The 109376-nt window shown below is 45.3% G+C and overlaps 3 protein-coding genes across 7 annotated transcripts; 2 read left to right on the forward strand and 1 right to left on the reverse strand.

Annotated features, from left to right (window-relative positions):
• Window positions 1-9041: 9041 nt before the first annotated feature.
• Window positions 9042-20423, reverse strand: LOC122944475 (dynactin subunit 5). The gene is made up of 6 exons (XM_044302786.1): window positions 20336-20423; window positions 18311-18379; window positions 14543-14661; window positions 11291-11402; window positions 10461-10563; window positions 9042-9429 (listed from the first exon to the last, which is right to left on the reverse strand). Exons 1-6 carry the CDS (start codon window positions 20381-20383, stop codon window positions 9332-9334), a joined length of 549 nt encoding a protein of 182 aa, XP_044158721.1. The 5' UTR covers window positions 20384-20423; the 3' UTR covers window positions 9042-9331.
• A 25-nt stretch (window positions 20424-20448) lies between these two features.
• Window positions 20449-73054, forward strand: LOC122944477 (partner and localizer of BRCA2-like). 5 transcript variants are annotated; one of them, XM_044302792.1, is made up of 18 exons: window positions 20509-20527; window positions 34171-34207; window positions 34445-34498; window positions 35774-35833; window positions 35986-36097; window positions 47166-48662; window positions 51266-52191; window positions 52304-52378; window positions 53773-53937; window positions 54026-54111; window positions 54710-54871; window positions 55188-55304; window positions 55821-55908; window positions 57232-57380; window positions 57763-58694; window positions 60680-60947; window positions 71967-72072; window positions 72475-73054. In XM_044302792.1, exons 3-15 carry the CDS (start codon window positions 34451-34453, stop codon window positions 57980-57982), a joined length of 3705 nt encoding a protein of 1234 aa, XP_044158727.1. In that variant the 5' UTR covers window positions 20509-20527; window positions 34171-34207; window positions 34445-34450; the 3' UTR covers window positions 57983-58694; window positions 60680-60947; window positions 71967-72072; window positions 72475-73054. The 5 variants fall into 5 exon arrangements, with proteins under 5 accessions (XP_044158722.1, XP_044158724.1, XP_044158723.1 ...); XM_044302787.1 differs by lacking the exon at window positions 34171-34207 and having other exon boundaries at window positions 20449-20510; XM_044302790.1 differs by lacking the exon at window positions 34171-34207 and having other exon boundaries at window positions 20476-20510; window positions 34448-34498.
• Window positions 73055-87995: 14941 nt separating this feature from the next.
• On the forward strand, window positions 87996-98580 carry LOC122944860 (acyl carrier protein, mitochondrial-like). The gene is made up of 5 exons (XM_044303548.1): window positions 87996-88199; window positions 91019-91141; window positions 92892-92979; window positions 97102-97226; window positions 98426-98580. Exons 1-4 carry the CDS (start codon window positions 88053-88055, stop codon window positions 97191-97193), a joined length of 450 nt encoding a protein of 149 aa, XP_044159483.1. The 5' UTR covers window positions 87996-88052; the 3' UTR covers window positions 97194-97226; window positions 98426-98580.
• Window positions 98581-109376: the final 10796 nt, after the last annotated feature.

The following is a 109376-nucleotide window of genomic DNA, read 5'->3' on the forward strand; positions in this document are numbered from 1 at the left end:
CCTGAGATGAGTCCTGTCTCGGACTCATCTCAGGTTAATTTGCATATATATCAACTCGGTTTTTTTAACACAATAAAAGCACACAGAGCTATGGGGACTGGATATTGCAGATGTGCTAGTGGCTATCTAGCAACCCATGTCCTCAGCTCTATACCCAAAATCCCGGTGACAGGTTCCCTTTAAAGGTGTGTTCCGTTTGTTTGAAGTTATCCCCTATCCACAGGGGTTCCAGCGGTAGCCCAATACCTCCTGCAGCCCCCCTGAAAAGAACGGCGTGGCCACTCCATTAATTTATTTGGAAATTCCGGAGATAGCTGACGCCACCCCTCCATTCACCCCTATGGGGCTTCCGAAAATATCCAAGCCCAAGAGCGGTGAATAGAGGGTAGCCACGCATGCGCGGCTTGCTTTTTGTTCACATCAGGATCCCCAGGGTGGGACCCGCACCTATCTGACATTTATGGCATATACTAGCAACATACTATCAATGTCACTGATGGGAATACCCCTTTAAAGAGGTCGTGCCATAAAAAATATTTTACCGTTTTCAAACCAGCACCTGGCTCTGAATACTTTTGTAATTGCATGTAATTAAAAATGTAGTATGGCCACTGAGTTATTCAATAAACTGTATCTGTATAGCGCCACCTGCTGGTTGTTCTTTAGCTTGTTTCTCGTCCACCTCACTGAGGTGGTCGCACACGCTCAGTTAAATAAATCTTCAACTGTCACCAGCCATATCTTCTGTTAGAAGCTGTGACAGTTAGGGCTCATGCACGACCGTGTGTATTTTTCGGTCCGCCAAAGAAAAAAAATTGATGACAACCATGTTACATCAGTATTTTTTGCAGATTCATTGTAACGATGCCTGTCCTTGTCCACAAAATGGATAAGAATATGACATGTTCTATTTTGTTTGCGGAACGGACTTGCGAACATAAGGATACGGAGTGCACGCTGAGTCATTTCCGTTTTTTGTGGCCCCATTGAAATGACTGGTTCCGCATAAAGGCCGCACAAATAGCAGAACGGACAAAAATATGTTCGTGTGCATGAGCCCTTACTGGGAGAGAGCTACAGCAGAAAGGACACGCTCTTTAAGAAAGAAAATGCAACCCCAAGCTGTGATAGGCTTGAAAGCTACAGCAGAACCCCCCCTCCCTCCCCCTGAACTGCCAGGCTGAAATACATCTAGCAGGAACAACTGGAGCAATGAATGGAGACCTCTGGATCCATGTGAGGTACAGGGCTGGTTCTAGCTTAGAAAGAGATTCTCATGTGCTTTAAAGGCCCAAACTAGGCTAGTCACTAAGGGGTTAAAGGGTTGTTCCCATCTTGACATTGCAGCATGTCCATATTTTTGGCACATCCGATAGGTGTTGGTCCTATGTCGGGGATCCCCACCTATTTTGAGAACAGCTCCCATCTCACAGCCACAATGAATGGAGGGGTGGTGGCGCCTGCGCAGCTCTCTCCGCTCACTTCTAAGGGAGTTCTCATAGAAGTGAACGGAGAGAGAGACATAAATGTCCAGGTGAGAATAACCCTTTAAAAAATTGCTCTGCCCACTTTTTTGTCATCACGTTACTAAAAGTTGTCTGTAATGTTAAAGGGTTTGTACACTTTGATAGAAAAGTCCACTGCGATGAGCTGATCACAGGCTCCTGCTGCTGGAAACCCCAGAAAACCGCAGGGGGAAGAATCTAGCACCAAGCAGTCAACTTCGCAGCAGCGCCACCACAGGAGAAATGAAACATTGCACAGATTCCATCGATATCAGTGGGATGTCGGGTCCTCCGGGGGGGGTGGACGCACCTTGAAGCTGCTCTCCACTATGGCTCATATAATAGATAAGGATCCTGAATGTCGGTCCCTCCTCTAGTAACTCAGAATTCACGAATACGGCATTTGAAAGTAGGATTTCTTAATCAACCCCTTTAAGGCCTGATACCTTAGGAGTCCTAACCTGTTTGACAAGCAGGACCTATTTACTAATCATAGAACAATACACCAAAAGGAATATAATGTTCTCAGTGAAAATCCTGGCCAAGACATGAAAGTACAGGGAACAAACAGCCTATAAATCCTTGTCACATCACGAGAACTCTGCATGTTCCTTACCTGATGGCAGAACCTCTGAAATCTCAGACTCCTCTAGTGAACTCGGCAGGTCTGCAGCCTGATGGTATGCTGGGACCTGTGGTTCAACAGCCAGCGAGCCACAGGTTACAACTCACTGCATCAGAAAATGTATTAGCTGTTCTCCAGCTGCTGATAAACTACGACTCCCAGCTTCAGGTTACCTGGTCATGCTGAGAGTTGTGGTTTACTACAGATGGGAAGCCCAGGTTGGACACCACTCCTTAAAGGAAAACTCTGACCGGAAGACAAAATGCTTCTTGCCAGGTTCCACTTCAAAACCAATCTTAGAATCTGATATCTATGATGGGTCCCTGCTCCCTTGCTCTCCCGCCTCGCTCAGTTTCCCTGCAGTCAATATATGCTTTGATGCTGCTGCAGCCAATGACTGGTTGCAGTGGTGAGCTGCCCCTCTGATGTCACGTCAATTGGTCGTGTGACGCAAGGCAGGTCACCGCTGCGGTGGCTTCAGAGTGGATGTTGGCAGCGGTGGACCTGAGGGAGGCAGCAGGGGAGCAAAGGAGCGGGTACCCAGCGCAAGAGCAAGTAAGCATGGTTGCCTTTGCAGTTCTAGCCAGGAAGGTAAACAGTCCCTTTAAATGCATTGTCTGGAAATTACATATTGATGACCTATCCTCCAGTCATCAATATATGATTGGTGGGGGTTCGACTCCTGGCAACCCCTCTGATCAGCTCTATGAAAGGGCTACAGTGCTCCGACCAGCGCTGCGGCCTCCACGGTTTACTACTGTACAATGTATAGTAGCCGTGCTTGGTATTGCAGCCCAGGCCCATTCACTTGAATGGGACTGATCTGCACAAGGGACATGTGACTGATGGACGTGAAGTCAGAGGCCAAGGTGCTCACCTGAGCGCTGCGGCTTCTGCAAACTCTGATCGTTGTGGGTGCCGGGAATCACCTCCCCCATTGATCAGACCTATCCAGAGGCATCAATATTTAAATCCCCCCCAAAAAAACTTTAACCCAAAAAGCTATTATTTTGAAGGTAAAGGAACAGCCAATGCCATCGTACGATGCGAAGACCACATCATGGCTTCCTAGACCCCTGCAAGTACGAAACGACAACAGAAGGGGAATTATACAGTTAGCTGCAGTCATACCTGATTTTTTTTACCTGGACATCTCTCGTATCTCCAGCATGGTAAATGGGAAAACATAAGCAGATTCTTATCCCTTCACCTCTACCCTTTCAGGGCTTGTGCGGGTATCACGTGTGATTCGGATTATGCACAAAAATAAGGTTGTATAATATAAACCCTGTCCGGAAAAGCAACACATAAGCTGACATTTACAATAAAATGAAAGGAACATTGTGTCATCATGAAGTCGAAATCCACCCACACAGGGAAGTCATTACTCGGAAGCCATAAATTATCACTTGCCACTAATCACTTGTTATTTGTACACCGAGGCCGGGTGCTGCTGTATATACAGACACCTTCAGCTGTGTGCTACCATGCTCCTCTGGCTGGTATAGTCCCACAAAACAACACTTATGTAAGAACGGGCAACGTCTGCCATGTTGACAGTTTATATAAGTGGTCACGGATGTCTGATCACCTACCTACAAAAACATGCACCTTCAGAGATGCTAAACGTGGGGTCTGATGGTGGAATATGACAACCTGACCACGAATGGCTGAAGAGTGTCGGGAGCTATAACCGCAGCATCCAGCTGACTGCATGTAGAAAGGGTTGACTATATCCTTCTCCGTGTCCCCACTGCTAATCTGTGCTATGCTGGGTGGGCACATGATCCATTTCATGGCTGCTTTCCTGCTTACAACTCACAAAACCCTGCACATGTACTCTGTATGTCTTTCAACCCCCCCCCCCCCCGTTCCCCTCCCCAAAATTACCACTAGTCAGTCTCCTTCCCACTCTAGCAGCTGTAAATATAATCCTGATTAAGTTCCCCAGTCAGTCACCTTTCACTTCTGGTGGCAACATATATATTCCACATTAAGTTCCCAAGTCTGTCACCTTCCCCTCAGGCAGCTGTAAATATATTCCCTAGTCAAGTCTCATTCCCCCTCTGTCACTTTAATGCCAGTTAAAGAGGACCTGACACCGCTCCTGACATGCCTGTTTTAATAGCTTCATGCATTCCCCATATAATAACAATTCTGGAGCCTCTATTCTTATGGCTCTATGTTGTGCCATTCCTATAGTATTCCTACTAGAAGTTATAAATGAATTGCTAGCAGTCTGCAGTAAGGGTACAGAGGGGCGGTAACCAGTTAGAGGTGTGTACCTGCACAGAGTCACTCTATCCAATCAGTGCTGCCAGACTAAGCAGGCACACCCCCCCCCAACTTGTTACCACCCCTCTGTACCCTTACTGCAGACTGCTAGCAATTCATTCATAACTTCTAGTAGGAATACTATAGGAATGGCACAACATGGAGCCATAAGAATAGATGGTCCAGAACTTTTATAACATGGGGAATGCATGAAGCTATTAAAACAGACATGTGAGGAGTGGTGACAGGTCCTCTTTAAGCTCTCCAGTCAGTCACTTCCCTTCCCCTATGGCAGCTGTAAATATAATCCTGATTAAGATCCCCAGGCAGTTGCCTTTCCCTTCTGGTAGACATAAATATATTCCACTTTAAATTCCCAAATCTGTCACATTGGCAGCTATAAATATAGTCCCAGCAAGTTTCCTAGTGAAGTATCCTTCCCCCTCTGCCACTTGTAAATATAATCCCGATTTAACCTTCTCAGTCAGTCACCTTCCCCCTCTGGCAGCTGTAAATATAATCCAATTAAGTTCCCAATCAGTCACCTTTTCCCTCTGAAAGTCAAAAATAAATAGTTCCCAGGGAACCTGTCACTGGGATTTTGGGTATAGAGCTGAGGACATGGGTTGCTAGATGGCCGCTAGCACATCTGCAATATCCAGTCCCCATAGCTCTGTGTGCTTTTATTGTGTAAATTTTTTTTTTTATACATATGCAAATTAACCTGAGATGAGTCCTGTACATGAGATGAGTCAGGGACAAGACTCATTTCAGGTTAATTTGCATATGTATCAAATCATTTTTTTTTTTTTTTTTTTTACACAATAAAAGCACACAGAGCTATGGGGACTGGGTATTGCGGATGTGCTAGCGGCCATCTAGCAACCCATGTCCTCAGCTCTAGGCACAAAATCCCGGTGACAGGTTCCCTTTAACCCCTTAAGGACTTAGGACGTATCGGTACGGCATGGTTCCCGAGTCCTTAAGGACCCATGACGTACCGGTACGGCATGAGTTTAAAATAAGATTGCGGCCGCCCCGGGGGTTAATCCGAACGGGATTTCGGCTGAAATCATTCAGCCGCCATCCTGTCACAACGCCGAGGGGGGTCATGTGACCCCCCCCGTATCGGCGATCGCAGCAAACCGCAGGTCAATTCAGACCTGCGGTTTGCTGCGCTTTTAGCCGATTCTGATCCCCGCGGTCTCTGACCGCGGGGATCAAACGTTAAAATGCCAGAAATTAAGTTTTATTAACCCCCCCCCTGCACCCCTGAATGATATTATGTGGGCGGGTGGTGCAGGGGGGGTGTCGCAGGCGGTGCGGGAGGCGGGCGGTGCGGGAGGCGGGATCACGATCCCCCGCCCGCCTCCCCTTGAATAATCGTTGGCTTCTAGTGGGTATACCAGGGTGCCAGCACATTGCTGGCACCCTGGTATAAACGGCTGACATCGGTGATGCGATGTCAGCCGTTTAACCCTTTCCATACAGCGGTCCGTACGGACCGCTGTATGGAAAAGGTTAACAGCTCAGGGAGCTCCCTCCCTCTCCCATCGGGGGGCTGCTGTGCCTTTGCAGCCCCCCGATGGGAGAGAGCTCCCAGGCAGCCCCCCAAGCCCCGTCCTTACCCTTCCCCGTCTGTGAAGTTCTGAACACTACTGAGCAGACGGGGAAGGTTCCCATGGCAACAGGACGCCTCTCAGGCGTCCTGCTGTCCATGGTGCTGAACAGATCTGTGCTGAAGGCAGAGATCTGTTCAGACAAAGTGGTAAGTAAAATACAGTGCAGTACAATATATATTGTACAGTACTGTATTATACAGACATCAGACCCACTGGATCTTCAAGAACCAAGTGGGTCTGGGTCAAAAAAAATGTAAAAAAAAAGTGAAAAAAGTTAAGATAAAAAAAAAAACACATTTATCACTGAATAAAAATAAAAATAAAAAAATATACTACACATATTAGGTATCGCCGCGTCCATAACGACCTGATCTATAAAACGGTCATTTTACTTTCCCCGCACGGTGAACGCCATAAAAAAATAAAAATAAAAACTATGAGAAAATTGAAATTTTGCCCACCTTACTTCCCAAAAAAGGTAATAAAAGTGATCCAAAAAGTCGCATGTACGCCAAAATAGTACCAATCAAACCGTCATCTCATCCCGCAAAAATCATACCCTACCCAAGATAATCGCCCAAAAACTGAAAAAACTATGGCTCTTAGACTATGGAAACACTAAAACATGATTTTTTTTGTTTCAAAAATGAAATCATTGTGTAAAACTTAAATAAATAAAAAAAGTATACATATTAGGTATCGCCGCGTCCGTATCGACCAGCTCTATAAAAATATCACATGACCTAACCCCTCAGATGACCACCGTAAAAAAAAAAAAAAAAAACGTGTAAAAAAAGCAATTTTTTGCCATCTTACATCACAAAAAGTGTAATAGCAAGCGATCAAAAAGTCATATGCACCCCAAAATAGTGCCAATCAAACCGTCATCTCATCCCGCAAAAAATGAGACCCTACTTAAGATAATTGCCCAAAAACTAAAAAAACTATGGCTCTTAGACTATGGAGACACTAAAACATTTTTTTTGTTTTAAAAATGAAATCATTGTGTAAAACTTACATAAATAAAAAAAATTGTATACATATTAGGTATCGCCACGTCCGTGACAACCTGCTCTATAAAATTACCACATGATCTAACCTGTCAGATGAATTTTGTAAATAACAAAAAATAAAAACGTGCCAAAAAATCTATTTCTTGTTACCTTGCCGCACAAAAAAGTGTAATATAGAGCAACCAAAAATCATATGTACCCTAAACTAGTACCAACAAAACTGCCACCCTATCCCGTAGTTTCTAAAATGGGGTCACTTTTATGGAGTTTCTACTCTAGGGGTGCATCAGGGGGGCTTCAAATGGGACATGGTGTCAAAAAACCAGTCCAGCAAAATCTGCCTTCCAAAAACCGTATGGCATTCCTTTCCTTCTGCGCCCTGCCGTGTGCCCGTACAGCGGTTTACGACCACATATGGGGTGTTTCTGTAAACTACAGAATCAGGGCCATAAATAATGAGTTTTTTTGGCTGTTAACCCTTGCTTTGTAACTGGAAAAAAATATTAAAATGGAAGATCTGCCAAAAAAGTGAAATTTTGAAATTGTATCTCTATTTTCCATTAAATCTTGTGCAACACCTAAAGGGTTAACAAAGTTTGTAAAATCAGTTTTGAATACCTTGAGGGGTGTAGTTTCTTAGATGGGGTCACTTTTATGGAGTTTCTACTCTAGGGGTGCATCAGGGGGGCTTCAAATGGGACATGGTGTCAAAAAACCAGTCCAGCAAAATCTGGCTTCCAAAAACCATACGGCGCACCTTTCACTCTACGCCCCGCTGTGTGGCCGTACAGTAGTTTACGGCCACATTTGGGGTGTTTCTGTAAACGGCAGAGTCAGGGCAATAAAGATACAGTCTTGTTTGGCTGTTAACCCTTGCTTTGTTAGTAGAAAAAAAGGGTTAAAATGGAAAATTAGGCAAAAAAATGAAATTCTCAAATTTCATCCCCATTTGCCAATAACTCTTGTGCAACACCTAAAGGGTTAACGAAGTTTGTAAAATTAGTTTTGAATACCTTGAGGGGTGTAGTTTATAGAATGGGGTCATTTTTGGGCAGTTTCTATTATGTAAGCCTCGCAAAGTGACTTCAGACCTGTAGTGGTCCCTAAAAATTGGGTTTTTGTAAATTTCTGAAAAATTTCAAGATTTGCTTCTAAACTTGTAAGCCTTGTAACATCCCCAAAAAATAAAATATCATTCCCAAAATGCTGCAAACATGAAGTAGACATATGGGGAATGTAAAGTCATCAACATTTTTGGGGGTATTGCTATGTATTACAGAAGTAGAGAAACTGAAACTTTGAAATTTGCAAATTTTTCAAAATTTTTGGTAAATATGGTATTTTTTCATCCAAAAAAATTAACTTTTTTGACCCAATTTTTGCAGTGTCATGAAGTACAAGATGTGACGAAAAAACTATCTCAGAACGGCCTGGATAAGTCAAAGCGTTTTAAAGTTATCAGCACTTAAAGTGACACTGGTCAGATTTGCAAAAAATGGCCAAGTCCTTAAGGTGAAATAGGGCTGAGTCCTTAAGGGGTTAAGTTTCCCTGCATATAGATAATACATGTACCATGGAGTCTGGAGCACTAAAATTCAGTCCAGAAGCAGTCTTCTCAGCTGTGCTGTATACTGCCATGTTTCTGCACAGGCGCTTCCATCTTCCCTGTCAAGCAGCATACAAGCAATTTTTATAAGCTGCTGTTCAGTGAACAGAGGCTCACTATGCCGAGAACAGGAATGATTATCCGGCAGTGGGGAAAGTGACTAAGCATGGCCACCAGCATTCAGCTCAGGACCGGATGTGCACATTGCTATATAGTTTGAACACCAGGTGGCGCCATATTATGTAAGTAAATGTCATGATTCTTCACTGGATCAGTGTTTTTAATGCATGTAAATTGAAAACACTGCTATTTTTTCATGATCTATACAATAAATAAAATTCACTGGCAGAATAACTTCTGTAAGTGCCAAGAACATGAAAAAATATGTAAGCAATACAGAGGGCGAGTATTTATTGCAACGGAAGGTCAGTGTCGTACTACAGACCAGTGGCTTCTAGACCTTACTTTGTCAGAAAGGGAGTAGCAATGTTTGCGATTGGATCCCAGGATAATCCGTGCCGAGCGGGACTGCTGCCAGATAGTGAAGAGGGTAAAGAAGGGGCCTTAATAAATACATAGTGTTAAAGGGGAACTCTTGGCCGGTGGAATGCAGGATATGTTAATATATACATGTACAAAATAATAGAAAATAAATGAAACCAGCTCCGAGGGACAGACACTCCTGTCTAAATCTGCGTCAGAGGAAGGAACTTTTGGTAGTAACTCTTGGTGACGTCAATCATGAGTTCCTGCGTGCATTCTGGGAGCTCTCCTGAGAACAGTCCTAAAGGGGTAAAAAGACAAAAGGAGCAGAAATCAGACAAAATAAAAGTCCAGAATAAGTTTTTTATATATATATATATATATATATATAATTTATAGTTAATAATAAAGATCCACTAATAAGAGATTTACACATTAGACGTATATTGGCCGCACCAGCCGATTTCAGCAGGGCTGGCTGATTTTTAAAGGTGTACGGGGGTCTCCCAGTGGCAGATGTTGAGGGAGGTATGGATTGGTGTTTTGGACATGCTCCTTACAACATAATTCTGTTGTTTGACCAGAGGAGTCTGGCAGATGCTATATCCCCTTTTCCACTCAGAACACATGTATATTTGGCCGAGCATGGTGTGCACGTGTACGCGTGGGTCGAGCGAGAGAGCAATCCGTTCAACAGCTATCTTATGTGTATGGCCAGCCTAGGAAACAGGGGTTATCCAATGTTCTCCACCTGAAGGTAAAGGCCAGAGTCAAGACAGTTAAAGGGGTTGTTCAATGTTAACTCGTTCTTTTCTAAATTACACCCCCCACCCCGCCAGATCCGTGAAGGAAATATACTTCCTGCTCCCCGCAGCTGGTTCAGTGGCTCCCTGACTGTCATTGCATGTATACTTCCTGCATGGGCAGGGTCATGTATGCCACTGCAGCCAATGACTGGCCTCTGTGGTGACGTGTCTCCAAGCGGTACTACTTAGATACTTGTCATGCATGCAGGAAGTTTACATGCAGGGGACCAAAAGTTTGGTGAAAACAGTCTGGAAGACACAGAACCATCACTGAGTGGCGGGTAAGTATACTTCCCTTCACAGGTCTGGGACGTGGAATTTAAAATACCAAGTCAACAATGGACAACTCCTTTAAATCTCTTGACCATGGCCTTTATCTTCATGTGGGAGAGGAACCCCCCTCACTGCAGTTCTTGGTTGTTGAGTGGTCTCAGTCACTGGCTGCTTTACCTCAACCTTTGAAGTCACCGTGGAACCATAGCCTAAATCTCAACCACCACTACTTTCCCCAACAATCTGGACTCACCGGGGCAGCCAGAAAACACGGTAAATGGGGGGACCACCGTCTCAGGGGGCAAAACCGTATTGTCCAATATTTTACAGCAATCCTTCAAGACGCATCTCCGGCCCTGTACGCAATACAAGAATTGATGAGATTGAACCTCAAATTTTGAAACACAGTGTTGAAAGCATTATTTCAAGTGATGTAAAAAATCAAGGGGCCACAAGACTTTAGGACCCCTATCAGGAGGGCTGCTCTCCAGCTGTCAAAACATACTAGGAGTTGTAGCTTTGAAACAGGGGTTGTGCACCCCTGCTTTTAAGGGGTTGAACAGTGTCTAGATATTGAAGACCTATCCTCAGAACAGGCCATCAATATCACATGGGTGGGTGTCCCACACCCTGCACCTCCACCAAACAGATGTGAAGGGTCGCCATTCATGTGATTGAGAGCTGAACTGCATACACAGTACATGGAGCCTTCTGCTTCTGGCTCCATCCACTGTGGTGCCGTCCGAAAACAGTTGATCTGTGGGGGCGCCGGACCGCCACCAATTTGTATCCTGATGATAGCTCATTAATATCTAGACCAGGGGTAGGCAACCTCCGGCACTCCAGCTGTAGTGAAACTACAAATCCCAGCATGCATACTTACTCTGTTCTTCTCCGAACGCCCATAGAAATGAATGGAGCATGCTGGGAATTGTAGTTTCACAGCAGCGGGAGTGCCGAAAGCTGGTGACCCCTGATCTAGACACTTGAAAACCAAGCAATCAAACTGAGAATTGCAGCCTTTTTACAATGAGTGAGGAGATGCCGCCATGGACCAGATCCCTTTAAATTCTTGATACTTACGATGACACAGTTCTTCCCTATGTGTACATAGGAGCCTATCTGTGCCGCATTCACCACGCAGTCTTCTTCTATAAAGACATGGTCTCCGATGTGTAGAGGGAAAAAAGCCACCCTGTAGGAGCAAGAGATATTAGGTGTTTACCCCGCCATCTTGCCGAATCACATGTTCCATAATGCATCGCATGGTCCTAGAGCTACAGCGTTTTATGTGTCGCCCTGTGACCACAGAGTCACGAGCTGCTATCATAGCTGGGGGCAGGTATACACCGCTGACCCTCGGTCCAATTATGTGGCACAGTTTTTCCTCCACATAAAGGATCTTTCATTTTGACCCATTTTTCTTCATATGTGAATATAATTGGCATTTAGCGAGGCGGTGGGCTTTTTTACTGGCAAGGAACGGAACAAACTGAAAAGACAGAAGCTCTATTGGCAATTAAAGGGAATTAGAGAACTAAGAATAACACTGTGTAATGGAAGCACAGGGACAGGACACTTAATGGGCAGCAATGGACTATTAATTGGTGGTGTCTCATATATGGGCGCAGGAGTCACGAGAATACACAAACACTTCTACGGGCCAGATCCTGCATCTGCTCATACTTTTGTACATAGGAAGAAGTATTGTAATAATTAGTGCTGGCCGACTCCAGATAGTAAAACTGGCCATGCACTTTAAATTCGGCCAAACTTGACGATTCCAGCCGACCATCTAATGTGTACGGGAACCTATCGACTGTCCGTGGAGAGAAGGATCAAGCTTGTTGGACTTCAATATACTTGATCCTTTTGTTCTTTAGAGAGATAAGCAGCTGCCAGAGCAAACACATACCCAGTTGGCTTTTATATATTGTATTTTTCGCTTTATAAGACGCACTTTTTGTCCTCCAAAAGTGGTGGAAATATGACGCGTCTTATAAAGCAAATATTAACGGGCAGTATCATTAGTATGCAGGGGGTGTGGAGAGTTTAGCGCTGATGCTGGCTTTACTCATCCGTCCCTGGTCTTCTGGCACTATGACCTGGCGCTGTGCAATATCAGGTCACAGTGCAGCGCCGGCAGAAAAACAGGGAGCGGCGAGTGCAGGAAGAGTGCGCTAGATCTGCAGAGTGGCAGCACCATCTGGAGCAGGAGAGGTTAATTTATATTTTTTATGTCTGATCTGAGGAAGTTTGAGGTCTGATTGGGGGGGGGGGGGGGGGGGGGGCGATCTGACGTCTGATAAAGATTGGGGAGTCTGACCTGAAGTCTGATAAAGATTTGGTGGGGTCTAATCTGAGGCTTGATAAAGATTGAGGAGTGTAATCTGAGGATCTGAGGCTTGATAAAGATTGAGGAGTGTAATCTGAGGATCTGAGGTCTGAAAGATTGAGGAGTCTAATCTGAGGTCTGATACAGATTGAGGAGTCTAATCTGAGGTCTGATACAGATTGAGGAGTCTAATCTGAGGTCTGATACAGATTGAGGAGTCTAATCTGAGGTCTGATACAGATTGAGGAGTCTAATCTGAGGTCTGATACAGATTGAGGAGTCTAATCTGAAGTCTGATAAAGATTTGGTGGGGTCTAATCTGAGGCTTGATAAAGATTGAGGAGTGTAATCTGAGGATCTGAGGTCTGATACAGATTGAGGAGTCTAATCTGAGGTCTGATACAGATTGAGGAGTCTAATCTGAGGTCTGATAAAGATTGAGGAGTCTAATCTGAGGTCTGATAAAAGATTGAGGAGTCTAATCTGAGGTCTGATACAGATTGAGGAGTCTAATCTGAGGTCTGATACAGATTGAGGAGTCTAATCTGAGGTCTGATACAGATTGAGGAGTCTAATCTGAGGTCTGATACAGATTGAGGAGTCTAATCTGAGGTCTGATAAAGATTAAGGAGTCTAATCTGAGGTCTGATAAAGATTAAGGAGTCTAATCTGAGGTCTGATAAAAGATTAAGGAGTCTAATCTGAGGTCTGATAAAAGATTGAGGAGTCTAATCTGAGGTCTGATAAAGGCCTCATGCACACGACCGTTGTGTGCATCCGCGGCCGTTGTTCCGTTTTTTTCCGCTGACCCATTGACTTTCAATGGGTCCGTGGAAAAATCTGAAAATGCACCGTTAGGCATCCGCGGCCGTGATCCGTGTTTCCAGTCCGTGAAAAAAATAGGACCTGTCCTATTTTTTTCACGGACAATGGTTCACTGACCCATTCAAGTCAATAGGTCCGTGAAAAATTACGGATGCACACAAGATTGTCATCCGCGTCCGTGTCCGTTTTTTCCTATCATTTCAAAGGCAAACTTGATTTAGATTTTTTTTTCATTTTTCATGTCAGTGGATCCTCCAAAAATCAAGGAAGACCTACGGAAGAAAAAACGGACACGGATCACGGAACCCATTTTTGCGGACCACAAAAAAAAACGTCTGTGTGCATGAGGCCAAAGATTGAGCAGTCTAATCTGAGGTCTGATAACGATTGAGGAGTCTAATCTGAGGTCTGATAACGATTGAGGAGTCTAATCTGAGGTCTGATAACGATTGAGGAGTCTAATCTGAGGTCTGATAACGATTGAGGAGTCTAATCTGAGGTCTGATAACGATTGAGGAGTCTAATCTGAGGTCTGATAACGATTGAGGAGTCTAATCTGAGGTCTGAAAGATTGAGGAGTCTAATCTGAGGTCTGATAACGATTGAGGAGTCTAATCTGAGGTCTGATAAAGATTGAGGAGTCTAATCTGAGGTCTGATAAAGATTGAGGAGTCTAATCTGAGGTCTGATAAAGATTGAGGAGTCTAATCTGAGGTCTGATAAAGATTGAGGAGTCTAATCTGAGGTCTGATAAAGATTGAGGAGTCTAATCTGAGGTCTGATAAAGATTGAGGAGTCTAATCTGAGGTCTGATAAAGATTGAGGAGTCTAATCTGAGGTCTGATAAAGATTGAGGAGTCTAATCTGAGGTTTGATAAAGATTGAGGAGTCTAATCTGAGGTTTGATAAAGATTGAGGAGTCTAATCTGAGGTTTGATAAAGATTGAGGAGTCTAATCTGAGGTCTGATAAAGATTGAGGAGTCTAATCTGAGGTTTGATAAAGATTGAGGAGTCTTATCTGAGGTTTGATAAAGATTGGGGGGTCTGATGAAAAATATTTTGTTTTCCTATTTTTCCTCTAAAACCTAGAAGCGTTTTATAAAGCGAAAAATACGGTTTGTGTTTCGTGCCTGTATACAAGCAGAAATAGCACTAGGTTATGTCCGTGCCTCACCCTTTGCTGAACTTCTTGAATGGTGGTCGGATCACGCTTCGACTTTTGATGACGCAGTGTCGTCCCACTCGAACATTCGCCAGGTCTCCTCTTATAATACAGTCGTTCATGACTATCGTCTGCAAAGAGGAAAGAAAGAAGGGCAAGTGAGGACAGTTATTTCAGTCTAAACATCGTACTCCAATGTTATTTATTTGATCCTAAGTCTGCAGGCTTCAGAGCTGAAATCTCCCAGCATCCTTTGGAGGCTACCTGTCTGCACAGACCTTGCACTTGTGATTTTGAATCTAAATTTTGCACCAATAGAATAATCTCATGTAAATAAAATTATAGGGGGTCATCCTTCGTGCCCACCCCCCTTCAAACAGCTTATTGGTGGAGGCACCAGGAGCTGGGCCCCCACCAATTTGATAATGACGGACTATCCTAAGGATGAAGGGGATTAAAGGGATTGTCCAAGGACATTTCAACTTGGGGCACGCCCGCTGATCACCTGTTCAAGTGAATGTGGCTGAGCTGCAATACCAAGCACAGCCACTATGCAATGGACGGCGCTGGGCTTGGTAAGCCGAGTGGATGCTGTGGTGCTCACTACATTGCCACATCTTCCTCAAACAGCTGACTAGTGGTGGTGCCCGGTGTTGGACCCCCACCGATCTGATATTGGTGACCTATCCAGAGGAGCGGTCATTAATATTAAACACAGAGAAGACTCCTTTAATGAATTTACAAAATGACTTTTTATACAGATTATGGGGGCAATTTACTGTGCTGAAATATTCCTAAATTTCAGGCGCAGATAGCGGCACAGCGGTTAGCTGCGCTGCTCGCTCCGCTCATGCCAGCTCTAAAATTGTGGGCATGGGTCGGCCTGTTTCATTCACCATTTTCTACACCATTGGAAGATGTCTTATATTTAGAACTGGCACTGGATGCGCCAAAGTTATGGAGAGGCCGGCGCCTCTTCGTAACTTCGGCCGATCCACCGCCAGTTTAAGGCTTTAATAAGACCGGCATCTAAAATGCCGGTCTTAATAAATGTGCCCCTATATCTTTATACAAGCTCTAAAATAGGGATCAAAGGCGGACTAAGGCTGGCCATACACATTAGATAGCATTCAGCCAAGCATGCATGTGCCTTGGACAGTAAGGGGGATGAAAGAGACCTCTGCAAGTGGCTTGTCTACCCAGGGACAAAAGGACTGGACATGCTGAAATCCAACTGCCTGATCCTTCTCTTTCCCGACATTTGCCGTCAGGCCAGTTGGGAGGCCCCCATATACATTAGATGGTTGGCCAGTCCTGCTGATACCAGCAAGTTCGGCCGCATGCACCTAATGTGTACGGCCACCTTTATGTATGCACAGTATTTTCAGAAGCCACTTTTATTTATCTGGTGCAGAGTGATAATTGCTAGGTGCAGAGAGCGCTCCCTGGTGAGTCGCGTCTAATTCACTGGATGATCGTGTAAACCTGATAAATGAGGATAAAAGTCTCTGCTGAAAGCTGAAGGGAGCCGCTAATCTCACACTGATTTTCTGCTTTCCATATAATCTGTCAAACTCCTTCCGTAAAGACTACCACAATGAGGCCTGATCACAAGCATGGAGAACCTGCGTGCCCTCGCTCCTGGCCTAGCGTGATCTAAAGCTGGACACAGAAGGGAAACGTGTTGTGCTTTTTTTTATAATTTATGAAATAGTTAAGTTTTTTTCTTTGGGGTAAAATGACATTTTCTCCACTAAAATATATATTTTTTCTTTTTTTTTCCAGTACGGGCCACCAGGGGGTGCTAACACAAAAAAAGTGGCCGCGTCCTGCTAGCCATAGACATAGGTCGAGCCTGCCGATCAGCTAATATGTTTGCAGCCTCCTGACGGTCACCCAACTGCAAGGGGGGATAAGGATGGGATTTCATGTCTAAGAATGGCTTATTCCCCTACTTGACTGAGCAAGCACGTGTGTGGGGGTGCAGAGGACAGCAGCACAGGCTGTCGGCCGGCAGGAAACAGCTGTGACCTCCCTGTCCTATTATCTGACTATATTGCTGTGAGTTTTGGCTCAGAACCCTCGTCTATTACCCATACCGGCTTATACACGGACGGCTGGATACTTCAGAGCAGAGGCCGCACTACATTTTTTCCGGAAGAGTAAAAATACTCCTCTTACCATTTTTAGCTGAGGAGGAGTATGAAATTGAGTATACATTACTCGCTGCGCTGTCACCTTGTACTGCAGGTTCATCTTGAGGTCCGGACTGTAGTTTTCCACCACTGAGGAGTCGTCTTAAGCTCCCCTGCCGCCATGTTAGCCGGGGCCCTCGGACACAGCGTACCGCTCCCCGTACTACTCTCGTCAATCAGCCCCTCCTCCTTACAGATCCCGGTCCAACCAATAACAAAGCTCCTTGCTGTACGGAGCATTGGTTATTACGGGTACGGGCAGCATTGCTCACTGCACCGATGAATGGCAGGGAAAAGTCTAAGGCACTCGTACAGGCGTTATTGCGACCTCTGCGAATTGCTCTGTGTTACCCCATTTCCACCTTGGCTAACGGAAGGTTGTGGGGTGCTCTTTGATGCCCATATGCCTGTTAAGGAGTTACCTTAAGGACACAATCTCTCCAAGCTGATATTTGCATTTTTAATACAATACTAAGTTGTGTTCTTCGACCATTGACCCCTGCTGCATGAAGAGAGGGGGGCAGGCAAGGACTAGGAACAAGTCATTGGGAAGTCTCTTCACCTGTAAGTATAAAAAGCCACAAGAACCTAAACCTGACAAGTTTAATTCCTCCCTAACGTCAACTATTGCAGCTTCTGAATTACAGTCTATAGGTAAAGCAACAGCGCCCCCAGATAAACAGGTCATAAAAGGAACTGCATGGGAAAATGTTTCCCAAAATTACATTTAAAAGGGTTTTCCAACCCCCTCTGGATAGGTCATCAGTATCTGATCGGTGGGGGTCGAACACCCGGGAACCGGGCTTATCTTGTACTTTAAAGCATCCATATCATAAAAATAGAATACAAATTATATAAATGATGCCATAAAAAAATCATCTTGACAAACAAAAAATGAAGACTTCTCAGTTCTCACATTAGTTTTAACCAAAAAAAGCTCTCAGAATGGGCTGGATAGGTCATCAGTATCCAACACCCAGGACCCTCGCCGATCAGCTATTTGAGAAGGTACGAGATGCTCTGGAAAGGAATTTTCACGTAAGCAGTGTATGTGAAATTTAGATGACACACAGGGGGCCAAAAACGGAAAAACACGGATGAACCTCTGACCATTTTGTCCCAATTGCCATCATGGACACGGACGTGTGAAAGAGGCCTAAGGCTACTTTCACATACCCGCATTGGTTTCCAGCGGAGGATCCCAAAACCGGACCAAAATGGTTCCATTTGATTTAACACATCAGGATGCATCAGTTCCGTTAGGATGCGGTTGTGTTAAATCAAAAGGGAACAAAGCGTCACTAAATACGCTGAAAGTCAATGGGGGACTTTATCCCACAGATCATTCCGTGATACCAAATTTATACAGTATTTTTAATGACTTTTGATCACTTTTATTATTTCTTCCAAGGGGGAAGTCATTCTTGTAAAACATTTATTTATTTTCTCTCCAGCCACTAGGGGGCGTGAACATCCAATCTGCTGATCCCTTCACTTCTATACTGTGATACAATATGCCTGTCAGTGTAAAACTGACAGGTAGCCTGTTACTGTATGTGCAGTAAGTAGTACGTATATCACCCACCTTGCCATTGAGGACGATGTTCTGGCTTCCGCATAATACAGACTGACGACTGACTTTATTTCCGGAGGCCTGAGGACAGAACACACAAGAAGGTTACAGAGTTTTCTTTTATGGCACGCGGTCGTAAGTCAGCTTAAACCACGGGTATCCTCAAGGGAGTATCCAGTATGGACGTAACGTATCTAAAACAGGAGGGAATCGAACTGCAGGCAGTTTCCATCTGGTGTGATGGGAGTTCTGGTATCTCAAAACTTGGGAGGGACAGAAGTTGGAGACCACTGCCATACACTGTCTACAATGCTAGGGAATTGTACTGTAAGCAGTTCTCCAATGCACTGTTGTGTTGAAGGGGTTGTCTCACTTCAGCAAACGTAATTTATTATGTAGACACAGGTACTACAAAGCACTTACTAATGTATTGTGATTGTCCATATTGCTGGCTGGATTCATATTTTCCATTACATTATACACTGCTTGTATCCATGGTTATGACCACCCTGCAATCCAGCAGCGGTGGTCGTGCTTGCACACTATAGGAAAAGCCACCCGCCTATGTGCACTTCCCACGGGTCTGGACACCAGAGAGGCCCTGTCTCTGTACAATCTTGAGATTCTCTACCAGCAGGCTCTGTATTTTTAATCTGTTCCATCAGGCAGCTCAACTGATGGCTCCTTATCACTGACCTTATAAACACTCATCATAGGGCTGAAACGATTCATCGATTTAATCGACGTAATCGAGTAAAAAAAAAAAATACTGCATCGAGGATTCGTTTAGATAACATGACCACGGAGCGCGAGTGAAATGAAGCTTCTCACTCACTGCTCCGCGGCCTCCCGACTGCACCGCGCTGCAGGACCTTGCGTTCACGCATCGTCAGCGCGCTGGCTGACGCTGTGTGTGACATCAGGTCCCCAGTGCATGCTGGGATGAAGACCATCTCCTGCGGACTCCATGTGTCGGCGCGCTCTGCACTGAACGGTAAGTATAAAGTTAGCAGAGGCAGCAGCGGCGGGGCGGGAAATGGTGGCACCTGTGAATTGGCATGGGCTGGGGGAAATGGGGGCACCTGTGATTTGGCATGGGGAAATGGGGGCACTTGTGATTTGGCATGTATAACGTTATTGGCGGAAGGAGGGGCACTTGTGATTTGGCATGGGGAAATGGGGGCACCTGTGATTTGGCATGTATAAAGTTATTGGTGGGGGAGAGGGGTTAATGGGGGCACCTGTGATTTGGCACATGGAGGGGCTGATCTGGGGGACATGGTGGATGGCATAAAAGGCACTGGGACATCATGGCTATCTGGATGGAAGGGCTGATGGCAGTGCCATCATGGGGGCACTGGGGGTCATGGCATGGAAGGGCTGATCTGATGGCACAGGAGGCACTAGGAAAGGGTGACATTTTTATAAAGCAATACGTTATTTTTTTTAAACTGTAGATTTTTATTAGCACATTACGTGTTAATTCAATAATACATAAATAAAGAAAAACAAAGTGATACAGCACAGCTGGTACAGAGCCCACAGTGGACCATTGAGATGTAAAAAGGGCACAGAGACAGCGCATACAGCCGTACAAATACCATGACTGTCTAATAACGTATCACAAAAAAACTCAGGACACGGGATAAGACAACTGACAGAACACAAAGGGGAAGGGACGGATGATGGAGAATGGGGGCCGAGCTCACAGGCTGATCAGGGGGGCTCCCAATGTCAGACCTCCACCTAATACACACTGAGGATAGGCCGGGGAATACATACAAATCATGGGACAACCCCACCCAAAGCCTTTGCAGTATGTAAGCATGGACTACACACATATGTACCAGTATGAGGCATAATTCAGACACCACGGGCCTCCATACATCCCACATACATGACAGTCAGAGGATGATGCAGGCGTGGTCATGGAGGGCGCACAGAACATACATGTACACGGCCGGTGGGGGAGGGGGGACGCACCCCCAGGCCGCCATGTCTGCCCACGCAGGGCTATGTCCCCTCCACGACACTCACAGTCTCTATGTACTCCGACTTGTTATACAGCAGCTCGCTCAGCTCCATGGCTCGGCCGGCGTGACGTCACTTCCGCTCCTGGCGCGCCGGGGTTGGTCACGTGACGCGGTCATGTGACCCCCCGCCTTGCGGGCTGAGGAGAACGGAGGAGGTGACAGCAGCGGCCGCCGCGTGTGTACGTCCAGGGAGACGGTATATGGGGGCGCCATAGGGTGATTCTGGAGGGGCTCCTGTGTCCTAGTCAGTCAAAAAAAAAAAAAAAAAGGGGAAAAAAAAACTTTTAAGGAGTTTTCTGGGAAAATTGAGAAATTATTTTTGTCCCCTTAATGCGTAGACGTCCAGCTTTAATAATTATAAATGTATCCCTCGCCGCCATGTCTGCAGGTGAGGCCTTAGCCAATGGGACGTCAGGTGACCTAGGTTTGCACGTGCAATCGGCGCTAGATTGATTGGGCGAAGCGGTCATGTGACGCCAAGTAAGACAACAGACGCTTTGTGTGCTTGCCGCCATGGCCGCCAAGGGAGACGTTTTTTAATCGGCGCCAGCAGAGTTTTTAATATGACTGTTACAAATAGTTGTCGAATCCTTATTAATCCCCTTTAAGTCCATGAAATGCAACCTGTTATCACCGACTGGGTAAGGCTGGGTCCGCGTCACGTTTTATGCCTCCGTTTGACGTATATGTTAAAAAAACAAACAAAACCGCAGCACACCATGGTCTTGTTTTTCACTGAAGCTCCATTCACTTCTATGGGGCCGGGGCTGCGTGAAAAACACAGAATATAGAACATGGTGCGTTTTTCACGCAACGCAGAACTGATGCGTGAGAAAAAAACGCTCATGTACACAGACCCATTACAATGAATGGGTCAGGATTCAGTGCGGGTGCTATGCGTTCACGTCGCGCGTGGAAAACTCTCTCGTGTGAAAGGGGCCTTACAATGGAACTCTATGGTGAACGGATGACACTGTATTGCATCATTTTGAGGCATCCGTTTAACGTATACGTTATAAGGATGGGAAAAACGTGATGTGAACCCAGCGTAAGTGACGCCTCCTTCACTAATCGGTGATGACACAGTCAGTGATTTATCCGTGAAGGATCCGTATTTGGTCCGCGTGTTCATTTTATGCTCTCTATGCGTCATCCGTATTCCATGAACGCTGCTCTTTCCAGGGCATATCCTTGCAATGATCCCTGAAAACCACGGACTGTAAGGCCTTATTTACATTTCCGTTCTCCACTTTTTCCACGGAGGAGAAGACGTACCTGTTGATTCTAAAGTATTTGTTCACACGTCAGTGATGCGGACCAAACACGACCATTGAAGCCTATAGGTGACACAATATCACGGATGCCATCCGTGTTCTGTCAGTGATTCTTCACGGACCATTGATAGGAGAGGCTGTGGAAATAAATTTTCAGCCTAGCAGTGTCCGTGGAATACGGATGACACATGGAGAGCAAAAAAACGGACACGGGGACCAAACACGGACTCTTGACGGATATCTTTAGGAATGAGACACGGACAGATTTTCCACAGATATCAAGGGGACATTTTACTACTGCCACCAATGAGGAGAGAGGGGCGGGCGCACTGCGCCACCAATGATAGCAGGACTTTAAATGGGTCCGGACTTTGTTAAGTTACCAGGCTACATAGTGCGGCGCCCAGGGATCTCCCTGCACTTACTATTATTCCTGGGCGCCTCTCCGTTCGCCCGCTGTGCCCCCATTTCAGTCTCCTGCTCCGTATGTTCCTTCTCCCTGGCTGTGACGTTCTGCTCTGTGATTGGACAGCGCTACAGCAGGGAGAAGGAACGCCCAGGAATAAACGTAAGTGCAGGGACATCCCTGGGCGCCGCTCTATGTAGCCTGCTCATGAAAGGTCGCCTTTAACTTTTAATACAGGAGGGGTTAACTGCCGCTGATCTGCTGCCAGTACCCGCCTTCTGTATTAAGGGTTAACTATCATTGGTGGCGCAGTGCGCCCGCCCCCCTCAACCCCCCCAGTATTAAAATCATTGGTGGCCACAGGGTCCCCTCCCCTCCCCCTCATTGGTGGCAGTGGCAGCTTCTGATCGGAGCCCCAGCAGTGTAATCGCGGGGCTCCGATCTTTTACCATGGCAGCCAGGATGCTACTGAAGCCCTGGCTGCCATAGTCGGCTCCCTGCTGCTGTGTGCACAGGGCGACAGGGACAGTGTGAGATCCTATTCAGCCTGATAGAGCTCTATTAGTGTGAATAGGACAAGGGATCAAAAGATCCCAGGTTCTAGCCCCTAAGGGGGAAATAGTTAGTAAATAAACTGTAAAAAAAACAAATATAAATCACCCCCTTTCCCAATTTCACATATAAAATATATAAACAGTAAATAAATAAACATATCGCCACGTCTGAAAAGTCCAAACTATTAAAATATAAAAAAAAATCTATGCGGTGAACACCGTAACAGAAAAAATCAAAACAGCGCAATTTTATTTTTATTTTTTTGCGTAGTATCGAGTATCGCAATACTTTTTTATGTTATTGAAATCGAATCAAAAATTTGGTATCTCAACAACTATACATCCAGGATAATATCCTCTGACCTCACTAGCAGTTTTACTATAAGAGAAAATGCATTGTGTCTCTCAGAACTCTGGAATCAGCCTCACTTATTACATACCGGCTACTGTCCTGATATAACAATGGGGCCGCCAAAAAAAAGCAAAGTGGCGCTGAAAAATTACGAGAATTCGCTAGACAACCAGAGGAAGGTACGCAGTCACCCCTGTTTCCGTGTCCGTTCTGGGTTTTTTTGCAGATAGGATGCAGACCCACTTATTTCAATGGGTCTGCAAAAAACGCGGACAGCACACCGTGTGCTGTCCGCATCAGTATGTTTGTTCCGTTGCCCCGCAAAAAATAATAGTGCATGTCCTATTTTTTTCTAGTTTGCGGACAAGGATAGGCATTATTACAATGGGTCCGCAAAAAAAACGGATGCCATACGGAACGTCATCCGTTTTGTTTTGCGGACCTCAAAATACATACGGTCGTGTGCATGTAGCCTTCAAAAGTATCAGCCCAAGTCCTGGAAGTTATTACTGCATGCAAGACATCTCTCACAGGAAAACTGGATGAAGTCAAGATTGATCTGGGACTACTGCGTCAAGACCTACATAACCTGCGAGAAAGAGTTCAACACACTGAAGAGCGTAGATCACGCATAGAAGATACCACCGCCACTGTTCCTAGATCCATATCTGATCTTAATGCCAAAGCAGAGCTCTGGAAGCAGAAAGCAGATGACCTAGAAAATAGGCTCCGCAGAAACAACATCAGAATCATCTGCTTACCTGAAAGAGCAGAGGGCCGCACACCGGATGAATTTATAGAAAAATGGATAAAATAACTTTTCCCGGCATATGCGGTAGAAAGGGCTCACAGAGTTCCACCAAACCCCACTGGGGGCCCCATGTTGGCAAGAAAGACGGCAAGAAATTTAATATGACAATGCCAGGGTCTCCATTTTTCCGGATTTCTCCATGGAATTGCAGAAACAACGTGCCACTTTTATGGATGTCAAGAGACGCCTGAGAGAAGCCAACATCCCTTAGGCTGGGTTCACACGGGCGTGTCCGGATTAGGTCCGGATGCGTCCCGGTGTATTGCGGCAAACCCGCGCGATTAGGTACGCAATTGCAGTCAGTTTTGACTGCGATTGCGTTCCGATGTTCAGTTTTTATCACGCGGGTGCAATGTGTTTTGCACTCGCGTGATAAAAAACCGACTGTGGTACCCAGACCCGAACTTCTTCACAGAAGTTCAGGTTTGGGTTAGTTGTAGTGTAGATTGTATTATTTTCCCTTATAACATGGTTATAAGGGAAAATAATAGCATTCTGAATACAGAATGCTTAGTACAAGGTCAATTGAGGGTTAAAAAAAATAAAAGAAATTAACTCACCTTGTCCTCTTCATTGCGCAGTTCCCGGTCTCTTCTGATGAGCTGTCGGCTAAAGGACCTTTGGTGACGTCAGATCACATGCTCCAATCACATGGTACATCACCACAGTGATGTACCATGTGATTGGAGCATGTGATCTGACGTCACCAAAGGTCCTTTAGCCGACAGCTCATCAGAAGAGACCGGGAACTGCGCGATGAAGAGGACAAGGTGAGTTAATTTCTTTTATTTTTCTTAACCCTCAATTGACCTTGTACTAAGCATTCTGTATTCAGAATGCTATTATTTTCCCTTATAACCATGTTATAAGGGAAAATAATACAGTGAATAGACTGTCACCTAGCAACCATGAGTGAAAATCGCACCGCATCCGCACTTGCTTGCGGATGCTTGCGATTTTCACTCAGCCCCATTCATTTCTATGGGGCCTGTCCTGCGTTACAAACGCAGAATATAGAGCATGCTGCGATTTTAAAGCATTGCAGAAGTGATGCGTGAAAAAAATCGCTCATGTGCACAGCCCCATAGAAATGAATGGTGCCGGATTCAGTGCGGGTGCAATACGTTCACCTACCGCATTGCACCCGCGCGGAAATCTCGCCCGTGTGAACTCAGCCTTACTCCATGGGCTACCCTGCAAATCTCAGAGTGGTGGACGGCGACAGAGCGGTCTTCTTTACCTCGCCTGGAGAAGTCTCTGAATGGCTGGCCTTACGAAGAAGATCTCCAAGACGCTGAGGCTGTCGACCTTTTCTAGGGATTGGGCGCCGTTATCAGGCTGGTTTGGCTTAATCGATAAGTGTTAGATACATCTAACTGCAGCTTCTTGATAATTCCTAACTACTGATATAGGGCCCCAATACTTGCGTTTAAATGGTTATACTATTACTGTAGCCGCAGCCTGCATGCTTCTGCCAATTATCGCCGTAGGCAGAGGCATCCTGGTTTCACTGGCTTTAGTCTGGTTTGAGACACTATTCCAGACTTAACTTTACATTTGCCGAAGCATAACGTTAGTGTCACGCCCTGCCCTGTGAGTGATCTGAGAAGATCTGTCAGACTTGCTGCACGTGAATCAATCTGAGAGATTGCTTTGTTGTGGCTTTGGGCAGAATCCCACCCCCTCACAGTTTCTGCTCATTAGTTAGTGATGCTATTTATACCTGCCTCTCACTATAGCCCTTGCGGTTTATAGTTTCTCCGGGAGATCTCTGCTGGTGTTTGGTGGATCGCCTGCTCCCAGTTCGTCTTCAGTTAAGTCCTCCTTCTGTTGTTTCTACTGGCTAGGCCTTAGGTAGACACTGGTTCCTTCATCTTATGCAAGAAACCGGTTGTCTTTTCGCCTGCTCCCTAGCTGAGGGTTTGTGTCAGTTGCAGCAGGGCTAGGTTCGAGTGCATGAACACTTCTACCATCGAGATTTGTTCATGTTGGTCGCAGTCAGAGAAAGGCTCAGGGATTGTTAGGAGGTGACCTTTCCCTTTTCCCTAGCTGTGGGGCCTTGCCCGCTGTTTTGTTTAATTTTGTTGTGTTTGATTTGATTCCCTTCCCTCACCTTCCGTGACATTATAAACCGCCCATACCGTCATTTTTTTTCCCCTTGCTCTGTGCAAAATGGAAGCTGTTGATACTCTGGTTGATCGCATGCAGGAATTATCTTGGGAGGTAGCAGACCTCCGTAATTTAGTTGCACTGTGTCAGAGATGTCTGGTGCCGCTGGTGGGAACCAGTTCAGCCTTGAACCAAAGGTCGCTCTCCCGGATAGGTTTTTCTGGGGGAAGTGATAACTTTGTTCGGTTCAGGGAGTCTTGTAAATTATATTTACTTCTGCATCTGATTTCATCTGGTGACGAAAAAGAGTGTGGATTATAATTTCTCTGCTAGAAGGTGATGCTCAGTCCTGGGCATTTTCTCTGCCGATCGGTTTGTAGTCCCTCCGATCGGTGGACAAAGTTTTAAGAGCCCTGGGCCTGATTTATGATGACCCAAACCGGGTCTCTCTCCGTAGTCAGTTCTGTCAGGGGCTGTCTGAGAAACTAAAAGACGCCCCTTGCGTTTCATGAAAATCACGATTCTTTGGAGGCGGCCATGGTTCTAGCCGTAAGGATTCATTGACTTTTGGGGGACACCTTGAAGGCTTTTCTTTCTGGGTCCCTACATTCCAGCATTTCCTATATCATAAAATAAACGCTCGGAGCTGGAATCACAGTGTACCACCCTGGAGCTGCAATATATACGTCATCCGACTGATGCCAGCAGGACTGTTTGGCTCCAGACGGGCAGACAATACGTAGCAATTGTCAAGGACAAAGCAGATAGGAAACTGACAGTGTTAGAGCAATCAGTCAGCTAAACTACTAGCTCAGCTAATTTGACACGACTCGCCCTCTTCAGCAATATTAGCATTCAGGAACGCCGCAGGACAAGAACTCTGCACACGGAAAGCAATTATTCGTACTCTCACACATTTTTACCAAGACCTATATAGATCCAGTATAACGGCATCTGAAACAGAGACAGCAACATATTTTGAAAGTATATCCCTCCCTAAACTTACTATATCACAAAGTACCCAATTGGACCAACCAATTTCCCTGGAGGAAATAATACAGGCCATTTCAGATCTTAATAATGGGAAATCTCCTGGCCCAGACGGGTTCCCCAAAGAAGTAGTATATGCCAAGTATGCAGAGGTGTTAGCCCCTCAATTGTTATCCACCTTCCACTCGGCCCTGGAGACGGGGCGCCTGCCCGACTGTTTTATGGAGGCCACTATGATACTTTTACTTAAACCTGATAAAGAACCCCTAGAATGTAGTTCATATAGACCCATAGCACTGCTAAATGTGGATTACAAAATTCGAACCAGAATCTTGGCCACTCGCCTTAATCGGGTAATTCTGTCACTGGTTCACCAAGACCAGATGGGATTTATGCCAGGGAAGTCCACGACTGAGAATATCAGACGGGTTCAGGTGGGTACACCAGTGGGTTATTCCCTGAATGCGGATTTGGCCCTGGCCTCATTAGACGCCGCCAAAGCATTTGACTCCATAGAATGGGCTTATCTAATTGGTTGTCTGCGGGGTTTTGGATCTGGTCCACAGTTCCTCAGATGGATCACTATCCTGTATAGCAGACTACTGATAAATGGGGAATTATCAGAAAGTTTCCCCCTACATAGAGGAACGAGGCAGGGCTGCCCCTTGTCGCCGCTCCTGTTTGCCTTGGCGTTTGAGACACTGGCAATTAGGGTGAGGAGTGGTGACAACATAAATGGAGTGACCATAGGAGAAAGAGAGCTTCGTACAGGACTATATGCGGATGATATGATCCTATATTTGTACTCACCTGATACATCCCTTCACAATGCAGTGGCTTGATAAATAAATTTGAGGAGTTCTCGAGCCTCAGAATCAACTGGGAAAAATCAGTCTACATGCCTTAGGGTAGGGCAGAACGGACAGGACCTTGCCATATTGAGCGGCTAAAGATGGTAGACCCTTTCCAGGATCTGGGAGTGACTATCACTAAAAGACATTCTCGGGCCCTGTCGCTTAACATTCTCCCCTTAACTAACCACATACGGAGTAAGTTTCAAAGTTCGAAGACACTGCCTATTTCGGTGGCAGGATGCATTACCCTAATTAAAATCATTATATTCCCCAAGGTCTTTTATACGCTTCAGCACGCAGAGGTACATGTACTCAAATCGGTGTTTAAAGAAATAGATTGTATCACTGAGGGCAAGGACCTAAAACGTAACTTTTATTTATAATCACAATAAAAAAAAATGACAACTTTGATAAAGTATCTTGGTATGTATGATCCCACTTAGTATCTAATGGAAACAACACAGGACGCAGTGGTGCAGGTAATATCAGCCCATGCATTGTGTCACCGTATGACTGTCAAGCAACTGTGATCATGGTCTCATTGATCGGTTTGCTTATAACCCCTCTGTTTCAAACTCAGCATTTCATGAATATATGGTGCATATAATATCAGTTATTGCACTGTTGCATAGTATGAATGCTAAGGGACTGTGACTTATGTTGTATCTATCTGCTGGTTACAACTCTGCCGAATTGTTTTGCCATAAACTCTGTATCTTAGGAGTACATGTGTGTATCACTGGTTCCATTTTTGTGCGCTTTGCCCCTATATAAATGCGCTGATAGTCCATTAAGAGGCCACACACTCTTTCTGTATTGACCAATTTAAGTATTGTCCCCTGATGAACCCTCTGTTGCATTAGGAGGAGGAAACGCGTTGGGACCTGTGAAATTGGGATGCATCTTGTAATAGGGTCTTTTTAAGTCCAGTTCAGTCCTAGGTCCGCGGACAGAGTACACCTACCATCAAGGTGTATCTCTGGGCTGAGCAGCTGTGGAGGGAAAGTTTAGGGATAGTTATTCCCTGTATCCCAGTTTCTCAGCCTTTTACCGCCCTTCGTTTACCGTTGATAGCTTTCTACGCACCAATTAGGATGCTTTATCCAAGTTGTAATTTTATTTTATTGTGATTATAAATAAAAGTTAAGTTTTAGTTCCTTGCCCTCAGTGATGCATTATATACATTAGCAAGGATCAATTGCCAATATACCTTCAGTGATTACTTTAAAGAAATAGATTCCCTGACCAGAGCCTTTATTTGGGGCAGATCCCGAGCTAAACTTAGCTTAGATACGCTAAACGTCCTAAGACAGAGGGAGGTATGGCGCTACCGGAATATTATATTTATTACCTAGCGGGCCAGCTGCGACTCGTTAATGCCTGTACAGGGCTCCAGATGGCGACCAAAATGGTCGCCAATGCGACTAAGAATTTACAAATGGCGACAAGACTTTTTAGTCTTGTCGCCATTTGCGACTAGACCCTCCGCGGCAGCTCTGCAGCTGAACAGCGGCGGGCACAGGAGCTGATAGTTCTCTGCCGCCGCCGATGTTCTCCTCAGTCTCAGTCAGCTCGGTCACAGCACACAGAGACGCTGGCAGCAGGGAGGGGAGGGACTCGGGAGCAGTGTAATCTGATCCTAGAGTGGAAGCTGCTTCTGCCAGCCCCTCCCATCCCCGCCCACCAACCAATCAGAGCTGAGGCAAGGCAAGGCGAGCACTAGCAGCTCTGAGTCACTGACAAGTACAGGGAGAAAGAATCGAATGAGTCACAGGTGAAAAGAACTAAAGATCCGACTTAGTGACTCATTCGATTCTTTCTTAGACTCCCTGTACAGTGTGCACCCCCCCCCCCCCAACACCCCAGTATAAGAAACATTGGTGGCATAGTGTGCCCCCCCAACACCGCAGTATAAGAAACATTGGTGGCACAGTGTGCCCCCCCAACACCCCAGTATAAGAAACATTGGTGGCACAGTGTGCCCCCCCAACACCCCAGTATAAGAAACATTGGTGGAACAGTGTGCCCCCCCAACACCCCAGTATAAGAAACATTGGTGGCAGTGTGCCCCCCCAACACCCCAGTATAAGAAACATTGGTGGCACAGTGTGCCCCCCAACACCCCAGTATAAGAAACATTGGTGGCAGTGTGCCCCCTCCCAACACCCCAGTATAAGAAACATTGGTGGCAGTGTGCCCCCTCCCAACACCCCAGTATAAGAAACATTGGTGGCACAGTGTGCCCCCCCCCAACACCCCAGTATAAGAAACATTGGTGGCACAGTGTGCCCCCCCCCCCCAACACCCCAGTATAAGAAACATTGGTGGCTCAGTGGGAAGTGCCAATGAGGGTTAAAAAATTACTTTAAAAAAATTAACTCACCTCCTCCAGTTGATCGCGTAGCTGTCGGTCTCCTGTTCTGTCTTCAGGACCTGTGGTGATGTCACTGAGCTCATCACATGGTCCATTACCATGGTGATGAATCATGTGATGTATCATGTGATGAGCACAGTGATGTCACCACAGGTCCTTTGACAGGTCCTGAAGAAAGAATAGGAGATGATCAATTGGAGGAGGTGAGTTAATTTTTTTTTTTTAACCCTCATTGGCACTCCCCACTGCGCCACCAATGTTCATTATATTGAGGGGGGGGGGAGGGCACACTGCGCCACCAATGTTTATTATATTGAGGGGGGGCACACTGCGCCCCCCAATGTTTATTATACTGGGGTGTTGGGGGGGTAATGTTTATTATATTGAGGGGGGCACACTGCGCCACCAATGTCTACTATACTAGGGTGTTGGGGGGGGTGCGCACTGCGCCACCAATGTTTATTATATTGAGGGGGGCACACTGCGCCACCAATGTTTACTATACTAGGGTGTTGGGGGGGTGCGCACTGCGCCACCAATGTTTATTATAGGGGTGCACCGAAATGAAAATTCTGGTCCGAAACCGAAACCGAAAATTCAGGATACCCCTTGACCGAAACCGAAACCGAAAATGGCTTTTTGCCCAAATACTTTTAAAAGACCCCCCACCCCATAACAGTGCCATCCACAGACCCCCCTACCTCATAACAGTGCCATCCACAGACCCCCACCCACCCCATAACAGTGCCATCCACAGACCCCCCCACCTCATAACAGTGCCATCCACAGACCCCCCCCCCCCACCTCATAACAGTGCCATCCACAGACCCCCCCCCCACCTCATAACAGTGCCATCCACAGACCCCCCCCCCCACCTCATAACAGTGCCATCCACAGACCCCCCCCCCACCTCATAACAGTGCCATCCACAGACCCCCACCCACCCCATAACAGTGCCATCCACAGACCCCCACCCACCCCATAACAGTGCCATCCACAGACCCCCACCCCATAACAGTGCCATCCACAGCCCCCATTGTACAATTAATAGATTAATTGAAAATATTTCAAAATAGCGGGGAGGGACTGGGAGGAGGAGCTGGGGGCCGGTGCGTTCACTGTGCTCCGGCCCCCAGCTCCAGTAGTTATAAAATGTTGTACAATTAATAAGCATTCTATTCATGAGGCCCCCTCTGCAGTATTACATTCAATACAGCCACATCATACTCACAGGGCTGTCATCTTAATGCTGGCCGGCCGGGCAGAGGAGCTGCAGCGTCACAACTGACGTCATGTGCCCGGCCTACTTTCTGAATGAAGGAGGCGGCGCAGGCATGTGACGTCAGTCGTGACGCTACCGCTCGTCTGCCCGGCCGGCCAGCACAGCCCTGTGAGTAGGATGTGGCTGTATTGAATGTAATACTGCAGAGGGGGGCCAAATGAATAGAATGCTTATTAAAGGGTTTCTACCACTTAGGCGTCACATATTTGGCTGTCAGACACTAGCGATCCGCTAGTGTCTGCTCTGGCCAACCATTCTAATACAATTGCTTTTGGGGCGGTGGTTTGGCTAAAAAAACTACTTTTATTAATATGCTAATGAGCCTCTAGGTGCTATGGGGGCGTCATTAGCACCTAGAGGCTCCGTCTACCTTTAGAAACTGCCGCCCCCAGCGCGTCCCTCCAGCCCGCCCATCTCCTCCTGAATGCGATCCTCGTATGTATTCTGCGCATGCGCAGTAAATGTCTGACAGCTTCCCTGCTCAGACATCTCCACTGCGCCTGTCCTCGGAGCACTATGGCGTCATCGCGCAGGCGCAGTGGAGATGTCTGAGCAAGGAAGCGATCAGACATTCACTGCGCATGCGCAGAATACATACGAGGATCGCATTCAGGAGGAGATGGGCGGGCTGGAGGGACGCGCTCGGCGGCGGCCGTTTCTGAAGGTAGACGGAGCCTCTAGGTGCTAATGACGCCCCCATAGCACCTAGAGGCTCATTAGCATATTAATAAAAGTAGTTTTTTTAGCCAAACCACCGCCCCAAAAGCAATTATATTAGGATGGTTGGCCAGAGCAGACACTAGCGGATCGCTAGTGTCTGACAGCCAAATATGTGACACCTAAGTGGTAGAAACCCTTTAATTGTACAACATTTTATAACTACTGGAGCTGGGGGCCGGAGCACAGTGAACGCACCGGCCCCCAGCTCCTCCCCGCTATTTCCGGCCGATATGTAAAAATATCGGCAGAAACAGATTAGGTGCATTCTCGGCCGATACTTTCGGCCGCCGAAATTTCGGTGCACCCCTAGTTTATTATATTGAGGGGGGCACACTGCGCCACCAATGTTTATTATATTAGGAAGGCACACTGCGCCACCAATGTTTATTATATTAGGAAGGCACACTGCGCCACCAATGTTTATCATACTGGGGTGTTGGGGGGCGCACTGCGCCACCAATGTTTATTATATTGACCTTCTACTATGCATTCTGTATTAAAGAATGCTATTATTTTCCCTTATAACCATGTTATAAGGAAAAATAATACAGTGAATAGACTTTCATCCTAGCAACCATGAGTGAAAATCGCACTGCATCCGCACTAGCCCAATTCACTTCTATGGGGCCTGCGTTGCGTGAAAAACGCATAACATAGAGCATGCTGCGATTTTCACGCAACGCACAAGTGATGTGTGAAAATCACCCCTCATGTGCACAGCCCCATAGAAGTGAATGGGTCCGGATTTAGTGCGGGTGCATTCCGGTATTTTGAATGCCAGATCCGGCACTAATACATTCCTATGGGAAAAAATGCTGGATCCGGCATTCAGGCAAATCTTCAGTTTTTTTCGTCTGAGATAAAACCGTAGCATGCTGCGGTTTTATCTTTTGCCTGATCAGTCAAAATGACTGAACTGAAGACGTCCTGATGCATCCTGAACGGATTACTCTCTATTCAGAATGCATGGGGATATGCCTGAACAGTTCTTTTCCGATATTGAGCCCCTGTGACAGAACTCTATGCCGGAAAAGAAAAACACTAGTGTGAAAGTGCCCTAAAATATTAAGTTTAAATCCCCCCTTTCCCAATTTTACATGAAAAATATATAAACAATAAATAAATAAACATATTACATAGCGCTGTCCAAACTATTAAATTATAAAAAAATGTCTCCTATGCGGTGAGCATTCACCATTTTTTAGTAACCTTGTCACCCCAAAAAATAGGATAGGACTGTTCTATTATGGGCCGAATGTTTCATAAAATGCGAAATGCACGCGGCTTTTTTTGGTGTTTTTTTTTTTTTTTTTTGCGCGGTATTGAGTATCGCAATACTTTTTTATGGTGACGAAAGAGAATCAAAATTTTAGTATCAAAACAACCCTATGCCGATCTGATCGGCGTAGCGTTGTCACGATACCAAAATTTTGATTCTGTTTCGATTTGGCGACTAAAAATTTGATTTGGCTCCTAAATTTTTCAGTTCAGGAGCCAATGGCTACTAGGTATTTTTTTTAGTCTGGAGCACTGCTGTATACATCTGAGGATCTGCCCACCTCGGAGTACTTTTTAAAACATTACCTAAACTGCCATACTCTATGGTCAGTCTTGGAGATTCCCCCCAAATTCCAGAAATTACTATTGCCTTTGCACTATTGCCTTTGCACAAATTCTCTGGAAGGAGAATAAGTCGCTGTCCCAATTTACGGAGGGGGTTTCTGACATACCTCTGTGGGTTAACCACTCGCCACCGCAGATGCGAGTGGTTATGGGAGCGGACATATGGCAACTGGCAAGGGTCAGAACCCACTTCTTCTCTTACTTACAACTTAGATCTGCTATACGGAGTACATTTCAGAACACTAGCTCCACGATTTCTAAATACCCACTCATAGGAGTGGTCAAAACCCAGGGTCCCAGAGGACTAGTATCGGTAATCTACTCACACTGAGTAAGGGCTAGGATTTTATTGTGCCTGAAACATGTAGACCTGCATTCCTGTACCTGGATTTTACTGAATATTGAATAAAGCTTTGGATTACCACGAATACAAGCTGGACCAACCAATTCTTTTTTCTTCATATCTATATTTCTCCTATTTCGGGTGAAGGAGCCGGTCCGCGCTATATCAGTGGAATCCTTGGCAGGTGAGAGCTGCTCAAACCCCTGATTTTCACATCTACTCACACTTAGTACAAGCGAAGGCCAGTGCCAACCCCCTCACCGTATTAGATAAATGGAAAAGATTGATACCCACAGTCATAACGGCTTTATTAGAATCACGTGGGACCAGGATGCTCTGTGGTTAGCTGTGTGTCCATACTAACATCTACCCCATTTTATATATGTCAGGTTTCTGATCTCCTCTTGTTCTGTTCTTCCAGCAGGACATGGAGAACGCGCCAGAGAAACCTCTCACTTTAGAAGAAAAGACAAAGGTACGCACCTTGTGTGATGTCTGCATTAAAGGGAAACGAAACCAGAGGACACGGGATCTGCCTGCAATAAAGAACTGACCATTACTTCCCTGGCAGATCCTGCATCGCTCGTTCTCCCGGTTAGGCTGTGTTTAACCAGCTGTCACATCGAAAATGTGTGACCACTGCAGCCAATCGCTGGGCTCTTCTCTAGCTAGTAATTGGCTGCAGTGGTCACATGATGTCACCGCTGCAGCCAGGTAACATAGAGTCCGGGTAAGAGAACCAGAGCTGCGATGCAGGATCTGCCAGGGAAGTAATCATCCAATTTTTATTGCAAGCAGATCCCAAGTGTTGTCTGGTTTCAGGAGGAACCCATTTAATTTCTCGGTGAGGGTCCGGGTACTGAGACGCCCACCAATAACTAAAACAAGGAAGCAGAAGCACCCGGCTGAGGTCTGTCTTTCCTCGCCGGCTGAAGACAGGCTCATAGACTTTCTGTTGTGGTCTTGAGTGCTTCTGCCTGCTCATTTCAGCCATCAGTGTAGGTCTTAGAATCTGAACCCAGAAAGGTCCAAACTTTTACATGTCACTCTGGCGTGTCAGAAGTTTTTATTTTTTTCCAAAATGACAGCTACTCTTTAAAGATCATCTGCAGCATGCACGTGGATTCTGCAAGCCTCATTCAGATGAAGGGGTAGTCAACGCGTGTGATTATATGCCCTTAAAGGGATCTGTCCCGTCTGTAATTGACAGGTCAGAAAATAAAAAAGGGTGCAGAATTTTCACGGAATTTGACCTTTTGCAGTGCATTTAACGCATGCAGATTTCTTGACCATGGAAGATTGTGGATGCATCTCCTCCCATTAAAGGAATATTCCAGACATTTCTGATAGTGAATAGAATGCAGAGTACATACCCCACCATCCATCCATTTAAGCTACCCCAAAAGTCCGGCATTTAACGCCTATATAGCGGCAAGATAATGCATACTTGTGGCAGGAAGGGGGGGAGTTCATGTGACCGCTCCCTTCAGCCTCGACATAGAGGGCATGTAATCTTGCTGCAGAATCGGGGAAGTTACGTGGGTGCACATGCATGCACTGTTATTCATTTAGACTCCATAGTAATTATTTGGCCCAAGCATTTGCTAAGCCGCTGCACCGGTATGTTCCAGGCGATGCGTGGAAGTGCCGGCTGCACACCCGCATGCATACAACTACACACCGTCAATGTCTTCCCTACTTAGCTGTATTTGTACTATTAGTATTGGTATCGCTTTATCTTCTTTTACAGCTGAAGGAAAGGCTCGCCTTACTGAAGAAAGAATACAAGAAGACCGTCCACCGCTTACAGGTAAGCAGCTAAAAGGCGGGTGACAGTGATGAGATGTTTCCGCTCCTTCCCTTTTTCTGGACAACCATAAGGACATAAGCTCTCTTGATGCAGCAAACACTGACCTTCAGTATATGGGATTGAGGTATATATTTTTTTGTCTTCCTGTATAGAGATCCCAGAGAGCCCAGAGGGTGAAAACACACGTCAAGAAAACCATAGAAGAGCAGAACCGGTTATTAAGCCAGGAACTGTCCATACAAGACAGCGTCTTCATATTAGCAGGTTAGTGGTCATAAAAGTACCAGCAGCACTAAGGCTACTTTCACACTTGCGTTGTTAATTCCGGTATTAAGATCTGGCAGAGATTTTGCACATCAGGATGCATCCGTTCAGTTAGGATGCGGTTGTGTGAAATCAAAACGGATGGGTTCCTAAAAAACGGACCAGTCATCATTGACTTACATTGTTTTCCAGGACGTCCCCCATGACAGCACATGTGAGGTTGTCCTTATAGGTCTCTGTATGGACAGGAAGCAAGAGAGCTTAAAAGGTCCCTTTCCACCCCCCTCTCCAGTGTTCTTCCTGTCCCTACAGGGAGTTGGCAAGAGAGACCCTCTTTAGGGTTGAAGAAAGGAAAAGGATTGGAAGTAGCCACATGGTTACTAGGGCTGGAGCTGGTTCGGGTGGTGTCCGGCCATTCCTCCCAGTTACTCAAGGCCCCGCTAGTACCTCTATGCGAGGTTCCCTAGCATTGCCCAGTATACCTTTTTCCTACATGGCTGCGGTATCTGGGGGCCGATGCCGCTTTCCCTCCGGGGGCTCTGGGCTCGGCAGCGCACACTCCTCCTCGGCATCGCGGGCAGGAGTGGTGACGTCACTTCCGGGGGCAGCTCCATGTACAGGAAATGATGTTGTGTTGCCAGGATCCAAGATGTCGGCTCCCAGCGTTTCCATGCTGGAGGCCTGGTGTTGGGCCTCGAATGGGGGTTGACTCTCCCATAGGGGATTGAGTCCCCCTGAGAAAGGAGGAGTGCAGCGGCAGCAGGAGGGCAGGACCCTTAAGGTAAGACCTATATAAAGGAACCAGCAAGCAGTAAAGCTTGTCTGCTGTTCCAGATGGAGGTCCAAATATCTACCAAGCCTGAGGTGGCTGGCGATCCCCCTGCTCAGGGTTATGTAAGTTAATTACCCATACCCTGGTCTGTTTGGTTTACTTGTGTGCCTAGTACTAAGGGAGAGTTCCCTCTTGTCTGCTCCTAGGGAGAAAAGGATCTGGGACATAGATACCAGACGGAACTGTACTAAAATCTACAGGAATCATACAAAAATCAATTATTCCCTGATTGTATTGCCAAATTTCTGAAGGAGGAACAGCCGTCCTTCCTCTCTGATCCGAGGTCTATGAGAAGAGAAGAAGTTCATTCTTCAGTCTCAAGTTTGATTCCTCCTCCACCTGTTATACTGCCAGTATAAAAAAACTAGAATTCAGCTGGAATCTGATTCAGATGAACAAGGCGGGAATACTTACTATTCTGATGGGGAATTAGAAGAGGAAGAGTTAGTCATTCCTTCAGTTTCTTCTGAAGACCAGAAATTTTTTTATTTTTCTTTGGAAGATTTAGACTGTCTACAATTGGCGGCGGTAAGGGAAACCATTGACGTGGAGGAGGTTCAGCAACCTAAAACAACTCGGGACGAGATGTTTGGCGGATTAAAGGCAAAGTAAAAAAAAAGCTGTTTCCGGTTGATTCCAATTTGAGCGAGATGATACTAGAGGAATGGGAAGATGCATAAAAGAAACTTTCTATTCCTCGGGAATTCAGAAGTCGTCTCTTCTTTAATCCTGATGACACTAAATTATGGGAAGAGGTTCCAAAAATAGATGTCCAGGTAGCTAAAGTTGCAAAAAAGACGACCATCCCATTTGAAGACTTGTCCCAATTAAAAGATCCCATGGATCGAAAATCTGATGGGCTCCTAAAAAGAGTCTGGGAATCTTCATCAGCAACAATTAATACTAATATTGCCACCATGTCTGTAGCCAGAGCAATGGAATTATGGCTTAATCAATTGGAGAACCATTTAAAGCCCAAAACATCAAGAGAAGAAATTCTAGAATCTCTACCTCTGCTAAAAATGGCTACAGCTTTCATGGCGGACGCCTCTGTTTTGCAGCGAGAAGTGGAACACTAACAAATACTGCTAGAAGGGCCTTATGGCTGAAGACCTGGACGGGCGACATAGCTTCTAAGAACAAGTTATGTGCAATACCATTCTCCGGTTCCTATGTATTTGGACCAGTACTGGACACCATTTTGGAAAGAGCTGCTCACAAGAAAAAGGGATTTCCGCAAGAGAAGCCCAAGAAAAGTCAGCCCTTTCGGAAGACTAACAGACAATCCCAATACTTGACGAGTAGAGGGAAGGGAAAATCTGGTAGATACTCAAAAGGGGGCAGAGGAAGAGGGTTCCTTCTCAACCCCAATAACACAAATAATCCCGGTAAACAATGACGCCATCCCTGTGGGGGGAAGACTTCGTTTTTTCCGTTAAAAAATTTAAAAGATAATCCTGCAGGTGCTAACAAAATTGGGGTGGATTATCAACTATGACAAATCAGATCCACGGTTCGAAACCAGGAAAATATTCTTGGGTATCCTTCTAGATTCAGTAGAAGAAATGTCCTTTCTCGTACATTCCATTGGGGGACACAGACCATGGGGTATAGCTTAGAGGTATTACTAGGAGGGACACTATGCAAAAACGAAGCTCCTCCTCTTCGGGCTATACCCCCAGACACCTCCAGGAGGACTTCAGTCTTTGCTTAGTGTCTGTCCAAGGAGGTGACTCTTACTCTTCTCCTGTTTATTTTTTTCTGTTTTCAGATGGGGACGCAGGTCAGCATTGCGCTTTCCTGGCCCCCGTGGAGTGTCTGCCACCGTCTTTCGACGTGTCCTGGCTACCTCCCATCCCCCCACAGAAGAAAAGTGGATCCAGGCTCAACATGTCAGCTCTGGCATCCCACCAGCTGCTGGGACGCCTGCTGCCTACCCTCCTCCAGAGCACTGTTCTCCTGGATTGGAGTCAGAAGTCTGAAGAGGCGCATCCCTGCTGGTCTGGACATCGAGGGAGCATGCTGAGCAGATAAGTATTGCCCAGTCCCTCCCCCTCCCTCTGTGTCTGTTTTGTCTGTGGCTACCTGGGTGAGCTTGAAGAAGGATCCTGATGGGGGCACTTTCTTCATTTTGGCACTGGAGTACTGGCATCTCTTCCCCCTTAAACTGTGGGCTTCAGCGCTTCTCTCGTCGAGCCTTGGCTGCTGCGCTCTCACAGCGCCCGCCGGCAGGCCGCTCCTCCATGGCCTCGTTAACCCCTGCTGCACCACGCTTATTTTCGCACATATTTTCGCGCACGCGCTCATTTTCGCACATATTTTCGCGCGCGCGCTTATTTTCGCGCGTGATTGTTTCGCACGCTTTTTTCGCGCCATAATGACGCGTTCGGGGGGGGCGGAGCCTCGGCATGCCGCTCTGACTCTCCTTACACCGGAGACTCTGTTTGCTCACGGCCGTGCAGCTCCTCATCTCTCTACACCGGAGACTTCTGCTAGCGTTGCCTGGGTGGTAGGAGAACAGCTTGCTCTGCTCCTGATCTTTGCAGCAACTGGTAGGAGATCTTTTACTGTGGGGTTCCATCATGCCAAAGCCTGGGACACTTAAATCTGCCAAGGCCTCCTCTCAGGCTCTTTTGGGGTCATGCAAGGTGTGCCTTCTGCCTTTTTCTGCCTCTGGCACCTGTGACTCGTGCCCTGCTCCTGGACAGGATCAGCCTCCTTCTCTTGCTCAGCCCAGTCCTCCCTCTGCCCCTGCGGAATCCGGCGGTACCCGCCTGGGCTTCCGCCATGTCTAGTGCGGCAGCGGATCTGGCCCTAGTTGCCAAGGCAGCCATGTCCTTCATGGAGCGTATGGCAGCTACTACTCCAGTGGCGTCCACCGCTCCATCTCCTCTCAGTGATTCTCACAGGGGGCGTCTGACGTCTAAGAGGCAGCGTGAGCGGCAGCATTCCTCATCGGATGACTCCGCTTCTCCCCCACGCCTTGAGGCATGCCCGGTTGACTCTCCCTCTCGTGGGGAGCGCAAATCCGAAGGGGAATTGTCCGGATCGGACGAGGCCACGGAGCGGGAACCCCTGCCTAAGCTTTCCACCATGGTATCCGAATTGGTGGAGGCTGTCCGTGACACTTTTAATATCCACGGAGATTCCACTCCCTCCACTAGTCGGGAGTTCTCCCTCTTTCCGCCCAAAAGGCCCGAATCCGCGGTGTTCCCCGTTCATGAGGAATTCACAGCGGTCATATCAAAGGCTTGGGACCGACCCAATCAGAAATTTTCGGCCACCAAGCGCATGGATACGCTTTACCCTTTCCCCTCTGACTCGGTGGAAAAGTGGACTTCTTCCCCTAAGGTAGATCCTCCGGTGGCCAGGTTGGCCAAGAACACGGCCCTTCCTGTCCTAGACGGTTCCTCCCTGCAGGATGCGGTGGACAGACGCCTGGATTCACTTTCCAAGTCCATCTTCTCTCTGGCGGGCGCTTCCCTGCGACCGGCTTTTGCGTCGGCTTGGGTTGCCAGAGCCCTTACGGCGTGGTTGCGGCGCCACCACCAGGATCTGACGGAACAGGGCGCCCCTGCAGACACTTTGGAATTTATTCTCCAAATGTCTCAGGCTTCTAAATATCTCTGTGAGGCTTCAATGGATATCGGTTCCCTATTTGCCCGTATTTCGGCCCTCTCGGTCATTCAGCGTAGAGAGGTTTGGTTGAAGGTGTGGGATGCTGATGCTTCTTCCAAGCGTTCCCTCGCTAACCTTCCCTTTGAAGGATCTAGACTCTTTGGAGCCCAGTTGGACGAATTCATTTCTGCCGCAACGGGGGGCAAGAGTACTCATCTGCCTCAACCCAGATCCAAACGGCCCTTTCGATCTCGGGCTTCAGGGTTCCGGGGCCAGTCCTTTCGTCGCTTCTCCACGGCCAGGACGTCTTCGTCCTCGTCGGCTGGGGGATCCCAGGAATCCCGCAAGAAGCCTTTCTTCAAACCCCAGCCCTCTTGGCGACCACGGGCACAGTCAACCCGTCCCCCTGCTCCCAAGCAGCCCTCCGCATGAAGGGGTGCCCCCACCCCTCGTGGTGGGGGGCCGTTTGCTCTCCTTTCAGCAGGTCTGGAGGGCTCACGTTCAGGACGCCTGGGCTCTGGAGATTGTGACGTCCGGTTACAAATTGGAGTTCGCGTCCAGCCCGCCGGAACGCTTTTTCCCGTCTCGCGTTCCGGGGGATCCAGCCAGGGCCTCGGACCTCCTTTTGGCGGTCTCCTCTCTTCTGGACCGGGGTGTCATTTTTCCCGTTCCCCCGGAGGAACAGGGAACAGGTTTTTACTCAAACCTGTTCGTCGTTCCGAAGAAGGAGGGGTCGGTGCGCCCGATACTGGATCTGAAGCTTCTGAACAAGTTTCTAAGGGTGCGGAAGTTTCGCATGGAGTCCCTTCGCTCCGTTATTGCTTCTCTGCTTCCGGGGGAATTTCTCGCGTCTGTGGACATTCAAGACGCCTACTTACACGTCCCGATTGCGAAGTCTCACCATCGCTTTCTGCGTTTTGCCATCTGGGGTCGTCATTACCAGTTCGTCGCCCTGCCTTTTGGGTTGGCGACCGCCCCTCGCGTTTTCACCAAGGTTTTGGCGCCTCTCATGGCGCTTCTTCGCACCAGGGGCATCTCGTTGTTGCCCTACCTGGACGACATCTTGATAAAAGCCCCGTCTCTTCCACAGGCCGAGGACAGCGTCCGAATTACCGTTCAATCTCTAGAACGGTTCGGGTGGCTGATCAATCTACCAAAATCCTCTCTGCACCCTTCCCAGAGACTCTCCTTCCTGGGGATGATTTTGGACACCTCGAGTTCTCGGGTGTTTCTTCCGGATTCCAAGTCCTCTCAGATTCGGAGGGCGGTGTCGCTCCTTCTACAAGCTCCTCGTCCCACCATTCGGGAGTGCATGCGGGTTCTGGGCCTTATGGTCGCCTCCTTCGAGGCGATTCCGTATGCCCAGTTCCACACTCGACCGTTACAACAGTGGATTCTTGCCCTATGGGACAAGACCTCTCGGGGTCTGGACGCTCCCGTCCGCCTGTCCCGGCACGTTCGGTTGTCTCTCCCCTGGTGGCAGGCCTCCCCGAATCTCTCATCAGGGAGGTCCTTCCTTCCGTTCTCCTGGACGATAGTCACCACCGATGCCAGCCTCATCGGTTGGGGAGGCGTTCTCCGGAACCTCACAGTTCAGGGGGTCTGGTCGACGGAGGAATCCCGTCTTCCGATAAACGTTTTGGAACTAAGGGCGATCTTCAACTCCCTCTCCCACTGGACTTCCCTCCTTGCGGCTCGGCCGGTGCGTGTTCAGTCGGACAATGCCACGGCTGTGGCCTACGTCAATCATCAGGGCGGAACGCGCAGTCGGGCAGTGATGCAGGAGGTGGCGAGGATCCTCCTATGGGCGGAGTCTCATGTTCCAGTGTTGTCGGCGGTGTACATTCCGGGCGTCGACAACTGGACGGCGGATTTTCTGAGCCGCACCAAGGTGGATCCGGGAGAGTGGTCCCTACATCCGGAGGTGTTCGAGGACATCTGCCGCCGATGGGGCCGTCCGGACGTGGATTTAATGGCGTCCCGGCTAAACAACAAGGTGCCGGTGTTCCTGGCCCGCGCTCGGGACCCAAGGGCGTGCGGAGTGGACGCGCTGGTGTCTCCTTGGCAGCGATTCGACCTCCTCTATGTCTTCCCTCCACTTCCTCTGTTGCCGAAGGTGCTGCGCAAGATCGAGGCGGAGGGGATACCGACCATTCTTATCGCTCCGGATTGGCCTCGCCGCGCCTGGTTCTCCAACGTCGTCCGAATGCTAGCGGACGTTCCGTGGCCTCTTCCCGACAGAGAGGATCTTCTATCTCAGGGACCGCTCTTCCACCAGAATTCACGTCAGTTGCGTTTAACGGCGTGGCTATTGAGACCTACATCCTGAGGAAGAGAGGCTTCTCTGATGCAGTGGTGAGAACCATGATCAGAGCTCGAAAGCCGGCTTCTTCGCGGATCTATTATCGCACCTGGAGGGCCTATCTAACCTTTTGTGAGAAGTCGGGTTTTCCGCCGCTTCGTTTCTCTGTTCCGGTGGTGCTGGCCTTTCTACAGTCCGGCGTTGAGGTGGGGCTGTCGCTCAGTTCTTTGAAGGGTCAGGTTTCGGCCTTGGCGGTCTTTTTTCAACGGTCTATTGCCTTTTTGGGGCCTGTGAGAACCTTCCTGCAGGGGGTGGCGCATTCGGTTCCTCCGTATGTTCCTCCCTTACCCCCCTGGGATCTTAACCTGGTCCTGCGCGCCCTTCAGGAGGCGCCTTTTGAGCCTCTGAGGGAGGTCTCCCTAGTCTTCCTCACCTGGAAGGTGGTTTTTCTGGTGGCCATTACCTCCATCAGGAGGGTTTCGGAGCTGGCCGCGCTTTCCTGTCAGGAGCCTTTTCTGGTCTTCCACCAGGATAAGGTGGTGCTACGGCCGGTTCCTTCTTTTTTGCCCAAGGTGGTTTCCCCGTTCCACCTTAACGAGGATCTTGTCCTGCCCTCTTTTTGTCCTTCTCCGGCGAACCCCAAGGAACGTGCTCTCCACTCCCTGGACGTCGTCAGGGCCCTGAAAGTGTATCTGGGGGCCACCGCCTCCTTTCGTCGTTCGGACTCCCTCTTTGTGGTTCCCGAGGGGTCTCGTAAGGGTCTGGCGGCTTCCAAGGTTACTGTGGCGCGGTGGATCCGTTCCGCTATTGCTGCGGCCTATCGCGCTCGTGGTCAGGTTCCCCCGTCGCGGATTACCGCTCACTCCACAAGGGCAGTGGGAGCTTCCTGGGCCAGACGCAATCGCGCCTCCGCCTCCCAGTTGTGTAAGGCTGCCACTTGGTCGTCCTTGCATACGTTCACAAAGTTTTATCAGTTGCACTCGCTGGCCTCGGCTGATGCTGTCCTCGGGCGCAGGGTATTGCAGGCCGTGGTGCCCGTTTAACGGTTGGACGTTTTTTCTCCTGGCGGTGTTGGTTTTTCCCACCCCATGGACTGCTTTTGGACGTCCCTTGGTCTGTGTCCCCCAATGGAATGTACGAGAAAAGGAGATTTTTGTGAAACTCACCTGTAAAATCTTTTTCTCGTCTTTTCCATTGGGGGACACAGCTCCCGCCCGCTTTTTTTGTTTAGTTGGTGTGATGGTTTCCATTGTGGTTTTTTTCAGTTCTCCTTCTCCTACTGCTTTTGCAACGACTGAAGTCCTCCTGGAGGTGTCTGGGGGTATAGCCCGAGGAGGAGGAGCTTCGTTTTTGCATAGTGTCCCTCCTAGTAATACCTCTAAGCTATACCCCATGGTCTGTGTCCCCCAATGGAAAAGACGAGAAAAAGATTTTACAGGTGAGTTTCACAAAAATCTCCTTTTCTGCCTATACCCAAACCAAAGACCTTGGTGATAAAGTTCCAACACTTCAAGAAGAAGAGAAATTGCAGAGAGAGGCAATGAGATTTCTGGCCATTATTACATCCTGCATACCCATGATTCCCTGGGCCCATTTTCATTCAAGACCATTACAGAAATTGTTCCTATCTCGTTGGGACAGGAGTCAGGAATCCCTAGACAGAAGGATATCCATTACCACGGGGGTAAAAAAAATAAAAAATCCCTAGCTCCGAACAACCTACAGAAAGGAATTCCCTGGAAGCTGGATCCAATTGGGACAGTGACCACAGATGCCAGCAAGTTAGGCTGGGGAGCCCAGGTGGCAGATCAATACTTTCAGGGAGAATGGTCACCTCTAGAGGACTTGGGATCTTCAAATTTAAAAGAACTAACAGTGGTTCTGAAGACTCTGGAACAGGTCAAAAATATTATAAAAGGGAAACTCCTAAGGATATTCTCAGACAACATCACAAGTGTCCTAGTCCAACGTATTATCAATTTCAGCCCTACATCTAAAGGGCAAGGAAAACACTACGGCAGATTTCCTGAGCAGGAACAAAGTCGATCCTGGAGAGTGGATGCTAAACAAAGAAGTGTTCCAGGAATTATGTCACAGATGGGGTCATCCTCAGATAGACCTATTTGCAACCAGAGTAAACACACAGACAAGCTGTTTCTACTGTCTAAATCCAAGGGACAATCCTCTAGTAGTGGACGCAATGTCACAAATCTGGGACATGGACTTCGCCTATGCCTTCCCACCAATTCCTCTTATTCCAGCAGTATTGAGGAAGATCAGCGAGAGCACGACAAAGGTGCTATTGATTACTTGGGCCTGACCCAAAAGGAGCTGGTATTTGCTCTTCAGAGCAATGTGCATAGAAGATCGATTAATCCTTCCCAGGAGACAGGATCTTCTTGTTCAGGGCCCTCTGAAGCACCCAGATCTGAAGACCTTGAGTTTGACGACCTGGATCCTGAAAGGGAAATGCTAAAAAGGCAAGGTCTTTCTGAAAAAGTAATTTCAACATTACAAAATAGTCGGAAGCCAGTTACTTCGGCCCTTCACGGGAAAATCTTGAAAAAATTTGGTTCCTGGTTGTCTACAGAACACCCAGACGGTTCCTCATCTACCATTTCATACATCCTAGATTTCCTTCAGAAAGGGTTTGATTTAGGGTTGAGGCCTAGTATCTTAAAAGTCCAAGTTTCGGCTATTTCTGCTTACCTAGATTTCCCGTTAGCAGAACCGTTTTTTTAAAGCCGTTTCCAGATTAAGACCTACAATAATCAAATGATTCCATCATGGGATCTAACCTTAGGCCTAAACTCCCTTTGTGAACCTCCTTTTTAACCTTTAGATAATATCTCACCAAAATATTTGACCATGAAGACAGCCTTCCTGGTAGCCATTACCTCTGCTCGTAGAATAGGGAAGATTCAGGCCCTCCCTATGAAAGAACCCTATCTAAAGCTTCTTGATGACAGAATCATCTTAAAATTAGACCCAGCTTTCTTACCGAAAGTGGTCTCCACTTTCCAAAAAGAGCAGGAAATAATTCTTCCTTTCTTTTGTGCTTCTAGAAATACCAAAGAGGAGCGTTTTCATTGCTTGGATGTGAGGAGAGCGGTAGTTAAATATCTTCAGTCAACAGAATCTTGGAGACAGGATTCGAATTTGTTCATTCAGCATTGGGGAAAAAATAAAGGCTGGAAAGTTACTAAACAAACCTTGGCAAGGATGGATCAAGGATACGATTCGAGAGGCATACACTTTACAAAAAAAGAACTGTCCAATCTCCATTAAGGCCCATTCGACCAGAGCTATGGCAACATCGTGGGCAGAGAAAGCTAATGCCATGATAGATCAGATCTGTAGAGCGGCTACATGGACAAATTATAATACCTTCTGTAAACATTACCGCCTGGACCTTCTCACCAATCAGAATTTGATGTTTGGACGGAAGGTTCTTTAAGCAGTGCCCCCCCCCCCCCCCCCCAGAAGTTAAAGTGATTGGGTATTTCTCCCATGTGCTGTCATGGGGGACGTCCTGGAAATCGGTAATTTGTCTTACCGGTAATTGTTTTTCCTGGAGTCCAACATGACAGCACCTATATAACCCCCTACCTATATTACAAATTTTTTTTTTGTTATGTATATACATTTATATATCTGGTGTAGTGATTTATAAGACACTGGAGAGGGGGGTGGGGAGGGGCCTTTTAAACTCTTTTGCTTCCTGTCCATAGAGACCTATAAGGACAACATCCCATGTGCTGTCATATTGGACTCCTGGAAAACCAATTACTGGTAAGACTAATTACCGATTTCAGTGCTGGATCCGTTTTTTCCTTTTTTATGACTGGACACAAAACTTGCAGAGGTTTTGTGTCCAGTCACAAAACAGAATGCTGCCAGAACGGAAGACATCCTGATGCATCCTGAACGGATCTTTTCCATTCAGAATGCATGAGGACAAAACGGAACAGTTATTTTTTTTTCTGGTATTGAGATCTTCTGCCGGATCTCAATACTGGAAAAACACAATGCAAGTGGGAAAGTAGCTTGAGCAATACAGATCCATAGAAAGATAATAGACTTTATGAATCTGTACGTTGCTTGATCTGCTTCCTGAGGAAAGTGAGGCAGAGCCAGTCAAAGGGGCAAAGTGCTCAGCTGAGCACTGCTGCCCCTTTATTTTAGGAATTGGTGGCACTCTTAGAACCCCCCACCGATCAAAAATACTGTGACATGTTAAAATATTTTAAAAAATAATAGGCGCCCTTTAAATTGTAAATTTTGCCATCAATAGACAGAATCTTTTTGTTTCCCAGGTTCTCTGGTTGACGCCAGTAATGCTTCTAGAAAAGCCACCGAGTCAACGCAAAGCATCGTCACCCCATCAGCAGAAAGGAAGCCGTCCGTAAGCTTTAATTTGGATCCAGAAATCCTCCACTGTGACAAGAAGTCACCTTCATGGTCTGGAAGCGAAAGTAGCTGTCAGGAGCCCGGCGTAGCAAGCAAGACTGAGACTACCGGATTGTCTAATCCAAACCAAGGCAAAAGGAGCCGGCTGAAACTAAATAGATCCGCAAGGCAAGCCTTCTCAGAGGCCATATCCCCGAGAGTTCAGGTCAATAGTAGTGCGAGTAATCTAGAAGAAAAGCGTAATAATGAGGTGGAAACTACAAGGGACTCAGCGCTGTGCCTTACAGCAGATGTTACACCGCAGATAAATGAGGCCACTTTCAATTCGGAGAGTACAAGACGTGTGCAAGTGACTCCTGAGTGTGAGAATGACCTTGGTGTGAATGTTCTTGTACAGCAGCATAATAATATGGAGGCCACAAGTTCTCCGGCGTCACCTGTGTTTACAAAGTGCCTTAAGGAGGATATAAAGCTTTCCTCGGAGCATATAGCTTATTTATACCCTGGGGAGAAGGTTACACTAGATACTGGGCAACCTAAAGTAGCCACAGAACATTCTCAGGATCGTAGAAGAAATAACAGCATGCATAGAGGTAAGGAACCAGCACATAGTCACACTAATATACAGCAGAGGCTGACGAGTGAACAGATATCCTCCGTAACAAAGCTTCTTGGGGACACCTCTCAGGATCTGACATTGGATGCCACCTGCAATTTTCCACCAATCCCTTATATTATGGAGACATCATCTACTTCTCCCCCCTGCTCTGAGAACCATTCAGTGCCAACGGCCAAGTACCATGGAGAGCCATCTGGGTTTAAGGAAGAGTGCAGCCCACTCGACTCTTGCACGTTGGTGGAAGGACTTTTATTCCCAGTTGAATATTATGTTAGGACAACTCGCCGGATGACCAGCTGCCAAAGAAAAGTGGACCTTGAGGCAGTAATCAACAGCCACCTGGGCACGGCCAGAAAGGGGGCAAAAAGTGGACCTCGTCAGGCAAGCACCTCCTTAACTCCTTCCCTGCAGGTCAGTGGCGCTTCTTTAAGCATCCCTAGCCACAGCGCTGCAAGATCCAGACGAGTTAGAGGTAGGAAATCATGTCCTGCTTCAGTGTCTTCTGGCCTCGACAACATATCAAAGAAGCTAACATTTGGTTCTAGCACCAGCCCAATAGCAGATGGTTTTCAAGGAGTAAAAGAAACCATTGAGGCGAAAGAACTGTGCATCGAGACTTGTGCAGAAGGTTTGAAGAAATTGGAGGATGTCACCCTGCCATCTGAGGGAAGGAGAAGAACACCGGATGATGGCAACCTTGGGTTACATGCCTTACCTAACAACACAAACATATTACAGAGATGTGTATATAACCTCAGGACCTCAGCGAAGACCAGTGAGCCAAGTATGTAAAAAGCATAAGAGGTGGGGATGTAACAGTGTGGGATGAATTATGTTGTATTGGTCTACATAAAAGCTTGAGTCACTGTGTACATACATTACATTACTTATATTGTACTGATCCTGAGTTACATCCTGTATTATACTCCAGAGCTGCACTCACTATTCTGCTGGTGCAGTCACTGTGTACATACATTACTTATCCTGTACTGATCCTGAGTTACATCCTGTATTATACTCCAGAGCTGCACTCACTATTCTGCTGGTGCAGTCACTGTGTACATACATTACATTACTTATCCTGTATTGATCCTGCATTAAATCCTGTATTATACTCCAGAGCTGCACTCACTATTCTGCTGGTGCAGTCACTGTGTACATACATTACATTACTTATCCTGTACTGATCCTGAGTTACATCCTGTATTATACTCCAGAGCTGCACTCACTATTCTGCTGGTGCAGTCACGGTGTACATACATTACATTACTTATCCTGTACTGATCCTGCATTAAATCCTGTATTATACTCCAGAGCTGCACTCACTATTCTGCTGGTGCAGTCACTGTATACATACATTACATTACTTATCCTGTACTGATCCTGAGTTACATCCTGTATTATACTCCAGAGCTGCACTCACTATTCTGCTGGTGCAGTCACGGTGTACATACATTACATTACTTATCCTGTACTGATCCCCAGTTATATCCTTTATTATACTCCAGAGCTGCACTCGCTATTCTGCTGGTGGAGTTACTGTGTACATACTTTACATTACTTATCCTGTATTGATCCTGCGTTAAATACTGCAGAGCTGCACTCACTATTCTGCTGGTGCAGTCACTGTGTGCATACATTACATTACTTATCCTGTGCTGATCCTGAGTTACATCCTGTATTATACTCCAGAGCTGCACTCACTATTCTGCTGGTGCAGTCACTGTGTACATACATTACATTACTTATCCTGTGCTGATCCTGAGTTACATCCTGTATTATACTCCAGAGCTGCACTCACTGTTCTGTCTTGCTGACTGTTTCCATTAAATAACAGCAGAATAATGATTGCCTCTTTGATGTATAATACAGAACATTCTGAAAATCTTCAGACCCTTTCACTTTTTTCACATTTTGTTATGTTGCTCCTTATACAAAAAAAAAGTCTGTTCTGTTCCCAATCCCCATAAAGAGAAAGTGAAAACAAAAGGTTAGAAATATTTGATTATTTATTGAAAAGGATAAACTAAAATCTCGCACTGACATAAGAATTCAGACCCTTTTTTCAAGCCTAAGTTGAAGCCCCTTTGGCAGTGATTCCAGCCTCCAGTCTACTTGGGAATGACCCCACAAGGTTTACCCCTGGATTTGGGGATTTCCTGCCATTCTTCTCTGCAGATCCTCTTGAGCTCTGTCAGGTTGGATGGGGGCCGTTGGTGGACAGCCATTTTCAGGTCTCTCCAGAGATGTTCAATTGCGTTCAGGGCCCTGGCTGGGCCACTTAAAGGGGTTATCCAAAGTGTAACACACACCCCCCAATGCCCGGGCCCCTCGTAAAGATTATGCTTACCCCGCTCCCCGACACCCATGTTGCTCCTGATCCACGCACGGCCACAGCGTGCAGAGGATTGTATGGAGGCACAGATGGGGAGATGCCGCAGCGGCCATGCGGGGATCAATCTTGGTTTCATCAGACCAGAGAATCTTGTTTCTCACAGTCCTTTAGGTGCTTTTTTGCATATTCCATGTGTCTCTTACTGAGGAGATTCTTCTTTCTGGCCACTCTGCTATAAAGCCCAGATTGGTGAAGGCATCGGTGATGGTCGACCTTCTAGAAGCTTCTCCCATCTGCACACAGGATCTTTGGAGCTCAGCCAGAGTGACCATTGGGTTCTCAGTCACCTCTCTTACCAAGACCCTTCTCCCCTGATTACTTAGTTTGGTGGGACCAGCTCTAGGAAGAGTCCTGATTGTTCCAAACTTCTTCCATGTAAGAATTATGGAGGCCACTGTGCTCCTGAGAACTTTCAGTGAATCAGAAATGAATTTCTCCCCTTCTGCAGATCCGTGCCTCCACACACTCCTGTCTCTGAGCTCTACAGGCAGTTCTTTCCTCCTCACGGCTTGGTGTTTGCTCTGATATGCATTGTCAGCTGTAAGACCTTATACAGACAGGGCTGCGTCTTTCCAAATCATGTCCAATCACCTGAATTCACCACAGGTGACTTCAATCAAGGTGCAGAAACATCTCAAAGATGATCAAGAGAAATGGAAGGCCCCAGAGCTAAATGTCAAGTGCCAGAGCAAAGGCTCTGAATACTTATCAGCCGGAGAAATGTGCCTAAATTTCTAAAATTCCGTTTTCACTTTCTCATTATGGGATAGTGAGGGCAGATTGATGCGAAAACCTTTTTTTTTTTTTTTTTTTTTTTGATTTTAACACAAGACTGCAACATAACAAAAAGTGAAAGGGTCTGAACAAACTGTACAGGCTGTAACTCAGGATCTGTAATTAGATAATTGTCTACATTATTGTGGATGATTAGTCTGGGTAGAATTGATGTGCTAGCCTTTTCCGGTAATGGCCTTTCTCTTCTTTTTCTGAAGGCTCGCCCTTTTTTCTGTTCAGCAGCGGACTAAATCTGAAGCATCTCATGGGCCATGTAGACATCACCGACTTCCATTTGCCCGATGAAGACTTCGGAGTCCTCAAACTGGAAAAGCTGAAATCTGCAAGCCAACTGGATCCGAGGTCGACCAACGAAAAGGAGAGGTACAGGGGGGCCTATAGCATTGACGGCTCAACAAGGCCAGTCGGTGACTACTCGGCACTGCTACATGGAGCAGTGGGGGGCTGCACTGATGCGTCTCAGAGAAACTCAAAACTGACACTCGAGGGCTGCCCGAATGACAACCAAGCTCAACGAGATGGGACGACATCTTATATTTTCCTTACTAGGGCGACACCGGAGGTATTTCATCTCTCGCCCTCAAAAGAGAAGACTTGTGCCCCTGGTTGTCCAGTCAGCTGTCCCCTTCAGCAAGCCCCCCTAGGTTCTTATTCTAATGTGGACGTATCCAAGCATTTCTCAGACCCCGAGCTCAGCACTCCTGCGCCTAATGCAAATTGTGTGGAAACATCAAGCACAAATATGGAGTCTGCCATAGCAGGGACCTCTGAGCCACCACCCAGCGTCCTGTCTTCTACAAAAGAAGTGGCTTGTAGTGTCCTCCTGTCAACCTCAATGTGTTCTGTCCCTGTAGATACTCATGGGGAGTGTAGGCTCTCGGGGTGCACACCCGGCTTCCCTATGTTAGGGCCAACGCCCGCCGTCTTCTCATCCCCGCAGTGCAGCACTATTCCTGCACCTTGTGAGGATCGCACGCCCACAAGAACAGTAGAATTCCCTCCAGAGGAGGATTTGGTCACACAAGATGATGTAGAGACTGATCCGTACAGTGAATTATTAATACCCCCATCAGGGGATCACGTGTGTATAGAGAAGAAAGCTTGTAGTCACCCAGGACATGAGGTAAGTGATTGCCCATCAGTTGTCTCCCTGCCTGTGTACCCTTACCATCGTAGCCGCATGCTACGAGCCGCTCCGTCTGTTGGGCTCTATTGACGCAATTTATTCTTTCCAGACCAATGAATCTGATCAACATAACATGGAAGGGATGTTGGAAGGTGATCATATCCACCTTGTCTCTGAAATTAAGGTCAGTGCTGGTCCAGATATTGAGCATGGCTGGTGTGGTACGATCTATTGATCTGTCTGTCTCCATACACATAAGATAGGGACCCCCCATAGACTCTGCTCAGCCAAGCCTGCATATGTTCTGATTTGGGAGAGTGAAGTAAAGGGTGTATTAGTCTGCCAGATCATCGCTAACGAGCGTTTGTATGCAGTGTAATACTGCTACTCTTTTACTCGTTCAGTCTTTCAACAGGTTTAAAAATCATTGCTTGCCAGCGGCAGATCATGGTGTCTAATCATGGTCTGTTGCCGGCAAACAATGATGGGGACGAGCGATGGCATTAGTGAGCGCTCCTCCCCATACAGAGGAGGAGATCGATGCATCTCATATCTATCTATCTATCACATATCTAGCTAGCTATCTCTCTATTTAAAGGGGTTGTCCAGGCTTTTTCTATTAATGACCTAGCCTCAGAATAGGTCATCAATATCAGATCGGCGGGGGTCCGATACCCAGCACCCCCGCCAATCAGCTGTATGAGGAGATGGCGAGCGCAGTGCGCACGTACTGTGCCTTTTGTCTCTTCCTGTCCGCGGCTGCTGCGGTCTCATTGACATACAGCTGTCGGACCCCCGCCGATCTGATATTGATGACCTATCCTGAGCAGTGATGGCCAGTTCGCAGTGTTCGCCAGCAAACACATGCGGGCTGCCATCTTTAGTAAGGTAGACTCACCCATCCGGCGATGCACAGGTAAGCCCTTACCTGTGCCGGGAGCCGGTCTGAAATCAAACGCAGTCACAGGGAGCAGGCAGTTCCGAGAATAGCCGCCGGGGGCCTTCATCGGGCTGTTCTCGGAACTGCCTGCTCCCGGTGATTGCGTTTGATTTCAGACCGGCTCCCGGCACAGGTAAGGGCTTACCTGTGCATCGCCGGACGGGTGAGTCTACCTTACTAAAGATGGCAGCCCGCATGTGTTCGCTGGCGAACACTGCGAACTGACCATCACTGATCCTGAGGATAGGTCATCAATAGAAAAAGCCTGGACCACCCCTTTTTATATCTATCTATCTCATATCTATCTATCTCATATCTCTCTCTTTCTCATATCTATCTATTTTATATCTATCTCTCTCATATCTATCTATCTATCTATCTAAAAGTCAAAGCGCCTGCACTGCAAACAATAGTAGAACAAAGTAGAAAAAAAGGGGGTGCCAGCGGCTGTGGCGGTGATCCTCCCGTCAGACCATAAATAAAAAAGGAAGTTCTGCGGCTGTTCCCAAAAATAGATACGTGATTATTTCACCAGATGCATCGGGTGAAATAAACACATATCTATTTTTGGGAAGTGCCGTGGAATTTCCTTTTTCTTTTATCTATCTATCTATTATCCATCTCCTCTCTGTTTGCAGGATACCTGCGGTGGTGGATGTCCTGTAGATCTGTGCTCTGTTTGGTGGGAATTCTCTGGCTGTGTAGATCTCTGTATTGTGTCAGCCAGTGAGTTCTCTGTCTGTCTTTGGAGACCACAAGAAGTTTTCATATGGAAATGCGTCCACACCTGGAGTTTCTCAGAGGTGAGCGGTGACAGTAGTAACCTGCCTGCGTGTACTGCCTGTACGTATGCTCTGCAGCTGCCGCTCATATACTGTGTTCTGATTGTAGATGCCGGTTATCCAGATTCTTCCGTTGTTTCAAGAGAAGAACATGGTGTGCATCGCTTTGGGAAATCTAGACATTATGGAGATCTGGTAAGAAGAGGAGCATTGAATAAATGAACGAGGGACATGTTCTGATGACTGCAGCACTAATAGCAGTTTTTATAGAGAGCAGGATGGCCACCTGCTGGTGTTAGACCCAAAGAGCCAGTAAACCAGAACCGTACAGTCAGGCTGCTATTACCTCGTATGAATTTAATAACTTGAATACAGCTGTGCTGGATTGGCAGGAAACTGCAGCTCCATTCAAGTGAATAGGGTCGGCCACAGTTGCTTGCAAAGCTCATGCCGGGGAGAGCCATAAAACAGGGACCCCTTTAATCTCAGGATTGGTGGGGGTCCCAGATGTCAGACCTTCTACCGCTCAAAAAGTGTTGACATATCTTAGCAATATACCTTCACCTTATATCCGCATAGTATAGTGCAGTGTTTCCCAACCAGTGTGCCTCCAGCTGTTGCAAAACTACAACTCCCAGCATGCCCGGACAGCATTTGGCTGTGCAGGCATGCTGGGAGTTGTAGTTTTATAACAGCTGGAGGCACACTGGTTGGGAAACACTGGTATAGTGCAGTTCTTTTTCCTTTGGGGGGGGTATACGGTTCTTTTGGTCATGTTGTTTATTTCACACAGGGTGCTGTCTTCACATCCAGAGCTTCAGACCTGGGAAAAGCAGTTGGTCAAGCGTGGGCACACAAAGACTGCCCAGGGTCTGTCCCGGCACCGTGTGGTCAGCAGCAGCGGAGGAGGAGGCAGTCAGGCGGTGGAGCTCTGGCAGCTATCAGAAAGCGGAAGGTATAGGGGTTACATAAGATTGGCGTCATTTACTTACATTTCACAGTGTGACTGGATGATTTGTAATTCTAGCCTGTAAGGGTAACACCCAGGTCTTTAGATTTGGGCCATCACAGACAAAAAGGAAAGATCCCTTTTATTTAGGGATCATAGCAGAATCCTACCATCCGGCCCTTCCATTGTTTAGCCTGGCAGTGAATGCAGAATCTGTAAAATCTTTTAACAGGGAACAGTTACGTGAAGGATAACTGACAGAGAAAGGTCAGATTGTCTTGGATTGAGGGAATTTGACAGCACATTATAAATCTTTTTGTAGTGTGGCTGGTTCTCACGCTCTGGTGGCCCCTAACGACAGCATCGTGGCTTTCTCGGAAGTGGATGGCGAGAGGGACGCTCTGGTTGGATCTACCGTGGACAACAATCTAGTTCTCTGGTGAGGCATTCCCACTGAATAATAAAAATATAGTACATTTCCACTCATCCGGCACTAGTTGGTGCAGAACGTCTGTTAATCTGGCAGTTAGGATGCAGTTTTGGTTGGCAGGACAGGATGTGCGGGTCCAGATCATATGGCTGGAGATAAGGAGCACCATAGCATATCATAGGGAAAGAACCAAAGGATATATGTCATCATAGCTATATATTATACATTCATAATAACAAAGGTACGATGCTTCTCATCGCCAGCCACCTGACCCATCCCACTGCCGGAGACCCATCAGAATTTCTCATAATCCAGCAGGACAGTCGTGCAAGATTCAAGTTGTATTATTGGTTGTCTATGGACTTCCTATAATCTGAGGTTGCGTTCTTGCTCCCCCTGCACTTTCGCTTCTACATAGAGATCCGTCTACCGTCTGGTGCCAGATTATGGGAAATTAGCTGTATTGAATCCTAGGCGTACACAAGACCTGCCCCGTGTGTTTACAGCAATGGTTTTATTATGCAGGAATTCAGTGACCGGACATCTCTTGAGTACGTTTTACATCGGGAATCTTTGCTCTGACCTCACATGTATAAGTGCAGCATCGGACTCGGTGAGAACTCTCTCGTTTTTTTTTTAATTTTTATTGTTTTTTATTGTTTGTAACATTATTTATTAAAGGGGTTGTCCCATCTTGCTGTTTACTCGGTGAGATGGGGCTAATCTCTGGCCCTAGGACTCTGAAGTCACAGAAGCCGCAAAGCTTGTTCAGCTCTGCTGTTTGCGTAGCTTCCATTCACTGCAACAGGAGTTAACAGAAACAGAGGACCACCAGCACACATGGCTGCTTCCGTAAGCCTGGCGTCCTAGGGCCGGCGCTTCATCCTTTCTCGACGTAGAAAATCTCTTTAACTTTCTAGATTTTTTTTTCAAGATGCAAAAAGAAAACATAAAGGGGTTATCCCGGAAATTATATTGATGACCGATCCTCAGGATCAGCTTTTAGGACGCCATACATTAGTCACGCGACCTAGTTGCAGCTCAGCCCCATTGAAGTGAAAGGGGCTGAGCTGCAATACCAAGCACAGCCACTATACAATGTACGGCGCTGTGACTGCTGAGCTGTTGGGAACCTGCCGCACTCACTAGAGTTCTGGTGAGTGCATCAGCTCCCTGGAACTGCTGATCTGCGGTGGGTGCCGGGACTCGGACCCCAGCGGATCTGATAATGATGACCTATCCTGAGGATAGGTCATCATTATAATTTCCTGGATAACCCCTTTAAGGAGCTACCCTGCATACCTAAATCAGTTAACAAATTTAACAATATGATTAGGTCCCCAGTGAGGTTTTGTGATAGTCAAAGTTACCAGTGATTTACCGCAACCTGGTGCACTGCCTAAGGCTAGGTCTACACGACGACATTTGTCGCACCAATGTCGTGCGACAATTTTTATAATGATAGTCTATGGTGTCGCACTGCGACATGCTGCGACAGTCCCAAAATATAAATTGAAGGTGGATTTTTCTGCGACTGTCGCAGTCGCAGCATGTCTCATTGCGACACCATAGACTACCATTATAAAAATTGTTGCACGACATTGGTGCGACAAATTGTCGCAGTGTAGTCGCACGACATGTCGTCGTGTAGACCTAACCTATATGATATGCTAGGACTGTACAAGTAAAAATGTTACTTGAGTAATGGCGCCACCTACAGGCTAACGCACAAGATAATCTGGTAACTACTGAAATGTGCACTGCACTACATCACTGTTCTTCAGTCCTCCTTTAGCTGTCAGGGCATGCTGGGAGTTGTAGTTTTGCCACAGGTTGGTTATCACGGAGCTACACTATGGACCTTACTGTTTAGGAGGTGCATGGAATTATAGGAAGTACAAAAATTGTTTGTTTCTTTTTTATTCTTTTTCCATAGGGTTTGTTGTTTTTAGTCGTTGGCAGCCTGTTCAGCAAACCCTGTGAGGTCACTGGTAGCTGTATATTCAAGCTGATCGCCACCAACCCCCAGGGGGGAGCGAGTGCTTTTATTATGGCCTACAAGCTACCAGAGGGACTCAGTAGCAGGTAAGAAGACTAATCCTTTTGTATTAAAGGGGTTTGTCTGTTTTGGAAAATCCCTTTATATTAGAAGGGTTTCGTGGCCACAAGCTGATCTCGGGGAGTCCTATCGCTGGGTCCCTCAGCAATCAGCTGTAACCTGCAGGGGAACCTGGCAGCAAGAGTCCGATTCCCCTGCAGCACCACCAGAAGGGAAATTTAGGCATTGCACAGCTCCCATCAGTGGGTTGTCTTTGTTATACATGGAAGGTACGTGTCCTCCAAAGAGAGGTGCTCCTTTTAGCTGCTCTTAGATGAGGGTCCTTTTCGAGGAGCCCACCTCTATTAATACTCAATAGCTCATGATGATACTTCCTAAGAGTAACTTGTTCTGTTTGTGTGGTTTTAGATACCTGGAAGGTGATGTGAAGAATCAAAGAGCGGCTGCCGTATTGACTTGTGGAAGCATTGCCCTCTGGGATTTATCCAGAAGCCATTGCTCTGCTGTGCTCCCTCCAGACCCCGATACACCCTGGTGTCTGGTACGATGGGGTAACAGGCCATCTTGTTTACTTGCCGGACGTAAGGATGGGACCATCTGCATTTTTGAATATTCAGACCGGAGTTGACAGAAGACCTGGAGACGTTATGGAACGGGGGGGTGTCTAGAGCAAACCGAACTGTCTCCTCTATATTTCAGGTTCAGGACAGGAAATACAACAGAGGAACTTTTGTCTGCTGAGAACCACTTGGGAAGCTTCACATGTCAACCCCCTTTGGCGCCGCTCAGAGATTTCTGTTACTGAATCTAAGCAAAGGGTCATACAAGGTGATGACCGTGTACTGGCAGTGTTGTCCAACTTCCAGTAGCCGGTTTGATCTCCTAAAGTAATGTTTCCCAACCTGTCGTTCTCCAGCAGTCTCAAAACGACACCTACCAGAATGTGTAGACAGCTTGCGGCTGTCAAGGCATGCTGGGAGTAGTAGTTTTGCAGCAGCTGGAGAGCCACAGGTCGGGAAAAACTGCCGTATAAAAGTGCCTTTAATTCAGGAAATCTGTAGCAGAAGACCATCTTCACTGCACTTCCCCTTTACATTTTATTTTTTTATTCCTTCGGATGTTCCTCAGGGAATTACTGATGATTCAGAGCTCAGATCCTTAATCACTTGTGTTCAATACTCTGGTTAAAAATCACATTGACTGCCTATTTAGTTATGCGAAGGCCATTAAAATCCTCCCTCCTTCAGGACTGATTTAAAAAGGAGAGATTGGTATTGATCTTGCAATGTGACTGGCATACAGAACGGATGCCCCTCTCCGAAGATAAACTTTGCCATAAGGTAGTCTATTGGAGCAGAAGTTCAAGAGTGAGCCGTTTATTCAAGGAGGCATGATTACTGGTTGTAGGGTTACTGCTTATACATTAATGGGGGTTCACCTGTGCCCAGGGTAAGTAATATATATATTGCTGGGGGCCCCACTGATCACGAGAACAGGGTTAATCCTCTCTGTGAATGGCGTGGTAGTGCACATAAATCTTCATCGCTCCTTCCCTTGTATGGGACTGCTGAATATGGCCGAGCGTTGTCCTCAGTAGTCCCCTAGAAATGAACGGGAGTGGTGCTCATTCAGGGGCAGTAACGCTCCATTCATGCAGGGACTTTGTGATCGGTGGTGGTCACAGCCATTGTACATTTATCACCTGTCCTGTGGATAGATGTTTTTAAAGTGACCACCCCACCATAAGAACTTAGAATAGGGGGTAAGTATCTGATCCGTTGGGACCCCCCACCTACTACAAAAATGAGGTGCTGGAGTCCGTGAATTGAAAGGAATAGCGGCCACACATGTCCGTCATCGCTCCTTTCAATTCTATGCCAAAAAGGAGCCGACAATAGAGCTCATCTGTCTTCAGCAGTCCCATAGAACTGAATGGACCGGTAGCGTGCATGTATGAATATTGCTTTATTCAGTCCAGGGACTCCGGTACCTCATTCCTGTGACTAGATCAGAAAACTACTTATCAGATAGTTTTGCCCTATACAGTGGATTACTTCGTATTGTGGGAAAAGCGATTTAAGGGTAAGGGTGTGTTAGGAGAATTTACCAGAATGTTGCTTGACTTGTGTCAATATTGAAGTTGCTTGTGGGTAGGATACAATTAATGGGGCAGCAGGAAATGTAAAGGGTACCTTCTGTGGTGGCCCTGGCTGCATCAAAAGTTTGGATTCGGTAGTGGGAGACTCAGATGACATACTGGGCCTGACGCCTCTATTACAAAGCCTCGTGCAGTATAGCCTCTAGGTATTGTATGGATGCCCTCTAATTTGCAGGCTGCATTTTCCACCGCCAGATTCCAAATTCTGCTCTGCTGACCTACCCGAACCATTTATTTAAATAATTAGCCAATTAGCTGGCATGTAATACCACATTTCTCCTGCAGTGGCCGCTGTGAGGGAAACATAGGGCCAGCTGCAGCTTCCATGGGGGTTTCAGAAGTGAGACCAGTGGAGATTGGCGGATTGTTGGGCCCTCAGTCAAGTAGTGTCCCGAACGTTTTAATAGAAGAGAACTCATTATTTTAATAGCACTGACTTTGGCCAAGTTCACACTTCAGTTATTTGGTCAGTTATTACCATCAGTTATTGGGAGCCAAAACCAGGCGCGGGTTAAAAACATAGAACTGGTGCAGATCTTTCCATTATACCTGATCTCTGACAGGCCTTCACTTCAGGTTTTGGCCTCTTGCACGCGACCGTTTGCCCTCCGAGATATATGGTCCGTGAGCGAGCCATATGTCCCGGAGCGGCATTGATCGTGCGCACGGGAGCACACAGCACTATAGATTACAATGATGCTGTGGACGTCGGGCCGCCCGCGGGGCTAAGATCATATGAGTGCAGGACAATAGCCCCGCGGGCGGCCCTACGTCCACAGCATCATTGTAATCTATGATGCTGTGTGCTCCCGTGCGCACGATCAATGCCGCTCTGGGACATATTGTCCGCTCACGGATCGTATATCTCTGAGGGCATACGGTCGTGTGCAAGAGGCCTTAGGCTCACAGTCACTGATATAAATAACTGAAGTGTGAACTTGGCCTTACTAGAGTATTAGACACTTGTATAGTTTAGTTTTATATATATATATATAAAGTTTATCTATATTTGCATATTGCTGCAAAAATCTGCATTTGAAATTATTTCTACTTCTGCGGAGCATACTTTTTTATTTAATAAAATCAAGTATGTAAAGTGAATTTCTCTGTTTTACACTAAAGCCCAGTCATGTTGTGCTGAAAACCATGTAGTTTTCTCTTACACAGACTCAGAGACCGAGAACTTGCCCCCTCTCCTGTTTGTATCAGCGTGTAATCCAGGACGTAACCGCCAGGGGCTCGCACTGTCTGCGCCATTTTTAAGCCAGCTCCCTTCTTGGTCCCAACTCGCTGAGCTATAGAGCACGGTCACCCATTTGTCAGCTTGCCTGCTGCCAATGCACAAGCTCCAGACCTCCCAGCGGATGCTGGCATATGAAGTTCTGGATCCAGAAGCTGAAGTAGAAGTCCATGTGTTCACTGATAACTGGGTTCAGTAAGTAAAATATTTAAAGGGGGTTATCCAGGAAAAGATAATGATAGGTCATCGTTAGGGATGAGCGATGTTTTATCCGAAGTCGATTCACATAAAACTTTGTTCTAATACTGTACAGAGCAGGAGCTCCGTACAGTATTAGAATGTATTGGCTCTGATGAGCCGAAGTTATTACTTCGCGAGACTTCGCATAATAACTTCATAAATCAATTTCTACTGTAAAAAAACATTTTCGGGTTCGGTTCCAAGGTACCACTAAGGAAAAATGAATAAGAGACAGGGTTTGTTTATAGTCTGTTACCATGCCGGCAAACAATGATGCTTTTTGGAGACGAGCGATGGCATTAACGATCGCTTCTCTCCATACTGTGGAGGAGATCGCTGCATTTAAATACACCGGTCTCCTTCACTGATGAGCAGGAGATTGTCGGGAAGGAACACTAATGTTTGACTGGATCATATTAAGCTAGATGGATGTGGTGTAATATAGCAGAACTGGCTGACAGTGGAGCCACTTACTCCGTCCTCCGGCCATTGTAAAGAATGACAGACAAAGGTCTTTTTTTGTTTGCTTGTCTCCTTTGTTCATCCTTCCTAAAACAAAAAAGGTTACAAAAAGTTTTATCTACCTAAAGATGGTACTTAAAGGGTGAATAGGACAAGGGATCAAAAGATCGCAGGTTCTAGCCCCCTAAAGGGGGTTAAAAGTTGTTACTGTAAAAATAAATATTTAAAGTTTAAATCACCCCCCTTTCCCAATTTTATATATTAAAAAAAACATTAAGTATTGCCTCGTCTGAAAATGTCTGAACTATTAAAATATTAAATAAAAATTTCCTGTGCACTGATCACCATAATGGAAAAACAAAACATGCTGCTGCCTGCCGGAAAGTTAGTATCGTAAGTACAGGCTGCATAAAAGACTACTGTTACGGTACCTTAATCAGCATACAGCATTGCCTGCAGTTAGGATTCCTACAGTGAGCGGGCCCGGTGTAGCAGAATACAGTGACTGCACCGGGCCCGCTGTAATTACAGAGCTAGATGCCGGCCCCTCCTCCCTATTGGGGGTCATTCTATGGATAGCACTGTTATGGGGGTCTGTGTATGACACCTAGCGTAAAATGCTATTTATTTATTTTTTTATAAATATATATTTTTATTTTCCAAGTCATAATATTAATACATAAAACAATATTAATCACAGCGGTGTGCCCAGCATGGCAATCATAGACGTCATTACAAAAAAAAAAATTCTACACAACATCCTAAGGACACCCTCAAAGTATTATATAATAATAAACTATATAACCCCCCCCCCCCCCATTGGCTGCCGTCACTCCACTCATTATTATATAGAATAGTATCAGTATTAGTTATAGCTATGCAGTTATGCGTGCAACTCTCCGTTTCCTTTCAATGTCCTCATATACCTTAATTCTTTGGAGGTATGAACCCCACTCCCTTATTGAGGGCGGGGAGACAGAGCCCCAATACTTTAACAATATAGCCTTAGCAACCATCAATCCCCGCATCCAAATCCGTCTAGCCTGAGGCGGGACTTCCACTTCTGACCCATAATCCCCAAAAATCACTATCAAAATTCCCGGGTTATAGTTCATTGAACTCTCCTTTTGTAGGGTAGCGAAAACCTCATCCCAATAACTCCTTATTTTGCTGCAGCTCCAAAGCAGATGAACATAGTTTGCATTAACATATCCACATTTAGAGCAGCAGCAATCCCGATCTTTATTTTGGGGAAATTTTCCTTGGGTTTTAGGCGTACAATACAGTCTATGAAGTATCTTAAATTGAATTAACCTATGCGCACTGGAAACTGTCGCCTTTTTCACATTCCTATAAATAATAGACCACTGCAGTGGGGGGCAATTCAGCTCTTGTTCCCACTTATCTGTACTTTTAAAAGGTGTTACAGTTGCCAGCGCCGTTCGGAGTTTCGCGTAAAGTCTAGATAGCTTCACTTTTTCATACTTCTGAGCGTCACAAAAATCAAAAAATATATTCTCTCGTGAAAAAATAACACCCCTATTCCTAGAGGTTTCAAATATATGTTTCAAACGTGAATACATAAATAAGTCTAATGGTGAACTATCTAAAAAACCAAATTCCAAAAGTGATTTGAAACGACCCATATAAAAAAGGTCGGACACTCTATTAATACCACTACGTGACCAATAACCAAAATCTGTAATTTTGAAGAACTCCTCCAGCCCCCTGTTCTCCCACAGAGGGGTGAAACCAAACGGACCGGAAGATTTAAGGATCTTCTTCAATCTGTTCCAAATCCTCTGCAGTGAGCAGGGGATCACCAAGGACCTCCTCATTCCCATAAACCCAGTCTCCAAACATGCAAAGATATTCTCCACTGGTTTATCAAAAACTTTTGTCAAATAACGTGAAAGTAACCTCTCTTTAGAAAAACAGTGCTGAATCTGTGCACATAAAAAATAACCTTGAAAAAAAGTTAATGACAGCCCACCATCTGCCTCCGACAGCCATAGATATCTCTGCTTTATCCGCACCCTCTTCCTTCCCCAAATTAAATCATTAATCATAGTCTCCAACCTATGAAAAAAAATATCATCTATCCAAATAGGGGAGGCACACAACGGAAACAAAACTAACGGTAAGATAATCATTTTAATCAAAGCTATACGGTCCGTCTGTGCCAATATCAATTTCCGCCAAGCGCTGATTTTGTCCCTAACTTTATTCAAAACCGGGGCTAGATTAAGATCATAAAACCTATTTATAGGGACCCCAATCTTAACCCCCAAATAATCCAAAGTATCATTAGGAGCCAGAACACGAACTCGCCTCCCCTCATCTACAGCTTTGCGGTTTAACGGGAGGAGCGATGACTTTGACCAATTAATTCTATAACCTGATAGTTTGCCATAATCTTCTATTACCTCTATGACATACGAGAGGATTTTCCATCCCTGATCTAGGAACAGAATCACGTCATCGGCATATAAGCTTATTTTTTCGTTCACTCCCGCCACCCCAAACCCATCTATACGATTATCTAAACGAATCCGGGAAGCCAATGGTTCAATAAAGAGAGCGAAGAGGAGAGGAGACAGGGGACAACCCTGTCTCATCCCTCTCCGCATCATAACAGGGGAGGAGCTGATACCGTTGACACTGATAGATGCAACTGATTGTGCATATAACATTTGAGTCATTTCCTGGAACGAATCCCCAAGGCCAAAATGGGACATTGTAGCCCACAAGAAAGACCACTCCATCCTGTCAAACGCTTTTGCGGCGTCCAGAGACAGAATGGAGTGGTCTATACTACCCCCAACAGACAAATTCAAATACACCCTATATAGACTCATCTGTATTTGCCGTCCCAGGATAAAACCCGTCTGGTTAGGGTGTACCAAACCCGCTATAACCCCTTTTAGACGATTGGCCAAAATTTTAGCAAAGATCTTGTAGTCCGTATTTAAAAGTGATATGGGTCTATATGACCCCATATCACATGGATCCTTCTCCTTTTTTAAGACCAAGATAATCACTGCCTCTCTAAATGATGGAGGTAAGGAGCAGCATGCGCGGGATTCATTCAGGACTAGAAGCAGGATCGGCAAAAGTACTTTAGCATGGTACCTATAGAGATCAAACGGCAGTCCATCTGAACCGGGGGCCGATTTATATTTTAGAGAGGGAAGAGTCGCCTGGAGTTCCTCTAAAAGAATGGGGGAGTCCAAGCGCTCTCTATCTTGAGAGCATAACTGGGGGAGCTCTAATCTTTGAAGATATTGATCCATCTCGGTACGACTAAACATAGACTCTGATTTATAAAGGGTAGAATAATATCTCGCAAATTCCTCCCTTATCTCCTCTGCAGAACTCACCCCAACACCCTGTAAGTTCCTAATTTCTCTTATACTGGTGGACTCTCTCTGATTGGCCACCAGACGAGCCAAAAACCTACCCGTTTTACCAGATTCGCAAAAACGATTCTGGCCTTGAAATAGGAGCTTATGTTGTGCTTTTTTATATAGGAGTGTCTTAAGCTGTAAGTTAGCCTCTTTTAACTCATTAATGGTTTGCTCCGTATAGGAGTCAATTAATGCGGCGCGTAAACTCCTTATTAAGTCTGTCAATTCTTGTTCCCTGCGCCGTACTTCTATTCTAAACCTATTAATTTTACTAAAGTATAAGCCCCTTATATGGGCTTTCAAAGCATCCCACACGTAATGAATATGTGTCGATCCCACATTAAAGTCCCAAAATTCCTGAATATCCTGGTCTATTCGGGTTTGCTCCCCTATCACGTCAAGCCAGTGCGGATTCAGTTTAAAAATTCTACCTGTATTTGGGGCCTCTGCAAATATAACAAGAACTGGGGAGTGATCCGAGATTCCATGAGGTTCATACCTCATTCTCAGGACGCGACCGCACAGCTCCTGACTTGCAAACGCCAGATCTATACGAGACATTGACCCGAATGACTGGCTAAAACATGAAAAGATTTTTTTGTTGCCATAGAGGTGGCGCCAGATATCGACCAGCGCCAACTCCTGGCATACAGCAGTCAAGGGGGATCCCGTACGACCGCACCCAGAGAACGACGAGAACCGATCCAACTCAGGATCAGGTACTGCATTAAAATCACCTGCCACTAATAGTGCACATTGATTTTTTGTGGATATATATTGGACTAACTGTGAAAGCACCGTTGCATTAAATGGTGGAGGAATATAGATAAAAGCCAGTATGACCTCCTGCCCTTTCCAATACCCATGGAGAAATACAAACCTCCCTTCCTTGTCAATCAGGTTATCTAGCGGTTGATACTCCATCCCATGATGAATATATACGCTAACCCCTCTTGCATAAGAGGAGTAGCAAGCGTGGTACTCAAGAGAAGCCCATTTCCTTTTCAGTATGTAAATCCTATCTAATGTAGCGTGGGTCTCCAATAGTACCACAATAGCCGGCAAATGTCGGACCACGAGATCAAATACCACCGTCCTCTTCACCCTGTCTCCCAGCCCTCTCACATTCCAAAATAGAATATTACACGGCATATCCTATGGATAAACGGAATTTCAAAATCCCCTTTCTTAACGGAGAGGCACGCATATCTGCACAGCAAATGACGACAGCCAATCCCTCCCTTAAACCCGCCCCCCCCAAAAAAAGAAAATAAAAAAAAAGAAAACCTGCATGGTTGACAGGGCATTTCGCAATACCCATCAACCTCTCTCCTACCACCAAACCTCCCCCCTGTAAAATGCTATTTATGTGTCATCAACAGATCCCCCATAACAGTGCCATCCACAGTGCCCCCAATAACAGTGCCATCCACAGTGCCCCCCATAACCGTGCCATCCACAGATCCCCATAACCGTGCCATCCACAGATCCCCATAACCATGCCATCCACGGACCCCCCATAACAATGCCATCCACGGACCCCCATAACAGTGCCATCCACGGACCCCCCATAACAATGCCATCCACGGACCCCCATAACAGTGCCATCCACGGACCCCCCATAACAGTGCCATCCACGGACCCCCCATAACAGTGCCATCCACAGATCCCCATAACAGTGCCATCCACAGACCCCCATAACAGTGCCATCCCCAGATCCCACATAACACCATTAGGCACACCTTTTGGTTCAAATTTTTTTATTTTATTTTTTCCTCCTTAAAAACCTAGGTGCGTCTTTTGGGCCGGTGCGTCTTATAGGGCGAAAAATACGGTATATATATATATATATATATATGCACAAGTTTACTATAACCATATTCGTATTGACCCACAGAATAAGGACTTTGTTATTTTTAGTGCACAGTGAAAGCCGTGATATTAAAACCTCAAAAACCTTGGTGGAATAGTATTTTTTATTTTTTTTCAATTTAACCCTACAAAGAATTTATGTCAGATTTTCCAATAGCCATGGTAAATTGAATGGTGCCCTTAAGTAGTACAATTTATTACCCCCCCCCCCCCAAAAAAAAAAAATAAGCCCCCGTATGGCTAAATGAACGGAGACTTTAAAAAGTTATGGCTGTTGGAACGTTGGGAGGAAAAAGCGACAATGCAAAACCAAAAATGAGCCCCGTACTATATGCTCTGAAAACAGAACGAACAATGAAGAACTTTCAAAAATGGACTAAGAATAAATATAAAAATGTACACATTACAATTCTAAATGGCTCTGTTCTGTCAAATTACAAAAGTACTAAAAGAACAGAAATTATTTTACACATGAATCCCTTTAAAAAAATAAATAAAAAAGATTTCCATATGTAAAATTTTAAACCGGATGGTATTTCACTTTAAACAGGTATTGCGGTTAGTACCAGATGGACCGAACATGGTGGATGGATCAAACATGGCTGCAGGATTATTGCCATAAGGGACCGGAGCCTGAAAGCTAGTAGCTCCCATATAATATGTTGGCCAAACACGGGCTGTTGCTGGTCTGGGGTTTGGCCGGTTCGGTGCGTTGCACAATATGCCAATTACTGCTGTTGTGGCCTGTCATCTCCTGAAAATTCCCCTTTTGTATGAAAAGTACATAAAGGGGCCACCAATAAAAAATGGATTGGGTTACACAAAAACAAGCCCTCATACAGCTCTGTAGACCAAAATATAAAAAAGTTATGGCTGTCAGAATATGGCAATGCAAAAAAAAATGAGTTTTTTTTTTTTTCAAAGATTTTTATTGAATTTTGTTTTGACAAAGATTTATTTTAAAAAATTTTATGGATCTTTCTTCCTGCAGCTCCAGGGGACTGCTATGGGGGGCGGACTGTGCGCTCTTGTATGTAAATCTTTTCCTGGGGTTGTGGGAGAGAGATCTGTTCCTGTCAGATCGGCACGTCATCATGGACAGCGCCATTTTTTGGGGCGCGGTACATTGATGACGTGTTTTTGATCTGGCAGGGCACTGCGGTGCAGGTGCGACAGCTTTTTGATATGTTGAATGACAATTCCTGCCACATTAAATTGACTTATACGTGTAATACCAACAAAATATAGTTTTTGGATGTCGCTGATGGCTGTATAAGTACAGACGTGTTTCGGAAAAGTACATCTGTCAGTGCATATTTACATGCGTCTTCTGCACACCCTAGGGAGACTATTGAGGCGATACCCATAGGCCAGTTCCCCCGTATACGTAGGATATGTTCTGATGATGCTACTGATCTTAAAGGCCGCTTTCGGAGGAAGGGCTATAGACATGGATCGATTAAAATATAGCAAACAACAAGATTAACTATATACTAAGAACAAAGGAACATCCGATGATGAGGAAAGATTTATTACTACATATCCTTCACGTTGGGAACAAATGAGAGCATCTATCAGTAAACATTGGCCAATGCTGCTAACAGACCCTGTTGTGTCGAAATATGTATCTCCATATCCATCAATCACTGCCAGAGGAGCCGACACCCTACGAGACGACCTTGTGAGGAGTAGTGATGAGCGTCAGGGGCAATATTCGAATTTGCGATATTTCGCGAATATTCGTCATGAATTCATTATTTTCATGATTGCGAAAATCGTCAATGTAATAGGCGCGTATTGCGCGCGCAATACAGGCGTGGGTCACTTTTGCGACATTTTTTCAAGCTGCCAGAAGTTTCCTTAGACTGGAGAAAATGGTCGGCACGGCAGAACATTACAATAGCTTTATATGCAGATAGAGTGCTCCAATATATTCGCGATTGCGCAAATCGGCAATTAATGATGCGCATATTTTGGCGCAATACGTGCAACTTCACATTTTAAATGATATAGCCAATAAGAGGGGACACAGCGTGAGGTCACAGAGCGCCCTCACGCTGTGCGCAGCCGACAGCCATAATGGAAGCGCTCATTAGTATTCGCCCCATAAGACGCAGGGGCATTTTCGCAGGGGGGAAAAAGTGCATCTTAGGGGGCGAAAAAAACGGTATACCTCACATGTGTACTACGTATGTACAGATGTGTGAATGTCAATAGCTATGTGTACTGTAGGTATGTGCATAGTATGAATAATATGTAAAAATTACTCCAAAATGATATAATACATAAAAATGACATACAGACGTGGACAAAATTGTTGGTACCCTTTGGTCAATGAAAGAAAAAGTCACAATGGTCACAGAAATAACTTTAATCTGACAAAAGTAATAATAAATTAAAATTCTATAAATGTTAACCAATGAAAGTCAGACATTGTTTTTCAACCATGCTTCAACAGAATTATGTAAAAAAATAAACTCATGAAACAGGCATGGACAAAAATGATGGTACCCCTAACTTAATATTTTGTTGCGCAACCTTTTGAGGCAATCACTGCAATCAAACGCTTCCTGTAACTGTCAATGAGACATCTGCACCTCTCAGCAGGTATTTTGGCCCACTCCTCATGAGCAAACTGCTCCAGTTGTGTCCGGTTTGAAGGGTGCCTTTTCCAGACTGCATGTTTCAGCTCCTTCCAAAGATGCTCAATAGGATTGAGGTCAGGGCTCATAGAAGGCCACTTTAGAATAGTCCAATTTTTTCCTCTTAGCCATTCTTGGGTGTTTTTAGCGGTGTGTTTTGGGTCATTGTCCTGTTGCAAGACCCATGACCTGCGACTGAGACCAAGCTTTCTGACACTGGCTAGTACATTTCTCTCTAGAATTCCTTGATAGTCTTGAGATTTCATTGTACCCTGCACAGATTCAAGACGCCCTGTGCCAGACGCAGCAAAGCAGCCCCAGAACATAACAGAGCCTCCTCCATGTTTCACAGTAGGGACAGTGTTCTTTTCTTGATATGCTTCATTTTTTCGTCTGTGAACATACAGCTGATGTGCCTTGGCAAAAACTTCGATTTTTGTCTCATCTGTCCACAGGACATTCTCCCAGAAGCTTTGTGGCTTGTCAACATGTAGTTTGGCATATTCCAGTCTTGCTTTTTTATGATTCGTTTTCAACAATGGTGTCCTCCTTGGTCGTCTCCCATGTAGTCCACTTTGGCTCAAACAACGACGGATGGTGCGATCTGACACTGATGTTCCTTGAGCATGAAGTTCACCTTGAATCTCTTTAGAAGTCTTTCTAGGCTCTTTTGTTACCATTCGGATTATCCGTCTCTTAGATTTGTCATCAATTTTCCTCCTGCGGCCACGTCCAGGGAGGTTGGCTACAGTCCCATGGATCTTAAACTTATGAATAATATGTGCAACTGTACTCACAGGAACATCTAGTTGCTTGGAGATGGTCTTATAGCCTTTACCTTTAACATGCTTGTCTATAATTTTCTTTCTGATCTCTTGAGACAGCTCTTTCCTTTGCTTCCTCTGGTCCATGTCGAGTGTGGTACACACCATATCACCAAACAACACAGTGATTACCTGGAGCCATATATATAGGCCCAATGGCTGATTACAAGGTTGTAGACACCTGTGATGCTAATTAGTGGACACACCTTGAATTAACATGTCCCTTTGGTCACATTATGTTCTGTGTTTTCTAGGGGTACCATCATTTTTGTCCATGCCTGTTTCATGAGTTTATTTTTTTACATAATTCTGTTGAAGCATGGTTGAAAAACAATGTCTGACTTTCATTGGTTAACATTTATAGAATTTTAATTTATTATTACTTTTGTCAGATTAAAGTTATTTCTGTGACCATTGTGACTTTTTCTTTCATTGACCAAAGGGTACCAACAATTTTGTCCACGTCTGTATTTACATAGTTAATAGGCTTCAGCGAATCTAAGTATCTGAAGTTCCATAATAACTTCAGGGAAAATTCGATTCACTGCGAAGTCGCATTTCCTTGTGCTTAGTGATAACGAATCAATTTTCCCTGAAATGGCAGTAAAAAAAAAAAAAAAACATACTCAACACGCAAAGAGGCCGCCGCGACCATCCTGATTGAAGATCACCACGACGGCCAGTGTGATGACGAAGGTTAGTATTTATATTATTTTTAACGAATTAACCACTGAGCGCACTCACTATTATTCTCAGATGCCACGATCAGCGATGAAAGCGTCATCTGAGGGGCTTAATGACGGTGGGCAGCGCAATCGCCGTTCCACATCACTACGTCCTCTACTTACAAAGAAACGCGCTTCATGATAAAGTAATTCATCACTAAGCAAATGTATTTGTGAAATTCGTCAAGGCACCTGAATCTAAGTTTTTTATTTTTTTTATTTGCTTAAGGCCTCTTTCACACGACCGTATGGCTTTTTCAGTGTTTTGCGGTCAGTTTTTCACGGATCCGTTGTTCCGTTTTTTGTTTCCGTTGTGTTTCCTTTCTGTTCCGTTTTTCCATATGGCGTATACAGTAATTACATAGAAAAAATTGGGCTGGGCATAACATTTTCAATAGATGGGTTCGCAAAAACGGAACGGATACGGAAGAAATACAGATGCATTTCCGTATGTGTTCTATTTTTTTTTGCGAAACCATTGACTTGAATGGAGCCACGGAACGTGATTTGCGGGCATTAATAAGACATGTTCTGTCTTTTAACAGAACGGAAAAACGGAAATGGAATAGATACGGAGTACATTCCGTTTTTTTGCGGAACCATTGAAATAAATGGTTCTGTATACGGACCGTATACGGAACGCAAAAAACAGCCCGTAAACAGAAAAAAAGAACGGTCGTGTGAAAGAGGCCTAACACTAATAGTTATTACTGTTAAAAAAGACTTAAGACCATCAAGTTTAACCAAGGGATAGGAGGGGGTGCAAATTTTAGAAAAGGGAAGTGAGACCCAGATTTCTACACATTATCATAAGCATTAATGTCATGTCATTTTAAGGATTCACTTAAGTCACTGTTCCTGCTGTGACCATGTCCAGAGGTGACTATTCCATAGATGCAATAAAGAATCCTTGACGTCTCTGGAGACTAAACTTTTTCTTCTTCAATGTGCAGTATGTGTGCACATCCACAGTGAATTTGATTGGCTGCCCGGCCTCATCCTGTCCCTTTAAATAACAGCTGTTGATTATTTATGGTTACAGAATGTTATGAACATTGGCTCCACCCATAAAGATTATGACATCACACACCTTATATAAGGAGTGGCAAAGCTCAGAATCACTTGAGGGTTCTAATTGTCAGTGGAGGGTAAGTCTGCACTGGAGGAGTCTGTTATGTCCTTCATATTTTTTCTTCTTATCTTCTTCCTAGAAGTCTCCTCCATGTGACGTCCTGCTGTCTGTTCTTTTGCGTATTTGTCTCCCTCCATTATTTACTAAGATCAAAAGCTTAATTTTATCACATGAGACAAGCATAACAGTGTCCATCCATCCATCCACTTATCCATCCATCCATCCCTGTAGCCATTTATCCATCCAATATTTAAGCTAACAGTTGACATTTTTTCCTTTCTTCTTCCAATGCTTCTCCTCCATGCAGAGTCTGACTTTGTGTTCTTTGCTCCTCTCTTTCTAATCTAGAAGTGTCAGTAGATACTTCTTCAAAAAATTATCTGTTCTCATAAAAATCTTCTTTTCCCTCTCATTTCAGTATTGGTAGCAATTGCAAGTAATTTGGATATTTCCAGGATGAAACAGGCTGAGGAAGAGGAGTCATTCACCGATCTTTTATGGAGGTGGATGGTGATGGAGGCTGAGCCGGCGTTCAGGCCATCAAAGTTTGGCAAAGTCTCTTTTTGGCCAACTCTAGAGACAATTCTAGAGGAGGATGAAGAGCAAGAGGAGGAGGAAAGAGAGACGGAAGAGAAGAATATTTTTGATAGAGAGGAAATGAACATCAGCAGGGCTTTGGGACATCATGTGAAGGAGGCCTGGCCAAGTGTGGATTCACTCATACATTCAGAGTGTCAGATGATGGAAACCTGGCCAAGTTTGGATTCACTTCTAGCTTCAGAAATTAATGTGACGGAGGTCTGGCCAAGTGTGGATTCATTCACACCTTCAGTACTTCATGTGAAGGAGGCCTGGCCAAGTGTGGAGTCACCAATAACAAGATGGTGGATTCCAAAATGTCTAAGGAAAAACAGCAGTAGCAAAAAAACAGAGAGGCCTCGTCCATCACGGTTCCTTAGAGCCATATTCTGTTGCTGCTCCATCAAGACATTGGAATAACCGACGTTAACATCAAAGACCTTAGAATAAAATCACAGGAGAAACTTTAACAACAACATTTATATTTTAAGATCTGTATCAACGGTTTCATTAGTCTACAAGATATATTACCATCAGATTCCATAGACACCCTAATGTAACATCTGCAAGGTTGGAAATTAAATCATCATTGTTTCCAGGATTAAGGAACTTAATTATAATTATTTATTCAGCTGTAAAATAAAAAAAATACTTTACACAAAGTTTTATTATTATTTTTTCTATAAGAAGCATAAAATAATACTGGTTGGAACAGGTGTAAGGATGTACCAGTTATTTAAAGGGATAATTCAGTTTCATCAAAAAAATTGGAGAAATGGATACATTTGTGTATATTCATTTGAAAGCCCATCTTTTTACACAAGGCATGAACATATAAAAGGAGAATAGAGGAAAAATAAGGGGAGACAAATATATATATATACAGATATATATGGGAGAGAGAGGAGATAGATATTGGAGAAAAGGAGGAAGGAGGAGGGAGAAGAGGGAAAGGAGAGAAAAAGAGGAGAAATAGGGTCAAAATGTATATTCACTGGTTGGTCCGTTTTAGCCAATGTTTTAAAGGACCCCCCCCTTTGTTTCACATGACCGCACAGGTACGAACATGCGCCTTTTTTAGAAGAAACCAGGCAGTATACACCCAGCTGCACATAAAATTAGGGTGTCACAGGTATTTTTAAATACGTCAATATTTCCTGCCAATATGTGTCAACATATGCCAGTCTTACCAATAATATACATCAGCTAATTATATATACGGTATTTTTACATGTACTAATGAATCAATACTAATGAGACATTTACTCACCCAACCGAGTATTTAAATATTTTATTATTTATTTATGTATTTTAATTATAATTTACTTATTTGTTTATTTATGGATGTATACAGGGAGATTCTTACAGCCTTCTTTTTATATATTCTTATAATTATTGATGCACTCGCCCACTCAATGGAATGTGTTTCCCCTGTTTTATCGTTATTTATATATTCATTCATGCAAATATATAACTATATATTAAATCTCATACATGACTCTTAAACGTACATATATATGTATATATCTATTTATACCAAATTCCATATACAATTTTGAAATGTAAATATATTATCTTTTTATTTTTTATTGTACTTTTCCTATTATCTATGTTCCTTGTAGACTTGATAAAGGGGCCGTCGAGACCCCGAAACGCATTGTCTCAAAATAAACTTTGTTGTATCCTGCACCGGGTTGTGGTAATGCGCCTTATGATCGTCTACCTGCTTGATCACTCCATAGTGACAAGCTAAGATACGTTTTCCTATAAATTGATGGAAGGCAGGGCCAACAATACCAAATTGTGGTACATTATACCGCCCCAACAGAGCCAAATACCACAGTAGTGTTGAGCACGAATATTCGAATCGCGAATTTTAATCGCGAATATCGCCACTTCGAGAATTTGCCAATATTTAGAATATAGTGCTATGTATTCGTATTAGCGAATAGTGTCGATTGCGAATATATTACATCAAGTAAATAATGACTGGAGATCACGAATTCTCAAATTTGCAAATTTATGGCGAATATTTAGCCAAAAATTCGCAAAATATCGCAAATTCGAATATTGCCTATGCGGCTCATCACTATACCACAATCCATCACAAAATACATCCCCAAAAACTTCCACTGGCCAGCCCCTGGGCATCAGCTCACCAGGATAGACCTTACCGGGAAATATGGCCAATCCGCCTCTGGCCATGCATGACAGCTGCAGCCTTTCACTGATTGCAGCACCTGTGAATGAAGGCAGAGGGATGTGGCTCCCTCTGCCTTCCAATTAGAGCCCCCGCAGTGAAATTGCGGGGCTCCTATTGCTTGCCATGGCAGCCTGGACACTGCCGAAGTGCTCCAGACCTGCTGTTGCTTTCTCAATACTGAGCTATGCACGAGGCACAGCTCAGACCCTCACCCTAATAGAGATCTAGGCCCTTAAGGGGTTTAATATTAAAAAGAAATAAGTGAAAAAAAGTTAAGAAAAAATTTAAAACACCAATATATTATAAGTTTAAATCACCCCCTTTTCCACTTTTACATATACAATATATAAACAATCAAAAAATAACTGACCACTATAAAAATTTTACCTAATATTTAGTGATGAGCGGCAGGGGAATATATGAATTTGTGATATTTCGCGAATATTCGCCATATATTCGAGAATTCATTATCTCCAGTCATTATTTTCTTGATTGCAGACATCGTCAAATGAAAAATATTCGCATTATGAAAATTCGCAATCAACACTACTCCTAAAGTCAAAGATATTGCAGCCTTCTCATTGGCCCACAAGCTAGAAGCAGGGAGGGATCATGTGTACTGATTAAAAGAAATCTTGAATATTCAAAATTACGAATATATATCACTATATTCTAAATATTCACGAATTCTCGAAGTGCTGATATTTGCGATAAAAATTGAACTCTAGGGCCTGGCTCTGTTCTGTATGTCCCCAGCTGTTGAGTGGGCATCTGCTACTCCTTGCTTCATTGTTGTTCTCTAGCTTGGAGCTGTGGGTACTTGGTGGGCAGAGGCCAACTGCCCTCTGCCCAGATGCCAGCTCTTCTGCTGGGGTAGCCTGTGGGGAGTCAGCCTCTGGACAAGAGGATAGGGGCGGGCAGAGGCCAACTGTGCTCTGCCCAGATGTCAGCTCCTCCGCTGGGGTAGCCTGTGGGGAAGCAGCATCTGGATAGGGGAGGGCAGAGGCTGACTGCGCTCTGCCCAGATGCTAGCTCTTCCGCTGGAATGGGGTCAGGCAATCCTACCCCCAGGACCTTGTTGCAGGCCGGCTGTGGAAAGGAGAGATTGCTTAAATCCTCCTCCTGGCATTCCTGCGGGGTTGGTGGGGGATCTGTACCGGCTGTCCAGCATCCCTGTAGGTCTGGTGCAGAGACCGCAGTCCCATCTGCACCATCGGAGTTAGGGGTGCTGTCCCCCTGTGGTTGGACGCCGCCGCCCTGTGCTTAGAGACGGCGGGCTATTTAAACCCGCAACATTAGGACAGCAGGGCTGACCTCTATAGCCCGGTACTGCCGTCATGCCCTAAAGTACTTGTGGGGGGAGGAATATCGGTCGTTCCACCCACTCTTTCATATGACCTACCCTAACTGAACATAACCTGTTGGCTGATTTTAAATGCTGTACCTAGTAATCAGTTTGGTGAAGGTATTTTTCTTGTTTTTTCCTACAGATCCTGATTCTCTGTCCCCTGATGATTATTGATGTAAATATGAAACATGCAATAGAGTAGGGAAATATAGGGCTTTGAGCTAGGGACAGGTTCCAGAAGGGGTCGCCCTTTTAAGGACGAGTGCCCTGGGGTGAGGCTGCTCTGAATATCTAGGCTAGGGCCACCACAGGGGCTCATTTAGGGGCTTTCTTATTACCCCGACAAGGTATGGTGATTATAGCCCATGAAAGAAATGATCCGTCTTGGACCCGGGCTGCTATATCAAGGGACCTGTCGTCAGAGTGGTAGGACCACGGTTTATTTATATCAGTGCCGCCGTGCTGCCACTCTGTGTTCCTAATTCACTGTGATTCTATTTGAACTTACTTATATCTTGGTCTATCTAAGGGTAATTTTTTTTAGATAATAGATTAAAAGTTAAATTTTTCTTCCTTCTCCTCCATCGGCTGTGCTGTGAACTGGAGCGCACAGCGTGAGGTCACAGAGCGCCCTCACGCTGTGCGCAGCCGACAGCCATAATGGAAGCACTCATTAGTATTCGCCCCATAAGACGCAGGGGCATTTTCCCCCCACTTTGGGGGGCGAAAAAACGGTATATCTCACATGTGTACTACGTATGTACAGATGTGTGAATGTGAATAGCTATGTGTACTGTAGGTATGTGCATAGTATGAATATTATGTAAAAATTACTTCAAAATGATATAATACAAAAAAAAGACATATTTACATAGTTAATAGTCTTGAGCGAATCTAAGTATCTGAAGTTCCATAATAACGTCAGGGAAAATTCGATTCACTGCGAAGCCGCATTTCCTTGTGCTTAGTGATAAGTAATAAATTTTCCCTGAAATGGCAGTAAAATAATAAAATAAAAAACATACTCAACACGTAAAGAGGCCGCCACGACCATCCTGATTGAAGATCACCACGACGACCAGTGTGATGACGAAGGTTAGTATTATTTATATTATTTTTAACGAATTAACCACTGAGCGCACTCACTATTATTCTCAGATGCCACGATCAGCGATGAAAGCGCCATCTGAGGGGCTTAATGTCGGTGGGCAGCGCAATCGCCGTTCAACATCACTACGTCCTCTACTTACAAAGAAACGCGCTTCGTGAGGAAGTAATTCATCACTAAGCAAATGTATTTGTGAAATTTGTCAAGGCACCTGAATCAAATTTTTTTCTTTTTTTTCTTAAGGCCTCTTTCACACGACCGTATGGCTTTTTCAGTGTTTTGCGGTCAGTTTTTCACAGATCTGTTGTTCCGTTTTTTGTTTCCATTGTGTTTCCTTTCTGTTCCGTTTTTCCGTATGGCGTATACAGTAATTACATAGAAAAAATTGGGCTGGGCATAAAATTTTCAATAGATGGGTTCGCAAAAACGGAACGGATACGGATGCATTTCCGTATGTGTTCCTTTTTTTTTTGCGGAACCATTGACTTCAATGGAGCCACGGAACGTGATTTGCGGGCATTAATAAGATATGTTCTGTCTTTCAACAGAACGGAAATGGAATAGATACGGAGTACATTCCCTTTTTTTTGCGGAACTATTGAAATGAATGGTTCCGTATACGGAACGCAAAAAACGGCCCGTAAACAGAAAAAAGAACGGTCGTGTGAAAGGGGCCTAACACTAATAGTTAATACTGTTAAAAAAGACTTAAGACCATCAAGTTTAACCAAGGGATAGGAGGGGGTGCAAATTTTAGAAAAGGGAAGTGAGACCCAGATTTCTACACATTATCATAAGCATTAATCTCATGTCATTTTAAGGATTCACTTAATTCACTGTTCCTGCTGTGACCATGTCCAGAGGTGACTATTCCATAGATACAATAAAGAATCCTTGACGTCTCTGGAGACTAAACTTTTTCTTCTTCAATGTGCAGTATGTGTGCACATCCACAGTGAATTTGATTGGCTGCCCGGCCTCATCCTGTCCCTTTAAATAACAGCTGTTGATTATTTATGGTTACAGAATGTTATGAACATTGGCTCCACCCATAAACATTATGACATCACACACCTTATATAAGGAGTGGCAAAGCTCAGAATCACTTGAGGGTTCTAATTGTCAGTGGAGGGTAAGTCTGCACTGGAGGAGTCTGTTATGTCATTCATTTTTTTTCTTCTTATCTTCTTCCTAGAAGTCTCCTCCATGTGACGTCCTGCTGTCTGTTCTTTTGCGTATTTGTCTCCCTCCATTATTTACTAAGATCAAAAGCTTAATTTTATCACATGAGACAAGCATAACGGTGTCCATCCATCCATCCATCCATCCATCCCTGTAGCCATTTATCCATCCAATATTTAAGCTAACAGTTGACATTTTTTCCTTTCTTCTTTCAATGCTTCTCCTCCATGCAGAGTCTGACTTTATGTTCTTTGCTCCTCTCTTTCTAATCTATAAGTGTCAGTAGATACTTCTTAAAAAAATGATCTGTTCTCATAAAAATCTTCTTTTCCCTCTCATTTCAGTATTGGTAGCAATTGCAAGTAATTTGGATATTTCCAGGATGAAACAGGCTGAGGAAGAGGAGTCATTCACCGATCTTTTATGGAGGTGGATGGTGATGGAGGCTGAGCCGGCGTTCAGGCCATCAAAGTTTGGCAAAGTCTCTTTTTGGCCAACTCTAGAGACAATTCTAGAGGAGGATGAAGAGCAAGAGGAGGAGGAAAGAGAGACGGAAGAGAAGAATATTTTTGATAGAGAGGAAATGAACATCAGCAGGGCTTTGGGACATCATGTGAAGGAGGCCTGGCCAAGTGTGGATTCACTCATTCCTTCAGACTGCCTTGTAAAGGTAGCCTGGCCAAGTGTGGATTCACTCATATCTTCAGGACTTCATGTGAAGGAGTCCTGTCCGAGTGTGGATTCACTCATACATTCAGAGTGTCATATGATGGAAACCTGGCCAAGTTTGGATTCACTTATAGCTTCAGAAATTAATGTGAAGGAGGTCTGGCCAAGTGTGGATTCACTCACACCTTCCGTACTTCATGTGAAGGAGGCCTGGCCAAGTGTGGAGTCACCAATAACAAGATGGTGGATTCCAAAATGTCTAAGGAAAAACAGCAGTAGCAAAAAAACAGAGAGGCCTCGTCCATCACGGTTCCTTAGAGCCATATTCTGTTGCTGCTCCATCAAGACATTGGAATAACCGACGTTAACATCAAAGACCTTAGAATAAAATCACAGGAGAAACTTTAACAACAACATTTATATTTTAAGATCTGTATAAACGGTTTCATTAGTCTACAAGATATATTACCATCAGATTCCATAGACACCCTAATGTAACATCTGCAAGGTTGGAAATTAAATCATCATTGTTTCCAGGATTAAGGAACTTAATTATAATTATTTATTCAGCTGTAAAATAAAAAAAATACTTTACACTAAGTTTTATTATTATTTTTTCTATAAGAAGCATAAAATAATACTGGTTGGAACAGGTGTAAGGATGTACCAGTTATTTAAAGGGATAATTCAGTTTCATCAAAAAAATTGGAGAAATGGATACATTTGTGTATATTCATTTGAAAGCCCATCTTTTTACACAAGGCATGAACATATAAAAGGAGAATAGAGGAAAAATAAGGGGAGACAAATATATATATATATATATATATATATATATATGGGAGAGAGAGGAGATAGATATTGGAGAAAAGGAGGAGGGAGAAGAGGGAAAGGAGAGAAAAAGAGGAGAAATAGGGTCAAAATGTATATTCACTGGTTGGTCCGTTTTAGCCAATGTTTTAAAGGACCCCCCCCCCCTTTGTTTCACATGACCGCACAGGTACGAACATGCGCCTTTTTTAGAAGAAACCAGGCAGTATACACCCAGCTGCACATAAAATTAGGGTGTCACAGGTATTTTTAAATACGTCAATATTTCCTGCCAATATGTGTCAACATATGCCAGTCTTACCAATAATATACATCAGCTAATTATATATACAGTATTTTCACATGTACTAATGAATCAATACTAATGAGACATTTACTCACCCAACCGAGTATTTAAATATTTTATTATTTATTTTTTATTTATGTATTTTAATTATAATTTACTTATTTGTTTATTTATGGATGTATACAGGGAGATTCTTACAGCCTTCTTTTTATATATTCTTATAATTATTGATGCACTCGCCCACTCAATGGAGTGTGTTTCCCCTGTTTTATCGTTATTTATATATTCATTCATGCAAATATATAACTATATATTAAATTTCATACATGACTCTTAAACGTACATATATATGTATATATCTATTTATACCAAATTCCATATACAATTTTGAAATGTAAATATATTATCTTTTTATTTTTTATTGTACTTTTCCTATTATCTATGTTCCTTGTAGACTTGATAAAGGGGCCGTCGAGACCCCGAAACGCATTGTCTTAAAATAAACTTTGTTGTATCCTGCACCGGGTTGTGGTAATGCGCCTTATGATCGTCTACCTGCTTGATCACTCCATAGTGACAAGCTAAGATACGTTTTCCTATAAATTGATGGAAGGCAGGGCCAACAATACCAAATTGTGGTACATTATACCGCCCCAACAGAGCCAAATACCACAGTAGTGTTGAGCACGAATATTCGAATCGTGAATTTTAATCGCGAATATCGCCACTTCGAGAATTTGCCAATATTTAGAATATAGTGCTATGTATTCGTATTAGCGAATAGTGTCGATTGCGAATATATTACATCAAGTAAATAATGACTGGAGATCACGAATTCTCAAATTTGCAAATTTATGGCGAATATTTAGCCAAAAATTCGCAAAATATCGCAAATTCGAATATTGCCTATGCGGCTCATCACTATACCACAATCCATCACAAAATACATCCCCAAAAACTTCCACTGGCCAGCCCCTGGGCATCAGCTCACCAGGATAGACCTTACAGGGAAATATGGCCAATCCGCCCCTGGCCATGCATGACAGCTGCAGCCTTTCACTGATTGCAGCACCTGTGAATGAAGGCAGAGGGATGTGGCTCCCTCTGCCTTCCAATTAGAGCCCCCGCAGTGAAATTGCGGGGCTCCTATCGCTTGCCATGGCAGCCTGGACACTGCCGAAGTGCTCCAGACCTGCTGTTGCTTTCTCAATACTGAGCTATGCACGAGGCACAGCTCAGACCCTAGATTCACCCTAATAGAGATCTAGGCCCTTAAGGGGTCTAATATTAAAAAGAAATAAGTGAAAAAAAGTTAAGAAAAAATTTAAAACACCAATATATTATAAGTTTAAATCACCCCCTTTTCCACTTTTACATATACAATATATAAACAATCAAAAAATAACTGACCACTATAAAAATTTTACCTAATATTTAGTGATGAGTGGCAGGGGAATATATGAATTCGTGATATTTCGCGAATATTCGCCATATATTCGAGAATTCATTATCTCCAGTCATTATTTTCTTGATTGCAGAAATCGTCAAATGAAAAATTTGCGTAAAATATTCGCATTATGAAAATTCGCAATCAACACTACTCCTAAAGTCAAAGATATTGCAGCCTTCTCATTGGCCCACAAGCTAGAAGCAGGGAGGGATCATGTGTACTGATTAAAAAAAATCTTGAATATTCGAAATTACGAATATATATCACTATATTCTAAATATTCACGAATTCTCGAAGTGCCGGTATTTGCGATAAAAATTGAACTCTGGGGCCTGGCTCTGTTCTGTATGTCCCCAGCTGTTGAGTGGGCATCTGCTACTCCTTGCTTCATTGTTGTTCTCTAGCTTGGAGCTGTGGGTACTTGGTGGGCAGAGGCCAACTGCCCTTTGCCCAGATGCCAGCTCTTCTGCTGGGGTAGCCTGTGGGGAGTCAGCCTCTGGACAAGAGGATAGGGGCGGGCAGAGGCCAACTGTGCTCTGCCCAGATGCCAGCTCGTCCGCTGGGGTAGCCTGTGGGGAGTCAGCATCTGGACAAGAGGATAGGGGCGGGCAGAGGCCAACTGTGCTCTGCCCAGATGTCAGCTCCTCCGCTGGGGTAGCCTGTGGGGAGTCAGCATCTGGATAGGGGAGGGCAGAGGCTGACTGCGCTCTGCCCAGATGCTAGCTCTTCCGCTGAAATGGGGTCAGGCAATCCTACCCCCAGGACCTTGTTGCAGGTCGGCTGTGGAAAGGAGAGATTGCTTAAATCCTCCTCCTGGCATTCCTGCGGGGTTGGTGGGGGATCTGTACCGGCTGTCCTGCATCCCTGTAGGTCTGGTGCAGAGACAGAAGTCCCATCTGCACCATCGAAGTTAGGGGTGCTGTCCCCCTGTGGTTGGCCGCCGCCGCCCTGTGCTTAGAGACGGCGGGCTATTTAAACCCGCAACATTAGGACAGCAGGGCTGACCTCTATAGCCCGGTACTGCCGTCATGCCCTAAAGTTCTTGTGGAGGGAGGAATATCGGTCGTTCCACCCACTCTTTCATATGACCTACCCTAACTGAACATAACCTGTTGGCTGATTTTAAATGCTGTACCTAGTAATCAGTTTGGTGAAGGTATTTTTCTTGTTTTTTCCTACAGATCCTGATTCTTTGTCCCCTGATGATTATTCATGTAAATATGAAACATGCAATAGAGTAGGGAAATATAGGGCTTTGAGCTAGGGACAGGTTCCAGAAGGGGTCGCCCTTTTAAGGACGAGTGCCCTGGGGTGAGGCTGCTCTGAATATCTAGGCTAGGGCCACCACAGGGGCTCATTTAGGGGCGAATAGGTGCTGTCTAATTACCCCGACAAGGTATGGTGATTATAGCCTATGAAAGAAATGATCCGTCTTGGACCCGGGCTGCTATATCAAGGGACCTGTCGTCAGAGTGGTAGGACCACGGTTTATTTATATTAGAAAAGGGAAGTGAGACCCAGATTTCTACACATTATCATAAGCATTAATGTCATGTAATTTTAAGGATTCACTGTTCCTGCTGTGACCATGTCCAGAGGTGACTATTCCATAGATACAATAAAGAATCCTTGACTCTTCTGGAGACTAAACTTTTTCTTCAGTCGGAGGCAGTTCCCCCTTGTCTTTTGAGGGGATTTTATATAGGACAGCTTTTCAGCATATTTTTGGTATAGATTTCTGAGGCTGAACTGAAGAATTTATTCTTTCTTCCATACGTGTGTGTGTATTAATATATATATCTCCAACAGGTTGTGTACATGTATACCTGTATACAGTATATATGTTGCATGTATAGAATGTGCAGTATGTGTGCACATCCACAGTGAATTTGATTGGCTGCCCGGCCTCATCCTGTCCCTTTTAAATAACAGCTGTTGATTATTTATGGTTACAGAATGTTATGAACATTGGCTCCACCCATAAAGATTATGACATCACACACCTTATATAAGGAGTGGCAAAGCTCAGAATCACTTGAGGGTTCTACTTGTCAGTGGAGGGTAAGTCTGCACTGGAGGATTCTGTTATGTCCTTCATTTTTTTTCTTCTTATCTTCTTCCTAGAAGTCTCCTCCATGTGACGTCCTGCTGTCTGTTCTTTTGCGTATTTGTCTCCCTCCATTATTTACTAAGATTAAAAGCTTCATTTTATCACATGAGACAAGCATAACGGTGTCCATCCATCCATCCACTTATCCATCCATCCCTGTAGCCATTTATCCATCCAATATTTAAGCTAACAGTTGACATTTTTTCCTTTCTTCTTCCAATGCTTCTCCTCCATGCAGAGTCTGACTTTGTGTTCTTTGCTCCTCTCTTTCTAATCTATAAGTGTCAGTAGATACTTCTTCAAAAAATTATCTGTTCTCATAAAAATCTTCTTTTCCCTCTCATTTCAGTATTGGTAGCAATTGCAAGTAATTTGGATATTTCCAGGATGAAACAGGCTGAGGAAGAGGAGTCATTCACCGATCTTTTATGGAGGTGGATGGTGATGGAGGCTGAGCCGGCGTTCAGGCCATCAAAGTTTGGCAAAGTCTCTTTTTGGCCAACTCTAGAGACAATTCTAGAGGAGGATGAAGAGCAAGAGGAGGAGGAAAGAGAGACGGAAGAGAAGAATATTTTTGATAGAGAGGAAATGAACATCAGCAGGGCTTTGGGACATCATGTGAAGGAGGCCTGGCCAAGTGTGGATTCACTCATATCTTTAGAACTTCGTGTGAAGGAGTCCTGTCCGAGTGTGGATTCACTCATACATTCAGAGTGTCATATGATGGAAACCTGGCCAAGTTTGGATTCACTTATAGCTTCAGAAATTAATGTGAAGGAGGTCTGGCCAAGTTTGGATTCACTCACACCTTCCGTACTTCATGTGAAGGAGGCCTGGCCAAGTGTGGAATCACCAATAACAAGATGGTGGATTCCAAAATGTCTAAGGAAAAACAGCAGTAGCAAAAAAACTGAGAGGCATCGTCCATCACGGTTCCTTAGAGCCATATTCTGTTGCTGCTCCATCAAGACATTGGAATAACCGACGTTAACATCAAAGACCTTAGAATAAAATCACAGGAGAAACTTTAACAACAACATTTATATTTTAAGATCTTTCATTAATCTACAAGATATATTACCATCAGATTCCATAGACACCCTAATGTAACATCTGAAAGGTTGGAAATTAAATCATCATTGTTTCCAGGATTAAGGAACTTAATTATAATTATTTATTCAGCTGTAAAATAAAAATAAATACTTTACACAAAGTTTTATTATTATTTTTTCTATAAGAAGCATAAAATAATACTGTTTGGAACAGGTGTAAGGATGTACCAGTTATTTAAAGGGATAATTCAGTTTCATAAAAAAAACGGATCGGCTGTGGAAAGGAGAGATTGCTTAAATCCTCCTCCTGGCATTCCTGTGGGGTTGGTGGGGGATCTGTACCAGCTGTCCAGCATCCCTGTAGGTCTGGTGCAGTAAAAATCAAAAAACACATTTATCACTGATTAAAAATGAAAAAAATTAAATTCCCTACACATGTTTGGTATCACTGCGTCCATAACGACCTGATCTATAAAACGGTCATGTTACTTTACCCGAACGGTGAACGCCATAAAAATAAAAAAATAAAAACTATGAGAAAATTGAAATTTTGCCCACCTTACTTCCCAAAAAAGGTAATAAAAGTGATCAAAAATGTTGCATGTACGCCAAAATAGTGCCAATCAAACCGTCGTCTCATCCCCCAAAAAATGAGACCCTACCCAAGATAATCGCCCAAAAACTGAAAAAACTATGGCTCTTAGACTATGGAAACACTAAAACATGATTTTTTTTGTTTAAAAAATGAAATCATTGTGTAAAACTTACATAAATAAAACAAAGTATACATATTAGGTATCGCCGTGTCCGTATCGACCGGCTCTATAAAAATATCACATGAGTTAACCCCTCAGGTGACCACCGTAAAAAAATAAAAATAAAAACGGTTTAAAAAAAGCCATTTTTTGTCATCTTACGTCACAAAAAGTACAATAGCAAGCGATCAAAAAGTCATATGCACCCCAAAATAGTGCCAATAAAACAGCCATCTCATCTCGCAAATAAATGAGACCCTACTTAAGATAATCGCCCAAAAACTGAAAAAACTATGGCTCTTAGGCTATGGAGACACTAAAACTTTTTTTGTTTTAAAAATGAAATCATTGTGTAAAACTTACATAAATAAAAAAAATTGTATACATATTAGGTATCACCGCGTCCGTGACAACCTGCTCTATAAAATTACCACATGATCTAACCTTTCAGATGAATGTTGTAAATAACAAAAAAAAAACTGTGCCAAAAAAGCTATTTCTTGTTACCTTGCCGCACAAAAAGTGTAATATAGAGCAACCAAAAATCATATGTACCCTAAACTAGTACCAACAAAACTGCCACCCTATCCCGTAGTTTCTAAAATGGGGTCACTTTTAGGGAGTTTCTACTCTAGGGGTGCATCAGGGGGGCTTCAAATGGGACATGGTGTCAAAAAAACAGTCCAGCAAAATCTGCCTTCCAAAAACCGTATGGCATTCCTTTCCTTCAGCGCCATGCCGTGTGCCCGTACAGCGGTTTACGACCACATATGAGGTGTTTCTGTAAACTACAGAATCAGGGCCATAAATATTAAGTTTTGTTTGGCTGTTAACCCTTGCTTTGTTACTTGAAAAAAAATATTAAAATGGAAAATCTGCCAAAAAAGTGAAATTTTGAAATTGTATCTCTATTTTCCATTAAATCTTGTGCAACACCTAAAGGGTTAACAAAGTTTGTAAAAATCTGTTTTGAATACCTTGAGGGGTGTAGTTTCTTAGATGGGGTCACTTTTAGGGAGTTTCTACTCTAGGGGTGCATCAGGGGGCTTCAAATGGGACATGGTGTAAATAAACCAGTCCAGCAAAATCTGCCTTCCAAAAACCAAACGGCGCACCTTTCACTCTACGCCCCGCTGTGTGGCCGTACAGTAGTTTACGTCCACATATGGGGTGTTTCTGTAAACGGCAGAGTCAGGGCAATAAAGATACAGTCTTGTTTGGCTGTTAACCCTTTCTTTGTTAGTGGAAAAAATGGGTTAAAATTGAAAATTAGGCAAAAAAATGAAATTCTCAAATTTCATCCCCATTTGCCAATAACTCTTGTGCAACACCTAAAGGGTTAACAAAGTTTGTAAAATCAGTTTTGAATACCTTGAGGGGTGTAGTTTATAGAATGGGATCATTTTTGGTTGGTTTCTATTATGTAAGCCTCGCAAAGTGACTTCAGAGCTGTAGTGGTCCCTAAAAAATGTTTTTTTGTAAATTTCTGAAAAATTGCAATATTTGCTTCTAAAGTTCTAAACCTTGTAACATCCCAAAAAAATAAAATATAATTCCCAAAATAATTCAAACATGAAGTAGACATATGGGGAATGTAAAGTCATCACAATTTTTGGGGGTATTACTATGTGTTACAGAAGTAGAGAAACTGAAACTTTGAAATTTGCAAATTTTTCTTAATTTTTGGTAAATTAGATATTTTATTATGCAAAAAAAAATATTTTTTTGACTTCATTTTACCAGTGTCATGAAGTACAATATGTGACGAAAAAACAACCTCAGAATGGCCTGGATAAGTCAAAGCGTTTTAAAGTTATCACCACTTAAAGTGACACTGGTCAGTATTGCAAAAAATGGCCAAGTCCTTAAGGTGAAATGGGGCTGAGTCCTTAAGGGGTTAAGGGCCACTCTCATCTTTGATGAGACCTGCTTCTGGACTATCACTCTGTGAAGGGCTCTCCCATCTCTGGAGGTTATGGAGCAAAAAAAGAGAAATTCTGGGAAATCCTGCAGCTAGATACAGAAGAGAACATCTCGATCAGCCATTGTCTCTGCACAATCTGTGATAAACAAGCCACGTGACCACCTCAATGACACCCAGTGACCTCTCCCCCTCCGTCCTCATTGGGTGTACCAAGATGGCGCGGGGTTATAGAACGTGGGTGTAACAAGATGGCGGAATTACTCTCACGTTGCCTTTAAAATTGGACGTTCGTCTTGTGACTGTGGACGGGGAAGGCTAAATTTGTCGGAAACCTAAGTATTCCTTGAGTTTGGAACCTCCCGCTTGGTTCCGTCGCGCGGCCCTTCTATCTCCTTCCGGAGGGGGTCTCTATGGTCACGGGCCCCTCTAGCACACGTGCCGGAAGTCACTCTATTCCCCCCTCCACGCCGCGGTGCAGTGTGGGTAGCCGCTGTCAGCCATGGCGTCCCGTGTCCTCTGTGTGTGTGTCCGCTCGGCGCTGCGCCCCCTGCCCCGGCGCTCCCTACCTGCCCTGGGCAGCACCGCCTGCAGGCAGCGCTCTTCCCTGGCCAGGCCTGCAACCAACGCCCCGGTCCTCGCCACACAGGTACGGCACGGGAGACCCGACAAGGCCAGCCAGGGGTCACCTGGGGGTAGAGAGGGCTGCGTGTGGGGGCGGCGAGTGCGGCTGGTGTGTATACGGCCCTAGAGCATGCGGATGCAGGTTGTGAGCCCTGTGCGGGCGGCCAGGTCGCCTGCTGCTCCAGGCAGAGCCTGCCCACAGTAGTGGTGGTGGTGACCCATGCTGTCTTCTCCTGACATCACCTGCAGGGGGCCTGGTCACCTATGGCGACCATAGGAATGCATTCATTTAAAGGAATTGTCCAGGATTACAGAACCCATACCCAGTCCTGCAATGATCTAACCTTCTGTTTAATTTCCTCACCCTCTGATTGCTGTCAGTGAATGGAAACAGTTTGGAAACTATGCTGATTATGTCCAGATGTGCAGCAGGTGGTGACTTCACTTTTATAACTATGAGCAGAATGGCTTGTCTGACGCAGGCGATGAACCAGAACGATGCTAGTCACTGACCGCAAGCAGATATTTTTTCCTCCCGTGCCTGGTTGCTGTCAGTGTTGTGCTGTTTAGTATATGTTTTTGGGGTGAAACTGTCCAATTGCGTTGTATCATGTGACAGGTTCTGTGGCACATCGGCGCGTGTCTGCCGTGGGACGTGCAATCCGGATGATGTCATCAGTGGTGCCACTGGCTCCTTCCTACAAGCAGTCATACCGTTTAAATAGCTGTTAGGCGAAGCGCTAATTTGTCTGATAGCCACCCCCCCTCCCCCACCTGCCTCGGCTGAGCATGCATGTGTTTAGAATTGGGAGGAATTCGATGCTGGACATGTCTAGTGGCAGCCTGAGAATAAAAGGATTGGACATGTTGAAATACAGCAGCCTGGTCCTTATCTCCTTTGAAATCGGACGTCGGGGAGAAGTTGAGGACCTTGTGAATTGGAATGTTAATAGATATGAGCGAACTTCTGTTTTAAGTTCGGCGTCTAAAGTTCGGGTTTGGATTAGCGGAGAATCCCGATCTGGAACCGGATATGGATTCCGACTTCCGTTGTGGTCCGTGGTAGCGGAATCAATAATCGGCCATTATTGATTCCGCTACCACGGACCACAACGGAAGTCGGAATCCATATCCGGTTCCACATCGGGATTCTCCGCTAATCCAAACCCGAACTTTAGACGCCGAACTTAAAACAGAAGTTCGCTCATCTCTAAATGTTAATCTATTGATGTGTCACATGATCTTGATGGTCAAGCTGTGATGTCATAAGGCGGTGCTTTGTTTTTTGTTTTTGGTGCAATTTTGCACAAAATCTTCCCCAAAAGGCCGCCAGCTGCACTGCTGAATCTTGGGAGGCCACGCGAGAGCATTTTATGGCTGCGACCACGCTAAGAAAGGGCATGTCCTCTCCGGGTGCATTGTCCAGATGAACGCTGCTGGAAACGGCAATAGGTGCCAGCGGGTGTTCAGCATTCAAATGGGAAAACCACGGTGGAGTTTGCCTTTGTTCACTCTGTGAACGGGGTCGTGTAAAGTGTAGCCACATGTTTTTACCTTGAAAGACTTCTATTAGGACCTAAAGGGGGGGCCCAGACGGCATGTGCTGCTGTGTGCGAGAAACTGACTAACCAGATGTCACCACCTATTGCCAAACTGATGACGGCTATCTCCATGAGCTGTTCTTCTAGGGCCTTGTTCACACATCCGTGTCTGGCATTGACCGTCTATGGCAGTGTTTCCCAACCAGTGTGCCTCCAGCTGTTGCAAAACTACAACTCCCAGCATGCCTGGACAGCCTTTGGCTGTGCGGGCATGCTGGGAGTTATAGTTTTGCAACAGCTGGAGGCACACTGGTCTATGGGACTGTGGAAAGCCACTGACAACACGGATGGCATCCGTGTTCTGTCAGTGCTTTGCAGACCACTGGTAGGAGATGCTTTGGAATGTGGATGATACATGGATGGCTAAAAAACGGACACCCGGATCCTTCACAGATGGGTTTTCCACGGATGTCAAACGGAAAGGGAACGAGGCCTTAAGCTTCAGATCGCACCCAGGTCCCAAAAGGAAGCCAAAAATGTAATATAAGCATTCAGTAGGGCTGATCTAAAAAAAATTGGCGCAACTGAAAAAAGTAGAGCGCGTTCTGTAGCAGCCAATCGGATTGAAACGCTCGGTGACTGAAGAGGGCGACGTGCATATATGGGAGCCTTCTCCGTTCACAGGGGAGGGTGACGACCATGTTCTGAAGATTGGTGGGAGGGACCCACGTCTATGGGGCATTTGGGACATCATGTCCAGACAAATCCTGTGCGGTATTTATCTGGGATACCATGTCCCCTCTCTCAGGTGGGGCATCTCTAGAGGGCGTCGCACAGCTCACGTTGTGTAAGTTGGGTCTAGTCAACAAACTCTTAGAAAATGGCGCCCAAGTGTCCTGCGACACTTATAGAAGTTGCCGCAACATGTGTCTACGCTAAGGGTACGTTTGCATCTGCGGCATGCCTGATCCAGCGTGAATGCTGGCCAGAAAAAATTATAGTCGATGACCTGGCAGTGAGCTTAAGAATCCAGCAAAATACACGACAGACCAGCCTGCAGGATATGCTGCTGCCACTCTGAATACGCCCCCTTAATCTCGTTAGTGGGCCAACCTTTTTAATGAGTTCATCTTCCGGCCCAGCGCCTGAGGCTGCACTACTGAGACCTGTTCCCCTCTGTATTTACTGATTGCCGAAGACTGAATGTATGTGGTTGGGGGAGCAGGGGTCTTCCAGAAAGCCCACCTACACAGATGACCGTTGCCGTATGTCTTTCCTCTGACTCTGTGTCTTGTTTCTGCAGGTCTCTGGCTCCTTATATCAGTCATGTCGCCAGTACAGCGGCGCTCCCCCCCTCACCCTGGAGGGCATCGCCGAAAGAGTTTTATATGTATTGAAGCTGTATGATAAGGTTGACCCAGAAAAGGTGAGAATTTTGTATTTATTTTTTCTAACTACCATTGACGTTGTGTGGTTTTACGCCGGCCCCTCCGATTAGGTAGCTGTTGGCTGAAAGTTTGTTCGGTTGACAGCTTTCTCAGTTCCTCTGTACACATGCATGCTTGGCCAAGCATGCCTGTGTCCTGTATGGAGAAAGCATGTCTGAAAGCAGCTTACCTTCCCAAGGACAGAACGATCTGGCGGGATCAGCCTGATCCTTAGCTCCCCGCCATCTCTGTCCAGGAGAGTCCCTTCATACACCTTAGATGTTTGGCTGTCGTTTATCTAAGGTGCGCGGCCAGCTTTAGAGTCCGTTCAGATTTCCCTGTTTTTCCTCGCATGAGCTGACTGACCGCTCTCTGTATACACACTTATACAGGGAAACTGTCAGTCATCTTTTGTGGGCGGGGCAAGCAGGACTCTCATTGTCTCTTCTAGGAGTCCTGTCCGGATTTCTCTTTGCTCCAAATCATAAACTTACATCAGAGCTCAGCCTTTCTCCCTCTGATATGATGAGTCCTAAGATAAACCTTTGGTATCTGATTGGTGGGGAGTCCAGCCAGTCAAAAAAAAAAAATCTGGCAGAGAACAGGCTACCAGAGTTCTCCGGATAGTGCGTGTACCCGCCAGACCGCATTGACTGTAATGTGTCACGGAGCGGCCGGATCCTATCAGCTGGGACTCGGCTGGACAAAAATCGCTACACACAATGGTTTTTGTCCAGCCGAATCCTGTCATATATGCCAGGGAGTGGCCAGTTCCCCGCGGGATCTAGTGGACACGTGGCACTGTCCGGCTATGCTGGATCCAGAGAACCCCGGCCGCTTGTTCTCTGCCGGACTTCTTTGACGCATGTGTGAAACTAGCCTAAGTCGGTGTTAGGGTAGGTTCGCACACATATTCCATGTGGATTTACATATGGGAAAATCTGCTAAATATTACAGTACCAGCCACGTGGATGAGATCTGGACACGTGGCATCCACGATATAGAGGTTTTCCATGCGGGAAGTGACCTGTGATCCAGATTTCTGAAATCTGCAGGATGTTTTTAATGCCTGACACAGATTGTCTTCAGATTTTCCCCTTAGGCCTCATGCACACGGCCGTTGTTTTGGCGGCTCGGATGCGGACCTATTCACTTCAATGGGGCCGCAAAAGATGTGGGCAGCACGCCGTCCCGTTTCCGTTATGCAGGGGAGCCCTGCGCAGACTGATTATCTGTCAGATTGTCAGGGAAGAGCACTAGTTCCCGACAATCTGCCGATACCTTTTACGCAGGCAATCGGGTGTTTGCGTCGGTCTGACGACACAGACAGTAATTGTTCCTGCGCAGTAGGTCCTGCTGCACTGGAGCAGGGATTTTCTTTGCGGACCAGCGATCACTGAATTGCTCTCTTGTCCTCATACAGCGGAGGTGATTGCTGCATGTAAAAGCTTCCCTCGTCTACCGCTGACGATCGGACAGTGATCTGGAGCGTCCGCTTTGTTCCTCATCATCTGTCAGATAATCAGTCCATGTAAAAGGACCCTTACACTCGGGGTGAATTCTCCCTGGACAGTAAACCTGAGACTTTTACCTGCAGGCATGATTCCATACAGGGGTCATTGAGGCCTGATCAGTACATCTGCCCTGTAGGACCTCAGTCTTCTGGATCAGTATTTGCTGCAGACAATACAGATGACACCATGCTTGATCCTCCTTTACACCTACTAATTGCCGGTCCTTCCCTTCCAGCTTTCAGTCAACTCCCACTTTATGAAAGACCTGGGTCTGGACAGTTTGGACCAAGTTGAGATAATAATGGCAATAGAGGATGAGTTTGGTAAGAAACATTCCCACCTGAATATTGCTACCAGTCTTTACAGCTGCGCTTAGATACCTATGGTTCTCTTCTGTTGATTGATAAATCCTAGCAGAAATGTTGGAAAGCATTTTTTTGCCACCTAGAATAGCGGTGCCGACGTCTGCTTTCTAGAAAGAGTCCATTCACACATCCACAAAATGGGTCCGCATCTATTCCGCAATTTTGCGGAACAGGTGCAGACCCATTCATTTTCAATGTGGCAGGAATGTGCTGTCCGCATCCGCGGATCCGCACTTCCGTTTCGCAAAAAAATAGAACATGTCCTATTCTTGTCTGCAATTGTGGAGAAGAAAAGGCACTTTCCATGAGAGTGCCGGCCATGTGCGGTCCGCAAAATGCGGAACGCACATTGCCGGTGTCCGTGTTTTGCGGATCCGCAAAACACATACGGACGTGTGAATGGACCCTAAACAGGCTCAGCCTATGTTTTACTCCAGGGCAGCATTCGCAGTTCAGCTGGTTGTTCAGGTGGCAAGCTCATCAGAAACACCGCTCAACTGCACTTCTAAATTGTAGGGGGTCAGTAGTTTTTTTTCCTACATCACATTTCTTCCCTGAAGGGAAATAATCTGTGCAGACACTGTAGGGATAAGGCTACTTTCACACGACCGTAGTGTTTTGCAGATCCGCAAAACACGGACACCGGCAATGTGCGTTCCGCATTTTGTGGACCGCACATCGCCGGTATCAAAGAAAGTACCTATTATTGTCAGCAATTGCGGACAAGAATAGGACACGCTCTATTTTATATTTTCGCGGGGCAACGAAACGGAACTATGAATGTGGACTCGTGTGAATGTAGCCTATGTAGGAGATTACAGCTCTGAAGGTACAAAACTGTGAATGAAATGGCAACGGTCATCCCTTCATTCGCTTCCAGACGTTTTAAGGGTCATTCACACAGGACAGAAATGCTGCCAGTTTTCAATGCTAATTGTAGAAAAAGTGAAGCGAGCACTCGCTCTATGGCAATACTCAGATTTATTAATAAAATGCTTATTAATTGCACTTAAAATACAGTAAAAGACAATAGTTAAAACACTATATAAAAAGAAATATAATAAAACTATAATAAGGTCAACCTTGATATAACACTGATATTCACATTTGTTGTATGGTACCTTAATTGAGCATAATAACTCGCTTAATATATACACATCTTCCAATGGTGTCCAAGTAAAAATAAGGTGATAAATTATTAAAGTAGTGAGTTTTAAATAAAGTCCGTAATAATTAATAGTGATAATAGGTGCGCGAGTGAGGAGGGCACCTGTTGGAGCTGTGTGTCAATGCACGCTTTGTGTTGCTTTCTGTGGCAACCAAACAATGTCCCGATCATTCAATAAATAATAGACCGCGGCAGGCAGTATACTCCGTTGAAAATGTTCAACTGTTCAAAGGTGGTCTGATTAGACTCATCGACTGGAGTCTTGCCTCTGTTTCGAGGTTGTGAACAAATCTTACCTCCGTATAAAGAGGTTGCTGGTTCCGAACGCTGAAAAGGACCGCTGGGCTCACCGCTGCGTCTTCACAGCTTTGCAGGAGCTGACAGTCCAGCCCGGTATCGCGATAGTACAAATGAGACTTGCGTCCGGTCTCAGTACTTACTCAGATGATTAGAGCTGTTTCGCTGATTGTCCGGTGTCAGGTTCTTAAATAAATCTTTCCCTTTATTGCATGGCCATGCAAAGTCCTTTGCAAGGAGGTGTGAACGGAGTGTCTGATAGCCCAGACGCGTTTCGGGATATTACTAATCCCTTCCTCAGTGGTATTACCATTATCATACCACTGAGGAAGGGATTAGTAATATCCCGAAACGCGTCTGGGCTATCAGACACTCCGTTCACACCTCCTTGCAAAGGACTTTGCATGGCCATGCAATAAAGGGAAAGATTTATTTAAGAACCGGACACCGGACAATCAGCGAAACAGCTCTAATCATCTGAGTAAGTACTGAGACCGGACGCAAGTCTCCATTGTACTATCGCGATACCGGGCTGGACTGTCAGCTCCTGTGAAGACGCAGCGGTGAGCCCAGCGGTCCTTTTCAGCGTTCGGAACCAGCAACCTCTTTATACGGAGGTAAGATTTGTTCACAACCTCGAAACAGAGGCAAGACTCCAGTCGATGAGTCTAATCAGACCACCTTTGAACAGTTGAACATTTTCAACGGAGTATACTGCCTGCCGCGGTCTATTATTTATTGAATGATCGGGACATTGTTTGGTTGCCACAGAAAGCAACACAAAGCGTGCATTGACACACAGCTCCAACAGGTGCCCTCCTCACTCGCGCACCTATTATCACTATTAATTATTACGGACTTTATTTAAAACTCACTACTTTAATAATTTATCACCTTATTTTTACTTGGACACCATTGGAAGAGGTGTATATATTAAGCGAGTTATTATGCTCAATTAAGGTACCATACAACAAATGTGAATATCAGTGTTATATCAAGGTTGACCTTATTATAGTTTTATTATATTTCTTTTTATATAGTGTTTTAACCATTGTGTTTTACTGTATTTTAAGTGCAATTAATAAGCATTTTATTAATAAATCTGAGTATTGCCATAGAGCGAGTGCTCGCTTCACTTTTTCTACAATTTTCATTACATTAAGGTAGGGCGTCCTTAATTTTTAGTTTGAAGCACCGTGCCACCCACTAGCAATAAGTGAGCCACTCCATTCAGCTAAACCAGTTTTCAATGCTAATTTGCATGCAGAAGCTGATAAGCACCTCAGGACTAGGTCAGGGGTACGTTCATTGTCACCATATTTGTTTTAAGGGGGTCTTTTGCATGTGAGTATAGAACGTCCTAGACTGGTTTCTATGGAGCTAAATGGTCTTGATGGTTATAGTAAACCATTTTAACGCGGCTTAATGCACGGCTGACAACTGCTTCGTGAAAACGGTGTGTCACAAGGGCCCAGTCCGGATCCCAGTCCGTCTCCTTGAAAATGTAGTGGTTGCATGCAGCAGCACTGGCACGTCTTCGTAAACCAGTTCGTATGGCTGCTCTCCATGTCCTTACTCACCGGCCAAGCTTGACATAGCATTTTCTTTCCACTAGGTGGCGAACGCCTTGCATCTTTTAAATGTTAGCAGCTGCTTGGCGTTGCTCACTTGCCTACGTGATTGGAATGCAAAGCGTTACCCGGCGCTGCGCTCGCTGCCAGATATTTGGTATTACTTCAGAAAGCCCATTTGCAGCAGTGTGATCCCAATGTAATGCGGCCTTACTCTGTAAAAGCACAGTTATAGTATGTCACCCGTCCTTTGGCTTGGCAGTCTGGCACAGCGTAGCAATGTTCCTGCATGGATTGGGCTTGATATTTCCATATGGTCTGCCATTTTCATGCAGAAGCTCCAGGGTGTCAGGTCTGTGGGTAGAGAAGTAGAGCGGCACCATAAGGGAGTGTTGGGGGGGGGGCGGGGGGGCCCCTCCATCAAGTCAACTTCTGATTTGAATGTCCTAAGGCATGGCTTATAAGCTGCCACTGGTGGACTCGTCCGCGTTTGACATGGATGACCAGTCATCTGCACGGCCGCCGTGCATTCCTTGCTTCTGCATTATGCATTCCTTTCAGGAACTGTGACTTTTAATTATCTGTGTCACTAGGACAGTCTCGGGCTCGGTGACATGTTTTTTTCCCGCATGCTGTGATCTCTCCTTCTGCCTCCTGCTTGGGTTGCTAGGATACCATATTGGGCGCGAGCATCGGGAAACTCGCGTGAAGGGAGGCAGCAGTGAATGCAGCATGGAGATAGCGGTCATTGCAATATAGCCGAAGATGGCGGAATTCAGTTACAGTAATCCGCCGGGGGGGGGATGCAAAAATTAGGAAGCCTGCAATCTAGATAGATCAGTCAACCATTGCAGCTTACATATCCGTATAGACACGCTCTATTGTAACGCCAGACAGACTACAGTGCTAGGAAAGCTGGGTGAAAAAAATCAGTTGGAACTGCAATTGTCGCCATGTTGGTAGATTTCATGTGTTTCGCAGAAGCGATGGCCGAATGCAATTTTTGGACTGAGTGTCTAATCCCTGCATCTTATTCCTTTGCAGGATTTGAGATTCCTGATGCCGACGGTGAGAAGCTGATGACGCCACAGGAGATAGTAGATTACATTGCAGATAAAAAGGATGTGTATGAGTGACGTGAAGTCCATGTGTCAGTTCCTCCGTTCGTTGTAAGTGTAGCCAAGTCTGCAGATCTCAGTCTGGTCACTACAGGCATCCATAGACCCCAGATCCATATACACATGTCATCCTCCCGCTTTTTCACTGTTCCTCTGAGCCAAAAATAATCATTAGATGGTTACGAAAAGGTCCTAAAATATCAATTTGTGGACAGACTGAAGGAGTTCAGCTCTGAGGGGCAAACATATTGTTCCTTGGCCTTGATTCTTTACTGCCGGGTATTGAGCCTACTGTGACATTTACCCTGTCTGCTGTGTGCGGGCGAAGGCAGAATGACAATGAGGTTTTCCTGGATTTTCTCAGGGGTTGTCTCGCTTCAGAAAATAGCATTTATCATGTAGAGAAAGTTAATACAAGGCACTTACTAATGTATTGTGATTGTCCGTATTGCTTCCTTCGCTGGCTGGATTCATTTTTCCGTTGCATTGAACACTGCTCGTTTCCATGGTTTCAACGACCAGTGGTGGTCGTGCTTGCGCACTACAGTGAAAAGTGCCATCCTATATACGCGCCCATGGTCACGGCCGCCAGAGTATGGCGCATTTTCCTATAGAATGCAAGCACGGCCACCACTGATGGATTTGCAGGGTGGTTGTAACCATGGAAACGAGCAGTGTATAATCAGATGAAAAAAGGAATCAAGCCAGCAAAGGACACACTATGGACGATCACAATACATTAGTAAGTGCCTTGTATTAACATTCTCTACATAAATGCCACTTGCTCAACGCCTTTGAAGGAACTTTCTCTTTGTCTGTGGCCATAGTCAACTCTTCCGTTAGTGCATCCCTCCTGCTTGGGTGGGATGGTGGTCATAGGCACCTCTTCTAATTTTTGTCAAAATATGAATAATATGCCCATTGCAGAAAAGGGTGGTCTAGGTCTTCTGTCTGACAACCCTAATACAAATTGGGTTTGTTGTATGACTACCAGATAGACAGCAGCATGGTAGCAATTACACAATCGGGCCCCCCTTCCCATATTTCGAGCTTATTAATCAGATTTTTCTTTAAAATATTGAGAACCAGTAAAGCAAATGTTGTGACCCACTGTGCAGCCTTGAAGTGTCAGTGGCGTATCCTCAAACAAAAATCATTGCTGAGATTTTGCTACGTACATGCCGCTTCTAGTTTTCTACTCTGTCTGAGAATTTGCAATGTGTCCTCTTACAGTTGTCTCTCTCCTGCAGGTAGCTTGGCTGGGCGTGTTGTGATCTCGCCTGCATGCCGTGGCCCCGTGGCTGCCGTCGCCACTTCTTCCAGGATCCTGTATTTAAACTGTCTGAATGTGTTGGCCTTTAATAAATGTAAAAACACACAAAAGACAAGACACCACTTTACTGTCCATCTGCCATTACTGACATTTATTTCTCAATCGTAATCTACTTATATTGTCACCCGGAGGCGTCATAGATCTCTGCCCGGATGCAGGCCTCCGGTTTCAGATGGCCTCCGGTAATCAAAGGTTTACACTGGGGAGGGTTCCATATGTTGTAGGTGTGATAAAGAACATAAACTGTAGTCCCACTACTCTGAAATCAGCCTTGGGCCTTATGGACACGACTGTAGTTTTGATCCGCATCTTATGTAGACCCATTCATTTCAGTGGAAAAAATAAATAAAAGTTGTTGGACAAGAATTAGGCATTTCTAACAGAGGACACGATGAACCGATCTGCAGAATGCATGCAGCCAGTATCTGTGTTTTGTGGATATGCAATTTGTGGACTGTAATAACCGCTACAGCCGTGTGCATGAGGCCTTACAGGTGCCCTATACATTAGCGATTCAGTGTCCCATGTCCCCGCTGCAATCCGCTTCCTGGTGATGTCCCAACATGCCTGGGAAGGTTGCTCAGCCAATCACTTTCCTGGCGGGTCATTGCTGCAGCCACTGATTGGCTGAGCTCTTTCCGTTTCCTGCTGTCCGTACAGGGATGAGGCAGTGTAAGCGGTTTTATTTTTATGCACCTTTTGTATCCCACTGGAAAGCTGTATTGGCTGGTGTACCCCTTCAAGGCTCTTTTACATGTAAGAATAATCATCATCAGCCCATGCAGAAATCCTCATTAGTCTGCAGTGCATTTCACGGTATGTGTATGGAGGACAAATGATCTCCCTAATGATCGTTCAGTGCATTGCCCTTTAAATGAACATATATGATGATCGCCATTTGTAATCGCCCAGTAGCAGACCGTGTCGAAGGACCTTTAGGCTAAACAAGCAAGACCACCCTGGGAATGGTGTTGGAGTTCATGGCTCACTGTCATAATACAGACGATATAGTGTGACATTAAAGGGGTAGTCTCACCTTAGACATTGGTGGCACGTTGCTAAGATATGCCACCAGTGTCAGGGGTGGGTTCTGCACATATCTCCAGAACAGGGTGCCCGAAGTAAGCCACGTTTGCACTGCCGCTCTCCATGCATTTTGTATGGGACTGCTGAAAATAGGATAGGCAGTCTCCAGTGGTTCCATAGAATTTGATAGCCATGCTTGCATGGTACACTCTATATTTGTTTCTATGGGAATTCCGAAAATAGCCAAGTATTTTAGGAACTCCCTTAGAGATAGACGTTTTGCTTTCCTTCACTTTTGGGGACCCTTTCTGGAGATAGGTGCTGGTCCCACCACTGAGATCTACACCTATCTGACTTTGATGACATATCCTAGAGTCGGAGATGACGCAACCCCTTTAAAGTAAATGTTGTGTTAGAAAGGCGTTGAGATGGACTTCTAACCCCAAGGGGTAACCAGACTGAGTTATTGCAATGGTCACTTGGTCGATGGGTGAATTTCTGACACACCAAATCAATCCCTCTTTACATATCTGCGGTGTTGTTCCTGTTATATATGGTAACAGCAGCGCTGGGCTGGATCTGACGCATTTAGCGCTATTTGTCCTGTCGTGATTGGTCGCTGATAGTCATGGTATAGCGTGCACACAGCTGGGTACACCTCTAGTGCTAGGAGCTACAAGGCGTATTCACATCTCACACATGTGGCATCTCCATCTCATAAGTGCCTGATAGAGGTGGGTCCCCCAGCTTATATATGGTGGTCACGACCCCGAGCGGGCTGTGCTACACTATTTCAGATGCGAGAACAGGGTTGTACAGTGCAAATGTAAATCACATTTATTGTGGATCCTGTTTGACAGAACAGAAGTAGAACTACTACTTTAATTGGCTTATGAGTGAATATGTATCACATCAGCACTTACCTAGTGCAGGGATGCCCAACCTGCGTCCCTCCAGCTGTTGCCAAACTACAATGCCCAGCATGCCTGGACAGGCTACAGCTATTAGGGCATGCTGTGAGTTGTAGTTTTGCAACAGCTGGAGGTCCGCAGGTTGAGCATCCCTGACATGGGTTACGAAAACAATAAAATACAGCTATCCCCCCTACATTTAAAGGGCATGATGTCCGGGTGTGGACACCAATCACGGATCCTCAGCAATGAAACCTACTTGATGTCAATCCAGTGACGGATAAAAGAAAAAAAAAAGACTGCTTTACAAAAAAAAAACATCCCCTTTAAGTAGGGGTTAATTATGTGGTGTGAATTTTCGGAGTAGACCAGGATCTTGTGTATGGATTGGCTGCAGACAGTCATTTCACGCGTGTTGCGCTCCAGCCTCATGTAAACAGTAAGGCGCCGATGCTCGTATCCATACATGGAGGTGTTACACCAGCTTCCCAGGATGTGCTAGACCCGAGAAGTCACACCATGCCCGGCTAATCATCGCACCGCTGGTACGTTAGCAGATTTATGGTGTGTTTTGGTTTTTTTTTGTTTGTGGAAAATTAACAAAGAGCTAAAAATGTATTTCACATAGTAATAACAGCAGCGACGCAACCGACCGCTCAGGGCTATGCACGGAAAAATTACAATTTCCAGTTTTGTCTCCATGGATGAGTTTATCATTTTGAAGTCTCATTGACTGGGCCCTGACACTGCTTCATATATTATATCACATTTTAGCACTGCTCTGAGATGGAGGGTTACACATTTGAATTAAAGATGAGTGAATCGAATCCACTAAATTTCCCATAAAGTACAGATTTTAACAAACCAGAAATTTTTGTGATTTGTATCCGGTAAATCAGAGAGAGCCTAGTATGCTACTCTGGGTTTCTGGGCAATATATAATGTGTTGTCTGGGGGGGGGAGATGCTCTTTCTCATTACGGAGAGCGCCTAGTATGTGTGTGGAGTATTGTAGGCCAGGCAACGCTCTTCTGGGATATATACACACACACACATCTGTGGGATACTCTTTCTCATTACGGAGAGCGCCTGATACGTGTGTAGAGTATTGTAGGCCAGGCAATGCTCTTCTGGGTTTCTGGGAAAGGTATTCAGCATATTTGCTTTGTAGCCAAATTGTATTTAATTTAAAAAAAAATTTTAAGTGTGACGAATCGGGTCTGAAACAAATTTCAAGAAATTTGCTCTCCTCTAGTTTGAATACCTGAAAAACGGTGTTTAGATGTATCTGCCGGGGGAATCCATTCACTTTGATGGTTGAAACTGGGTCCTAAAGATTAATGGCTCATGCACACGATCATGATCGGCCCACATGCTGGCTGCATCTCCCAGGCTGACCGTGGATCCCCTGACCCGAACTGACTGTATCTTCATAACGTATGATACAGCCAGTGTGGCAGATGGCGTGACTATTGCCGTGTGCTGACATCATCATGTGAGACTGGCTGTATCATAAATTACTCTGGTTTGGTCAGAGGAGCCACAGTTGGGCAGGAGATGCAGCAGACGCGGATCATGTTTCCGAGGTGGATCGCGATTGTCTGTAAGTCCTAAAGGCAGTCTGTCACCAGGAAATTCCCTGATAAACCCGTCACGGTGTCTTGTAAGGGCTCTTTCACACCTGTGTTCTTTTCTTCCGGCATAGGGTTCCGTCGTCGGGGCTCTATGCCGGAAGAATCCTGATCAGTTTTATCCTAATGCATTCTGAATGGAGAGAAATCCGTTCAGGATGCATCAGGATGTCTTCAGTTCCGGAACGGAACGTTTTTTGGCCGGAGAAAATACCGCAGCATGCTGCGCTTTTTGCTCCGGCCAAAAATCCTGAACACTTGCCGCAAGGCCGGATCCGGAATTAATGCCCATTGAAAGGCATTGATCCGGATCCGGCCTTAAGCTAAACGTCGTTTCGGCGCATTGCCGGATCCGACGTTTAGCTTTTTCTGAATGGTTACCATGGCTGCCGGGACGCTAAAGTCCTGGCAGCCATGGTAAAGTGTAGTGGGGAGCGGGGGAGCAGTATACTTACCGTCCGTGCGGCTCCCGGGGCGCTCCAGAGTGACGTCAGGGTGCCCCACGCGCATGGATGACGTGATCGCATGGCACGTCATCCATGCGCATGGGGCGCTCTGACGTCATTCTGGAGCGCCCCGGGAGCCGTACGGATGGTAAGTATACCGCTCCCCACTACTACTATGGCAACCAGGACTTGAATAGCGTCCTGGCTGCCATAGTAACACTGAAAGCATTTTGAAGACTGATCCATCTTCAAATGCTTTCAGTTCACTTGCGTTTTTCCGGATCTGGCGTGTAATTCCGGCAAGTGGAGTACACGACGGATCCGGACAACGCAAGTGTGAAAGAGGCCTAAGGCTAGATCGGCTGAATGTAATGGTACCTTTCACTTTGTGATTCGTTCTGGAGTAAAAGTACTTTTCATCCACATGCAAATAAGTAGTTAAAGGGGTTGTCCCACGAAAAATATTCTTCAGTTTTTAAACCAGCACCTGGATCTGAATCCTTTTGTAATAGCTTGTAATTAAAATATTATTATAGTCACTGAGCTATTTAATAAAATATATCTGTATAGAGCGCCTGTTGTATTTTTTCTTTTTTATATTAACTGAGGTGGCCGCACATGCTCAGTTTCATCCTTCTAACTGGACAGAGCTGCAGCAGAAAGGACACACCCCTTGAGCTGCCAGCTGGATATAAATCTAGCAGAGCAATGAATGGGGAGATCTCTGGATCCATGTGAGGTACAGGGCTGCACTGAGGTTGGGCCCAAATCTCTCTGTGCTCCCTGCATCCTCTACCAGCCCCTTTCCTTTATTGACAGGGACAGGTTCTTGTATTGCCCTCTCACTTAGGAAGGAGAATAGGAGTAAGGGTGCACAGAGTGGCTTGGTCCCGCCCTCAGTGCACTTAACTGCTCCTTTGCATGTAGATTAAAAGTACTTTTTCTCCAGAATAAAGGAACGGATCGCTAAGTGAAAAATGTCATTACATTCAGCTGAGCTAGTGCTACAGGGCACTGTGCTTGGTGAATTTCCTGCTGACAGAGCCCCTTTAAGCATGTTATCCAATCCTATACAATGTCTCCCCATAAGCCTGGGCCCTCCATGCTGAATATACTTATGCCGCTCCTGGTCCCTGCACTGCTGCTTCTCCCCGTGCACTGATGAAAACATGCGGTGTAGGGACCCGGGTAAGAATATTCAGTTTTGGGGGCCCAGCATATGGGGTGGCTTTTTTTTTTAGTATTGGATAACCTCTTTAAAGGGGTTGTCCAGGTTCAGAGCCCGGACATACCCATAATTTCACCCAGGCAGTCCCCCTGATGTTAGCATCGTAGCATTTCATGTGACCCCTTTGGGACACAGCCTTATTTCACCTTAAGGACCAGGCCATTTTTTGCAAATATGACCAGTGTCACTTTAAGTGGTGATAACTTTAAAAAGCTTTGACTTATCCAGGCCATTCTGAGATTGTTTTTTCGTCACATATTGTACTTCATGACACTGGTAAAATGAAGTAAAAAATAATAATTTTTAGGGACCAGTTCAGGTCAATTTGCGAGGCTTACATAATAGAAACCACCCAAAAATGACCCCGTTCTAGAAACTACACCCCTCAAGGTATTCAAAACTGATTTTACAAACTTTAACCCTTTAGGTGTTCCACAAGAATTAATGGAAAATAGAGATACAATTTAAAAATTTCACTTTTTTGGCAGATTTTCCATTTTAATATTTTTTTTCCAGTTACAAAGCAAGGGTTAACAGCCAAACCAAACTTTATATTTATGGCTTTGATTCTGTAGTTTACAGAAACATCCCATATGTGGTCGTAAACCACTGTACGGGCACACGGCAGGGCGCAGAAGGAAAGGAATGCCATACGGTTTTTGGAAAGCAGGTTTTGCTGGACTGTTTTTTTTGACACCATGTCCCATTTGAAGCCCCCCTGATGCACCCCTAGAGTAGAAACTCCAAAAAGTGACCCCAATTTAGAATCTACGGGATAGGGTGGCAGTATTGTTGGTTCTAGTTTAGGGTACATATGATTTTTGGTTGCTCTATATTACACTTTTTGTGAGGCAAGGTAACAAGAAATAGCAGTTTTGGCACAGTTTTTATTTTTTGTTATTTACAACATTCATCTGACAGGTTAGATCATGTGGTATTTTTATAGATCAGGTTATCACGGATGCGGTGATAACTAATATGTATACTTTTTTTTGTTTATGTAAGTTTTACACACTGATTTATTTTATTAATTTTATAAATTTTTTCAGTTTTTGGGCGATTACCTTAGGTAGTGTATCATTTTTGCGGGATGAGATGACGGTTTTATTGGCACTATTTTGGGGTGCGTGTGACTTTTTGATAGCTTGTGATGTAAGGTGACAAAAAATTGTTTATTTAGCACAGTTTTTATTTTTTACGGTGTTCATCTGAGGGGTTAGATCATGTGATATTTTTATAGAGCCGGTCGATACAGACGCGGCTATACCTATTATGTATACTTTTTTTATTTATGTAAGTTGTACACAAAACCAGCTTTTTTTAAACGAAAAAAATGATGTTTTAGTGTCTCCATATTCTGAGCCATAGTTTTTTTTTTTTTTGGGCGATTGTCTCAGGTAGGGGCTAATTTTTTGCGGGATGAGGTGACTGTTAGATTGGTACTATTTTGGTGGGCAAACGCCTTTTTGATCGCTTGCTTTTTGTGATGTAAGGTGGCAAAAAATTGTTTATTTAGCACAGTTTTTTTTTTTACGGTGTTCATCTGAGGGGTTAGGTCATGTGATATGTTTATAGAGCCAATCGATACGGACGCAGCGATACCTAATATGTATACTTTTTTTCCCCCCTATTTTTTAAGATTTTTTTTAACTTTATTTGGGGAAAATGACGTTTTTGTTTATTTTTACTTTCTTTTCACTTTATTTTTTGTCCCACTTTGGGACTTGAACTTTTGGGGGTCTAATCCCTTTACAATGCATTCCAATACTTCTGTATTGGAATGCATTGGCTGTATGAGTAATACTGTGTGTATTACTCATACAGCTTCCGGCCTGTGAGATCCAGGGGGCTCGATCTCACAGGCTCGTCACCGGAAGGCAGCGCGATGCCTTCCTTAGGCATCGCGCTGCCTTCCATGCCATCGGGTCCCCCCTACAGCCGCATGGGGACCCGATGGCACCGCCCGCCGCAACCGCAGGTAAAAGCCGCAAACCGCAGGTCTGAATTCTGCAGGTCTGAAGTCACGGGACCCCCCGCGCATTTAGCCAAGGTGCCTGCTCAATGATTTGAGCAGGCACCTTGTTCCGATCACCGGGCGGCGGTGATCGGAAATACACATGACGTACCGGTACGTCATGTGTCCTTAAGTACCAGGACAACATGCTGTACCGGTACGTCATGTGTACTGAAGAGGTTAAATGTATCCCTCTGGCATAATTTTCATGCACCTCTAACCTCCAGCACTCTAGCTATGGGGAAACTACAACTCCCAGCATGCTCCATTCATGTCTGTCATAGTTTTACCACAGCTGGAGTGCCGGAGGTTAGCCATCACAGACCTAGGGTGTCGACTAACTATGCCTAGTTGTTCATAGCAACCAATCACTGCGCAGCTTTCATTTTCCCAGAGCAGCGTAGGAAATGAAAGCTGAGCTCTGATTGGCTGCCATGGGCCAACAAAGGCTATTTTTCTCCAAGACAGTTGTGATATATGCCACCCATTGACATTCAATTCCTTTTTTTTTTTTTTTTTTTAGCCTCTTCATTAATATTGTGCACACGCAATGGCATCACTGTTTACCAGATGGACAAGCCTTGTAAACTCTTAGCAACCAATCACAGCGCAGCTTTCATTTTTCCAGAGCAGTTGAAGGGATGAAAGCTCCACGCTGATTGGTTGCTATGGGCCAGTGATGATAAATGAGGCCTTGTTGTTCAGCTCAATGAAGGGCCACGACCTCTATGCGGTTTCTCGGCACCATTAGCCCCATACACAACGGCATGCGCCTTGGTCAGTTGTGCGCTTACTGGCGCCATCAGAGCGGTATTGATGGCCGTATTACTTGACACCCAGCTTTCTCAGAAGCAGATATAACTTAATACAGCTGAATTGCATTTGAGGATGCATCATAGACCTGTACTTACTGGAGGCAGTAAGCAGCTGTACGATGAGAGGATCTGGTCGGACGGGCGGGGGCGTATGACATTTTATTTTTAAATTCAGGGCTGTTTTATTCTTTGTGGATCCTCTGATCCAGGTATTTCTCTACTTAGCCTCCATTTTAATTCAGCTTCCCCTGGTAGTCGCTGTTGCCATGGTAACCAGAGCATGCTCGCCCCGGATGCGAGCGACAGAGGCTATTATAATTTCCCAGCGTGGAATCGGTTGAACTAAATATCGTCTCTCTAGTCCCCGAAATGTAATAGGGGTCGAGCTGCTGCCAGTGACAGATGCTCCTCACAAAAATCACAGCGCGAAATGCCAAGGTGGATGTGGAGTTCACCTACTAACCCACCTACGCCGGCCACCTCCGAGACCGCTATATTTAGCCTGAGCCATTCTTATTCCAGTCCTGTTCCTTCTGGATAACAATCCTTTCCATCTCGAGATCGGACAGAGGGGGCTGCCAAGGAGTAACCCCTTCACCGCCATCTGTTGCAATAGGAAAACTGCACAGAAATAAGATAGATTTCTATATGTAGGATGCATGTACGTGCTCTCCAACATGCTAGGAGTTGTAGTTTCACAACAGCTGGAGAGCTGCAGGAGGGAGACCACTAGATATACATATTTTGCACCCTTAGACTTGAAGTAATCATGCTTTTGCCAACATAAATTAACCCATTGGTGCCGCATACAGTGAAATTCTTTCAATGGAACCAGAGTGGTGCCGGATTATCAAATATTCCAGATTACCAGACTGTTAAGGAGACTTGGATCGCTCTGTAAGCAGGGCGGCCATTGGATTGCAGGGTGTCTCGCAAAAGTTGCTTGGACTTCAGAATCGCCAAAAAATTTGACATTACTGAATTTTATTGCAATTCTGGGGTCGCCATTGCAGCAACTTGTGAGTCATGTTGTGACCGCATTCAGATCAGCTGCACACGACAAGTGTCACGGCCAAGATCGCCATGCAGCTCCAACCTTAAAGGAAATCTGTCACCCCCCATATCAAACACATATGTAGTACTGCCGGCAAGGAGTCCAGATCGCTATTTTTATTTTCCAACTGCCCCCAGTCCGATTACCCTCATTCAGCGCTCAAAGCTGCACTGAAATACATAGTCAGGACTGCTGCCCTGTGCTAACGTAATGGAGAGGACTCCTGTGCATCGGCAATGTATATGAACATGACTCTGCCCTGACAGCGGGAGAACAGGCAGGAGGAAAGTAAAAAATAGAGATCTGTACTCCATATCTGCAGGACTACTCTGGTAATTTTGCAGATAGTCCAAAATGTGCTGCTTTTGGACTCAAGGAAAGCAAAATTTCAGGTAAGAAATTTTTCTCTTTCCTCATCATCCTTAGCACATACATACCACTCTGCTGCCGGAGGACTTGAGGAAAGCAAAATCTGTCAGCACATTTGTACCTATGACACTGTCTGACCTGTTACATGTGTGCTTGGCAGCTGAAGGCATCTGTGATGGTCCCATGTTCATATGTTTTGTGCAGTAGAATGACAAATACTGTGACAGAAACCTAAAGGTCATCAGGGTCCTATGGGTGCCGTCGGTATGTAGTGTGACGGATCCACAAAGGACATTATGGTCATCAGGGTCCTATGGGTGCCGTCGGTATGTAGTGTGACGGATCCACAAAGGACATTATGGTCATCAGGGTCCTATGGGTGCCGTCGGTATGTAGTGTGATGGATCCTATAGGGCATTATGGTCATCAGGGTCCTATGGGTGCCGTCGGTATGTAGTGTGACGGATCCACAAAGGACATTATGGTCATCAGGGTCCTTTGGGTGCCGTCGGTATGTCGTGTGACGGATCCACAAAGGACATTATGGTTATCAGGGTCCTTTGGGTGCCGTCGGTATGTCGTGTGACGGATCCACAAAGGACATTATGGTCATCAGGGTCCTTTGGGTGCCGTCGGTATGTCGTGTGACGGATCCACAAAGGACATTATGGTTATCAGGGTCCTTTGGGTGCCGTCGGTATGTAGTGTGATGGATCCCTATAGGGCATTATGGTCATCAAAGTCCTATGGGTGCCATCGGTATGTCATGTGACGGATCCCTATAGGGCATTATGTACAGGTAAAGTTGTAGAGCAGCACAACAGACGGAACTCATCGACCAATTCCGGAATGCACCAGCCGCAATAAGACCACAGATCCACAGAACAGTAGAGAAAAGGAGGATCACAGCCGCATGTCCAGTGTATCTTTTATTAGAAGCCTTGAGTGCGTACAAAAGCAGAATACGACGTTTCGGCCACACAGTAGCCGAAACGTCGTATTCTGCTTTTGTACGCACTCAAGGCTTCTAATAAAAGATACACCGGACATGCTGCTGTAATCCTCTTTTTCTCTATAGGGCATTATGGTCATTAGGGTCTTATGGGTGCCATCTGTATGTCGTGTGACGGATCGCCCAAAGGGCATTATGGTCATCAGGGTCCTATCGGTGCCGTCGGTATCTTGTGTGATGGATCCTTATAGGGCATTATGGTCATCTGGGTCCTATGCAGGCTCGGACTGGCCCACAGGGGTACAGGGAAATCCCCCTGGTGGGCCCCCACCTCCTGTACAAATCGCACATAGGACAGTAGAGTGACTGACCTACATATAGATAGGCAGAGTACAGCATCTCAACCAACCTATGTTCATATCA

The sequence above is a fragment of the Bufo gargarizans genome, chromosome 8, assembly GCF_014858855.1.
Source record: "Bufo gargarizans isolate SCDJY-AF-19 chromosome 8, ASM1485885v1, whole genome shotgun sequence".
NCBI classification, from domain to species: domain Eukaryota; kingdom Metazoa; phylum Chordata; class Amphibia; order Anura; family Bufonidae; genus Bufo; species Bufo gargarizans.

Bases quoted from the DNA above. Each gene is read 5' to 3' on its own strand.
- LOC122944475 (XM_044302786.1), bottom strand. From the start codon at position 20,383: ATGGAGCTGAGCGAGCTGCTGTATAACAAGTCGGAGTACATAGAGACT. The intron at 11,403-14,542 runs GTGAGGCACGGA...TTGCTCCTACAG, and splicing joins TTCAAGAAGTTCAGCAAAGG to GGTGGCTTTTTTCCCTCTAC. The intron at 9,430-10,460 runs GTGAGTCCAGAT...TTACCCCTTTAG, and splicing joins CGTGTTTTCTGGCTGCCCCG to GACTGTTCTCAGGAGAGCTC.
- LOC122944477 (XM_044302787.1), top strand. From the start codon at position 34,451: ATGGAGAACGCGCCAGAGAAACCTCTCACTTTAGAAGAAAAGACAAAG. The intron at 52,192-52,303 runs GTAAGTGATTGC...TATTCTTTCCAG, and splicing joins GTAGTCACCCAGGACATGAG to ACCAATGAATCTGATCAACA. The intron at 57,381-57,762 runs GTAAGAAGACTA...GTGTGGTTTTAG, and splicing joins CCAGAGGGACTCAGTAGCAG to ATACCTGGAAGGTGATGTGA.
- LOC122944860 (XM_044303548.1), top strand. From the start codon at position 88,053: ATGGCGTCCCGTGTCCTCTGTGTGTGTGTCCGCTCGGCGCTGCGCCCC. The intron at 88,200-91,018 runs GTACGGCACGGG...TTGTTTCTGCAG, and splicing joins CCCCGGTCCTCGCCACACAG to GTCTCTGGCTCCTTATATCA. The intron at 91,142-92,891 runs GTGAGAATTTTG...CTTCCCTTCCAG, and splicing joins ATAAGGTTGACCCAGAAAAG to CTTTCAGTCAACTCCCACTT.